Source organism: Harpia harpyja, chromosome 4 (assembly GCF_026419915.1).
Source record: "Harpia harpyja isolate bHarHar1 chromosome 4, bHarHar1 primary haplotype, whole genome shotgun sequence".
In the NCBI taxonomy this organism is placed as follows: domain Eukaryota; kingdom Metazoa; phylum Chordata; class Aves; order Accipitriformes; family Accipitridae; genus Harpia; species Harpia harpyja.
The window spans coordinates 15,689,522-15,833,700 of NC_068943.1; the positions used below are offsets into that span (position 1 = coordinate 15,689,522).

At 39.1% G+C, this 144,179-nt stretch overlaps 1 protein-coding gene across 8 annotated transcripts; it reads left to right on the forward strand.

Moving 5' to 3' along the window:
* Positions 1–47,891: 47,891 nt before the first annotated feature.
* On the forward strand, positions 47,892–106,001 carry RBM26 (RNA binding motif protein 26). Of its 8 annotated transcripts, none has more exons than XM_052785913.1 (23): positions 47,892–48,377; positions 61,661–61,779; positions 62,339–62,475; positions 63,338–63,426; positions 64,034–64,272; positions 66,114–66,374; positions 68,969–69,208; positions 70,674–70,841; positions 71,193–71,333; positions 72,340–72,451; positions 73,244–73,403; positions 74,836–75,000; positions 78,558–78,689; positions 79,716–79,787; positions 82,944–83,072; positions 85,267–85,341; positions 86,008–86,178; positions 93,055–93,159; positions 95,705–95,914; positions 98,517–98,603; positions 98,919–98,966; positions 102,561–102,674; positions 104,127–106,001. In XM_052785913.1, exons 1-23 carry the CDS (start codon positions 48,307–48,309, stop codon positions 104,214–104,216), a joined length of 3,135 nt encoding a protein of 1,044 aa, XP_052641873.1. In that variant the 5' UTR covers positions 47,892–48,306; the 3' UTR covers positions 104,217–106,001. The 8 variants fall into 8 exon arrangements, with proteins under 8 accessions (XP_052641873.1, XP_052641881.1, XP_052641875.1 ...); XM_052785915.1 differs by having other exon boundaries at positions 47,893–48,377; positions 70,674–70,814; XM_052785914.1 differs by having other exon boundaries at positions 47,895–48,377; positions 64,034–64,245; positions 104,127–105,838.
* The last annotated feature ends 38,178 nt before the right edge of the window (positions 106,002–144,179 follow it).

Genomic DNA, 144,179 nt, shown 5'->3' on the forward strand with positions numbered 1-144,179 from the left:
AAAAAACCCAAAAACCCCCACCAACTTTCTATGCAAAAACAAATGACTGGGGCAAAAATGTCAATGAGTCAGAGTCTATTGATGGCCCCAATACTAAGTGACTGGCTTACTTCCCAACAGCATGAATAGGAAAAAAACCCACTAAGTGGTAACTAGGCTTCTTTCATTCTTCATGTCTTCAGTACAGAAGTCTGGTGTCGTGGTTTAACTCCAGCTGGCAACTAAGCACCACGCAGCCACTCACTCATTTACCCCCCCACCCAGTGGGATGGGGGCGAGAATCAGGAGAAAAAAAAAGTAAAACTTGTGGGTTGGGATAAGAACGGTTTAATAGAACAGAAAGGAAGCAAACAATAATTATAACAATAACAATAATAAAATGACAATAATAAAAGGATTGGAATATACAAAACAAGTGATGCACAATGCAATTTCTCACCACTCACCAACTGATGCCCAGTTAGTTCTCAAGCAGCAATCCCCTCCCAGGCCAACTCCCCCCAGTTTATATACTGGACATGATGTCACATGGTATGGAATACCCCTTTGGCCACTTCAGGTCAGCTGCCCTGGCTGTGTCCCCTCCCAACTTCTTGTGCCCCTCCAGCCTTCTTGCTGGCTGGGCATGAGAAGCTGAAAAATCCCTGGCTTAGGCTAAACACAACTTAGCAACAACTGAAAACATCAGTGTGTTATCAACATTCTTCTCATACTAAATCCAAAACACAGCACTATACCAGCTACTAGAAAGAAAATTAACTCTATCCCAGCCGAAACCAGGACATCCGGCAATATTCAGGACACAAGCACAATCCCAACAGACATTGCTAACTAGAATATGTCTTAAATATGTGCACTAGGTACATCACAGCTGGAATATTCATAGGCAAATACTCAAACTTGGTTCTTCAGAAAAATAAACCACTATATGTTGACTTTGTATTGAATGTCATGCAGAGTTCAAGATTTGTAATCTGTGATTGATTTATGTCCACGATAACCAAGAAAAGCTGCAGAACCACAACTGCTCTCTGCTGTTTTCACAAAACAAAGCAAGCAAAAGTGAGTGTAATGATTGCTTGTGATTTTTGAATAATCCCTCCATGACTCAGTATCTGTTGTAGCCTGTAAAATCTGCCATGACTTTCTCTTCTTTTTGCTTCGAAGTGCAAGGTGTAATCTTAATTTTCTCTCATAGTAACACACAATGATACAAACTGTGCAGTTTCCCTTTATGAGAGCAAAACAGAAGAGGCATCTGATTTGCAGCACCTCAGCACCATGTATCTCATCAAAAGGGTGGCAATGGATGCAAAAAGACATAAATAGATGGGTTTTGGTGTTTTATGAAAGCACATAAAGTTAGTTTTCTAAGGCCATAGGAGGATCTTAAATGTCTGTCTTGATTTTAAGACAGCTAAACACACACGTAGTTGACAGCAATAAGAGTTTAAAGTTATTTCTGAATTGCAGTTAAATGTAGTGGGATTGCTGTTGCTTGAACCTTGCTATAGAAAATTCATGAAGGCACAGGAATGAACTCTTCCTGAAGGACCATTTCCTTCCCGTAAATTTCTATGGAACAAAAGCAAATTTCCTGCGAAAGCTCTCATTCACCTCAATGAGAGCAGAATTGGGTACTTAAAAAGGAAAGAGGATAAAACCAAGGTTACTTGGCAGCTAACTGTAAGGGGAAGTCTGTTTTCCCTGACTACTACAGACGCGCTACTGCACTGTCTGGCATTCCCCTGAAGCAGTGTCCTTGTCTGCGCAGAGGCTGGATGAAAGCTCTTGCATCACCTTTTATCAGAGGGAGGCACAAATGCTAAAGATGTTGTGCCAAAGTACACATTAGTATTTGATTTTTTTAAAAATACCATTGTGTCCAAAGTTAAAGAACAAATACAATTTTATATTTTCCTGTATCTTGGTACAATAACATGTTGTCACTTCAGCCAAGTATGAATAATTCATTCAGTGAATCACTATCATTTCTTTTTAAATGAGTGTAGAATAATATAATAGTGCCTTTTGAAATGACAGTTAGTACCACAATAGCAGAACTTCCTAAGCTTAAAATAAGCACGGCTAAAATAAACATCTTTGAACTGTAAGGGCCAGACAGTTTGCACGTCCCTAACTGTTTTGATATGTGCAAAGGCATGAAGCAGCTATAAAAATAGGATTCATAAATCCCCCTGAAATAAATTCCCAGGTGTAATCAAGCTGTTCTATTGCTCCAAAACTTTTTTCTTTTACTTTTTTTTTTAATAATTATTTTCTGGAATAGAGTAGATATCCCATGAATCAGAACACAGACCACTGGAATTTAAAAAAAGTAGCCGTAAGACACTGTTAACTTATGACAGTTATTAGACTTGCCTCAATTAATGGGAAAGTAAGGCTGGATTAATACAGTTATTTCCTTTTGTTGGCTCCCTTCACATTATAGTTGTACTACACAACTTAACCAAATCAACTGGAAATGGTAGATTAAAAAAAACAAAACACCCTCCCCCCCCAACAAACAAACAAACAAACTCCATGCTTTTTCTATTACTTGAAACTCTAGGTGAGGGTCATCTGAAATGCCCTAGGGTACCCAAGACATCCTAACAGGGCTGGCAGAACCTAGGGGATACCTCAGTTTTCCTTTTGTATCTTTTCTTCTGGAATTCTCTTCCTTCTCCCCACCCAGCTCAGGAAGCCCACACAGCAGGCTCTTAAGAAATGAAGAAGGAGCTCACAGTAGCAATTCATTTTTTAATTGGCAAAATTATCTCTCTGAGATAACTTTTTTTTTTAAGTTCTCGAAGATTAAAAATGAACAGACTGGTTTAAATTGTCACAGAAACAAATGATTAGTAAATGAAACAGCAACAGGCTAACAACAAAGGCCCAGCAGATGAGTAAAATACTGTGTAGATCCATAACTATTTCCATTAACAATCTGCTATTACAAAAAATGCCCAAGCAAATAATGGGTCATTTTAAATTATGCAGCTGTTACATAAAGGAGGAAAGGTGTGGAGAGAGAGATAATACCCTGAAAAAAGACTTATGCTTGCCTTTTTCCCAGTTCTAGCAGCTATCTAATAAAATCTCTCTCCCACAGGTCTTGCCTCATTTCTATTATTGGACTATCGTGAAAATCACAACACTACTTCCACACATATTTTATAAATCAAATAAATGGTAAACTTTAGAGGAGATAGAGCAGGAGATCAAGAATACTGAGAACAGCCAGAACTTGAGCTGTCAGATTCTCTTTCCTAGCCATTGTCATAGAATCATAGAATCATAGAATCATAGAATCATTTCATTGTCTGGCTCTGTTGGAAAATAGCTTTTTTCCTGGGATTTGTTGGACAATAAAATTTGGTCCTATAATATTCCTTCCTGGAATCTGACTGGGTTCCAATCAAGTATTAATGAAAAGTAGAAACTATGAACAGTAATTACACTAGTCTAATAGCCTCTGCCTCTGAACCATTTCATATTTAAGGAATATCTTTAGCTTGCATTACTCATATTGACTTCTTTTCTATATTAGATATGTAGAATTTATAGATATGCTTTACATATGCAAAATTATAAACTCAGAAGATGCTTTGAAAAATTATGATGCCAGCTGGTAGCCACTTAACTTTTGTCTATCAGAATACTAATAAGGGAAGTTGACTGTGAAGCTGTAAAACACTGAAAAGCAGTAAAAAAACCAACCCGTGGCACAATAAAGAATGGAAAGAAATAGCTGAGTTGCTCATAAAATACAGTGTTCTGGAGGAATCAAAATAAAGATAGGGATATCAGATAATATTAAAAAAACAGGCTTGTGGATTTTAAAACTGTTTTGAATGTTATGGCTGATCTTGACGCAAACAAGGAGGCCGTCAGATAGTATGGCAACAGGAATGACGTGAACAGGGCTTTGATAAAGACTGGAAAAGAACGACTGAGAATTGCTGCGCCTCAAAGATCATATATCTTTGGAAAGAGAATCTCTGAAAAATGTGATAAGGCAGAGGAGAGGCCAAGGACAGCCTTGGCCTCTAGGTCTTACAAAACATCCCACTCCCTCGGGATCTTGGTCCCAAAAGCTACCAATAGTAGATGCACAGAGAAGAGGGTAAGAACAAGACAAGCATATAGTGACACACCCTAGAATAGTTGCCCAGCTCCCAGCAACCCGTGGCTTACAAACCGTATGCACCATCTTAGACTTAGACTAACAGTCCCCGGTAGGATCTTCTTCAATACATTTTTTCATTGCTTTTTGAACTCTTGTGACGTTTTAATACTCCAATGCCACATGTCCAAGACTTCTACATTGTGTGAAGAAGTATTTCGTTTCCTGTTTTTCTATATGTCACCCACCACGTTTATTTGATACCCCTTATTTATTTGTCTCAAAAAGGCAATGAGCAATTGATCTCTATTCACACTGCCCACCCTACTTGTGTAGACTGCTGTCATCTTTCTCTTGGGTCTTCTCTTTTCCAGACCTCCTAGGACTGGTATTGAAAGAGCCAGTGAAGAGCTGGCGGTAAAAGCACTGCATATGTAGTTCTCTGAAAGAGATGGAGTAGGGCAAAAGGAATATGGGAAGATACTATCACTGAACTGGAGAAGTTGTTCTGATGAAGAACAAAAATGGACATCTTTTCATTTCAAAGAATAAAGTTATAGAAAAATTGAGGGAAGATTTGAGTCCGCTTCTTAATTGTCTTAAAAGCAAACAACTCCTGGAAGCAAATATGGGAGAAGTAATTTTTAAAAGAAACTGAAGAGGAAATTAGATTGCTTGGGAACAGCAAGGTAACAGATACTGGTAAATCTCTTGATTAATTATTAAATGCATAAGATAACAAAAAGACTTTAACAAGCTAGGCTTAGTAGTCTGGAAATATCTCAGCGGAACAGTTGAACATCAACACATACCCAATTATGAGAAAGTATAACAAGATTAAATCAAAAGATTATCATGGCATCTCTAACATTAATGCCATCTTCATTACATTATCCAAAAATCAAAGGAAATGAGAAGGGAACATCAATATGGGATTTAGAATAAAGGTACCCCTGGGGGATCAAATATTTTACATTTGTCAGCTACCCAAGAAAACCATGGAAAATACTATTAAATATATTGATTTTATCAAATCTGAAAAGGAACATAATGACATTCTTTAAAATAGTCTTGGGTTTGATGAAAAATTTGGAATTTCAAATAAAACATTTGAATGGTAAAATTAGATCCTTGCAACTGAAAAATGTACTATAGAGGTAGGGAGGGAAATCTCTCCAATTTTGTAACAGTTCATGAGCACCATGGGATATACTCTATCCTCTTTAAAATGACTACTGAAAAAATGGTTTAAGAGAAGGTAAAATTTTCAGAATATCACAACCACTTCTACCGTCTTTTTAGATATGCTAATAATTTGGTTATGGTAGGAGGTGCATAAGGTGTGGAATTGGATTAAGAAAAAGGAATTCCAGATCAACAAAAAGAAAACTAAACTTATTGTTATAAGCTGACAAATGATGATATTAGCCACCAGCCTGTAAACATAAATATCAGTAAGTTAAAGCAATTTAAATACCTACAAGCATTAATTGAGAATTATTTGGGGACAGAGTAAATTAAGGCCTAGGTGCACAGGTGGAATGCTTATAATTATTCTTCAGATAATTTTAGCTCCAAAAATTAATTGCAGAAGACTGTCTCTTAAATAAAAGATTCTTAGAAGTTTTGTTTTCTATGGATGGAACATTTGAGCAAGAAAAACAACTCAATATATTATAAAATAAAGTATGAATTTATGTTTGGGTTAGTGATTTTTTTTTTCATTCCTTTATAGGAATGTAATTGTCATTTGAATTTTCCATCCCTTCTTCCAGAATACCTTGAAATAGTAAATAAGTTCTAAAGGAAGGACACACTCAAGTGTCCTTTTCATAGGAAACAGGCTCATTCTTTCATTTTCCCTGCACGTTTTGCCACTGTGGGTTTTTAAAGGATCATCACCCCGCAATGACTGCTAAAGAATCTGTGTTCTTAACAGAACTAAAAATTTAAGACAGTCATACCAACCAAAAAACTAAAGTAGAAGTGTGTGATGCAATGCTGTACAATACCGATACAATTGTTTTTCTTACTAAAGCGGTCTGAGGATTGATGAACGTCAAAATACTTAGGTGCAAGTTATCCCCTTGATATTTTCACGGTTCATTAAAGCCAAAGGAAGCTGTGTCCTTCAAGGAGTGAAATCTGGGCAGTGGGGTTTTTTTCCCTCTTCGAGTATCTAACATGAGGATTTATTTTATGTATTTGCAGCTTGAAAGTTGTTAGTTCATCAACTAGTTTTTAGACATAATCTGCTTGAAAATGCCGTGCTGTAACAAAGAGGGTAAAGGAATGTAAGCAAACCAAGTCAAGTCATTCGTGTTGCTATTTTTGTTACAACTGTTTGCTGGTGATAACCTAAGTTTCCGTGTGCATAAATTATGTACAAATGGGCAATGGAAGGAGCATTTCTGGACATTTATTGAGCAGCCAGAGGAAGGGAAAGCCAATACAGTGCTCGGAGGGAGTGATCCAGCTGGCAGCTGGCATGTCTCCTAGCCATCGAGTTTCCTCCTGCAATAAGGAGGAACTCTTTGCCCTGTACTTGTTCAGTTATTCAGGCCAACATCTTTTAAAAATAGGTCTATAATTAGGCCCTAAATCCATACATTTGACTTAAGCAATCTGACTTTCTGAATTGTCAGGCATCTGGAAATTTCCGTATCAGCTGGCTGGTCTATATTAAGAAATCAAATGTACCAAGGGCTGTTCGCTGGCACTAAAGGCAATTGGCATGGAGCAGCCCCCACCCCCACACCTATGGGACTAGGCTCTCCAGGATGGGGTGGCCTGGCCTAAATTGCCTGTTGGGAATAGTCTCTTACCCATGCCATTACCCAAACCATGCCTGGGAACTGTTAGAAAGCTGGGCAAAGCCCAGACTTCTCCAAGGGATCGTACTTGCAGTTTAATGATTGATATAAAGCATTAAACTACGGGGCCTGAGGATTCTCCCCAGTCTTTACATTGCCAGCACAAGCATGACTAGTCAGCACTCCCAGGGGCTCAGGATTTCTCAAAGCAAGGCCTCTTGGGTTTTTTTCTTTTACTCTTTTACTGTTCCCGTTCGGAAAAGATTAGCCTAAGCCACTTTTTGTTTCTTTACTAATATCAGTGACAAAAGACCTTCCATTATGTCTTTCCCACTAGACTAGGATGTTCTTTCCAGCTTTTCAGCACCTCGCTTTCTTAGATACAGGGTTACACATTAACCTGTGAAAGTCAGATGTGGAGTGGTGCAGTACTTGGGAGATTCAGTCCTGTTCCTTGTACTGTACTTTATAGGCAGCCAGACTGTAATCCAGTGTGATTGCTTTCTGGTGGAAATAAATAACAATGGTGAAAAACACTGGTATATGTATTTCCTGGGAGTCACTCCCCACCTTGTTTTCCAGGGGTTTATGATTCTTTCTGGTCTCTGTCACACAGCAGTTGAAACTTGGAGACTTTCACAAAGTAGTAAATCAATAAAGGAAATGAAAAATAGATCACTATGCTGGTTTAAATGTTAAAGATGTCCATGGTAAGACTGAGGCTATATAAAAAGGAAGAAAGATCAGTCAGCCAAGTATTTGCATCTCTTCATGCCCGTTTAGGCTTTCTAGCAAAAATAAACATATAGTTATTTGGTTTGAAAGACAAAACATGATGAACTTTCCAAAGATACTCTTACAAAGTTACCTCTGTGAATTGCTCGGTTTCACTGGCAAGCAGAAATGTATCCTTAGTCCCGCAATTATCTTCAGGCAATGACCAGCACGAGCGGGTGGCATGAGATGTACTGATGGGGGCTGTGTCATGTGAGGACAGAAGGACTAGTCAAAAGAGAACTGTCATCAGGATGGTATGAAAGGAAACTTAGGGACAGGAAAATTCCTAGATTTAATTGGCATTAAGGAGTTGGGGGAGAGTCTAATCACATGTTTTAAGAAAACGATATTCTTTCAGACCTCAAATTGTTTTGAGATTGCTTCTTTTTAGTATTTAGAAAGTCTGAGAAAAAGAACAACTGTCTACCTATATTTAAGTCTTCCGTGGTACAGTATGCCATAGAAAGTGGCAATGAGGACATGTCTAATTCTCTCGTAACTGACAATTATAATCTGAAAGTTGACTCAAACTGAGTTCAATCATTTTAATTTAAAATTTAATTAAAAAGTTTTCTTATCTTCCATTTGGATAAAGACTACAAAAATTCATAAAAGGAGATCCTGTTCCTCCTGATTTGCTATTTAAAAAAAAAACAAACGTATTTTGTCAGAGCTGTCTACTTCTTCTGGTATCAATTTAAGGAGGGAATTATCTACATATGAGATCTTGAAACTATGTTTTTCAGTTCTAAAATACTGTAGAAGAGAGCAGCCAAAGGGCAACAAAAGCTAAGATTAAAGCATCAAATTTCCTCCGTAAGTAAAAAGACACTGCTCCCTGTTGAGAGTGCAGCAAGCCTTAGGATCCCTCAGACAAAGGAAAAAAATATCTTAACAGAACTTTGAGGAGAAGCTTTTAAGCATCTGGTACAGTTATTAGAGTGGTTGCCTATTGTGCTTACATCTCCAGTTGAGTTGCCTCAATACATCAGCTGTGCAAACACAGATAGAGAAAGGAGCTGGAAAATAGTTAGTATATTTTTCTCTGTTCTTCAGAGAGGCTTTTGGTCTTTCTTTTTTTTCTCCCTGAGATGACATGCAGGGTAAAATTCATGCTTTTATTATGCCAGTGAAGTAAGCAGAACTGAACTGAAGATTATTTTTCCCAAAGCATATAAAAGTTTAATGTTTATACTGAAAAATTCCTTATAGACTGTACCATGGTTAATCAGACTAATGAGTATATTTCACGTATGTAAGAACTACTGAAACCTTGATTCTCATTTTTTCATCTAGAAGTCTTCACGTTCAGGCTGTGTAAAGGGCTACACATTGTTTTTGAGACTCCAAACTCCATTCGAAACTCTGGTAATATTCAAAATCCATGTGTGACATCAGTAACATAATTACAAAAGGAGTAGCACTTGGCAAAGTAGAGAGGCATTACAAATAGGTGCATAAAATGGTTACACGTTCTCATATACCCACATTATTAATTTTCGTAATTTTTTTATTTGGGCAACATCAAAAACCAAAATTTAATATGTTATCAGGACATTTTAATGGAAATTAAAAATAAAAATTGCAGTCATTATCGAAATACTGTTTTTTCTAAAAAATGAAACAAGCAAGAATCTAGTATAATTTTTTTATTATTCATAGCCATACAAAAGAATCTGGCTAGGCACTCCAGCTTACTGTTTAGTGAGCTTTTCCATATAAATCAGGACTGACATCCATGTTTCTAAACATCCCCCATCTCTCAAATAGTCACAGGACTTGAAGTGATAGTGTTCTGATCAACAGTCACTTTCTATTTTATCATAGCATATATTTTGCAGGGGAGGGATAAGCAACTGAATGGGAGTAATAGTTTGCATATTTGAGCAATGTCTGCTTTAATAACTAGGGACACGAATATCAGTTTTACCAGTCAGGCTTTTAATGAAAAATATAGAAGGCCTGTATGAGAGCACATTTTAGTACTATTTATTTTCATTTTTGCCATTCAAGTAGGTGATTGTTCAGCATATATCCACAAAAACACTGACTGGTTCAATTTAGTGGAAAGAGAAGCTGCAGAGTTCCATATCTAGAGATAGCTCAAATTAGTAATTGGACTGAGTTCAGTAAAAATCATGAAGACAACAGAAGACTGAACTGTAAATCCTGACAGTTTTTTCTGTGAATGTCTACTGGAAATACATTCAGTTATTTAACCTACTACAGTTGTAAGAAAAACGTAAAGGAGGACGAGAAGTCTTTTAATCCTAAATGGGTGATTATAACAATACCAGCATGAAAAGAAAGTAAACCTAGGCTAGCAAGATCTGTCCTAGGCCACACTCATGGTCAAGAGTCAATATTTGAAAGAAAAATTCTGGAGACATAACAGTAATTAATTTTGCTGAGTGATAAATATGGTTCCTACAAAGAAAATGTGACTTCTCTGCAGCAGTCTTCAGGCAAATAAGTAAAGCACGTTAGTGTGGAAAGACTCCTGTGTACAGCAGATATTCCAATGAAGGCCTTGCAACAGTGAAAGCATTAATGTTGCCAAGTAACAATAATAGAAAAGATAATTTTGAACAATGTTTGCTTTCTACGACAGATCTATGACATAATATAGAAGATCTTCTGACATATAATAAAGTGTGGGTATTGAGTGAAGCAGGTAGGAGGGATATTTGTAAAATATAGCTCAAATATTCTTTCAGGTAATTCTTCATCAAGACTTATCCTGCAGGTTTTCCCAAGTGTAAAATTTACATGGGAACAGTACTTTTTATGCCATTTCTATTGAGCTGTCTGAAATGGAAGAACATATATAAGTGTTTTCAAGACTGAAGACCAGAAAATAGGACGATTAGACTTTTGAAGGAGAGCATTTTCACAATGTGAAAAAGGAAAGCAACATTATTTGGATGGGTATCTGAGTCGAAATTTTATCTATTCAGTTGTTAAAGTCTTGGGGAGGGTATGTTTACACTCATGTTTTAAAACAAATCTGTATTTTATATACCAACAAACATGTTATTTCAGTGGATATGATTTTTAATCAATTTTGTTATTTAGGAGGTATTTTCCTTATAATAGGTTAGCAAAATAGATGCAAATCAGTCTCTCAGAGTTTTCTGTAATAGTCTAGTACAAAATTAATCTGTCAATATGTACGAAGTCTACAGTTTGCAATAATTATGGAAACAAAATGTACATGTCTATGGATGAGATGCTGAAAATAAAAGATGGTAATCAGTCCCTATTTCTGTGCTCAGAAATCTTAACTTTGCACCCTGCTGTGAATTAGCAATGCAAACAAACTTCAAAAGGAAATACACATTCCCAAGGCTCAATCTCACATTTGCCTTGGGGTGCTAATGTTTGAAGACAAAATACACCATGTAGAAGCAAGAGTTTTGTCAGGAACACCTACGCTTTCAAATGCAGTATCACATTCTTGCTTTGAATTAGTAGGAGCAAAGATGTTGCTGCTTGAATCACAAAGGAAAAGGGCACTAACATGCAAAGTGATAGAAGAAAAGCAACATAAAGGTGTCTTGGTATAATGAATATACATGAGAAACAAGCCAAAGGTCATAAAGCACAGAACACTAACGAGGCATGAAAACCATGGTTATAATTAAGCTAAAGACATAGTTTTGAAAAGTCTAGAAATCAGAGTGGTATTGACACACCATGGGATTTGTGGACTATTTATAATAAAAACAGCCAAGAACAGCAAGGGTGTTTCTAGCAAGCTTAACTTTGGGATATTTTTCTCCTGTATAGGAGATCCACACATTGAAATGGATTGAAAACTACTGAGCTTTTTCACACGTATAACTTGAATAGAGTATTCAAGGGAAAAATCAACAGTATTATCCCTATGATAATTTATTGATGTACTTAATCGTATTGTTTGTTGCCAAGACATTATTAGTAACATAAATAAACATGGCAATGTTTTTTATGTCTACATGTACAGCTACAAAATGCATGTATAAACAGATTATGTCAGAGTTACTGTTACGCTGGTAGAAGGGCCAAGATGCTGTGGTAGCACGAATGTTACTTCTGTAGCCTATTTACAAATTACATGAAGAAAGGTGATTTTAAACAATTCCGTTTAAAACTCAGAATGTGTCCCTTTGCCACAGATCAAAGTACCAGCAGAAGCACCTAAATGAGCTATTTATAATTTTGCTGGTGTCGAGACAAGCTAGTAATAGACTTAGTAGCAGCTGGACCATTTCCTGAGGAACAAGGAGGGCTGGCCCTGCAGTTTGTTCAGGAGGAAGCCACAGCTCCATGGAAGAGAGCGCACAGGGCAGAGGGCAGAGGCAAGGCATAAGGGGCCAGAGAGACAATCAGGCAGGAAAAAAGACAGAATAAACAGAGAGATGGAAAAATCCATACTCTACACATTTATTACTTTGCTATCAATGAGGTTTTGGGTAAAAAAAAAAAAAAAAAAGAATTTGAGGAATACGGTCCAGATTTCAGATACCTTGGGGGGGGGGGGGCAAGTGTTGTAACTGCTTTGATGCTGTACAGAAATAACTTCTTCCTTTCCCTCCCTGGTATCCAACTGGGCCCTTCAGGGAGCACAAACACCCAGGATGGGATCCACCTGACCTAATTTTGGACACTTAACATGTTGATAATTAGATCTGAGTTAGATGTCTGGACTATCTTCATAGTGAAGAAACAGGCAGTTGTATAGCACAATTTCTCTCAGTTAAAATAAATACTCATAATAAATAAGTCAAATTAATCACTTCCTAGAAATATTGTTAATCATCAAGGGAGCCCAAGGTGACTAACAGAGACATAGATCGTAAATGGACAGGATAATTCAGGCTGGAAGTGACCTCAGTAAGTCTCCAGTCCAACCTCCTGCTCACTGAGGTCAGACCAGGTTGCTCAGTGTTGTGTCCAGTCAAGTCTTGACCACCTCCAAGGACAGAGATGGTACAACCTCCCTGGGCGGCCTGCTTCCCTGCCCAACTGTCCTCATGCAGAAAAAATTCTTTCTTATATCCAGTCTGTTTCAGTTTGTGCCTGTTGTCTCTTCTCATCCCACCATGCACAGCTGTGAAGAACGAGGCTCCATCTCCTTGTTCACCTCCCCACGGGCACTGAGGACTGCTGTTAGGTGTCCCTGAAGCCATCACGTCTCCAGGCTGAACAAGCTGTGGTCCTCAGTGTCTTCTCACAGGCCAAGTGCTTCAACCCCAGCCACTCTGGTAGCCCTCCCCTGAACTCACCCATTTCCTGTACTGGGGAGTCCAAAACTGGATGCGCTCTTTCTAGAATCATAGAATGGTTTGGGTTGGAAGGGACCTTGAAAAACCACCTGAACCAATCCCCCTGCCATGGACAGGGACATCTTTCACTAGACCAGGTTGCTCAAAGCCCCATCCAACCTGGCCTTGAACACTGCCAGGGATGGGGCATCCACAACTTCTCTGGGCAACCTGTTCCAGTGTCTCACCACCCTCATAAAGAATTTCTTCCTTATGTCCAATCTAAACCTACCCTCTTTCAGTTTAAAACCCCTTGTGCTGTCACTATAGACCCTGGTAAAATGTCTCTCTCCATCTTTCTTATAAGCCCCCTTTAAGTATTGAAAGGCTGCAATAAGATCTCCCTGGAGCCTTCTCTTCTCCAGGCTGAACTACGCCAACTCTCTCAGCCTTTCTTCATAAGAGAGGTGTTCTAGACCTCTGATCATTTTCATGTCCCTCCTCTGGACCTGCTCTAGCAGGTCAATGTCTTTCTGGTGCTGAGGACCCCAGAGCTGGACACAGTACTCGAGGTGGGGTCTTATGACAGTGGAGTAGAGGGGGATAAGAGGGGGATATCCAGGACCTGCTGGCCACGCTTCTTTTGATGCAGCCCAGGATATGGTTGGCTTTCTGGGCTGCAAGCAGGCATTGCTGGCTCATGTCCAATTTTTCATCTACTGATATCCCCAAGTCCTTCTCTGCAGGGTTGCTCTCAATCCATTCATCCCCCAGCCTGTATTGATACTGGGGATTGCCCCGACCCATGTGCAGGACCTTGCACTTGGCCTTGTTGAACTGCAAGAGGTTCATATTGGCCCACTTTTCAAGCCTGTCAAGGTCTGTCTGGATGACATCCCTTCCCTCTAGCTTATCAACTGCATCACTGAGCTTGGTGTCATCTGCAAACTTGCTGAGGGTGCACTCGATCCCACTGTCTATGTCATTAATAAAGATACTGAACAGTATCTTTATTAAGTGGTGTCCCTCAGGGATCTGTATCAGTATCTGTACCAATACAGACCCCTGAGGGACACTACTTGTTACTGATCTCCACTTGGACATTGAGACATTGACTGCAACTCTTTGTACGTGGCCATCCAGCCAATTCCTTATCCATTAAATAGTCCATCCATCAAACCCATATCTCTCCAATTTAGTGACAAGTATGTTGTGTGAGACCGTACCAAAGGCCTTACAGAAGTCCAGGTAGATGACACTAGTTGCTCTTCCCTTATCCACCAGTGCAGTCACATCATCGTAGAAGACCACCAGATTAGTGAGGCACGATTTGCCCTTTGTGAAGCCGTATTGGCTGTCTCTAATCACCTCCCTGTCATCCTGCCATTTAGATGTGATCTAACAAGCGCTAAGTGAAGCAGGGGATAATCACTCCCCTTGACCTACTGGGCTCCCGTTAATGTTGCCGTGGATGCTGCTGGCTGTCTTTGGTGCCAGGGTGCACTGCTGGCTCACATTCAGCTCACTGTCCCCCAAGAACTTCTTCCCACAGCTGCTGCTCCCCAGGCCACTGGTCCCCTGCTTGTATCACCGCCAGAGCGTCTTCCTTCCCAGGGGGAGGATTTTGCATTTGTTCTTGTTGAGTTTAATGAAGTTCCTGTCAGTCCATTTTTTTTCCAGCCTGTCTAGGTCCCTCTGGATGGAAGCCCTGCCTTCCAGCTTATCTACTGGTCCCTCCAATTTGGTATCAGCTGCCAACTTTCTGGGAGTGCACTGCATCATCTCCTCCAGGTCACTGATAAAGACGTTAAACAGGACAGGTCACAGCATAGATCTTTATTGTTACCAACCTCCAAGTAGAACTGCCCTCTGACCCATCCTAATACTGATACAAGAAGATTATGAGACGGCATCAAAGCCTTCCTAAAGTCAAGATGAGTGTCATCCAGTGCTCTTGCCTTATTCATAAGTCCAGCCACCTTATCACAGAAGGCAATCAGGTGGGTCAGGCATGACTTGCCTGTGCTAAATCCATGCTGACTGTTCCAAACACCTTCTCCATCTTTGTGTGCCACAAGTTTGTTCCCAGAGGACTCGTTCCATGATTTTCCCTGGGGACTGATGTGAGGCTGACTGGCCTGTAGTTGCCCAGATCACCCTTTCGGACTTTTTTGAAAATGAGTGCAACATTTGCTTTCCTCCATTTATCAGAGATCTTCCCTGATCTCCATAACTTTTAAAATATGATAGAAAGCAGACTTGCAAGGACATCGACCAGCTCTCAGCACTCAATGATGCAGCCCTGCAGATCCCATGGACTTGTTTGCCATGAGTCCTCTGAAGTAATCTCTGATGTGATCCTCAACCACAGCTGATTGCTACTCTCTTCCTTGAACTCTGCCTCTAAGCACAGGGGCCTGGGAGACCTTGTTGGTGAAGGCCGAGGGAAAGAAATTATCAAGCCTCTCGAGCTTATCTGTGTCTACTGCCACCTAAATCACCCACCAGCCTCAGCAAGAGGCCCACATTTTCCTTGGTACAGTTTTCTTGTTAATGCTATAGACATAAAACTAGGTATATTGAATCATAACTCTTGTTAATATCCCTGTCTTTAGGTCAAAGGCAAGTTAGGAGTTAAGCACAGTATGCAAAACAGTAGTATTGTGGATGCCTACATTACTGCAGCTTTAGTTAACTAAATATTTCATTATGAAGAGAAGTGTCTTTGATTACTGAAATATTGAAGGGGTTTTTTTTAAAAAAAAGGCTTATTTAGGTATCTAAAGTCTGTCTAAAGTGAAAAAAATATGTCAGTTCTGAAGTCCCATCTTGTGATGTACTCAGTGAGTACTATGCACTCAGGGCCTGATGTTCTTTGGGTCTAATGTCCCGTAAAATACATGGTGCCAGTGCCAGCTCTGGTGTTTCTACATCTGCAGAGTAGATATCCTTGCACTTTCTTTAACTAAACCAAAATAGTCATTCTATGCATTGAACCTTTTCAACACTTAGTGAGGAGAAGCAGCAGTGGATCTTTTCCTTACCTTGAGAGGGGCATAAGCTGACAGTCATTGGGGTTAGATACAAAACTGAGGGCATTTTTGCTTAATGTCATGAAACATAAATATGCCATGAGGGTGTCACGGCCGTAGGAGGTTATGAAGAGCACTGGTCAGCCGTCCTTCTTGGAGGGATCCAGAACCTGTTTACTTACAGGACAGGAAGAGCTTAGGTTTACTGACTTCAGTTGGACTTAAAAACGTATTTGAACTGAGCATGTGGTGGAGTGGCTAGCTAAGTCCAGGATGAAGGACACATTGTAAATACATGGCTATTTCATTTGTCTACTCCATGTCTACTTCAGCACATCGAAGATATTCTAAGCTGATCTATGGCTTTGGCAAATCTCTGTTTCTACCATCGTCTTTTCCTTTTTTCCTACCTTTTCTCTGTTTGCACCTTACAGCCTTAATAGCATGAACTGTCACATATGATGTATTTGTTCAGAGCCCATAGTCATTTGGGATCTCTAGACACTTTAAAATTATAACAGTGATCAATAATATATAATGTGTATGCATTTAATAAACTATTATCACTTACACTACATCTTGTACTTTACGTTATAGTTTTACAGTATCTTTAAAAATTTATAGAATATTACATCTAATTTATAGCACATGTACATAGCAACCTCCATAGGCTAATTTCAGATGCAAGGTTAGTCTGTTACAGCTTTTATAGGTTATAAACCATTCCAAAATTAGCTTACTTTTTGACATCTGTAGGGCAGCACTAATGCACAAAACACACTATGAGATCCAGAAATATTCTGCATCATGGATAATATGTCAGCATCTGTTCTCATATCTTCAATTTTAGCATATAATGTTAAGATGAAAAGTATGCAAATCTTTTACCTTTTGGAGGTCTAGTTAATTTGCATTTAATTGACAGTCCACTGTGTATGCTTAAAATAAAATGAGACCACAAAGCAATGCAGTTTTTCAAGCTAAAGCTGTGACCACTGGACAGTTTGCTCCTCTTATATGATGCACAGTGATGGCTCTTGCATTGCTCAGGATCAGGTCAGCTCAAAAATCACTGTAACATTTTCTCACAGAAATTTGAGGAAAAAGACTGGGTGGAAATAACAATGTAGATGCTCTGCGTTGCCCAGCTATCAGTGTGTGCAGCAGGAAGGGGGTAAATGGTAGTGGGAAAAACAAGGGACTTGAGGGTTAAATGATGACAGGAAATGCCTCCATTCGAAAAGCATTTCTGTTTAGGATAAGACTTAAGCAGCCATGTAAGTCTCTCTGTCTATGTCTAGCCTGACCTGCTGGGGTCATGCTGTGGGGTCCTGAACCCCTGACAGAACAATCATGGAGGTAGCTGTGGCTCTTTGGTTTCTCTCTAGCCTCAGTACCTCCTTCTTTCCCTCAGAAATGAGGGCCTAGGAGTAGATATGGATGCCAGCACGTGCCTGTGTCTTGTAGCTGGCTGTGCATCTGCCCCAAGGAACATGAAAATACACCTGTGTCTGATAATGTAAACATTACCATTGCAGTCACGCGCTGCTCAGGTAGTGAAAGTGCTTCACCCAGTTTGGTCAGAGCACAGAAACCCGCCAGCACTGACACCAGTTCTGTGTCATGGGCACTTCCAGCTGGGAATACGCAGCCGCTAGTTGCTACCAGGGAACCTGGACCACTCGTCAGTCAAGTGACGGACAGAAGGCTGGTCTTGCACAGAAATTGTGAAAGTGAGTTCAGGTCTTCTTGTATAACTTTGACCAAGTGCTGCTCCTCATTTCGAAAATGGGGCTAATAATATTGGTATTTTCTGTTTAGCTTGTAAACTTTTCCACTACAATCTTACAGTATGCATTGGCATTCTGACTGACGAAGTTCTCAGCATCAGCTGGAATTTGTAGGTATTTAAAAAAATAGAAACAGTCAAGGAGAAAAACAGCAACATAGCATTTGGCCATGTTGCTGGCAACAGCACTGTTCCAATACTTGAGATGAAACTTTGACTAATAACAAAAAACCTGCAATATATCAGTATTTTGATCGACTGCATGAATCTTTTCCCGATCCATTTGTCCATCATGCCAGGACCCTGACCTTGGCCTTGCCTCACCACTATGGGCTTGCCTGGAGATCGCTGGGTGGTGGCTGACCTTGGTTGCTGTCACAGACATGATCCCCACCCACTGATCTGACTTCCCTTGACCCCAGACCTGCCTCATCCCTATGGACATGTCCAGCAACCCGGATTGCTGGCTGGGCCACTCGCCATCACCGTCTTTCCTCTTTTCTCCTTGTTTGGGAGCCATGGGACTGCGCCCCATCAGGGACTTGCTGCCCTGCCAGCCCCCCCCATCACTACCAGCTGCCAGCCCCCCTGCCCTTGTGGAGCATCCCATGGCTGCTGCTTCCTGACAGCCTATACAGCAAGCACAGCTGTATATTGAGCACCAGGAGATGCACGTGGGTACTTTTATTATAGGTGGTGCTACAGATTTTTTTGGAACTGCTTGTAACTTGTTATGAACCAAATAACCCTCCCTCCTCATTTAACTCTCTTCTTAAAATACTTTTTATACATATTTTGTTTTTCCCCCCAATATGGCCTTGTACTTCACTGCTTTGTGTATGCCTCAAAGTATAATAAGTAGCTAATGTTTTGGATAATGTTTGAGCAGGAACATGGCTACTTTCTATGTATTTGTACTAAACCAAACATGCATTTGAGGATCAATAAATAACAGAAGTATGACCTCTGCCAACCAAAAAATGCCAAAATTACAGTGAAAAAAGGCCAAGTGTAGACAGTATATCTCGGCAAAACCTTTTTTTATTGTCTAGCTATATCAAAGTCCTTTATCTGCTCTTCCTGCTCATTATCCTCTAGAAGAACAATTATCCAATATATAGTGGATTATTTTGGCTACATATATATTGGGCTATATATAGCCCAGTATAATCTTGGGCTATACCCAGCCCAGTATAATCTTGGGCTATACCCTTGAGAAAATCAATAGGAAATGTCTGCAGGTTTTTGTTAAATGCTAAGATGCCACTACTTTATTTTCATTTATTAAATGGTTAGTGTGTGTGTGGAGATTAACTGTACTCTACTTAAGTTACAGTTTAATTAGCTTTATAACTTTTGCCACAGAAAAATTAGATTATCTCTTCCAAAGTTATTTTGTGCCCTTAGCTAAGACTGCCCACTGACTCCAAATACAAACTGACTGTAATGGGGCCATACATGAACTAATTTAACCCACTTAAATCTGGCTGGGCTTCAAAGCCAGCTGGTATTTTCCTTGCATGGCTTAGCTGAGAACATCTCAGTCAGCAAAGCTGGGTCTTCCTGTTGCTCCCTCATAATCTGACACGGCATCTATCCACAGGCTTTCTGCACCCCCCACCCTCTTTGAAAAAATAGTGAGGAGCACTGGTTTTTAAACCAATATTATAATAAATGTTAGGAGTCAAATTCTGGAGCTGAAAGAGCTCCCTTCTATGTCTTGTGTCTATGCTTTCATGGCGAATAAATTTAAAGGACTTATTTCTGTAGAAGTCCTGTTGTAACCCATGACTGTAAACTGCATTATTATCAGTATTTTTATCCATACTATTATCCTCATCAATATTTTTAAAACTTCTGATATTTTTATGTGTGAGTTTTGCCAAAACTCTATGAATATCAAACTAATTTCTAGCCATCATTTTCTTATTACAGAGAAATATGGAAACATAAAAAGGGTTATAGCAAGCAAATAAATTATTCTTTATAAAACGTTCTCATGTCTCTAACTCCATGGCCTAAATTTTAAAATGTCACCAATTATTTTGAATGAGTTTTTGGGAGCCTCACCTGAGTTATAATTGTGCCTGGTTTTGAGAAAGTGCTACAATCAGAAAATATTAAGCAATCACCCTCTGAAAATCTGCCCCTTTTCAAGTATCTCAGACAGAAAATTGAAATTCAGATACTTGAAACCACAGGTTGATATTTGAAAATGTAAGCTAAGTATAGAAGAAATCCTGTTCCTGTTGAAATTCTTCCTAAAATTGATTGACTTCTTTAGGGATAGTATTTTACAAGTTCTTAATGTAATAGCTGCTCAGCAAACAAGAAACTTTGTTGTTGCTGTTTTTTTAAACAAGGCATAATATTAAGGATTTTAACTAGCAGAGAAGTTTCCCTTGAACATTTTCTATGCACCCTACTTCTTCCATTGAAAGCACTGTCCTTTGGGTTGTTTATGTCTTCTTCATTAGATTAAACTAATCCACATGTATCTTAGTATATTTATAGGAAATATCATTCCTTCATAGATACCCTTTGCTGATGACAGTAATTTCTATTTTTAGTTGAATGACATATTTACTGAGCGCTGGTGCAAGTGTTTAGTTTCAGATTTGTAACACAGTCAAGGTTTCTTGAGCCAACAGCTTTATGGACATATTACTATAGGTGATAATGAACATGTCAAATAATTGTGTACAAATTGTGTTTATTCTTACATTTCCAAGATTTATATACCTAAAATTCTGTCAGCTTCACCTCTCTGAATGTGCATAGGGGTTTTTTTTGAGTTAACCCTCCAGCAAATATATGCCTATATTAAAACAATAAGCAAATACCAATATCCAATTATTTTTACAAAACTTGACAGACATTTCAGTGCAGGCTAACCATTACCATGCCCAAAACATTACTATACATGCCTATCTAGAGTAGAAGAGTCTCTGTCAGTGGAACTGTCTCCCATGAGTATTTTGGGAGAGCCCTCTAGTGGGAAAAGAGAGGTTTTGGAAGAGCTTTTTTTCTGTCACACCACATGACTGGAATACATGATAGGCCTATGCTGCAACATGGGGAAAGGAAAGAAAAAAAAAGGTATTTTGCTAGAATAATCAGAAGTTAGATGCAAAAAAATCATTGTAGATCAGGCCAGGTCAGAGTGCTTTATGGAACTGTATAAAATGTGATTGTCATCTTCTGTATGTCTTCATTCCTTTTTTCCTAAAGGAAGAAAAAAACAGGTTTCTTTTATTAGATGTTTTTTTATAACAAGATCCCACACATCTTTGCATAAACAGCAGGTGGAAAATCCTTGTATAGGTATTGATTCTTCTAGGAAGAATTCAAATTCAGATTAGCCTCTGAGAAAATTCTATGTTCTTGCTCTGTCAAGACATACGAGCCTTACTAAAATCCAGAAAAACTACATCCACTGCCTTCCCTTCATCCACTATGATTCATCCATTCTGATAAGCTTCATCTTCCTCAGTGGCTGCAGAAGAAAATGTAAACATACTCTGTAAAAGGTGTTAAAAATGGGAAACTTGCATTTACTTCATTTTACTATACCAGCCATTCACTACAACCCTTTGAGCCTTGCTGTTCAGCCAGTTGTTCACCCAGCGCACCATGTACCCGTGCAGCGGGCACACCCGCACTGCAAGAGAGTGAAACTTCTCTGACCGTGGAAAAGACCACACATGACCACAGGTCAGATTCGATGAGGGTATAAACAGGGCCCCACCGGAGGGCAAATTGAGCCGGTCCTCCTCGGAGCAGCGGGTCTGCAGTCGGGAACTCTTCCTTTGGGTCAGGACGCCACCCAAGGTAACTCCTGCAGGTTGGGAGCCCTCATCTTATAGGTGAGCGATAGGCGCATTTTGGGTTACCATTTCTAAAGCTTAAGAATTCTTAAGTCAGTTGTGTAGTACTAATTTCCCCTTACATCATTGAGCCTGTGGTTTACTAACGTTACCGGAGTTCTAAACGATTTTTATTGAAGAATAAATCTGTTGATTTTACCACGTGTTGGATTTGATTGTGTGAGCCTCTGTGACATTAAATTGGCGTAGTCGTCAGGATGCTGTTAATAGAGGAATTACTACGGAGGCACGGCTGTAGCCCTTCTCCCCCAGGTCTGGAATGGGCGAAGGAGAAGTGGTCCGACTCAGCAGCGGTCATGGAGAGAACAGAACAATGCCACGGAAGTCGTCGAGATGGCAAAGGCAAAGGCAAAGGCAAAGGCAGTGTGTGTGCCGCCCCAGGCACCTGCTTGATTCAAGCACAAACCAAAATAATAAGTCTGACAGATTGGCAAAGGATAATTCTAAAAAGCAAGTGGAAATAGGTTGTTTGAAAGGGGAACTGAAACAAGAAAGAGAGCAGACATCTATTGGAATGAAAAATTGAAATTATGCTAGCAGAAGCAAAAAAGGCCCCCAGTATTGTCCAAGTCCAAAAGTTAATCATGGGCACGGATTAAGCCGTTAAGCACGGACCCTGAGGACTGGGATGGGGACATTTGGGGAGACCCTGATGAAAACAGCTCTGAAGAGGTAGAGGAATTAAAGGAAAGGGACGTGTGACCCTTTATTAACAGAACGGCACGGTGGGAGCCCCCGAACCACTGTCTGCGCGACCCCTTGGACGGGACCGAAACTCAGCGAGCTACAAGCTGAGTTTTCGCAGAAGTTTTCACGAAACCAAAACGGAGCGCTTGTGGGGAGTTTCTTTGACCGTGGGAGATCAGATACTGTTGAGGGATGACGAAGCGAGGGGTTTCTGGGGACTGGGAGCGTTCCTGAGCGACGGCCGGGCAGGTGGTCGGCCGACAAGGCCCCGACTAGCCTGCCGGGCGGGGGGTGTGGACCCCGAGGACCGAGGAGAACCTGTTACGGGCCGGGCAAAGGGGCTCTCGCAGCTAACGGAGGGGGCGCAGAAGGCCGCCCGTGCTCAGGCCGTGTACGGCAGAGTGGATACCGACGGCCGCACCGGCAGGCCCCCGCCAGCTCCGGCCCCGTACCAGAGGGCTGCCGGGCGCTGTGAAGACACTCGCCCGGTCCCTCACGGACAGGACTCGCACCCGGCAGCAGTCCCAGAGCCGACCCGGGCGGAACCACTACACAGTAGGGGCGTTCCCGGGCGGGAGACGGGGTGGGCGGAGCCCAGCGGCGGGGCGGGTGCCTGGCGGCAGGAAGGTCCGAACGGCCTAACCCCCCCCCGCCCCGGGGCAGGCCGGGAGGGACGGGCTCTGGCGGAAAGCCGGGGCACCGGGGGCAGCGTCCCCGGTTGCCCGAGGGGAAAACGAGGGACCGGAGGGAGACGCCGGGCCACCGCACCCCCTCGGGAAGGGGAAGGGAATTTGACCCTTTCGCGGCACTGCGAGGGGAACGGGAAGAGCTACAAAACGAGAAGTTGCGGTTTGGGGTTCCGGCCACCCAGTCTGCGTGGTGCCAGGGGGCTGCTGGTGAAGACCCTTATATACCTGTTCCTGTGGGCCCGAGACAGGAAAATTTAGAATTCTTAATTGATACAGGAGCCCTGATTTGTCTTCTGAATAAACAACAAGCTGATGAGATAGGAATCAGAAAAGACAGGAGCAGCAGAAAAATGTCCCACAGCTCCAACTCAACTCTGGCTACCTGGGGAAAAGAGAATGATGGCTGTGGAAGTGGCTCTGAGCCCTTACGAGGGAAATATGGTGGGATTCGATGTGCTGGCGGGCAAACGATGGTACCTCCCCGACGGCAGGGTGTGGGGTTTTGGAGGCAGGGGGGCAGAGTGAGGCACCCATGTGAGAACCTTGCAGGTTGCTCCTGCACTACCGCAATCTAAAGCAACCCGTGTCTCTCAATACCCGCTGCCAAACACGGTATTACAGAAGTAATTAACAACCTCGAGAAAAGACACATCATGTCGCGCACACTCCCCTTATAATTCTCCAGTTTGGCCAGTCTGTAAACCAGATGGGAGGTGGCGACTAACAGTTGATTACAGGAGATTAAACAGTAATACCCCACCATTAACTGCTGCTGTCCCAAGCATAACCTCAATAGTAACGGCAATGCAGGCAGCTGCCCACCTGTGGATGGCTGCTTTAGATGTCAAGGGTATGTTTTTTATGATTCCCCTAAGGGAAGAGAACAAACCCCGGTTCACCTTCACTTGGGAGGGAACACAGTACACCTTTAATCGACTTCCCCAGGGATATAGGCATTCCCCCACTATTGCCCACAATGCCTTAGCCAATCTTCTCGATGCTGTGGAAGTGCCATCAGGCGTCCATATATATCAATATATAGATGATATCCTAGTTGGTGGAGATAACAAGGAACAGGTAGGTCAAGTGGCTAAAGCCATCTGGAACCTGTTGATCAAGAATGGGCTAGACATTCCGCTTTCGAAATGTCAGGGTCCTGGACAAGAAATTAAATTCCTAGGAGTTTGGTGGATAGCTGGAGCAGTTAGTTGTTGTACCTGACAACACTCTGTCAGCTATTGAGAAGGGACAGACTCCGGGTAATAAGATGGAATTACAGCAGTGGCTAGGTACTTTGGGCTACTGAAGAAAACATATACCAGGGTTCTCAGGAATTGCTCTCCCTTTATATGACTTGCTTTGAAAGAATAGGAAATGGGATTGGACTCTGCAACATACAGAAGCCCTCAATATCCTGAAAGATGACCTCAAGGCTTATCAGAGGCTAGGCCCATTGCACTGGTCAGATCTGTTAAATGTGGAGTGGGGATTTGCCACACATGCTTCATACTGTGGCGTGTTTCAAAAGGGACAGCAAGAGCAAGCTAGACCGTTATTGTTCTCTTCCACTTCATTTAAGGAGACTGAACAACGGTACTCAGATTGGGAAAAAAGGGGTCCTTTCCCTCACTAGAGTGGTTAAGGAGGCTGAAAAGCTGTGCACATCACAAGATTTTACAGTACAGGGCCCTTCTCATCTCTTAATCCTCAATGGATCGCCTCCTCCTGAGGGAGTAGCCCAAAAGGCCACAGTTAGGAAATGGTATGCATACTTAGAAGGGATTAGCCAGTTGCTCCCACTAAAAGAGGGTCCAGTTAAGGCCTCCAAACTACAACAGCCTGTAAACCCCAATCTGACGTTGTTGGGTTGACCCTACAAACCTTCTCCAATTGAAGAGGCACCTGAATTTGTGGCAGGCTCAAATATGCATGGAGTATGGTTCACTGATGCATCTGCCCGTCGAGTGGGATCAAGATGGCAATATAAAGCTGTAGCATTAGAAATCGGTACTGAGAAGACAGACAAAGAAGAGGGTGAAGGTAATGCACAAGTAGGAGAATTACAGGCTCTATTACTGGCTGCAAAGAATGGTGCTACTGTCATTTATACCAACTCCTATACAACCTTTAAGGGTGCTACAGAATGGATATGTCAGTGGGAATCTAGTAAATGGGAAGTAGGTCATACAAAGGTATGGAGGACAGAGGACTGGCAAGGTCTCCTCGCAATAGGGAGCTCCTGGCCTTTAAAGGTGGGATGGGTAAAGGGCCACGCACGGGATGGTACCCCCACTGTGAAATGGAACCAACAGGTGGACCACCTCGCCCAAATCAGGATGATCACCAGTGAGAAGGAAGATTGGGACCGATTAGCTGAATGGTTGCATATCAAGCGAGGCCACTCAGGGAAAGCAGATCTCTATTATGAATGCCGATCCCAGGGTTGGCCAGTGCCTATGAAAACCTATGAAGCAATTCTCACAGCTTGCCCACAATGCCAAGTAAGGCTCAAGGCTGATCACCCAAATCAAGCCCCGTCCCAGCATATCAGACAACGCAAGGCTCTTTGGAGCACGTAGCAGATTGATTATGTTGGCCCCTTGAAACCATCCCATGGGAGGAAATGTATTTTGTTAGGAGTGCAGGTGGTATTGGGATTGTCTCTGGCCACAGCCATTAGCACAGCCACCAGTGACCAGATAGTTGAAGCTCTGCAAGAATGGTTTAGTATTTTACCTATTCCTGAATGTATTCAAAATGACAATGGGTTGCATTTCATGGCCACAGTGGTACAAGACTGGGCACGAGGGGAAGGCATCAAGTGGGTGTTTCACACACCATATTACTCCCAAGCTAAAGGTATAGTTGAGCAAACCAATAGTTTGATCAAAAGACATGCTGACATCTCACGCCATAACTGGGACATACAATTACCACAAGCGGTTTTTACTGTTAATAACTGATGGGGAAATTATGGAAGTCCAAAAATTAGAGCATTTTGTCCTACGGGACCATTAACAGGCGACAACTCTATACTGGATGTTCATAGATGCCACTTCCCACTAAGGACATACATGGGCCAACCTGTCATGGTGAAACTGCCCTCCATTGGCATTGTTCCTATGACGCTGGCAAAACCCAGGCTTATATGCCTGAGAAGCCCTAGATGGGAGCAGAAAGACTCACCGTATCAGTGCCCGGTGGATAATCCTGGACTTCTAACCCCAAGACTCGGTCTCAGGACTGAGGCCTAGCTTTGTGTTTTCCTACAGGTCAATGGAGAAACGAGCCATCCTGGTGCTTCTACTGGCAGCGATGATGGTGGCCAGCGTGGATGGTGAAGGTCTGGATGACAATGTCATGGCAAAAATGATGGTGGGATTCACCTGAATGATGAACCTAACCTCTGTAACAGTTCCCCCAAGTCAGGTGAAGACCCTCTACCGATTTTTGTGCAGGACATCAATATATCGCTAGCCCTTGAGCTCACATGGGAGCAATTTAACAATTATAGCTGGAGGTTCACAGAGGATGGGGGAGGAGGCTATACCTATATTGTCTATAGTTGGTCACCAGGCTAGTTCGGTATGAAATACCAGACGTAATTACATTCTCCAACCTACCCATGAGGCCATGGGGTGGAGCTGGAATGGTACTACACCATGCCCTGAAATTCCATGGGGGACTACCAAATATGGTACTCGATGGAACACTGATGACCATACCCTACAATACACAAAGCCATTAAACGCCTCATGGTGCATCAAACACCACGAACGCGATAACAATGAATGTCCCAGTACATGTAACCAAAACACGTGGGCTAGACACATCCGTGGACCTAGCTGGTATGGAGAAAAGGATAGAATACTCCTGGCAGGGAAATCTCTGCTCTGGAACTGTCAGGTGGAAATTGGGTGCAAAGACATAGATAAAATGCCATTACTATGGCTGTATCCTCCTGTCCAAAAAGCTTTAATATGAGGCTGTCTATGTAGCAATACTAGCCACTCACAACCTTCTGTCCTGAATTACACCAAGAAAGACTACTGTCATCCCCTTACTACCATACCAGGTTCATGTCAAACATCCACTGTCCCTGCATCCCCTAACTTAGTGTGAGCATGTTCCGACAGCCACTTACATTCCCGATGATTTGATGCTACTAAAGGAGAAAGGTGTATGTGGAGTTTTGAACGTGTTGATGTATGACTGCTGTGTCCACATTCCAAAGGTATCAATGCTGCTTCAGGACCAAATCAACAAAATGAAGAAAGTGGCAAAAGACTCAGTGGCAATTATTAGAGACTAATGGGATGGGAAAGGTTTTTGATATGTTTGTATTTTCTTTGTCAGAATGGATAACCAGCCTCCTCCAATCTTTAACAATGATTGTAGTTATGATTATTGTAGTCTGTGTTAAAATAAACTGTATTAAACACTAGAATAAATATAGACGTGGAACGTACATCCAGGTCTTAATCAGTCCTGCAAGGGGCTTTTTCCTGTCGTGGAGGGTGGGTGGGATTCTGGGCACCATTTAACCCGGCTTTTTCGACTCCTCCTTCCCATCAGTCCCTTGGCATGTACTGTGGCTCAAAGCAAAGTGTCACCACTTTATGCTGCAAGAGCAAGGCAACATCACAGTCAGGACCCCAACACAAGTCCGGACCTTCTTGTCACTCCACAGCTGAGCAGAGGGCCAATGGGAAGGTAGAGGAGATCAAAAGCATAGCAAGATAATAGAAATATTGACCAGTGGCCTTCTGTGATGGGCAAAAAAATAGTGCTTTTGTTTCCCAGATCAGAAGAAGTAGTAACATATGCAGTTCTTTCCTTGTCAAGACCTTTTCTTGGATGCAGGTGTCTCCTCAGGTTTCCTATGAGAAAAAAACAAAGCTCCTGGGAGACAGAAAAGGCTTATACAAGTGCAACCCTCACATGAAATTTCTGTCTTCTTGGACAGTTAAATATCAGAGAGAGAGGGGTGAAACACAGAGAAGAAGAGAGGAAGAAAAAAGGAAGGGAAAGGAAGGGAAGGGACTCATGCAAATACTGAGACTGGCCAGATAGACATTTGACACTTTATTTCCGTAAAGAAATAGTAAGAAATTTCAGAAAGAAGGGCATATGAAGAAATGCTAAGAACTGCAGACAGTCCATGCAACATATTCTAGCAAAGGCAAGGGGAACAGGCACATATCGGTCATTCAGTCCTATTGCAAACAAATCGCTCTGTCAGTACTTAGATTTGAGGCAGCTTTGTTTGCACATGGCTGGGATGCCGGCTATCATTTCCTAATGGCATTTAAATAATCCTTTATTTATTGGGTGTTTTGGTTGCAATATACATTGGGACATTCATGCGACGGAAAAGAGAATGGGGCACAACTTTGTATTGCAATGTGTTAGCTGAGACTCTAAGTCTGTATAAAGCACTAGCAAATAGACAGCTGCGTGTACAATAGCACCATCGACTCCCACATCCACAGGGTTGTGTGGCGGGACTGCGCTTGGCATCCTTGGTTTTCCTTCCACCCTTGTGCGGAGTAAGCTCCAGAGACAGCAGGTACACCTTCTGCCTGCCCATACTGGCCCTGCAGAGCAGCAGCATCTGGAGCATGCATTGTGGTTAGGAACTCCAGACGAAATGCTGATCTGCAGTTCTCAGCTACAGAGGCAGGTAAATGAATGGCAGGGAGATGGTAAGAAAGACCAGAGTCAGGTCTCGAGATCTGATGTTTCTCCCTTTTGAGTGCATAGGGATTTTTTATTTTCCAAAGAGGATTTAGGCTTTTTTTTTTTTTCTCTAAAATGCCTCGGTTTTGCCATAGTGCAGAGCTCCTAGCAGTTGGGAGTTTAATTACTTTGCACAGCGATTGCTGAGGGTGTCAAGTGAGCCTTTGCCTGTGAAAAAAAGATGGCATCACCTCTGAAACACGTCAGGTGCCAGCTAGGAGAGTTGCACTTGAATTTCCATGCTCTGCTGACACCTGCACAATCATTGCAAGATCTGCAGATCAGCTGTGCAATTTCTTTCCCCTGTTGTGGCTGGCAATTGTATTTTTCCTTCTGAAAAGAGCTGGAGCCCATTAGACATCGTACAGGGCTCCTGTACATGTTCCATGTAGCTGATCTGGAGTTGTTAACCTAATGGAATCTGCAAGCTAGTCATGTCTGAGCAAGAATTACAAGAAAGGGTATTCTGCTGTGTGCTGCACACAAGTACTTGCACTGCCCAAAGAGCAGCAATGGTTGCTCCCTTCTTGTATCAAGCAAGTTGGTTCAGCATCTCGCTCTGCCAGGAATGAGTAGTTGTAAATAAAACCTGGAGGGTTTTCTAGTATGGAACATGCTGTCCAGCATGTCCCTCGGGTCCCTCTTGGATGATATGCACCGCCCTGTGTAAGATGCTCCGTATAACCTGAAGTTCACATGCCAGCTCCCCACCTGGGGAGATGTGCCAGCTGGTGGGCATTTGCTCACGGAGCCAAGGAGCGAGCCAGCAAGGCCTCCTGCAAGGGGTGGGATGGGTCTGCGGGCAGTGCGGGGCCGCTCTGACTTGGTGGTGCGCGAGTGAAATCTGCCAGCCAGAGCAGAAGGGCACGGTGACTCTCTCCTCACCTCCACCGAGGTGGTGCTGGGGCTGCATCGTGCTTCTCGAAGGCCAGGTAACAGAGCTCATCTGGGGAATCCAAGCAGGAAACGTAGATGGGCACCTACAAGGACAGAGTCAGAAAGCGCTGGTGAAACCATGAAGGCAGGAACAGGCGTGACTTTGTCCCCTGTCCTTTGGGAAGCATGCTGTAAAAAAGGGGTCATTCCTGGCACGGGAGAGAGAACCCCTACTGGCAGTAATACTGGCAGTGACTACGCATTGCTTCGGCCCCTTCTCAACACGTGTGATACCCTCAGGGCACGGCAAGATGACAGCGAAGTGCAGTGCCCCTTTGCCAGGCAGTAGGGCTCAAGCAGGGAGCCCCCGAGGAGCTGTGATGTGTTTCTTCCCTCAGTTATGTCAGGTGAAATGGGAGCTTTTTAAGAAGTACCAGTATCTCAGTGTCTACAGCTACTTGGAACAAGTCCTGGCTGTGTCTCTGGGATTCAGACACCACCAGCCAGTGCTGGGAGTGCCAGCTCACATGACCAGAAAAGTGGGACTTTGCCTCATTCTGTAGGTAGCGGGTCAAAGAGCTCAGAATTTTAAGTCTTGTGACCTTGCTGGGGTGTCTGCTCCGCCTTGCTCTTCTGGTTTCAGCTGGGATAGAGTTAACCGTCTTCCTAGTAGCTGGTACAGTGCTATGTTTTGAGTTCAGTATGAGAAGAATGTTGATAACACTGATGTTTTCAGTTGTTGCTAAGTAGCGTTTAGTCTAAAGTCAAGGATTTTTCAGCTTCTCATCCCCAGCCAGTGAGAAAGCTGGAGGGGCACAAGAAGTTGGCACAGGACACAGCCAGGGCACCTCACCCAAACTGGCCAACGGGGTATTCCATACCATGTGACGTCCCATCTAGTATAGGAACTGGGAAGTGGGGGCGGGGAATCGCAGGGCGGGGAATCGCCGCTCGGGGACTAGCTGGGTGTCGGTCGGCGGGTGGTGAGCAACTGCACTGCACATCATTTGTACATTCCAATCCTTTTATTATTGCCGTTGTCATTTTATTAGTGTTATCGTTATCATTATTAGTTTCTTCTTATCTCAACCCACGAGTTTTACTTCTTTTCCTGATCTTCTCCCCCATCCCACTGGGTGGGGGGGGAGCGAGTGAATGGCTGCGTGGTGCTTAGTTGCTGACTGGGGTTAAACCACGACACTTGCACAAACAGAGCTTCAACCAGTGCAAAATGAAAACTGCCAAGGTTGGAGTGGTATGTTTCTTCTGACATACATGTTCCCCCAAGGGCAGGTGCATGCTTCCTCTCTGGGGCCATCTCTGTGCACCTTAGAAATATTTCCTACACTCAGAGCATTTGAAAGATGGACAGCAGGGTCTGCTACACACCTGGGTTCCTTGTTCTTCTTGCCCAGCTTGGATTTCCTCAGTTGCCTCAGGTTTCCTCCAGCCAAAGCAGTGGTCCAAGTGGAAGGGCTCTCTCTTGTTAGGGGACAGGGAGAAAGGGGATGCACTGTGGTGACAGAGTTGGGAGATGGCGTTTCCAGAGAACTCCACCTTTGCCTTTTTTCCTTAACTCCAACTTTTCCACACCAACTTTGTTCTTCACATAATGTCTGGGTAAAAGACGGTGGTTGGCACTCTCTTTTAGACCCCAGCCCCTAAAACCTTGGGGGAAAACTCCCAGAAGCAGAGCAGGCCACAACAGTGCAGGCCAGAATAGTGCAGCCCAGGGGGTTGCAGACACGTTCTGCCCGCTTCCCACTTTTCCTGGGATGCTTTAGACAGTTGGCAGAGGGAAGAAAACCGTCCTTCTGCCTGCTTGAGACAGACCTGTTGTCTCTTTGGCTCCAAATGTGTGAAGCTAAGTCAGGAGAAGCTAAAAACCAAAACCCAAGCTGTTGCGAGGTGTTTTGTGGAAAGCAAGGAAGGGAGGGACGGAAGGAAGGAAGGGAGGGAAGGAAAGAAGGAAGGAAGGAAGGAGGGAGGGAGAAAGAGTGAGCAGCACTCTCTGGAAGCCCTCTAGGAGTAGTGGTAGGAAAGATTTTCCAGGACTCAATGCCTCCACCTCATGCAATGCTTATTTGCAAAGATGTGTGTCTGAAGAAGGACATACTGGATGGCTGGAAAGTGAGATAGATAGGGGAGCACACACACATTTTGTCTTTGCATCTGCCACTGGCATTTTACAAGGGTTTCTGGGCACCATTTAACCTGGCTTTTCCATCTCCTCCTTCCCATCAGTCCCTTGGCATGTATTGTGCCTCAAAGCAAAGCATCACCCTGCTATGCTGCAAGAGCAAGGCAACATCACAGTCAGGACGCAGACACAAGTCGGGACCTTTTAGCTGAGCAGAGGGCTAATGGGAAGGTAGGGGAGACCAAAGGATGATCAGGGCCTGTCTCTGTGCAGGACATCTGTTCCTGAATAGCCTGTGTGTGCTGTCATTGACTGCTGCCCTTCTGAGGAAGACAAGACCTTGAAAGGGCTTGAAAGGAGTAAGTTCCCAGGTGCCATTTCAGAAGAGGAATATACTTTTGGTGCCTCCTACAATAATTTGTTATAGGGATAGGCAGGAGAACGCATGGTTTAAGTACGACCACAGCTTTTGCAAGTAATCGAGGGTTGCTGCTGACAGTGAAAAAGCAGCCGAGCCCTCTTGTCTATGACCCTGGTGAGAGTCAAGCTCCACTCTTTGCACACAAGCTACTTTACGGGGTGGTGGCCGACTGCCCAAGTGACTTTGGCCTTTTGGAAGTTCTGCTGCTCTCTTGACAGAGACAAGCTTGCAGACAAACCAAAGCACCCACCAAAAAGCAGCCACAGGTATTTCTAGCTTCTCAAGAGACCTTCTGGCTGAGGTGGGAAGGACTGCTCTTTGCCCTCTTCAGAGCTCCACAAGCCAAAACGCACGCTGACATTTGTCCCGCCTCCAGCTACGGTAGCAACCACTGGGTCCTGCGGCTTGAGGGGCTCCCCGTGACATTACTGGTAATGGTGGCCTGAGGCAGAGAAATGTTACTTAACAACAATTAAAGCTGCCTTGTAAAAATTGTTTTTCGTGCTGCCTGGCCATTTATTTTGAAGCCTTTCTGAAGGACAGCTACGATGGGTCTGTCATAAACATTTGCTGTGGTAGAAGTGGACAGCCTTGGCTCCTGTCGCTGCTTTGCTTGCTGCTGCCACAAGTGCAGTGGCTGACCTGTCTGCAGCTGGTGGGGTCATCTGCTCTTCAGAAGGAACAAACCATGAAACAGGAAACAGAAGAAGCAAAGTTAATGGCTGCGCAGTTTGTTGCACCAGAAGAACCCAGAGCTGAGTTCCATCCCCATGAATGCCTTAGCTTAGTCCCCTTGAAACCTCTAACTGAAAATGCGTAAACATAGAACTGGTGAAATGTGGCTTGCTTATGATTTGTCAGGAAGAGGTGGTGTGGAAATTAGGAAGTAAAAATTAGTGAAGGAAGGATAATTTTCTCTGCCCATCACCTAAAAATGTAGCATCAGATCTATATTACAAATATTTATATTAATATTGTTCTCTGGGTTGACAGACTACAACTTCTGGGTTAGAGTCGAATAGTATAGACTATTTCAGTTGGAAGGGACCTACAACGATCATCTAGTCCAACTGCCTGACCACTTCAGGGCTGACCAAAAGTTAAAGCATGTTATTAATGGCATTGTCCCAATGCCTCTTAAACACTGACAAGCATGCGGCATCAACCACCGTCTACGAAGACTTCTCCAGTGTTCGACTATCCTCCTGGTAAGGAAATGTTTTCTAATGTCACATATGAATGTCCCCTGGCACAGCTTTGAACCATTCCCACATGTTCTGTCACTGGGTACCTGGGAGAAGAGATCAGCACCTCCCTCTCCACATCGCCTCCTCAGGAAGCTGTAGAGAGCAATGAGGTTGCCCCTCAGCCTCCTTTTCTCCAAACTAAACAATCCCAAAGTCCTTTGCTGCTCCTCATAGGACATGCCTTCCAGCCCCTTCACCAGCTTTGTTGCCCTCCTCTGGACGCATTCAAGGACCTCAACATCCTTCTCAAATTGTGGGCCCCAGAACTGCACACAGTACTCAAGGTGAGGCCGCACCAAGACTAAATACAGCGGGACAATCACCTCTTTTGACCGGCTGGTTGTGTTGTGCTTGATGCACCCAGGATGCAGTTTGCCCTCTTGGCTGCCAGGGCACACTGCTGACTCACATTGAACCTGCTGTCGACCAGCATCCCCAGATCCCTTTCTGCAGGGCTGCTTGCCAGCCACCTCTCCCCCAATTTATACGTGTCCAGTGTTATTCTCTCCCAGGTGCAGAATCTGGCATTTGTTCTTGTTAAATTTCATGCCATTGGTGATTCCCCAATGCTCCAATTTATCTACATCCCTTTGCAAGCCCTCTTGTTCCTTGAGAGTCAAGAGCACCTCCTAGTTTAGTATCATCAGCAAACGTACTAGGGGTGCATTCAACTCCTCCATCCAGATCATTGAGAAAAATATTGAATATCACTGGCCCTGGAATTGAGCCCTGAGGAACACCACTGGTGACTTGCTGCCAGCCATATACAGTCCCATTCACTACAACCCTTTGTATGTAAGAAGCTGAATTGTTAGTCACGGCCATCTCTTTGAGACTCCGTGCTGCCTGGACCTGGGCCACTGACAACCTGTAGAGAAAAATGACCTCTGGAATAGGATCTGTTATTCTACAGATAACCACAGACTACTGGAGTTGGTGTCTACGGCATTGGCTGATGCTGTGCAAAGAGGGAAGGACCAGGGCTTGGTCTGTTGCAGCCCGTTGTGCTTCTGGGGTGTTGTGTTTCCACTGCATCTTTGATGACAATGACTTCTGTGCCAGCTGCCAGAATATGCACTGCCATGTTCTGTTATGTTTTGAATTTGATAAGGTTTGTGGCTTTCTCTCTGGCATGTTTTCTCTCCAATGCCAAATTACAGAATTACTGCCTGGGAGCTCAGCAGAGTATCCAGTACTTCTCAAATGGGGACCGCTACTGGTGGGGGTCTTCTACCAAAGGACTGTATTGTAAGCACAGGAGTCTCAGAATGCCCACTTCTGCCCACCACAAAACCCTCCATCTTACTGAGATTTAACAAGTTATTCACCATCTACACAGTGGCTAACACAAACATTCTTTGGTTACAGAGCATACCCTTACAATTCTTAAGAGGCATTTACAAATCCTTTCCCCTACTGTGGGGTTCTATGTACTTTGTTTCTGTTTGGTTTTCTTTCTTCTTTTTTTCTGTTTCTTATTTTTTGATAATTGTTTAATTGTAAAATTTGGGAATTTTCAACCAAATTCAATCACTATGGCAGTAGGGCTATCCTAGGGATGAATATGCCAAATGAAAAGACTCCTGTAGGCTGCAGTACCATTGGCTTCAACAGAACTATGCTAAGGTATAAACTTTTGGATTTGTGAACATGACCATCCTGCGGTGTCAGCACAGGAATATGTGCTCAAAATAGAATACATTCAGTAGCATATCCAGAATACAGTATAAGTAATATTCTCCCTATCTTATTTTGATACCAACCAAAATAATGCCTTTGGGACCTGAAGTTCAAACCTCGTCAACAGGATCTATAAGATTGATTTCCAATACAAATAAACATTGTTAATAATCTGACCACCCACAAGCAGTTCTGCAAAGACCACTGAATTTAGGAAGAGATTTGAAGGAACTTGTATGGTACTATTCAAAAGACAGACATTGGCATGACAGAAAATAAGAAAAAAAGCTAGTTTCATTTAAATCTATCACAAAATCTACTATCACAAAATCTGTGAGGACAGAATTTGCTGGTTAAGCTTCCATTCATTTACTGGGGCTGTAATTTATCTCACAGGGAGTAGGAAAAGGACCAAGGTTTGAAGAGTAAGTGCAGTATTTAACTATACTTATCCAAGAGGACAAGACCAAGATCATAATGCCACAAATCCCTTGCAAATGTCCACTTTTGAAAAGAGTAATCCATAGATGATCTTGGGTCCTGCTCTCACAAATCCCACACAGAAGCCAGTTTAGGCAAAACCAAAGGCATAAGAATGAATCTTTTTTTCAGTACCACAAACCCATCACACAGATTATACATTTTAATTTTATTCAGGGTATTCTTTAAAAAGTTTCATACAAATCCTGCTACACGAAAGCAGTGTGAGTCTCCTATATCAACAGATTAAGTAGTAGAAATTATTATCAGGGTGCAACAAGGCTCTTCTGATGACTTTCTCTACAAAGTCAGGAACATCTAAGTGGTATGAGAAATTATAACAACTGAGAAATATAAGAAATTATGACAGAGGTGAGATATGAGAAGTTCTAACAATTACTATTAAAAAGTTGGAGAGAATTTATGTGTCCTTTGTCTCTTTAAAATAACGTTTTTAATGCAAATATATCTGAAAATTACTGAGTAAATATATGATCTGAAGTTAGAATACAAATATAATAATATGCTTAAAGACACTTTCTAATATTAGACTGAAGTGAATCAAGCTTTTCTACTATATTTGGATTCTGATAAGCTTCACCTTCCTCAGTGGCTGGAGAAGAGAATGTAAAAATATTCTGTAAAAGGTGTTAAAAATGTTAAAATACTATACCAGCCATTCATAAAATTACGACCAGATTTTTTTTTCTTTATAAGAATTGATTAAAATATTCAGTTCTTAATTTTCCCTCAATTAAATCTTATTAAAAATTTTTCAAAAAAAAAAGAAGGAAAAAAGTATTCTACCGTACCTCCTCTAAAAATAGATTTAATGATTTTCCTCTGCGAAATAATCCAAATTGCCTCTACAGCATGACCAAGACGAAACAATGTCTGTGCTCCCTCTTCTGGTTCTGCAGCAGCATTGACCTAAGCAAATCCTAACCATACTGACATCAGGGCTGAGGCCTGTGCACGACAGAGAGAACAAAAATGTAAAGCACCGTACTGTTTCAGCTTCTTTGAAGAAAAAAATTAAAAGTTGCTTCAAATGGAAATTACAATGGTAAAAAAAAATTTTAATTCCAAACTTCCTGAAAGATTTTTCCAAGACCTGACAGTTGAAAAATATAAAAATGCCTTGCACAATGGACAACAGCACTTTTTCAATGTTTGTAATACTGCAGTTATTTTGTAATAACCTAATCAGTTACAGAAATCCTGATCTCTGTGGTGGGCAATCTGAAAACTTTAAAATAACAGTTTATCTAATAAATTGTTCACAAAGAAGATTTAAATAACCTTTTTAATGCTAAAACTAGACCCATTTTAATTGTCTAATTGTAAACCCAGTAACTCCCCCAAAACAAACAGTAACCGAAATAAAAAATAGATAGCCTCATCCTCTCAGAAGCAATTTATTTGTATATTTCTGTAGGAAGAACTCAGTCAGCGGCGAGGCCCGCAAAGGCAACGGTAAGTGGGCGGCTAAGCGCTGGACTGAGGCGGACAGGGAGGTCCCCGAGCCCCGGGAGCGCCGGGGAAGGGCGGAGGGACCCGGCGGCTCTCGCGGGAGAGGCTGACGCGGCGCGGGCGTTGCCAGCGGCAACGGCGGGAGATTGGAACGGCCCCGAGGAGCGCCGGCCACCAGGAGCGCCGCGACCAGGGCGTGGCGCGGCAGCTCGCGCAGGCAGGGCGCAGCCCCCCCCGTTCCCAGCTGGAGCAGGCTGCTCAAGTGGTGGGTGTCGGCCCGGAGGGAGACCCAGGTATGGTTGCCACTCGGGGGAAAGCCATCGTTAGGAAAAATGTGGCAACGCAGACAGAGGTCCCACGTAAACATGCAGCTGTCCAGGTCTCTGGCTGCAGGGAGTGCCTGAGTCTGTCAGAAATGATGGAGGTCAGCGGGGACACCTCTTGTGTGAGGTGTGACCGGGTGAGTGATCTGCTCAGCCTGGTGGTAGAGCTGAAGGAGGCAGTGGAAAGGTTGAGGAGTATCAGGGAGTGTGAGAGGGAGATAGATTGGTGGGCCCACACCCTACCATCCCTGAGGCAGGGGCAGCAGACGGAGGCTCCGCAAGAAGCGGAGGTTCCCCTGCCCTCCTGCCACCAGGCAGGAGGGGACCTAAGAGATGGAGGGGAATGGATACAGGTCCCTGCTCGGGGAGGCAGGCAAATCCCCTCCCGGTCTCCCTCACCTTCCCAGTTGCCCCTACTCAACAGGTATGGGGCTCTGGAACTTGAGGACCAGGCTAGTGAAGATCAGGGTGTAGATGAAGCCCTATCTAGGGAGGTGCCTAAGCCCAGTCGGGCATCCCCACGCATTCTCACATCCTCAGAAAAAAGAAAAAGGAGGGTAATTGTTGTAGGCGACTCCCTCTTAAGGGCGACAGAGGGCCCAATATGCAGACCTGATCCATCCCACAGGGAAGTCTGCTGCCTCCCTGGGGCCCGGGTAAAAGACATTACCAGGAAACTCCCTGGTCTGGTTCGGACCTCTGATTATTACCCATAGCTGGTTGTGCAGGTTGGCAGTGATGAGATTGCAGAGAGGAATCCAAAGGCAATCAAAAGGGATTTCAGGGCACTGGGACGATTGGTAGAAAGATCGGGAGCACAGGTAGTGTTTTCCTCAATCCCTTCGGTGGCAGGGAAATACACTGAAAGGAACAGGAAAACACACCTGGTTAATACGTGGCTCAGAGGCTGGTGCCATCAGTGGAATTTTGGGTTTTTTGATCATGGGGAGGCTTACACAGCACCGGGCTTGCTAGTGACAGATGGTGTCCAGCTGTCTCAAAGGGGTAAGAGAATCCTTGCTCATGAGATGGCAGGGCTCATAGAAAGGGCTTTAAACTAGGTCCGAAGGGGGTAAGGGATAAAACTAGGTGCACCAGAGATGAGCCTGGGGGCAGCGTGCTGATGTTAGGGGTGGATTCGATAACCCAGCTCAAATGCATCTATGCCAACACACGCAGCATGGGCAATAAACAGGAGGAGCTGGAAGCCATTGTGCAGCAGGATAGATACGACTTAGTCGCCATCATGGAAACATGGTGGGACGACTCGCATGACTGGAGTGCTGCAATGGATGGCTACAAGCTCTTCAGAAGGGATAGGCAAGGTAGAAGAGGTGGTGGGGTGGCTCTCTATGTTAGGGAATGTTTTGACTGTACAGAGCTACACGATTCTGATGACAAGGTGGAGTGCTTATGGGTAAGGATGAGAGGGAAAGCCAGTAAGACAGATATTGTGCTGGGAGTCTGCTATAGACCGCCCGACCAGGTTGAAGGATGGATGAATCGTTCTACAAGCGGCTGGCAGTAGTCTCAGAATCGTGTGCCCTTGTCCTTGTGGGGGACTTTAACTTTCCAGACATCTGCTGGAAATACAACACAGCAGTGAGTAAACAATCTAGGAGGCTCCTGGAGTGTGTGGAAGATAACTTCTTGACACAGCTGGTGGGTGAGCCAACTAGGGGAGGAGCCTTGCTAGATCTGTTGTTTATGAACAGGGAAGGATTGGTGGGAGGTGTGATGGTCGGAGGCCGTCTTGGGCTTAGCGACCATGAAATGATAGAATTTTCAATTCTTGGTGAGGCAAAGAAGGTGGTCAGCAAAACCACCACTATGGACTTCCGGAGGGCTAACTTTGGCCTCTTCAAGGCACTGGTTGAGAGAGTCCCTTGGGAGACGGTCCTGAAGGGCAAAGGGGTCCAGGAGGGATGGACATTCTTTAAGAACGAAATCTTAATGGCTCAGGACCAGGCTATTCCCATGTGCTGCAAGTCAAACCGCCGAGGAAAATGACCGGCCTGGCTGAATGGGGAGCTTTTGCTAGGACTTAAGAAAAAAAGGAGAGTTTATCATCTCTGGAGGAAAGGGCGGGCAACTTCGGAGGAGTACAGGGATCTTGTTAGATCATACAGAGAGAAAATTAGAAAGGCAAAAGCTCAGCTAGAACTAAATCTGGCCACTATCGTAAGGGACAACAAAAAATGTTTTTACAAATATGTTAACAGTAAAAAGAATCCCAAGGAGAATATCTTTCCTTTAATGGATACAGAAGGGAACGTAGCAACCAGTGATGAGGAAAGGCCGAGGTACTTAATGCCTTCTTTGCCTCAGTTTTTAATAGTGAGTCCAGTCATCCTCAGGGTACTCCACCCCATGAGCTGGAAGGTAAGGATGAAGAGCATAACATACCCCCCTTAATCCAGGAGGAATTAGTTAGTGACCTACTATGCCATCTGGACACTCACAAATCTATGGGACCTGATGGGATCCATCCAAGAGTACAGAGGGAACTGGCAGAGGTCCTTGCCAAGCCACTCTCTATCATCTATCAGCGTTCCTGGTCAACAGGGGAGGTCCCAGAGGACTGGAGGCTTGCCAATGTGACTCCCATTTATAAGAAGGGTCAGAGGGAGGATCCGAGGAACTACAGGCCTGTCAGCCTGGCCTCGGTACCGGGGAAGATTATGGAATGGTTTGTCTTGAGAGCACTCACATGGCAGCTCCAGGATAAGAGGGGGATCAGGCCCAGTCAGCATGGGTTTACGAAAGGCAGGTCCTGCTTGACCAACCTGATCTCCTTCTATGACCAGGTGACCCGCCTAGTGGATGAGGGAAAGGCTGTCAATGTTATTTTCCTTGACTTCAGCAAGGCCTTTGACACTGTCTCTCATGGCATACTCCTGGAGAAGCTGGCGTCTCGTGGCCTGGATAAGTGCACTGTTCACTGGGTGAAAAACTGGCTGGATGGCCGAGCCCAGAGGGTAGTGGTGAATGGGGTGAAATCCAGTTGGCGGCGGGTCACAAGTGGTGTTCCCCAGGGCTCGGTGTTGGGGCCAGTTCTGTTTAATATCCTTATTGATGATTTGGATGAGGGGATTGAGTGCACCCTCAGCAAGTTTGCAGACGACACCAAGTTGGGAGGCAGGGTCGATCTGCTTGAGGGTAGGGAGGCTCTACAGAGAGATCTGGACAGGCTGGATCGATGGGCTGAGGCCAATTGTATGAAGTTCAACAAGGCCAAGTGCCGGGTCCTGCACTTCGGTCATGGCAACGCCATGCAGCGCTACAGGCTTGGGGAAGAGTGGCTGGAAAGCTGCCCGGCAGAGAAAGACCTGGGCGTGCTGGTTGACAGCTGGCTGAATATGAGCCAGCAGTGTGCCCAGGTGGCCAAGAAGGCCAATCGCATCCTGGCCTGTATCAGGAACAGTGTGGCCAGCAGGAACAGGGAGGTGATTGTCCCCTGTACTCGGCACTGTTGAGGCCGCACCTCGAGTACTGTGTTCAGTTTTGGGCCCCTCAATACAAGAAAGACATTGAGGTGCTGGAGTGTGTTCAGAGGAGGGCAACCAAGTTGGTGAGGGGCCTGGAGCACAAGTCTTATGAGGAGCGGCTGAGGGATCTGGGGTTGTTCAGTCTAGAAAAGAGGAGGCTGAGGGGAGACCTTATCACTCTCTACAACTACCTGAAAGGGGGTTGTAGTGAGGTGGGTGCTGGTCTCTTCTGTCAGGTGGCTGGAGACAGGACAAGAGGAAATGGCCTCAAGTTGAGGCAAGGGAGATTTAGGTTAGATATTAGGAAAAATTTTTTTACTGAGAGGGTTGTCAAACATTGGAATGGGCTGCCCAGGGAAGTGGTTGAGTCACCATCCCTGGAGATATTCAAAAAGCGAGTGGACAGGGTACTCCAGGGCATGGTTTAGGGGGCATGGTTAATGGTTGGACTTGATGATCTTGAAGGTCTTTTCCAACCAAAATGATTCTATGATTCTGTGATTCTACAACCAAGACTTTGTATCTTCACCATAAGCGATTCTGTATACAGTAGAATATTGTGAAGAATAGATACTGTAAACAATACAACTTTCACCTCAAAAATGACAGAAGGTATCCTTTAAAATTCTTTGACAGTGTTTCTAATACGTTCAACACGGAGCTCTTACATCTGTTGTACGAAGCCATCCTTGCTGTGTTAGTCATGTGACTTGTCAGAGCAGTCTTTAACGACAGCTGGCATTCAGTTTTAACTTTTAAGCTTTTCAAAGACTATTTATTTATAATTAAAACTAAATTAGTGGTTTCAAGATAAATGGATAACGTACATTCTGCCACTTGTGATTATTCTTATCATTTACTACAAGTTCGATCATTATCTTAGATAGCTGAGCCATCTCAGAGGCAAAGGAGGTTCATACTGTGGCTCAGGAATGCCCTACATCCAGCATGGTGTACCCTCACAAACGCTGGCTCGGAAAAATAATTTTTCTCTATGCTTGTTCAATTTAATGGGAAGGTGGGCTAGGCATAAGGGATAGCAGGAAGGGGGAAAATCAAGATCCTGCCTGCTTCCCCCTATGGTTTGTGTATGACTACCATCTGAAATGGAAAGGATACTGCGTCTTCTGTTTCTGCATAGGATTTGCATAGCAAAATACACTAGACAGCACCAACTCAAAATCTGCCACTCCAGAAGTCAACAGTCCATGTGCTGTGCAATGTGTCCCAAAACCATAGGCTTACGGCCAAAAATGGGGCAGAGCCATTAGCTGGTGTATAAGACACACAGGAGCTTGGAAATAACATTTGGGATGGACCCACTTAATTACTAGGAAGCCAGCCTCTCTTCCCTAGCAGTAAATCCCCCACATAGAGCATGTGCTTCATGACAGAAAAGCTGAGACCACAGCAGAGACTGTCATCAGCACCACAGCTGTCTCCAGCCTCGCCCAGGCTCATGGAGCCACCGTGTTCCTGCAAAGCACAGCAGCCTCGCAGCTGCCTCTGTCACAGTGCTTCGCCCGAGGGAATTGGGGAGCGTGGGTGGCCGCTTACCCCACGTGCAGGCACAAATCCAGGTGTGGCTCTGCCCCATAATTGTTTCCTCGTGCAGACCAGAATGACACAGTTGGTACTTGCTGACTGCACTAAGAAGATTTCTGGAAGATGAAGCACTGCTGGTTGGTGTCATACCGGCAGAGTTATGAGCTATGTCTTTCCTTTCCTGCTCCACCGCATTTTGGGAAGAAGAGGAGGTATTAATTACGTCCTCGGCCCTCTCCCAGTCATCCTTCCCATAAGCACAAGCAGGGGTTAAGCTTAATTTTGCTGCCATTGGCAAGGTGGAGCAATCCTATCCCTGCATTAGTACAAGCTAATGAGGTTCCACAACACGAGCATCTTGTATTACAAAACTGACCCATTTTATTTTTTAAAACACAAGGCCATTTAGAGATATAGAATATAGAATTAGCATAGTGTGACTTCAGAAGCGTGATGTATGTTGTTGAATATGCACTACTGGTAATGTCTCTCTATTTAAACAATAATAAAAACCACAGAGTTTGTAGGTTTGACTTTTGACTGTAACAACTTGTTCTGACCTTGGCTTTCAAGAAAACTTGTTAAACAACTGTTATGTCAGTTCAAAAAACCAATGCTCAATTCTATGACTTGCAATCTCAGGCTAAACGCAACATGCACCAGCTACAAATACTTCAAACACCTGTGGCTTTGGGACACTCTGCCAAAAGCCTTTCATGGAATCATGGGATGATTGAGGTTGGAAGGGACCTCTGGAGGTCATCTGGTCCAACCCCTCTGCTCAAGCAGGGCCAGGTAGAGCCCTTTTCTCCAGTTATATCACCTATCTTCTTCCTGCAGCAACAGAAAGCAGGAGAGATACACAAACCCATAGCTTAGGTCTGTTGTATAGAAAGACCATGGCCACAGAAAGTCATCTAATGCCCACAGCATATTTCGTGATTAAATTTTTGTGGTTTTAAGATTAGAGGAAGACATTCAGATCTTAAAGACCATCTGCTCTGAGAGCTTTTACAGGCACCAGCTTTTAAGTGGCAACGGCTCAGTTTGATTCAATTCACTATGCAGGACTCAACAGAAAAAAGCAAAGGGCTAAACATTCATATAAACATTAATCTTTTTGAGGCACAGTCAAGTAAGAGTAATATGAAGCTGACCTGCTGCTCTGTTGAAGCAACAGTAGGCGTATTTATGGGGAAAGGCAGAAGTGCCTCAGCTTTCAGATGCTCAGGAATTGACAGACATTTCCTATTTGTGAAGGATGGAAGGGGGAGTCTTCAGGTCTCGATCCTTTCTGCGACATTATCCTCAAAACTCATATTGATGCCTCCTGAGATGAAACTCACTATAGAGTAGACAAGGAGTATCAGGAGGAGTATCATTTGACCGTTCAACACAGAGCAAAGGCAGTACATCTACAGAAGTACAAAGAAGTACATCTATACATATCTAAAAAGCAGCTAACACCAAAACCCCAAACGCAATGAAAGTACAAACTAAAAATCTAAACAATATACAAAAATGTTTTTGTTCCATCAAACCATCCTGATGCCATCCAGTTTCATCAGCCCTGCTGTTTTAGCCCGTGCGTTGATGCTAGGGACCATGGTACGCTGCAAGGACGTGGAACCCTTCATCTCCAGATCATCCACTCAGATACATCTGAGGCCTGTAATGCTTAAATGCTTAAATCACATTTTCCTAGTAAAAAGATGAAGCGTTAGAGGGATAGACTGAAGAATTTTGTAATGCCATAGACCAGTCCGGCAGCTTAAAAAAAAATTCACTTAAAACAAAAAAAAAACCCCCAAACCAAACACACAAAAAAATTAAAAAACAATAATAATTAACCTTTTTTCTGTATGACATGAACACAGACCGATGAAGGTAGGATAGGTTTGGCAAAAAGACGGATGTGCCCTAAAGTTATTCTCTTCTACCACTACTTTTTGTATTAAAAAATTAAAGGGGCAAATCTGAGTTAAAAGGAGATCTATGGACATTTAAGAAAATGTCAGCTTTCAAAGAAAAATCTTTAACACTTAAAAACTGCAGCTTTACACATTGACAAAGCTTGTTTATGAGCACAAGTCCAATGGCTTTGGAGAAGAGTCAGCAGAAATAAAATCTCAGAAATCTCAGGAAGGATTGATATCTCTGTCTTGGCTGGCAACATTCAGCTCTCACGTGAGTAGGTGAAACAATAAAAATGTTAATAAATACAACCCGTTATTTTTAGATGTCAAAGGTCACTAAACTGAGTTAGATAAGACTACTGCAAACTAAGCACACACCAAACCTATGAACTTTGAAAATTGTTATATATGAAAACATCTATACTACTGTGAAGAACTTCACAAAGTTTTTATAAGCCAAAAGGGCTGTTAGGAATCTGTAATTCTGACACATGAATAAATAAGGGAACTAGATTTGTATTACTTTATTAACATAACACTTTATTTATAATTTAAGATTATTGATGTTAAAATGCATTTTTTATAGTAATCCACAGAATACGTATGTCTATTTTCAAGTTTTTGAGATTTCTATTATTGAGTTCCTATTAAAAGTTTGGCATCCATAGATCATATACACGATACAGAGTATCTACCATTTAGCAATAGGAACTGATTTTTTAAATGAAGGTGTTAAATTGTTGAAACCTAAGGACAGCATGCTCAATTCTTCTTTTGCTGCTTTCCAGTCTTTTCAAAGATTCGGTTTTTTCCTTGTTATCTTCTTCAAGGCTTTAATTGTACAGGTAGGGATGAAATTTAGGGTATGTTTTGTTTTCCTTTGGACGGTTGATGAATTTTACATTGAACAGCTACAGGAGAAATAGAAACTTATTTGTCTTACGGAAATATGACATTGTATAAGTTAATAATTACTTTGACCCTTTGCACAGATTCTCTATTATGTTGTATTAAATGAAACACGATCTTCAGGATTTTTTTTCAGTTAAATACTGATTTCATGTGTGACTACAGTTTAAGTAAAGACCATTCCTTATTTTGTGTTTTTAAAATTGTTATTAAGAACCCAAAGATGTTGTGTCTTAAATAAAAACCACGTTATGTATAGAAGCCACTTTATATTTCAGAGGAAATGGTTTCCTCAGATCTAATAGGTTTAGTTTGTACTCCTCTAATTCCTACCATGAAATGAAATTAAAATTGCCTGAAAGATGCTACAGAACATTGCAGACACTTTTTATGACGTGGGATCTAAATCTTTATAAGTCCTTAAGATTTCAAGTCTCCAAACTCTAGAACTGGGAATGTCAGCAGCTTCTATTTATTTATTTATTTATTTACTTATTTATTATAGTTACTCTGAATATTGCCACAAAAGTGTGGTAACAGCATAACTCTATCAACACAGTAATGTTAAAAAATTACCACATGCAGACAAGTCTTATCCACTGCATAAAATGTATTCATGAAATCCTTTTGCTGATCACAAATTTACTTACACCACTATGCTTCTGAATGGCTGGAAAGCAGTTTAGAAAATGAAATGTCAAACATAGAGAAGTTGCTACCATGATTATACCCATACATTTTATGTGGGGAAGCCTTAGAGGCTGTGTTTTCTTGCTGGCCGTTGTATATTCAAGGATCAAAGGTAGTTACAAAGATGAGAGTGAAGTGGACCAACACAGTGCTTGCCTGAATTATTTCCACTAGACGCTGGCTTTTGCAAAGGATTAAGGGCCAGATCCAAAAACAAATTTAGATTCTTATCACAATGCCTAATTTCTATGTGCCTGTCCCTTCAAAGATCCATCAGAATCCCAAGCTTAGTGACCCTTTTTACGGGTTCAGGGGGAGTTAACTTACAAGTTGGTGACTGCGAGCCAAGGACTTTTTAGATGTCTACAGAACAGTCTCCAGAGAATTTCAGGCTCTGGTGATTTTCTGCCTACTGACTGGATGTGCTGTTCACTCTCCACTATGCAAGGAAACCAAAGTACATCTTGTAATTGGGAAGTCCTCACTGAAGTACCTACTAAGCTGGCAGTTTACTTGGTTGGCTTGCTACGCTCTCCGGTTTTCAACAGACTTTCAAGGATGACAACAAGCAGCCTTAGCTTCCTCCAGCTCTTATTTAGTTGCCTCAGACACTGAATTTCTTGGCAGTCTCTCCGCCGAGGTCAAGTGATTGTTGTTTGCATGGAAAATTGTAAATAGTGGTCATAATTGCCAATGACCCTTGCTCTGCTACAGATGCAGAGAAGTTATGTTGAGCTTTTTCAACCAGAAGTAAGTACTAGCGGTCTGTGGTGGGTTCCTGTAGGCAGGATGAAGCTGGGGACTGATCTTGAAGGAGTTCCCATGCTGGGAGAACAGGCAGGCATCCTACCTTATATCCAAACACATCTTCTTGCCTTCACCCCTGCTCTCTAGGGCTCCCTCTGCTGTTATCCCGACTCTGCATGACAAAGGTAGGACTTCAGGATGCTCATAAATTGACAGGTCAGCCAAGACCATGGTTGCTGTCTAATCTAAGTCAATTACCTGTTCCTCTCTATCTGAGAAAACCAGGCAGGCAGCTCGAGAGTCATGCACTCTGCCCTGCAAAAGGCAGAGCCAACAATTTCCTTGAAATACTCGCCTTTGTTCATCGACTGTGCAAAACCGGAGCTCAGACGAGACGCCCGTCTTTCAGAAGCCCACCAAACTGACCGAGGTACATTCACCGCAGACATTTTCTTTCAGCTCTCGGTTAATCCAAAGTACCGTCGAAAGCTGTGGCATATGTTAACTTTTCATGGGAAGGCCCCACACTGGCAGGCACTGGTTTTGAGGGGGCCAGCCCGTGCGCCCCCACCGCCACTGCCTCTGGGGGTGACCGATCAGCCGCGCGGGCTCAGCTCCTCCGCCAGGTCCACACTGCGGGGCCTGAACGGGCCAGGGAACCGCCACAGGCAGCTCGGTCTCAGCACCCGCCGGCCCACGGCAGCACCCCATCCCACCCCACGCGAGGCCAATGTCGGCAAGACACGGGACCTCGCTGCCAACTCCCCTGTTTTCACAGAATTTTTTTACTCCGACCTTTTTTTTTAAAACAACCAAAAAAATAATTTTTCTGTCAGTTGCAGACATCTATGGGAGTTCGCACCACGGGGGAGGGAGCACTCGCCGTGCCTCCCTTTCTGCTTCTGCAGGGCGCGTTCCCTCATTAAAGCTGCCTCCCACCCGGGGACCGCTCTCCCCTCACGGGAGGACGGCAAGAATGCGCTCCCGCCCGCCGCCACAGGCCGCACGTCGCCACAGGCCGCACGTCAGCAACGCCAACACCGCCCCGCCCGGCCCGGCCCGGCCCGGCCCCGCCTCCCGGCAGCCCCCGCGCGCCGCCCGTCCTCGCGAGACTCCTTATTCTCGCGACAGCGGGGCGCCGCCATCTTACCTGCTCGCCCGCTCGCTCTGTCTGGCTCTGCGGCTAAGGGGAGCTGGGGGGGGGGGGCGGTGCGTTTCGGAGCCGCGCTCGGGGCCCGCCGCTCGTCGGGCCCGTCGGCCGCGCTGCCTTCCGCCCGCCCCTGAGGCGGGAGGGAGGGGGGGGTAACTGCGGAGCGGCCGGACCGCGCTCCCCGGCCGAGGAGCGGCGAGAGCGGGGCCCGCAGGGAGCAGCCGCCGCTCGGCTGGTTCCGCCCCCTTCGTGGCGCTGGGCCTCCGGCCCCTGCCAGGCGGCCTCTGCCGAACCGGGAGGCGGCCGCGGCCTCGGCGGGTGAGGGGAAGCGCGGCGGGAGCCGGGGTGCCGGCCGGCGGGGCGGCGCGGACCCCGCCGCCGTTGTTGCTGCTGCTGCTGCTGCCGGGGAGGCGGGGGGCCTGGGCCGCTCTGGATGGTGGTTAAAATGATCATAGAAAACTTCGAGGCGCTGAAATCCTGGCTCAGCAAAACCTTGGAGCCCATGTGAGTAGCCGCGACCCTTCCTTTCTCTCCCGCCCCCTCCAAAATAAACCTTCCCTGGGAGAAGACGGGGATCCTCAGGGGAGGGGACCGCTGTGCCGGAGAGGCCCCTGAGGGCATTGCGGGAGGTGCCCTCCCAGCGCCCTTCGCCGCCGGCCGGCTCTTGTGGGGGGCCGCGTCGTTCCCCCGCTCTCCCGGCGCCGTCCTCGGCTGGGAGATAGGACCGTCTTCCTCCGGAGGATGCAGCTTCCCCCCCTAGCGACCGCGTTCGCCTTTCTCTTTGTAGCCCGGGGTAAGCGGGAGGTAATGTGCTGCCTGTGCAGCTCACTGTTCCCTGCTCTTAGCCCCTGTAGAAAGGCCGGGTTAATAACCACGGCCTGCCGCCCTGTCCAGTGACCTTCTCTCGGAGAGCTCAGGTGCCACCGAGACGTTTTCCGGCATCCTGGGACCTTCCCTGTATCATTTCCCATAGACTCGTCGCACGTCCTTCTCGGTTGTTTTGAATATTTGATGCTCTCCTGTTTTCCTCCCCCTGAGTAAAAATTGCATCAGTAGTGCGCTTGGGAGTAGGAGCCCCAGAGAGTGATTTGCCTGTTTGTGAATACCTGCTTGGCCTCTAATCATAGCAGTCATGTGAGTAATTGGGGTTCTTCTGCAAAGAGTCCGTGTCTTCCTTCTCTGAATGATGAACTGAGACGTGAACTTGGTTTTAAAGGTTTCGTCTTCTGGAATTATGATGTCTATAGACTTTCAGATCAAAGCATGCACTTGACTTGTCATTCTGAAACACCATTTTAACATGTCTGAATTAAATTGCTGGAGCCTGATTTGAGTCAATGGAACTAGAACTTATAAATTAATTCTAGTGTTAACTTGCTTCTGAGGTGTTTGGCCACTGTCGGTTTTACACTGATGCTGTCAAATGGGAGAGGAAAAAAAAAAAAAAAGTCTGCTTTATGGCTTCCATAGTCAATAGTTAAGTATATGTATGTACATGTATAGTGTATATGGCTTATGCTGACATAACCTGAAAAAGTTATAAAATGTTGGGCCATTTTTAGGAGAGCTTCGCTTGTGTTTTGGGGGGGGTGGGTGCAGTGTCCTTTTTTTCCATAGCACCTAATCCAAACCACACTGAAATAGATGAGTCTTGAACTTAATTTCAGTGGACTTTGAATTAGGCCTGCAGCAAATTATGCTGAGTGCCTTTATACAAAGGTTTGACCCTTAAGACTGGTAGGATTTTTTATTATTTTTTTTTTTTTTTAAATACATCATCTCGTAAAGGTGTAGTTTTGGGAAGGTGAATTCATTGTCCTCTTGGGTCAACATAAGGTAATATTAGAATAACAGAGCACATTGGTAAGGTAATATTAGAATAACAAAGCACATTGTGTTCTGTGGTAATAGATCTAGCTAGTCCTCTGGTGCAGAATGCTCCCTGTTAGTCTCTGGGTGCTTTCTTGCATGAATATTATGTTGATGCCAATCAGCAGTTTGATATCAGTAGAGTGTGCTGGTCAAGAGGCTTGAAGCAGACAATGTTTAACTTTGGAAGATCTTGTCATTTCCAAAATACATGTTGGTAATTTGAAATTATAAATCATACACACTTACCTCTCAGTTGGTCAGCAGCTGGAGATTGATATGTTAGTTTCAAAGAGTTTACAAGGAGCATTTTTAAATTCTGTGAAATCTGAAACTGGAAGTCCACTAGTGGCATGTACAGGAGTGCTTCAGTTGGCTTCAAAATGCCTTTATTGAGTAAATACATTAGGTTCTTTGGATTTTGCAGATCTGTATCCAAAATTCATTTATACAGTTTTTCTGCTCTTTCTTGAGTATTATGCATCAGGAGCTGAAGTTTAACTTCCACGGGTGAATAGTACAAGTTTCCTTTTCACAATATAAAAAGTATCGAAAGTTTGCCAGATATTATTTAGGTGGAGGTCAGTATGGTTCCTCAGTCTTTCCCCTCAAGTTCCATTCACTGGTGATGTGTAGTAGTAACTTCTTACTCTGGTAACAAACCCGTGTTGTTCCATGTTTCTCTGTTTGTTTGAATATTGAACTGTGATATCTGCTAGTGATAGTCAGCAGTTAAAGGGTGAAACTAGGATTTTCAGCTTTTGTGATCAGTGCAAGTTTCTGCTTTTTAGCACTAAAAGGACCAACATGTTTCTGTTAAGTTAAATGTGGTGTGTGAGCAGTTCAAATGTGGTTCTCATGCTGGAAAACTATGTCGTGGGGTAGAGAATTGCTGACCTGGAGGATGTTTGGTTCTCCGAATTTTTAGCTTTGGGAGGAAGCAAGCCAGCAGGGACTGTTAAACTCAACTGTCATTCAACAGTTTTGTGCAGAGTCCTGTGTAACTGCATTATTCCAATAAATGTTGGAATTGGTGGAGAAGTATTGTCATTTCCTAGCAGTCAGATACTCTTGGGGCTGCTTCTGATCTCAGCTATCTGAAATGTGTGCCTACAGCCATAGCTCCTGGCTGTATGGAAATTATAGTGTGCAGTTACTTCTAAAGAACTTGCTTCTAAAGAACTAACTGCTGTTGGTGTAGTAGTAGTACAATGAGGCCCTAAGTGCTGGTCGTTTGGAAGCGTTACCATAGCCTGAAAATAATTTTTGACTTGTCTTTTCTTTTTAATGAAACAAAAAATTGTGCCAGCTGTTTTTATGTCATAGCTCTTTCAGAAATCTTTAGCTGCAAGATAGGCAGCTGAATTTCCTAACTAGACTAAGGAAGACAGCACTGTATTAGATCATTATGGAGGTGTTGTCTTGGTAGTCTTAAGGGGAGAAGTGCACTTAAAAAAGTTACATAAATAAATTTTATACACACGTGTATAGGTCTATATTTATGTGCTATTTATCTAGAGCTGAGTAGTTAGAACATGCTTTATTTTCCAAGTTGCCGGTTTCCAAGTAGCTAGCAGTTTTTAATCGTGATGTATAGCTTGCTCCAAAGGCTGTAACACCCGTATTTGAGAAACATAATGTTTCAGAACTAGAAGATAGCAATATCCATAAATATAATTTCATTTCATCGTGAATTTTTATCTTTAAACTATTTTAAAGCATTAGCAAGAGTGCTAACTTTTTAATGTAATGAAATGTGTGTTTGTATAATTGTATGGACTGGACATCATTTGGTTGTTGGATTGCTTGCACGTGGTGCCTCTGGGAAACACTGTTCATAGACAAGAATGTTTGGAACAGAGGGATGATAGAGGATTTAAGTTTTGGAATTTTTTGTTTGTTTGTGGTGGGTTGTTGGGGTTTTTGTTTGTTTGTTTGTTTTGGACTGCTCTAATGCCTTTGGCAAAGTCTTGGTGATCCTCCATACAAACACTGCTTATCTATCTTGTTGCAGTGAGGCAGAAACTGCAAATGCTAACCATGCTGGAGCGTTTACACAGTCCAGCTCTGCTTGGAGGGTGGTAGTTCTCTAGTAACTTTCTGCAGTTCTCCAAAGAGAGGCTGCTTTTGTGGTTTTGGAAGTAACTCTTTGAGCAGCTCAGTTTGGTGTACAGAGAATTGCTAAATATGCACACAGAACATATGCATACAGCTATGCGAATGTAGTACCAGTGTAAACAAAGTGGCAAGAGTATTTTTTTTGTGCTGTGGCTGCTCTGTATTTGACTAGAGCTATCTTTTATATGTTCAACTTCAGTCAGCTCTATAAAGAAGGCATTTGTCAACAGTCATCTTTGTTGCTTGCAGACAGTAGTATGCTTAGTTTCTAGGGTTATACACATTTTCTTATCCGTGGCATGGCTCCTGTAAAGTGTTTGAAAGTAATGTTAAACTTGGGCTATAACCTTATGTCTGTCACTTCTAATTTCTGTACTAATGAGGTCCTCACTGAGCTGTATCTATTGTGATGGGTTTCTTTGCTGCTAGTCCATTCCAGATCCTATGTAAACTGTGTATATAATCCTTGCTGGAATATCAGGATCTGGCTTGGCAAAGGTCCAAGCAGGGATGTCTTTTTTCATTTTTTCCTTGAATTTGTTTGAATCTCTACCTGTGAAAAAAATAAGCTCTTTTGTACTAATGCTGCACTGACCATTTTGCCTTGTAAGACATTGTAGTGTTCTCCCCTTTGCCCTAATTCTTTACAGTGGAAAATCTTCTTGGTTTTAATTACTTTGTATAAAATAAATTTAATTACAAATGAAAAAAATTAAAAAAAATAATTAAAATCTCCCACTGGCCCAATTACATCTTGATTAAGGCTCCCATATCTAATTTTTTCCACTTTGCTGTATTTATGTTTTTATGAAGGTTTGTTCATGTACTAAATCAGACTTGCAATCAGACTAAAAAATACCTAAAACAATGTTTATGCAGTATTTAAGCATACCTCATTAAAATGGAAAGGATTTTTGCATTGGTTAATTCTGTAAGTGATCATGCTGTTGTAACTACTTATGTCAGAGGGAATAAAATCCAAATTGTTTAAAGAATATTTTGACTATATCATTGAAATATTTTATGGCAAACAGTAAGTATGCTCTGGTGTTCAGTTATGCCTTTACTGTTCTATTTTTGTTTTTCATGCTTTTCAACCTTTCTTTGTTAAATCTCACAATATTTTCTGGCTGTTTGGATCTTTGCTTCATTGTTAATACATTACTGATTAGTTGTCTTCACCCGGTTATTTAAGAAAGGTGGTGAATAAAAAAGGTTTAACAATGGTGTAAGGAATATGGTAATAAACCAAGATACTGAAAGAACAGAAATAAGTTAAAGACTTTGGCATTCCTTTCCATGTACATGTGACACACCATCCTACCAATAACAGTCATTGGCCCACCGGGAGTTTCCACTCTCGTTTCCCGTGAAACTTCCGAAGAAGTTCAAAAGCAGTAGATGTTTCTCTTCATTTCATTTTGTTAACTCTTTACATTAAGCTATTTATAGCTAAGATAAATAAAGCACATATACACGTCATTGGTATGTCACTCTTAACACTAGTGAAGTTACTCTTCTACATCTATTATGAAACTTGATAGTTTGTTCACCTGACTCATGGAGAGCTGCTGTATTTGAGAAATCGAGGTTCCTAACTTAGAGTGCTGATAGTGCTAAGCTTCTGTGTAAAAATACTGTGACAGAATTAAAGTATCAATATTATAAGGTGTAGTTGAAAGCAGAATATGAGGAGGAGAAAATTATTCCTGTTACAGGAAACCTTTCTTGTTCTTATGCTGAGCATCAGCAGCGAAATGGAACCCCTTGGCTGCATCGCAAGTCATAGAGATGCTATGATGATTTTTGCTTTCTGCATTGAATGTGTGTTGGACAACCAGCAAGCTGACAGCTGTTCTGCCTCATGAGAGCTGTCTTGAATCTAGAGGTGACATTTTAAGTTGCTCGTTATTGGTTGCAGCTATATGAACATGTCAGATCTGGGTATCGTGATAATTTAGAACTATTGTAATGACATCAGTAATTTATGTAACAGCATTGGAGGCTGTTGCATTCCTCAGTGTATTTCTAGTAAGTACTGTTAAAGAGTTAATGAAAGTGGTCCTTCTAATCTACAGTAGTGTCTCAAGGTAAAAGTGGGATCTTGCTGAATTAGTCTGTCATTCATTTTACTTATTGAACACTGCAGGTTTTTATAATTTTTTGGTTTTTTTTTTTTTAGTAGCAGCACAACAGAATGGTACTACTGTCTAAATTAGACTAGCTGCTCTGCCCAATATGCAATGGACATTTTTCTGCACCCACACAGCCCTGCAAATATGAAGCGTGTCTTAGCCTTCAAACATAACCACGTCCACCTTGGTTAATGTCAGGAACTGAGCAGTATTCTAGGGAAGTATAAATACTAATCTTTAGGCAGCAAAACTAGACTCTGAAATTTAGGTTGTAAATTCTCAGGATCAGAGTATGACAAATAACATGCACCTACATGTTATTTCATTTACAGAACGACCACTTACTGCCTGGAGGACTTCAGACGTGCTTTTGCGGTTTCAATGTATTGTGGTAGTTTAAATTTTTCAAGGAACTAGTTTCAGGACTTGCAGCACCTTTTTGGTCTGTACATTCATTTTAAAAAATGAAGAAAGAAACCCCTCATGTAGTTTCTTTTAACATCTTAAAGTAGCGTGTGTGCACTAGCTGTGTCCAAAATGAAGTCTAGATTGAGGGTCTTTGCATTAGCTTGAAATAAAATCGATAAAATACATCTGAAATGAACAAGTAGTGTTTTTGTTACAAGGAGACTTTATGGAAGCTTCTGTTCTGTCCTCACTCCTCTCCCTCCCCCAAGCACACTTTTTCTCTTAAGAGAGTAACCATGTTCATTTTGTGAAAACTGTCAGATAACAGTTTGACAGCTTCATCATGGGAATTTCTCCCCCCCCGCCCCCAGCTGGCAAAAGGGTTATGTACTCTACAGTTAAACACTACATATATATATATATATATATATATATATATATATATCTCCCTTTGGGAATTTTCATACATTTTCCAAACATTTTCACCAGACAGTAGACTTTGTGTAGAAGAGTGTGAATTAAGTTATGTTGCCAAAAAGCATAAAAAAATCAAATTCATTTTCTGTGTAATGGTTGCGTTGCTGTCTAATAACTGTAAAATTTAAGCAGCAGTTTGTTGTGCCATGCCAGTGAGATTTTTAGCGAAACAAAGGATTATCCACTTGTTAAACTGATTTCTGTGGTGTTTACTACAGCACCATAGTACCAGGTCTGCACCAAACACTATAGATACTACTTTAAAAAAAAAATGGCCAGAAATAATTACTCTTTTAAGGCTTCAGTTCAAAATGGCTACTTTGCTTATTAAGAACTGACTTAAATGATGAATTGCAGTATGAGGAACTTCATAGCACTGGAGATGTGTGCTTTTTCTGAGAGGAAAGTATCTGGGTTTAGATATTTCAGACCTTTCCTCCAGCTAATTAGTTGATAATTTAAAAGGCTTCAGCCTGGTATATATGTAGGAAACCTAGAATATGTATCTTTACTTATTCTGTGCTTTGTCATGTTGGAAAACGTTACTCGAGTAAGCCAGATTGGAGTAAGATAGGCAACATTAATAAGCTATTTAAATATGTGAATTTTTCAGGTATATTATCAACTTCACAACTATCATTCTTGAGTCAGCTTGCCATTATTTAATTCCTTGCATTTCTTCCTCCTCTTGTTTTAAGAATTCATCAGGTGGGTTGGTTTTGGGGTTTTTTTTTTTTGCTGTCAATGTGAGTATTTGAACAGGAGTCCTAGTGGCCTTATATTCAGTATTTGCTTGGTGGAGAGTTCAGGGCTCTACTGGGGAGACCTGCCCAAAGTTCTCAGTTGATAGTGGAATATTTAGTCCAACAGAGACTTTCGGATCTGCCTTGCCTTTTGATACCTTTTACATTAAAAATACTTGAATCAACAGCATGTTTTGTCTTTCGTTTGAATATGTATTTTTGTACTGATGCTTAAGCACGTTCTTAGGCACTAACCTGGCAAAATATGTCCTCATCATACTGTATGCAAAGTTTGTGTTTATTCTCTCTTAAGGCTTGAGAGGTATTTACTGTATGCTTCTACTCAATATCTTTTAAAATGCTTCTTCTGCAATATTTATGTACAAAGGTATCTTGCTGGTTTAGCTTATCTGCCTTTCGGAATTACTTTTAGCTATTTTGGCAAAGTCTTCCTAAGTCAGTATAAGCTCAGGTGTTAATAAGGGGTTTTGTATGTACTGCTACAGCGGTAACATTTTTTTTTCAAACAACTTTAGTATGTATTCCACATCTACTGCATTTGTAAGTTAAGGCTGATGCCTGTAATTGCATGGTGATTATAAAAATCAAAGTGGGTTCTCAGAACATATTTAGTATTTTATATTTTAAAATATGTAAATCTGAGTATTGGAAATGGATAGATTGAGTGGTGTTTAATGAATTGCAAAGTATTTAAATAAAAAAACCCAACTGTACAGAGAAGTGAGTCCTCTTCAGCTAAATTACTTTCCCCTTCTCAAACATTCATTATTTAAAAAAAATACATATTTAAGGCTTAAATTTACTCTAACAACTTCAGCTTTCCTCTTCTGCTTTATTTTCTTTATTTGAAATTGTAATTTCAAATAATGACTGCAAAACCAGATGGGATCAGGAACAAAGGATTTTGAACTTTTCTGTGAGGTTTGTTGCAGTTGTGAACTCTTGCTCCTACAATTGAACAAAATATTTGATTGGGTGTTACTTTCCTTTTTGAAGGTTTTCTCTGGTGGTTAGCAGTTGGAGCTATCCAGATCATTCTGTGAAGAACATGTACAGCTCTAGCAAAAGAATTCTTCCGTCTATGCCTGTATATTAAATACTGTTTATAAAAGCAGGATTACAAGAGCAACATCCCTTGTTTAATGTAGAGCAGTAGACACTGCATAGTCTCTGACTAATACAGTACAGACTCTGCAAAAAAGCCTTACTAGAGGTAAAAACATTTAGCATTACCAATTAGGATCATATATTCAGAAAGTGGGTGTAAGAAAACATGCTGTGGTGTTTAATTGTAGCAGGAACTGGGATGTACTTGCTGCAGTGGAAATGAGTTCAGATTACTTGTGCCAACTGGTTTTTGTTTCTTTGTTAAAGAAAACATGAAAGAGAAAACAAGAGGAGAAATTTATGTGATTACTGATGCGTATCACTGCTTGCAGCACATGCCTACAAAAAGTTGAGGGGACGTAGGTATGGGATTCAAAGTTGAGAATTGTTGTTTTACATGTTTCAGTGCAGGTGAACGTTTTTCTAGTAGCCAAATTTTAGCGTAAGAATGAAGTTATGTCTAAACTTCTGTCACACTTCTAACACACAGATTCCATTTATGCTCAGGTCTGTGAGTTCAAGTTAAGCTGAGGTTTCAAACCTGTATCTAACAATTGAAAACGTGTATCATTCATCGAACACTAGAATTGAACTATGAATTTATTTTTAAATTTGAATGCAGCTTAGACTATTTGAAATGTGTAGGTGGTATTCTGATTTTTCTCATTTTTCTGAATTGTCAGTTAAGGACCTTTTTCTATTAATCTTATAATCTGCAAGAATGTAGCATCATATGGACTGTATAAGTCCTTGTGCTACACAGTATATTTTGCTGCTATCAGCATGGATGCCTCTCCTGCTTTTTTTAAACTGATATCACTTAATAAAACAATGCCAACTATAAGAACATAAAATACAGCGAGGTTTAGAAAAAACTGATAAAGCTAGCTCAAAATGGGTGAAAAAGCCATGTACGTACAACAAAGATAAAGCAAGCATATTCCATATTATTCACACAAAAAGGCTGCTATTCTGTAAGAAAATACTGTCAAGCAAGAGAACATAAGAACTTGTTTATCAGAAGAACTCAAGGCCCCTATAATTCAAACCAGCAGATTTTGACTAAATCAAAGGATGGAGAATTTATACACAACATTTCAGAACTTGGTTTGAATGAAAAAGTGGAAAGGAATTGCTTTAAAAAAAGCAGCTGTCCCCAAACAAAGCCATTAACAATAATATCCAGAACTCTAATGGCTATAAAGAACAGAAATTTTCAGGCAGGCCTTCTGTATTCACAGTTCTATGAAGTTTAAATTTCTTTTTTACTTCATGAGACCAGTTACTCCTTTATTCCACTGCTTCAGGTTGCTAGCAATTGAATTTTAGCATCATCTTTTAAAAAAAAAAAAAAAAAAAAAAAGGGCAAAGCATTTTGTAAGAGTCTGAAAAGCGGTAAAAGACCAGACTGTAAGCTTGTTAAATCTATCTAAAATCCTAGCTACAGAAACAAGCATGGTCTTCACAATAGTGTGGAGAAAACAGATCAGTTTGTGGGTTTTTTCACGCTTTGAACAGCAAATATAGAAGAGGAGACTTCTGTTTCTAGTTGGTACATAAAAAGGAAGTCAACCTTTGGCTGTGTAAAGATCATTTGCAGTTTAATTTTAAAAAGTGAAAAGAAATCACATAAAATCATAGTATCAATTTACAAAAACATTGTCTTCATCTCGCTCTACCACAAAATGCATTGTATTCATTATTGCTTAATTAGCATCAGTTGAAGTAATTAGTCTGTTAGTATTTCTCAAAAAATAGTATTTGTTGAAAAGCCAAAATAAAGACAGAGTTTTACCTTGAAAGCATGTAAGTTCTTCCTGTTGTGTACAGTGGAATTTCTACACTTACATATTGAATAATAATAATAGAGTTCAGTACAATTGTTTTGCATTGTTCATATGTGGTTGTATCGCATATAGAGTGATAAATTACAGTGCCACAGGAGAAAATGAATTTGTGTTTTTGAAATTAAAAATACATTTATGTACATTTTTATTGAGGATATTTTCTTTAGAGTATCTTGGAGTTGGGTGGATGGATTCAAATTCTGAGGTCATTCCAGAGTGGACAGCATTGCTAAGATTTCCAAAATCATCATGGTGGAGAGGGGTGAAAGCACTAATTGTTTGTTATTTTTAAACAGTTTTCTTTGGGTTTGGGGGTTTTGTTTTAATTTTTTTTGTTACACCTTCTGGAGTCTAGGTGGCTTTCCAGACAAGATTTTCTGTTTTCTACCCTGCTCGTGAGAGAGGAATTACTTTGCGGTGAATATGAAGTTGTTGTATAGTCACTACTGTAGGAGCTGGAGAATTAAAGTACATTGCAATAGCTAACAGCAGTGGGTTTTAACTTCTAGACTGACTTGTTTTTTCTTTTTTTGCTCCCTTGCTAAATTTTGAGTGCATGTGTTGTCATTTAAATCAGTTATAGCAGATTTTGAACAGTGACAGCTGACTGTATTACCAGATGAGAACCAAATTTGTGGAAATTGAAATAAAAAAATTCAGCTTGTAATGTTTTACCTGATTTTTGTGGAGAATAGAAAGGAGAAGAAAAGAATTGAGGATTATCATGTGAAAATCGTGTCGTCCCCCCCCCAATTGTTTTCCTGTTATGACTATAGATAGATAATATGAAAATAGCACACTAATTTTCCGAGGCATGATTCAGCTTGAAACTGGGAGAGGACTGAATTTCTCCTGTAGTGACATCGAAGTTGCATTAAGGAACAGTAAAAAAAACCCCAACAAATAATTTTGCAAATTTGAGCACCGAGAAGTTAGGAAGTGCTGGCCTTAGGGCCTCCTCGTTGCAGCCTAGGATGAACACTCTGTTCAGTTTCGGGCTTTCAGATAATCTGCGTGGATGATGTGCTCAGGTGCTAGCAGTGTAAAATGGACCATGCAGTCCTACCGCTCCCACTGTAGCAGGTTATGTGCCTGCTTCCAAGATGACTTTGTGCTTGGACAGCATTTTCTTCTGGATAAAGAATTGTTAAATCTGAACAGGGGCAAACCAGATACAACAGTTGAAGGAAAACATTTCTGCGTTTTCCATCGGTGTGTGGTCTGTTTTTCAATTAACAGTATGTAGTTGCGTTTTGTCGGTTTAGTGTGTGGGGGTTCTTCTGGAATGTAAACTGATTGTGAACTCCCATCTTCTGTGTCTATAAATAATGCAGACTAATACAGAATACTGTGGTACGTCCCCTAGCAGCTCAAGTTGCTTTTACAGCATGAAATTCTGCTATTGCCTGCTTTCTAGAGGATGCTGAGTTATGTTTGAAGCTCTGACCTTTAACTTCAGAGCACTCTGTGCTGGGTGCAGGCTATCCAGAAGATCTCCTGAGGATGGATGCTGACAGATCTGCTTCCTTTGCTTAGTGGATATGTTTGCACTGAGTATGTTGTTTGCTGTGCAGGAGATAGTTTATTTGGGAAGAGGAATTAGGTAGTGTGATATGGTGATGTTTCTTTTGCCTGGTGTCTAAAATACGTGTGATTTAAATGATCAACGTTCAGATTTACAATTAAGCTTCAGCATTGAAATTTCATTTGTTTTAATGTGGAAGAGGTTGGGAACTGCTGTTTTATTCCTCTGTTGTGACTAGTGGACTTCTGTGCTAGAACAGTATTTGTGTGATACTTGTATTCAGTGCAACTCCCTGACCACGGTTTAATTTTACTTATTTCTCAGTTATTTTTGCTAGAGAGAATGTACAGTTAGGATGCATCAGTGCAATTTTTTCCCCCCTTGTTGTAGTTCTTTAAAACACTAGTATTAACTCTGATCACCACCCAAACAAGCCAGCTGTCTGAATGACATGACCAGTGTGCACATGTTAAATCCTGCCTGGTTTTGCGGGGTCTGAGGTCTTCCTTTGGTTTATGCTAAATAGTGGGATTAAATCGTTTAAGAAGATGCCACTGTTCTGCCTGATAAACCAGTGTGGCACCATTAGTTACTGGCTTTGAATTATGAAGCGTGAAATGGTTATCTGCAGTATTCTCACTTGCTTTGGCGGGTTTTACTCTGTAACACCACTACAAAGTTCATTGTAGATTACTATTCGTAAAACATTATAATAAAATTGTATCAGTTATATTAAATAATGTTCTACTTGATGTGGATATACAGCTTACTCCATTCTAAGTTCTTTGTTGATGTGCACGAGACCATCAGCTTCTACGCTGAAGTGCTCCATACTTAATTTTAGATGGAATTTAGATGTCTAAAATGGATAATGATCCCCTAAACTTCCTTTCATTGTCTGTGGACCTCTTATGGGGATTTCTGTGATAATATTATATGACTGCTTTTTCCTTAAGCTTTTGAAATTAAGATTTTTCAGTTAATCTGCTTTTTATGGTGTTCAGATGTAGGTAGTAATAAGATTCTTTAAAAATATATTTAAGACTCTCTGAGAGTCTGAATTTTTTTATAGCATAGATCACTTCTGCTGTATCGCTGTATTCATTTGTAATTAGGTAGGCTGACTTTTCCCCATTAACAGTCACTCAGTATTACACTGAGAATTACTGATTTCATCATTGGGAAATTATGGAAATATTTGTTGTATTTGTAATTGTTTTTAACACTATTAGGCAGTTGAGGCTGTTTCATTCCAAATAGTTCATTCTAGTTTGCTATGAGGTGCTCCATGCAATACTGTTTGGAAATACTGTAGACACTTGCTTCTCTGGGGAAGAAAGGTGATACTTGGCAATCTTACATATCTGGACTCTGCCTTAGAAAATACCCCTGAGTGTTTTCCAGTTGCTTTGGTAGGAAACGTTTTGGTCCTCTATATGTATCGGTCATACCAGTTTCAGACATTAATTTCTGTAATTTAATTGCTTCTATTTTTTTTTACTATTTTGATTTTTTTTTTTAATTAATTTATTTGCAGATGTGATGCAGATCCATCTGCCCTAGCTAAATATGTTCTGGCTTTGGTAAAGAAGGATAAAAGTGAAAAGGAACTAAAGGCATTGTGTGTTGATCAGCTGGATGTATTTCTTCAGAAAGGTATGGACTTTGTCATAACAATTAAGCTTGAGTGAAAACTCTGTCTTGTTTAATTCATTCAAACAACCTTTTACCATAGAATCATGCATTTGTCTCTTTATTAGCTTTGTTACTTTGAAATAAGTAATTCAACTTTCCTGAAGTAATTTGTCTTAAAAAACAGGTATATAGCGCAATATGCATATATTAGGTATATGTTTTGTGTCTGTGATATTCCTGGAAGAAAAGTATGAATGTTAAGAGTTATTGCCAGAATTAGAAGTATTGGAGCTCTGCATATATTCCAGAAATATTCTTCCAGATGTTTTATTAAGAGACATTAAATAATTCAAGGATTGAAAACCTTTGTGAAACATTGTCATTATTGACATGTTTCTTGACTCTGTAAATGTCCTTTTAAAATATAAAATTAGCAGCAGAGTATTTAAAAAAATACTGTTTGTTGTTCTAACTTTTTGGTGAACACTGATTTTTTTTTTTTAAAATAATTTATTTATTTTTAAAGCAAATATTAACTGAAGTTTTGAATAATGGATATTTGTATACACTTTACTTTTAGAAACTCAGATATTTGTGGAAAAACTGTTTGATGCTGTGAATACAAAAAGCTATCTACCTCCACCGGAACAGCCATCGTCAGGAAGCCTGAAAGTAGAATTTTTTCAGCACCAAGAAAAAGAGGCAAAAAAAGAAGAGGTAGGCATTGATTTTATTTTAAATTTATGTCTTTTTTTTTCATTCCTGTAGTTCGATTATGTGGTTCAACTTCATCATGTTTATTTGTTTATTAATAATAGTCCCAAAACAGCATTAAAATATGTCAGAAGATTTGTGCTGCACAATTTTCCTAAACATAAGTGGGTGCTTCAAAGGTGAACCAAAGTGGTTCTGACTAGGCAAATGTAAATTAAGTTATTGAGTAGTGTAGGAGTTGCAGTACAACCTACATTAGTTCTTTGCTCAGGATTGCTGTTGTAATTATGCTGCCTTTTAATTCAGCATAAATCCAGGCTGCCATTCCAAATGGCAGTCCTCATTCCTCCAGCTGCTTGATCCAGATAACATCCTTATTCTGACACAAGTGTTTATGTTGTTCTTATGAGCCAGAAGAGTAGGTTTGTCCTTTTCAACAGCAGCCTAGGTTTGGCTGCATCAAAGTGTTTTAACTGTCATCTGAACCTGCTAATCTGCTGATGAAGAAAAGACCTTACTGTGTCAGTCGTTGAATATTCATGTCACTGAATAGATCTGTCGCTGCACCTCAGTATGGATTTTTGTCCACCTGTAGCAAAAGCAGATGTATTTTTAGTGCAGCACAATAAGTATTGCTTATTCTGCTTTATTTTCTCCCAACCTGTGCTTTGAATATTCCTAGAAATAGAAATCTTAATACATTATGAAGATTCTGTAATTGCATTAGATGCAAAAACATTGTTTCAGTTCAATGTTACTGCTGACTTTGCTCAGCATTTTGAGGTTTTTGTTTTTATTTGGTTGTGCAGAAGTCTCCATTATAGTGTACTCATGTTTTGATCTAATGTATATACTTTAAATTCAGATAGTTAAAGAGGAAGAGCGAGAGAAAAAGTTTTCTAGAAGATTAAATCACAGCCCTCCGCAATCAAGTTCTCGTTACAGAGATACCAGGTAATAAATTTTGCTTAACCTCTTGTATTATATCAGTAATCAAATGGATTTGGATTTTTATGGTGTTACTAAATTAAATATTTTCTTTCTGTATGGTCACCTAATAAGCCTAAAACCAAGACTTTTATTGCTTTTATGCATATGTAGTTAAATGATGAGTATAGAAGTGGTAGTGTAAACTGTCTCTGAGTTGTGCACAACTATCACATTTGAGTTTTATGATTAATTTTTATGTTGGATTTGTGGTTTATATTACAACACTTACTGTTCTCAGTATTGAGATTGAATTGTGATAATTTTAATTTAGAAGCCTTCCCTTCAGTAACTGTTACTTTTTTGGTGTTTCCAACTTGGAGAACGTGCAGTATTGGGCAGAAACAGAATCTTACATCCGTTTTAAAATCTTGTGGATGGTAAAAGTAGAATGCATAAACCAAATAAAGAATTTTAAAAGTCTTCTGAGAAGAAAGGAAGGGCCATGGTTAGATGCCATTTGTAGCTTTTCTCTAATTTTCCATTGCCATTTCTTGAGGTTTTTAATGGTATTTAAGGTTTTAAATGATGGCTTCATAATTCTTGTAATTAACTTACGAAATTACGTGTTTAGAAGCCGTGATGAAAGGAAAAAAGATGAACGTTCTCGGAAGAGGGATTATGACCGAAATCCTCCCAGAAGAGATTCCTATAGGGATCGATATAACAGAAGAAGAGGAAGGAGTCGGAGCTACAGCAGGAGTCGAAGTAGAAGTTGGAGCAAAGAGAGATTGCGGGACCGGGACCGAGACCGGAGCAGAAGCCGGAGCAGAACACGAAGCAGAGGTACCAACAGTTGGTCTCTAAAATACGGTGAATGTTGCCTACAAAATTTAGACACTAAACTTAAAACACTATGTTCAAAATGTACCAAAATTTCTTGTGTTTTTCTTGTTTCTTTGTTCAAATTTAGCTTGGTTTTCTGTGGAAATAAGGCCTATGTGATTATGTTTTCAGTGCGTGTTTCCCTCTTTCCCTCCATTCTTCTCTAATACCTTTGACTGTGTTGGCTACTTTTAAGCAATGTTGTAAGAGAGGCAGAAAAATCCGAGTTAATTGCATTTCATTAAGTTTTAGAAAACTCAGAATCTGGTTTGGGAAGATACAGAAATTAATACCCATCTATGGAGGTAGAACTGGCAGAAATTACCTGTTTGGCAGCAAACGACTTGTCAAGCAGAACAGTACAGCTCTGTTCTTTTTGTCTTGTCCCCTGCTTGGTGTCATAGGGAGGGGCTGAAATTATTACAGTAAATATTTGTATTTGTTTACATATCTGTAGGACTTAAGGCTTCAGTACAGTAGTTTTTCGAATTAAACTTCTTTAAAAACAAAGCTGTTTATTCAGCTAAAAAGAATGTGTTTTCCCCCAATAGTTGTTACTGATAAATTGGAAGAGAGCATTGAGAGTCATTTCATATCTTTACTCTGTCTTAGACTATGTAGAGGTAAAAATAGTCTGGTTTAAGTCTGTGTATTATTTTTCTTTCTGTAGAATGGGCCTTGGTAACTCAGCCTTAAAAGTAGAAATGCAGAGTTCCTGAAAATATGCGAGTGAGCAGATATTTTCCAAACAACTGATGAACGAGCAAGTTAAATAGCATGCAGCAGTTTAACTAAAAGATTACAATGTGATTAAATCTTAATTTAAGGATTATTTTACATAAACTGCAATGGTAATACCTTATGGACAATATGTTATAGTGAAATCTTTGTTTCTTTTTCTAAGCACATTAAGAAAAGCCTGTTTTACTGACACTTATCTGCCATTTTAAGACATTTTTATTAAAGTTCCTTTAATGTGGGGTTATTTGAGTCTACCAACTTACCTCATGACAGAACTCTGCTGTCTTCATCTGGATACTTACTGTTTATTTGATGGTAATATTGGAAAATTAAGAGGATAGTTTGTGTGTAATCAGAATAAAAGGTCACGTTACAGCTGTGTCTGTGCAGGAGTGCTCCACACCTGTCAAGCACTATTATGTCTCCAGTCATGACAAAGCTTTGCATGTGATAAATATATGCATTTGCATGCAGATAAAATGAAGATAAACAACATGAAGATATGACTACAAGTGTCTTGAAACGTTAAAGATGTGTAACTTTTATAGTGTTTTCAAGTCATGTTTACCTTTTTCTTGCCCATTGCTTCCCTTTATTCAGAGTAACATTCCATCTGAAGTTCTTAGAATATATGCATTACTACAGAAGATGTACTCTGCTTGAAGTTAAATAGGGTTTCTGCTTTACTGTGGGTATAGCTGTTATTAAAATATCTCAGTGGCTGACTATGTACTTTTAAGATAATTATTTTTCTGATTAAACCTTTGGAATGTAGAATCATGGAGTAGTTGAGGTTGGAAGAGACCTCTGAAGGTCCTGTAGTCCAACACCCCTTCTCAAAGCAGATAAACTGGAGCAGGTTGCTCAGGACCCTATCCAGTTGGGTTATAAATAACTCTGAGAGTGGAGACTCTACAGGTACTCTGGGCAACCTGTAGAACATTTCAATTATCTTTTTTATATTTTGAGTTGCACTGATGTGGAATAAAGATAAGATACTTACACAGGTTAGCGGCTGCTTCTGGTGAAAATGTGCAGAAGGAATCATCCAATAGAACTTTTTTTTTTTTTTTTTTTTTTTGTTACAGAAAGGGATTTAGGAAAGCCAAAATACGATATGGATAGAACAGATCCATTAGAGAACAATTATACTCCAGTTTCTTCTGTGACAAATATTTCGTCCGGCCACTACCCAGTCCCTACACTGAGCAGCACTATTACTGTTATTGCTCCTGCTCATCATGGAAATAACACTACTGAAAGCTGGTCGGAGTTCCATGAAGAGCAGCTGGACCACAACTCCTATGGAAGACCTCCGCTGCCAAAGAAACGCTGTAGAGATTATGATGGTAAGTCTGTATTTTTTTTAATTGCTTCCTGCAGCTATGATTGGCCCCTTTCTGAAAAGATTGCGGTAATTTTCCTTTCTTTTCCTTATCTTCTCTAATGCTGTGGTTTTTCTATTACACAATTCTTGAATGCAAATTTTATCCCACTTTTTATTAACTTAGCTTTTAGACAGCTTTCTTTATTAGTGTTTTTATAGTTTTTTTTAGCTACTAGAATTATTTTATATAGATGAAAATTAGTATATTTATATTAAAAAGTTATCCAAAAAGTCAAATTTTACCCAGGTTTTCTGTCTTATGTTCAAGCCAAATACTGTATTTGATAGTTTTGGCCATGATTAGCACCATACTGACCTCATAATTTTTTATTCCATCCTAAGAGATAATTTTTAACTAGAAAGGTCTAGAGCTGTAACTTCCCAGGCTTATGTTAACCCATTTTTTCCATGTAGGTGTTTCTTAAAATTGGGTGGGGTTTTGTGCTTATCTATGTCTTAAACATTTTGCATGTCTTGTGCCAAAATTCACACAAGAGGCTGCTGCAGTTGGCAGTGTTCTAGCTAAATTCAGCCAGTCATCCTGTTGGCTCAGAAGAGTTTAAACTCCCCCCTAAAGTTTTTTCTGAGTTGTTTTTTTGGGGGTTGGGGAGGAGGGGGGGGGGGTGTTGTTGTTGTATACCACAATGATGAGTTTAAGATCTAGGCTGGTTTACATTCAGAACTCTGATTGTAATAGAATTGTTCTTTAAGTAAAGAAAATGGGAGGCTGAGCTCTCAAGCATTGGCAGAGTTGTACTTGTGAAGAATAGCTTTGCCAGTATACGTCACAGTACTCTGGAACAAGTAGAGTTGTGAAAGTGTAGTTTTGTTTTGAAGTTTTCTAATGCATGCTGAGCTGCAGAACGTTCTGTCATGGTCTCCCACCACTACAGGTTTTTTAGAAAGGAACAAAACATGCAGGCTAGTATACTTTTGAAATAACATCTCCAGGCACGACACTGGGACTTTGTACCTTTAGCAGTCTGTCTTCTGTAGCAGCTTATTATTTCCAATTTCTGAGTATGAAGCAAACGGTAATATGTTGGAAATCTGTGATACAGTTGTCCTCAAATTTTTACTGGTGGCTTTTTTTTTTCCCCTACGTTTCTGACCGTTACTAAAATCTCTCAGTAGATGTCTCTTCCATTTGCTTTTCTCATGGGTGTTTGTGTCTTCTTCTAAATTTACAAGCTCATCTCTCTCTTCAGTGGATAGTTGCTTCCAACATACTGTTCTTCCAATCTGCACTTTCATATTTTCTACTTGACCCTCTGCAGAACTTCTGTTTTTCCATACAATTTCAATTTATATGTTTTTCTAACTCTTCCTGACGATGAGGTAATACAGACTGCTTTTCAGCATCATGTTTTGAGGAATTGTATACTCAGCTTTCTTACTATTTTACTGGAAGATGTTTTGAACTTTTCTCCCATATTGCACTGATTTGTATTGATTTTTTTTTTGTGGGGGCTGTTGCTAAACAGATAATCATAGAATCATAGAATGGTTTGGGTTGGAAGGGACCTTTAAAGATCATCTAGTCCAACCCTCTTGCAGCGAGCAGGGACATCTTCAACTAGATCAGGTTGCTCAGAGCCCTGTCCAACCTGACCTTGAATGTTGCCAGGGATGGGGCATCTACCACCTCTCTGGGCAACCTGTGCCAGTGGTTCACCACCGTCATTGTAAAAAAATTCTGCCTTATATCTAGTCTGACTCTACCCTCTTTTCATTTAAAACCATTACCCCTTGTCGTATCGCAGCAGGCCCTGCTAAAATGTTTGTCCCCGTCTTTCTCATAGGCCCCCTTTAAGTACTGAAATGCTGCAATAAGGTCTCCCCAGAGTCTTCTCTTCTCCAGGCTGAACAACCCCAACTCTATCAGCCTTTCCTCATAGGAGAGGTGTTCCATCTCTCTGATCATTTTGTGGCCCTCCTCTGGACCCACTCCAATGTTTTACTTGCATGTAAAAGAAAAGTGAATATATATTCATTTTTATTTATATGTGTGTATTTCATATTTAAATATATATGTATATATACACATGCAGAGTACATATATATGTAAATAACAACATTTTTTGCTCTTAAATAATTGCATTAAACTGTGGGAAAATATTCTAATTCTTTGTGAAATAATTGCAAAAGGGAAAAAGGAATTGGAGTGAATTTTCTCATGTTGGAATTTTATAATATTAACTTCTAACTTTAATAGGGATTTCTCAGTCCCAGTTTCTGCACTTTTTACTTAGAAACACTTCATTCTTTGCTTTCACAGTTTGTTACAATTCAGTGCAGAATTAAGTCTTCAAGAAAAAAAAAAAAAATCTAACTCCTGTGTTTACTCTGGTAGAATGTCGCTGCAATCTTCCTATGTGCTGACTGTTAAAATAAAGTTAGATGGTCAGTTTCATTTTCTGATGTAAATTTCTGCTGGTATGTGAAGCTCTTAATTTACAAACTGCTGCATTACACATAGAATATGTCATATTTACTCTGAATCAAACTACAGCTGTTGAATACTAACAACAATTCTTTTTGGTTTTGATGTTTCAGAAAAGGGTTTCTGTATGAGAGGAGACATGTGCCCTTTTGATCATGGAAGTGATCCAGTAGTGGTAGAAGATGTGAATCTTCCTGGCATTCTGCCTTTTCCAGCACAACCCCCTGTTGTCGAAGGACCACCTCCTCCTGGACTTCCTCCCCCTCCACCAATTCTGAGTCCTCCTCCTGTTAATCTTAGACCTCCAGTACCACCACCAGGCCCTTTACCACCTAGCCTTCCACCTGTAACAGGTAATTAAAAAAAGATTAAAACCCATTTTTGAGTAGAAGAGCCTGGATGTTACTTGGGTTGTATGCCGTGCAAAAAGCTGTTTTAAGAATGCCAACTATATTTAGAAAGTTGTACTATACTTTACTATGGCATAGCTTACCCCCAAATTATTGTTTTTTATGGTAATTGTTGCAAAGTTGATTGTTGTAAAATTTGCATGTTAAATGTGAATCTTGAATATGGAATAATATTTTAATTGTGTTTAAGCAAAAGCATGGCGTGGCAAAACTCAGTTCCTTGAGTTTTATATGAGTTGTCTGAAATCGACTACTGTTCGTGAAGAAGGGAAGACCCTGGAAACAGCAGATATTTGGCATTTCATTTGTAATAATAAAGTTAAAGAGAATTCATGACCACGTCAAATTTACACCTGAAAATGTCATTTGTGATTAATTTTGAAACTAAACTGTCAAAGTAACTAAGAAAAATTTTCCAGCTTGTTTACTCTTTCATTGGAAAGTTCTTTGACTCAAGCACTAAAAATTACATGGAGACTTGTGTGCTTGGCTCTCATTTATAAAATAGCAGTTTAGTATTCAGTTCCCTTGTGTTGTTCAAAAACTGTTATGTTAGTTTTATGTGATTCTCTCTTTTTTATTAACTTAGATGTCCCACGGTAAAATTATTCAAGAATAATTGATATTCGTTATTGCTTGGAAGTTTCTTGAACTGTTTTCATTTCCAGTTGATAGTATATTTAAGTGAGATCTTGCATGTATTTATTTCACTTAGTATAGAGAGCAACTGTATTGCTGGGGTGATCAGTTCTGCCTCACATGCTATGCCCGCATCTGTGTGGAAAGTCCAAATATGTGACTTTGTATTTTTTTCTAAAACCTGGTTTTGCCAACAATTAAATTGAATGTCAGGCTTGACTGCTCAGCTTTGAAAGTGTCACCTTACCTGTGGGGAAAAAAAAAGTCGAACTAACCAACCAACCAACAAAAAAAAACCCCTCACTTTTAAGAAGGATCCCTTTGAGTTTCCACCAGAGTTGTAGGTTTCTTCTTGGGTGTTTGGAAAAATAATTTCTGTCAAGTTAGTTATTGTCATCATAGAATATTTTTGTTATACACTATTAAAAAATAGAATTTTTTTCTTTGAGGGCGTTTTATAGAGCTTTAAAGATCTTCTATTGGTGAAGATAAATACTGTGTTAGCAATTAAATTTTGCTTATAGAAGGTGTTCAGAGAAATGTTGAACTATTGAAATGCTTTTCACTGTAATCTAAGTTCTGAGTCACTTGCTGATGGGGATGGTTTCATATGAATGAATGGTACAGCATCATGTCTGTATATATGCCCTCTCCCCCCTTTTTTTTAAATAGCCTTAAAAACATGTCAGATCAGTTTCGTTATGAGTTGGGTGTAATGTAAGTCTAGAGGATAATAAATGAATGCAGTGTTTTCCTTTGTTTTTGACAGGACCACCCCCTCCACTTCCCCCATTGCAGCCTGCTGGTATGGATGCCCCCCCAAACTCAGCAACTAGCTCAGTTCCTACTGTTGTTACAACGGGTATTCATCACCAGCCGCCTCCTGCTCCACCCTCTCTTTTTACAGCAGGTGTAGTACTGAGGCTTTGCCCACAAGGTTTGCTAAATAGAATAACATTGATTCATATTATACTGTACTTTTTAGAGATTATAATTTCATAGTTCGGGAGAATAAGTTTGTATCATTTAGGTAGCAACACTAGTTTAACACTTTTTTTCTAACTTGGTTCAGGACACAAGTAAAATTTGCATGTAAATGTGAATCTTGACTATGGAATAATATTTACATTGTGTTTAAGCAGAAAACTTGGCATGGCAGTTTTTTAGGATAGTTGTATAACAACTTATCCATTGTAACTGTATCTTGTAATTAAATGAAATACTGTATTTGAAACCTTAAGGGTTTTAACTGCAATTTATTTTAATGAGACAATTTCTTTCTTACCAGAAACGTACGACACAGATGGCTATAATCCAGAAGCTCCAAGTATAACAAATACTTCAAGACCTATGTATAGGCATAGAGTACACGCCCAAAGACCAAATTTGATAGGACTCACATCAGGTGATATGGATCTACCACCCAGAGGTAAGCTTTCAAAGTTATACTTATTTAGTTTAGCTCGTTTTCTTACATTAATGCAGATTGAGGCAGTTTTCAGAGAATGTAATACTGGGAAACATTGCATTTTTTAAAGTCTTCTGGAATTAAGAGAAGTTTAATTGAATAGGGAATTATGTTTGTAGCTTCTTTGTGTGTGCATTTTGACAGGTAAAATGAAATTTCTTGCTAGGGTATTGCACAGTTTACACTTGCCTGTAATAACTGATCACATTGTACATCTTCTATACACAAAAACGTTACTGTTTCTGTAACAGAATCTTAGGATGATTTTTGCTGTGGAGAGGAGGGAGTAATTTTTATCTGGTAGCAGACAGTTATGCATGAGTAATCTTAACCTCTTAGTTCCTGTGGCCCTGAGAAGAAGCAGCAGCATCTTCCCGAAGGATAAACCCAATTTTTTTAATGTGGTTTTGTTTACATTTGGATGTATTTGTATTTAATCTTTCTATGTTTCTGTTGGTGTATTTTCAGTGAGGAGTCCCCCAGTATGATTCCTGTTCTTCAGCAAGAGCCAGTCCTCTCCCACCCATCCCTAAATCTTGGTCCTAGGTGTTAGTGCTCTGGACTACTGTACATTTCCTACCATGAGCATTTTTGTGCGTGTCATCTAATATAATGGAGGTGTTAGCAGAAATTGTGTGAGCCTCAGAGTATTGTATGGGATATTGTGAATCAGTGAGTGCAGCCATCTTGAAGCAGATGCCTTCTGTCACACCTCTTTTGTTTTCCTTATATGTGATGTTACTGTGACAAAATGAAAGCTATTAGCTATTTTAATCTGTCATAGCATCTTTTGATAGTTAAAAAGTCCGTGACCAAGATTTGATTCAGTTTGAACAGGGACCGTAGTAATTTCAATATAAACAATTACGTTTTTCAGTGCAAATTCAATGTGAGCAGAATACCTTTGTACAGTCAAATACACAGAAAATACAAAAAAATATTGTAAAATCTTTTCATCTGTTTACAGAAAAACCTCCTAATAAAAGTAGTATGAGAATAGTGGTAGATGCTGAATCCAGGAAGAGAACAATTGGTGCAGGGGATGGTGGAGTTCCTGCAAAGAAGACTTGGTTTGACAAGTGAGTGATCATTAACACAAGGTTGGCTTAATAGTTGGAATTCCATGGACCTCTTTTCTGTAATCTGAAACATATAAGTCTATATAAATTGGAAGCAAGTTAAACGGTGAATAAGCTGTCTGTACTAAAATAAATCACACTGGAGAGCAGTCTGTATTTGACTGTTTTCTCTCAAAGGCAGTATAGAGATAGCTGCAGTTGCTTTGGATGATACCAAGATCTACTCCGTGAAAGCTGGAATGATCTAAGAAACAGAAAAGCTGCAGTGTGATGGTTGTTAGAGATGACTGATTTTTCATTTTGAAATGTGAATTGTGTCACTGCTATTTTGGTTTGAGTTGTCAGGTATGTTACTGACAGGAAATATAGGATGCAGTGCTTAGCACAGATGTACCTGGGGTGACAAAAGGTTGGAAGGGATTTTAAGAGATTACTGGGACTGAGAAGAGCCTTGAAATAATAGTTATTTAAAATGTTAGTGGGGAAGTTCTGTGGAATAGCTGTGAAATGGTTTTTGGAGAGAAGCAATGTGGAAGTCAGGTCTTACTGACACAAGTGAATTATTGTGAATTATCTTGCGGATTTATGCACTGGGGTATGTTGAGAGTATCAGTGGGGAAAACTGCAGGTGTATGGGCCTGTGTGCTGTACTCTTCTACACTTTTCTAAAATTGCATTTTTTAAGTCTGCAGATCTTTGTGTCTCATACATGCTCCTATGTAAGCGTATACAATTTAACATTGTGTTTTCTAGCTTGCTATGGATTTTTGGCTTGATTTTTATTTGTTGCAGGCAAAATTTTAACAGAACAAATAGTCCAGGTTTCCAGAAGAAGGTGCAGTTTGGAAATGAAAATACAAAACTTGAATTGAGAAAAGTTCCCCCAGAACTTAACAATATCAGCAAACTTAATGAGCACTTCAGTAAGTTTGGAAACTTAGTCAACTTGCAGGTAAGAGGCAACAAAGAGAAGCCAGTATGCTTTGACTTAATAATAGAGGTAGTTGCTAAGTGGAGAATGCCAGTTGTTTTTTTAACTGATTCCCTGAAACTGTTCTCATTATTTTCCTAACTTGTTTCTTAAACATGAACTTATTATTTTTAATGGAATTGTCATTGAAGAAGGAGAAATTAAATGTTCTAGTCTTTTTTTAGATTTTGAACAAATGTTTTCCTCACAGGTAAGACTTTTAAGATACACTGCTTGAAACATTGAAAATTGATTGGAAGTGTTTTTCCTTCACCCCTTTTCTCAACTTCGGTTCTGATACCATAAACCCTCTGTATTTTTTGAGATAAATTGTGAATACAGAAAACCTGTATTTCTCATCCAGAAAGCAGCCCCTGTGATATAATTGGTTTCTAGTCCCACAGTAGTGGCAGTTTGTCCCTTATCATTACTTTGTTGTGTATCTGAGTGACCCACATTTATAAACAGAAATAAGCAAATAACTAGAGAAAGATAGGAGGGATGCAAAGAACTAGGGCCTAACTTAGGTTGATGTTACATATTGCAGGCTGTATGTGTAATGTTAGTATTTCATATCCAGTCTCTAAGCTACTCAGTCTTACCTTTCATCATGCTTCATTATCAACAGGTTTCAGATGCTAGCTTGTGTTTTTATGTGTGCTTTCTTGTTTGCACTGAGCTGTTGAATGAAGAGGTGTAATAGAATATTTTTGTGCATACTGATACAATACAGAATAAACCTCCTGTGCCTGTCTGAACACTGAGGGAATTTAAATCTCTCTGAATTGCTCTTAGATATTTCTTAAGCCTTTCCATAGTTTGCCTAAGAATACAGGTGTATTAGCAAGCAGTATGATTCAGTAAGGCAAGTAAAATTTTGTGTGGATGTGTATAGAGAGACAGACAGATACGCAGATAGATATTGCAAGCTACGCTCTTCTTCCAAAAGGTATAATTTTGTCCTTTGAGGGTGTCTAAAATAGTATTTTAATGCTTAAAGGAAGGAAAACCAAAATGAACTTTGTCTAGCTCTGATACTAGATAGGACATCTATTGACTGGTCTCCGTATTTTTTTTTTGTAGCAAATTTTTTTACTTCAGTGATGCTTGCTCTTGTCTTTCAAACTACTACTCGTGTTTGCAATTAGAAATACTATTTGACTGTTTAGGTATTTTACTTCAGTTTGATTGCTTGGGGTTCTTTAACTATTCTTAAAATTTATTAGCTTAATCTCAAGGTTGCTTCTTGACACCAGGTTTTTCAAACAGAATCATGAATGGGAAGTGTTTGTCTAATGACCCATATTGGGTTTAAATTGTAAGCTTCTGAGCCTTGAAACTAATGATTTTGTGATAATCGAGGCACAAGTGAGAATCCTACATGCAGTTTTTGTTCTTCTGTTTTAAATCTTAGGTTGCATATCAAGGTGATCCAGAAGGTGCCCTTATTCAGTTTGCCACACACGAGGAAGCAAAGAAAGCTATATCAAGTACAGAAGCAGTATTAAATAATCGTTTTATTAAAGTTTATTGGCATCGAGAAGGCAGTGCACCGCAGATCCAAACTACCACACAGAAGGTAGAGGATCTAAATCTATTCTGTCTAGAATGTTATGTAAAACATAATCTTTTAAACTTTCTAAAAAAATGTTTACAGAAAGTAAACTAAGTACTTTTGAAATAATGAATGCTTCATGTAATTATTTTCTGAAAGTTACTCTTAATTGTAGATTCTTTGACCTCAGATAGAAGGTTCGGGAGTTGATTAGCAAGATAAAACTGAAGGTATTTAAAGAAAGCCCTGCTGTGACTTACAGAGAATTCCACTCTGTCATCTCATGTGAAGCAAGATTTGATGCTACTGTCTGCTGAATAACATCTATTTTGCTTTAACTAGTGTGGGCTTTTTTTTTTTTCTTCTGGTGAGTGTAAGAAAGACAAGAGAGTTATATTTCTTTTCTTGGAAGATAATCTGCATTTTCTTCCAAAAGGAGCTGTTTTTTCCAGTCTTTTCCTTTATCCTTCCCTGTTGAGCATGCATACTGCTATAGAAAGTAGCAGTAGAATTTTTTACACAAAGGTAAATACAGATGTATACAGGTATATACAGATACACACACACACACACATATATATATACATGTAGAGAGAAAGGGCATGCAAGCAACAGTGCAAGAGGAGAGCCGCATTAGAGAGACTAATTTTGTGGGAATGGATATGGGACTTTTTACATTTTTAAATGGAGATGGAGGTGCTGATCTCTGTGGTATCCGGTGATAGGATGCATGGGAATGGTTCAGAGCTGTACCAGGGGAGGCTCAGAATTGACTTTAGGAAGCATTTCTTTACAGAGAGGGTGGTCAGACACTGGAACAGGCTTTGTAGAGAGGTGGCCGATGCCCCAAGCCTGTCAGTGTTTAAAGAGGCATTTGGATAATATACTTGATAACATGCTTTATCTTCTGGTTAGCCCTGAAGGGATCAGGCAGTTGGACTAGATGATCACTGTAGGTCCCTTCCAACTGAACTATTCTAGTCTGTATTTTTTGATTGAATTGCACAGTGGAGTACCTGTTGGTAATTGTCATGTGCATAGTAGCATTAGCAACTTTTTAACAATATGAAACAGCAATTACTGTTGCGGATCTTAGATGCCTAACCTGTGGCAAGCCAAATCAGACTTGTTAGCAGGTATAGTGGTTCTACTCAAACATAAGAGGAAGCTTGGATTCTCCCAGGTCGTGTAGGTTATTGGATAGAGCCTTGTCAGTTAGCTCCCAGTGTAGCAAGTTCTTCTGAATAACTCATGTATCCTGCTTTATTGGATTTGCTGTCAGTATGGAACAACACATTCTACACTTAGAAAATGTGAGGCAGGCTCTGTAGAAGAAATGTTCACTTATATATATATGCTGATGTAATGAACAAATACATTGTTAGAGGATTCTTTCAATTATTGCTCTAAGTTTTTAATTCCTTCTTTCTCTGGATGGTGTATGTCATTATCATTCGGAATCAATGACCCAGTTTTCCATAGCAATCCTGCTGTAGGGTATTTTAACAGTTTCCTTTCTCTCCTTCTTTTGTAACAAAATTTACAAAATTTTTACAATTTACAAAATGCAGTTTTAACAACACCTATCTCACTATCTCACCAGTTACCATCCCTTAGATTTGAGTTTGGAATCAAATTTCTGAATATCCTTGATGCTTGATTTGAACTAGTGCTACTCAAAATGATACTTATTTTCTAAGCTTGATTTACATCTTATCAGCCAGAAGAGGGCAGTGGTGTATGTCATTTGCATTCATACAAATATTACTTCTCTTGAGAAGGATAGCTTGAACAGTTACTGCCATCAGCTTATTTGCTGATTATGCTATCCAGCTTGGAGTATTAACTGTGTATTTCCTAACAAATATCTGATCTGTATATTTGTTATTTTGCAAAACATCAATTTTAAATACTCTTACGGTTTTTAGTGATGTTACTAGCTTCCCAGCACACCACCTTTGGCAAGTTAACCTTGATGGTTTGAGAATGAATTCCCCTTGGTACTAGGTGACAATATTAAGGGTTCCTGCTTCACAAAGAACAGCCTTTCAGCATGTGTCAGGAGACTACAATTTGAAGGCTGTTATGGGTGATAGAGGGCACACAGTGACAAGAGAAATTTAAACAGGAAATTAAAATTCTAAGTGCAATGTTGTTCTACCCCAAAATACAGCAATTATCAAATCATTGAGTCAGTAAACAGGTACTTTTAATTCATAATCCTTTCAGGAATATGAATATTTACTTCCCTTTTCATTGAAATTAATATTTGGTATCCTATCTACAAGTAGTATGGAAGCTCTTTTCTTACAGTACTTCACATACTACAAGTATTTTAATTTTTGTCAAGATTTCTGGTTTATTAATTAATTAGAGCTGAATTAATTTCACCTGTGTTTATAATGGTTTCCAGCCAGATTTTTTCTGTCAGGCACTAAAGACAGGCTTTTGAATTTTTTTCAATGTAAAATCAGTTGGCTTTTTAAGTTGTCCTTTCAGTACTATCTGGTCCTGCACAATTTCTCAACCATTGCTCTTTCTCAGCAGGATTACTTTGGAAAATTCTTACTGTGGAAATTCTGAAAGGAGTGGAAGCATTTAGTAAAGATGGTGGGAGTCAACCATAATAAATCATCAAATAAATGGTTTCTGCCAGGAAGCAGAAATAATGTGCTCTCGACATCTGCAGTAGATAAAACAAGAAGTACTGGGCCTAAAAGGCAGCTCAGGAGATTTAGGTTAGATATTAAAAAACATTTTCTAATGCTAAAGGATACTGAAACACTTTTGTCTAGAGAGGTGATAGGACCTCTTTCATGGAAATCTGTAAGAACTACATAGATACTGTCAGTAATGGCTTACGTGTAGCTGACTTTGCCCTGGAGTGGATGAATGGATTAGGTGACCTTGGGATTGTCATAAATATGACAGGAAGCTTGCTTGGAAGAGTATTTTATTGGTCTTCAGTGTTTAATGTTTTTGTCAAAATAAAAAGGCAGGGTGTTAGCTGTCAGGTCATATTCATGGTAGGTCCGAAGATTAGCTGCTCTGTTTTCTTTTTCCTCAGTCCCGTGACTGCATGTCTCCATATCCTTTCTTTTTCTATGTTGTCCATGTTAAACACATAGGAGATGAAAAGCGACATATCGCTGTAATAAAAAGTGAGAGTCTTTATGATGCAAGTTTGTAATCTGCCTTTCCATAACTAAATGGTTGATGATGAAAGATCTGTGAAAGGAATCAGAAGACTGCTTCTTACTTTTTATTCAGTTCTAACAGGTGGAAAGTAGATGTGATTAATAGAAAGAGACCAGAGTTGGTTGATCACTTCTGTGAGCTGCAAGTGCAAAATAGATGTTATTGCTGCATGCGCTACACAAATAGTCAGTGTAACATCCTAAATCTTATGAAGTGTTTATTTTTGCCATTAGGTGAAAAAGCTATTGAATGATAGAAACAAAGAAGTGTAAATCTAAATGCAGTTGCTGCAATTTCATTGTGTATTTATTGAACTACGTATGTAGCAGCCTTTTGTTGTTAATATTGTGATGTGCTTTTTTGGGGATGGGGTGGTGTTACAGGTAATACAACCCTTAGTTCAGCAACCTAGTTTACCGGTAGTGAAACAATCAGTCAAGGAGCGATTAGGTCCGGTACCTGCAAGTAATATTGAACCTGCAGAAGCACAGAGTGCCAATACAGAAGTCACTCAGGTATGTATGACAGTCAAAAAATCAGTTGCACGTTTTTCTTTCTGTAATAGGTTCCATAGTGTATTAATGTATCCGTTACAGTTACTCATATAGTGCAAGTACACATTACTACTTATAAGTGCATCTAATTTGATTGTGAGTGGTGTTTTGATATTAAAGTTTTCCTCAGTGCAATGATATTTGGCTTTCTTAGCCAAGCACGGTACTTAATTTTTAGTATCATAGTTTTTTAGTTAGTTTAAAAAAAAACCAAGAGACTCTGAAAATATTGCAGTAATGCTGTGTTAAATAGCAGTTTTCAAACTTCAAAATAAAGTGGTTTCTATCCAAAAAACTAAAAGCTATCCTTTTTTTAATATTATATCTGTTAAACAGCTAAAACCATTAGAGACCGATGGTCAGCATCTAAAAGTGTTTTCAGTATTTGTACATCACTCTTAATGCAAGGAAGAATGTAACCACAGTACCAATATGACTAAGACAGAATCTGGCATGTTACTCCCATTAGAAATAGCCTTTAAATATTTATTATATTAGAAGTATTTCATTATTAGCATTGTGTCACTACTTTAGTTTTAGGTCTGAAAAGGAACACCACCACACTTCAGAAAACATTAGTTTAAATTCAAACAACAACTTTCTGCAACTGATGCCTGCAAATAGCAGATTATAAAACACAAAACCTGAAGTGTATTTAAAAGGGCCTGTGTAGATAATCCTCTGCCAGCTAGCATGTCATGGTCTCCTTGCAAAAAATATGTAGTATAATCTTTGATTCCAAATTTGGCTTTGCTTTTGTCTTATCCAATCTATTTGTAGGTGCATATTAACTGTAAAATCAAATATCTAAAATTCATTTAATCAACTGCTTTAGTATTATTTTTCTTGTACTGTTGCTCAAAAGTCTATGGCTTTATTAGTTAAATATGTTTTTTCTAAATCTCGAACATCTGGAATTACACAGGAAACAGTAAAATATTCATAAAGTAAAGTGTATTTGAACTATAATTTTGTTTTTTTTCTTAGAATGTGACTAAATTATCTGTGAAGGATAGACTGGGTTTTGTGTCAAAGCCAGTTACTCCAACAACTGAAAAGGTAAAAGAATGTCTCATATTCTCTTCCTCTCATATTTAATTTCAGTAGAATTAATTTTATTATAAAATCGCTTGCATTAAGTTTGTTTTGTACCTATGAATAATGTTATTTGTTAAAGGTTAGTTTTATGAAGTATAATGTATCGAAACTCAGCAGATGGCTAAATGATTATAAGAAGAATAAAATATGCTAGGACAGAAGCTACTATTCTGTGGGTTTTGTTTTAATATAGTAGGTTCCATTTATTTGATCATGAAAATAACTAGATATGTTCCAGGATCCTCAGTTGTTAGAAGAATGCAGAAATAAATTAGAAAAATAAATAAATTTTGACACTACATAGGAATCTATGGAGAGCCTTTCTTTAAAAATGTTTTGGGGCTTTTTTGTCCCTTAAAAGGTGATGCTGTAAACATTTACCCTCTTACTTGGTCTTACAATTTGCAGTACTTGTGAAAAGATAAAAGTGGAAATTAATCAGTATAGAAAGGACAAAGAGAGGTAAGGTGGGAAAAGTGCACCTGAACTGTGGTTATGAGTTATGTATTTTGCCCAGTGGTTGCAATTTTCAGAACACGGAGTTGTTGATGTGTTTACTTTAGTAGCAAACTTCGTGATGCATGTTTTCAGATCTATTTAGCACCTTAGGGGACAGGCTTTCTCAGTGTTCATAACATTCTTTTGGGAAGCCTTTTGGTAGAAAGGCAGCAAGTTTTACTCGGTAACAAGATTCCTCTGCCTAGGTATGTATCTTTTCTGTTGGGAATTGGCTTGACCTGAAATGAAGCATCCACTGCATTTCCCCCTTGCCCCCTTACGATATTGGAGATAATGCATTTACTGGAATCTAAAAAGTAAAATTTGCTCCAAAGATACCATGCTGTACTTAGTATACAAAGGTAACAATACTTGAGTTGTAATTGTAGAGGATGTCTCTTCGACTCATTTCAAGCCGAGCAGTCCACCTGAATGCACTGATCTTGACTTCTTGCCTATATTTTGTTGGTGGTTTGATTAGTTGTGTTCTTGTTGCCCTAAATTAGTTGCAGATAAGTATCTTGCTGTGTATTCCTGAACTACATTTTATATACATACTGTACACTTAGTTTAGAAGTGGGAAGTCTGCTTCAGTTTGAGTGGAAACACTTTTTTTCCTCATTCCCTAAGAGTTGAGTTATCCTGAAACACTTCTCTACAAAGAGTAAAATCATGCTAAAATGGTTTTCTGCTGTGTTGTCTTATAGTACAAACTGATTTTGATTAGCTGCTGGGCTGTTCAATGGACCGGTTGTGAAGCAGCAGTTTCCTTTGGCATTTTTAGTAGGGTTCTGAAACTTGGTTTGACCTGTTTTTACCTACTGCTGTCCCTTTACAAGGAAATACCTTGCTTGGTTTGCAGTGATAATGCTCTATAACCATTAGAAATTAAATGATTGACAGCTGTCAAAAAACATAGATGTCATGTCCTAGGTGTTTTTTTGCTTCTGACTGAGTGCAGGGTTTGACAGGAACTTTAAGAACTTTACAGTAAGAGTTGGTAGCTGTGCTTCCCAAAGAGGAGGAGGAAAAGGAGATGAAACAGTCATCATGAGGCCTTTTAAGATCTGTATAGGGACTTGCAATTTATGAACTTGTGAAGAGATTCACACTATTCTTTCTCTTGGATAGTATTAAAAGATTTAGAAGACATTAATGTGTGGCTTCTTGTTCTTCTGTATTAGTTGATGCAGGTACATCTGCTGTGGCATCTCTCCTTATATTAAAAGAGATGAGGAAGCATGGTTCACTGCCATCAAGACAGTTCAGGGCAAAAGGAGTGTGTCAATATTTTTGTCTTTACTTGGTCCTCTGTTTGTGATGTAGCCTGTCCTAAAGCTACTTTGTAATAGGAACTGTATGATGGGGATGTGCATACGTTAATGTGCTTTAATAAGTTTTAAAAAAATTCCTTCGTGTCCTTTTTAATGGTCTGCTTAGAGCATTTTATATCACCTTTTATAATACCCCATAACATGCTTTGTGGTTTTTTGGTTTTTTTTTTGTTCTCTCTGCACTGCCTATGCTAGAAAATACTTTACTGTGGGAAGAAATAGTATAAATAGCACAACAAAGTGAGAAGCTTTTATATGAAGCATTCCTATTGTAAATTCTTCTGATCTCTTGGTCTTTTCTGTCTTTCTAATGTTTCTTGGCTGTCTCTTTTTCTTTTCTCCTGTTGGTGGGCATTGTGTCTATGTTATGGAGTGCATGGTGACCAATAGACTCTGCATGCATCTTTTAATTTTCCACATACATATGAAGTATTTTTAAACTCCTGGAAATTATACCAATTGCATAATTGCTGTGATTTGCTAACAAGGCAGACAAGATCATGCCTATATTATCTCTAGCACTTAGCCATGGATTTTTTCAATACTAACATGGCCAAAACGTCCTTTAAGGAATGTGATAAAAAAATCAGAGTAGTCCAAATCTTCAGGTATTGCGGAGATGTACATAGTATACTTCAGAGAGATTATAAAGTAGGCAACTGTGTTCTCAGTAAGTCGTGGAGAAATTTCATACCTCATTAAAAATGTAGGAAAGAGAACAGAGACATAGGAGTCTCTTCCTTTGCTGTACGATGTTGAAGACTTCCCTGTACTTGAGTTACTTCTTGTTGATTGTACAAGCTCTACTTTGCACAAACTGCATATGAAAAGGAACTTTTGTATCTACTTTGGACCTCAGTCTCTAAAATTATGTTGAATTTTTGCTTGGAAAATTCACACAGCCATGAAAAACTGTATTTTAAACTTCAAAACAAAAAAAGAAAAACTTCAGTTATTCTTGGGAAAATCTCAGTCTTCTGTTTCCTTAATGATGCTCAAATACATAAAATTTTATATATCGAAACTCAGAAGTACATATGAAATCTCAATGGGAAGGATTTATAATCTGATGTTTATCATTCTTCTGTATCTGATGTGGTGCTGCCTCTTTAAAAATTGTTTAACTTCAGCAACTCCAAATATTATTGTTACACCAAATTTTTATATTTCATATCATCAAAACAGACAAAAGAAAAGACGCTTATATATTTTTAAGCACTCATGTTTTTTTTTTAAAAAAAATTGAAATTCACTGGCAAAAAAATAAAATGATTTCCTCCTATAGGTTTTATCCACTTCTACTGGCTTGACAAAAACTGTGTACAACCCTGCTGCTTTGAAGGCAGCACAGAAATCTTTGCCTGTTGTTTCCACTTCCGTGCTAGACTCTAATGAAGCACAGAAGAAAAAACAGGTAAATTAAATATGCTTCTTTATAAAATGGACCTAGATTGGGAACTTGTGACCACTAGAGGTAGTGCACTATATATATTCATCTCAAGAGCGTAGATGAAACTAGTTATAGGATTAAATTTGCTGTGATGATTTCTTTTCAAAGGAGAGGAAAATTCAGCATTGTTTTGTTACTTTTTCAGTGTATGTTCAGGCAGTGTAAGCAGGTTTAAAACTCTCTAGAAGTTCAAAATGGCAAATACTTTTTCCTGGAAGCAGCATCTGCATGTTGAGGCATGAATTGTCTATTATGAGTGAGAAGGCAGTATAGGATAGTCACTATTGTTCTCTCGTAAGGCTTTCTGGAACTGGCCTTTATTATCATCAGACTGGCCTTCATTCTCAGTGTATTTTGTACTTGTAACCAAAACTGTTTCTTCACTTGACAGAAATGAGAAGTGTATGACTCTCCATTTTATTGTTTCAAAACTGTAGTTCTCCCGCGTCCTTTTTTTTTATTTTTACTTTGGAGAGGAAATGCAAGACTGCAACAAAAATGCATTTGGCCTTGAATAGGTCACTCAGTCGTAGTTTAGCTTGCGTAGAATTTTCAAAAGAGCCCAGTAAAGCTCTTTTTTCAGGTTTATTCTTATCATTTAGAAAAACTAAATATAGGACAATGTTTATCTTATTGGTTTCAAACCAGAAATTAAGAGTTCAATGCTAAGTTAGATTCAAACATAAGTATTGAAAGCTGTATAACTGTTAAACAAAGATTTTAGCCTATCGGTAAACTTCTGTAGCTAATGTCTAATATAATTTGAAATAGCAGTTTGTAGCTGCATGTCAGTTGTGGCATTGGTCCAGACTTTAAACAAATCACTTCTAATTTGGGAATTTAATTTCATATTTGTCCCCTAAAACATGTTTTTCAGGATTAGAGTCTTTACCTTTCAAGTTCAGATGCTAAGTGCCTGTGAAATGGCAAAAAGCTCGTAATAAAATTATTGACTCATCATGACATCTGTAGGGGTTTTTTTGACAGAAGACACTGAAGATGTGCTAAGTGATTGGCTCTTTTTTCATGTGCTCTTGTGCTCCTTCCTCTATTCAGAGATTTCTATTACAATATACTAGTACTTGTGGGAAAACGTGATTTTGTGGGACTCACTCCCTTCTTTCCTTCTGTCTCCCTAGTTTTTCTTAGCATTCATCCCCTTGTCTTATCTTCCTTTTCCCTTCAGAAAAATTATTGCACACTGTATTGCAAAACTAACATTTCATGCAGCAGAATTTGTCAGTATTTGGGAAGACATACAGAAACCTTATTACTATTTCTTTTTTATGACTGTTATGCATTTATACTCTTTGTATAAGATAATGAACTTACAGTCTGATCCCGGTTGATGGGTGATCTAGAGGTGCAAAATCATCATCTGCCTGTCCTCTTTTATCCCATTAAATATGTTGATATCAAAGCTCTTAATTGTTTTCTGCAAATATCCTGCTGTCTAAGACTTCTACAGTCTGTATCTGAGAGCAAGAAGCAATTGCTTTCTCTCAAGCGACATTAGTAGGAGCTGAGCACAGCAGCTGTAGCATCTCCTCCAGCTTCTCCTTCTGAGTGCAATATATCACAAATTTATCAGTTTCAATTTATTTTGATTGGCCCATTGCAATGTCAAGATTCTGGTTTTAGCAGATGGAGTGCTAGTACTTGTCACTTCCAAGTTATAGCAGTCAGATGCAAAAGTGATGGTTTTCTTTGGGTAACACTTCAGTTTTAGAAAATAGAATGTATTTCTTTTTGCTTGTAACTGTACTGCAGAATGTTTTAATTGATGGACTTGATTTACAGTTTTCAAGATACTGTCCTTGCACATTTGAACTCTTGTATGTTGTATGTCTTGCGGTAGTGTATTATATTGCCTTTCAGCTTTCAGTGGAGTTGTGTAAGGGGTTACTTTGTACATAAGTAATAATGAAGTCTTCCCAGCACAGATCTAAGAAAGTTCATTAGATCCTTCACTAATTCAGTGATGTGTTATTTTGCAAAACATAATTTGAAAAATATTGCCTTTTAGTCCCTTGAGTTTCTATTATTAATTTTTTCCCTGTTACTGTAAGTTACTACTGTATAGTTGTCAGGTAGAGTGTAGTATTCTTCTGGCATTATTTTTCAAAATCTAAAAACTTTAATTTTTTTATGCTTCTAGGAAGCATTACGACTTCAACAAGACGTGAGAAAAAAGAAGCAAGAAATCTTAGAGAAGCACATTGAAACACAAAAGGTAAAATGTTAGCATTAAAGAAAGTCAGCAATACAGTTGTAAAATCTCAGTTCACTTTAAAATATTTCAGAATTTGTAAGCGTGAGCTACAAAACTGGCCTGTAAAATAAACATTCTCATAGAAAGGTATTACGACATTATTTTAAATTTAGAGTTTTAATCTAACTTGTCTTGTTAGTTCACTTCAAAAACTACAAGCTTATGCGATTTAGGTGCAATTTTAGTTTAAATTGCTTAATTTGGGTGCGACATACTTATGTTTTTTGGGAGAAGTGAAAGCCTGAGAGTTGTAGTTCACAACAGCAGGAAAGATTGATGTAGAAAAGTATGCATGACTGCATTTAAGCTTAGGAGAAGAAAAAGGCCAGAATGTCATTTAAGTTGAATAAAAATTTTGAAATAATTTAAGTATGTTGAGCAAATCTGTCCAAATGAAGTGGAGATATCAGATGTTTGTTAGCAAATTAATTAATCAGAGATTCAGACAAAGATTTTAATTTAACGTAAGCTGTTAAAAGCACTATATATTGAGTTTGAAGATCACAGCAAAAGAAATGCAATATTCTGGTTTTCCATTGGTTGTAATGAGTACTGGAAAAGAAATCTGTAATAGTAGTTGCTAAATAAAAAGATTTTTTTTTTTAATTAATTTTTTAAATTGGACAGATGCTTATTTCAAAGCTGGAGAAGAATAAAGCCATGAAGTCAGAAGACAAAGCAGAAATCATGAAAACACTGGAAATTTTGACTAATAGCATTACCAAGTTAAAGGATGAATTAAAAGGTGTATCACCAGGAGGAGGGACTCCTTTAAAAAGCATGAAAACTAAGACTCAGGTACTCAAGTTTTGGTCAGCTTTTTAATAAGATGAATTCACATGCTTATGTCAGCAGAATAAAAATATGCAGCCACATCAGCAGTATTTAGAACTATACTGGTTTAATTTTGAAGTCATCTTTTTAAAGGAACATACTTAATTTTAAAACCATGCTGTTGGCTAAAAGGTTTATCCACTGTTACACAGATATTGCATCATCTGGAAAATCAACACCACCACCCCCCCACCCCCCCCAAATCTTATGATTATTTCTTTTGTCTTATCTGATCTTTTGTGTATAGTCTATTGCTTTCTTAAATTTTGAATAGAAATCATGAAAATAGTATTTCTGATGCAAAGGGATTATCATTACGCAACGCATATCTTCTGGTCAGGTTTAATACACAAAATGCTTCATGAAATTAGTTGACTGCTGTACTGGTACATAATTTTCTGAGGCTTTTTATGTCACTGCAATTTTTCAATATATTAAGCTTCTTAGATTGAAGATTATACTGGTCAGTTTTCCTTTGATCTAGCTACCTATGTTTGGGTTGCACCTGTGGCAGGATTTTCTGTCCTCTGCTATCATTCTTGTTAGTATATGGCTATAACCAATTTCCCAGCTGCTTAAAGGTGCAATTATATTACCTTTTTAAAATGCAGTATTTTGCTTTTTATAGAAGTATTTGTTCCTAAACAGGTCACAAGGTGATTAAGAATTAAGCGAGACTTTGAGAAATAACATTTTAAGAAATTAGTAAGTTTTTTTTAAAATATATTACAAGTTTTTCTTCCTTTATCAAGTGAGGAAGTGCATACTAATAAAAGAGCAGGTTTTTTTTGTACAGTGTATTTTACAGTAAAGACAAAAAGTCTTCATCTGTTCTTGCTAATTTCATTCAGTTCTTAAATCTTCAGAATGTTTAGTCTTTTCTTTTAATGTTTGGGATTCTGTTTTAAAAAGCTGGTATAATGTTACAACCCAGATTTAATTTAAATGGTTCATTAGTTTTCAGTTTGAAGCAGCATTTCTACTGCTTTATTTTACCTAGAAATATAGGTATTAAAAGTAACTGCAGTGTAAATTACAGTGATATACAGTTTTGAAAAGAAATATCAGAAAGAAATACTGAAATGACCTCTATTGTACTCACTATAGCTTCTTACATTGTTTTCAGGAAAAAGTTGAAGGAGCGTATTTTTATCCTAAAAATGGGCATAGATTATAATTTTTGGAAGTCAGTTTATACCTCTTAAAACAAGTTCCATTGCAGTGGAATATTCTACTGTGTTTTAGAGGGGGAACTAAGGGTAATAATACCAGAATTCAGGCACCGCTATAATAAGATTAAACTCTTCTTTTTTGGAGATGAGAGAAGAGAAATTTTTTTTTTTAATGTGTTTATGTTTTTGAGAGAAAGTGGATGTCTGGTGAGAAAATGTTTCTGAGAGGTCTGAAGGAAGTTAGCTACCTGTGGAGTGAATTTGAACTATAGAAGTCCTAGAAATTGGCAATATTTTTAAAGCTGCATTTGATTGTGAAAGCCTCATGTTTTTGAGAAATAGTCTTCTGCTGGTGGTGTACAGTGCTTCATAAATTTGAACAGGAAAAAATAGTTTATATCACTTTTGATCCAAGAATAACAGTTGGTTGTGGATTTTGTCATATGCAAGGAAATGCATCCAGACCCATAGAAATGAAGAAGCAAGTTGCATCACGAAAACTTGGCAAATTCTTGTCTAGAAAACTTAAATGCAGCGTTTTAACCCATGACAGTTATTTTACCCTGAGAGTGGTCTAGTAAATTCTTGGAGTGGACAAGAAAATAGTCCGATAACACAAAATTGCTCAAAATAATTGAGATTAGAAGGGATCTCTGGGGATTGTCCTGTTCCATCACCATGCACCACTAAGAAGAGTCTGGATGTCTTCTTCACTCATCCCTGCTAAGTAGTTATACACATGGATAAGATCCTCCCCCACCAGCTTCTCTTCCTGAAGTTAAATAATCCCAGCTTTGTCAGCCTCTGCTCATATAGTAGATGCTCCAGTCCCTTAACCATCTTTGTGGCCTTTTGCTGGACTCACTCCAGTATGTCTCTCTTGTGCTCGGGAGCCTGGAACTGGACACAGCACTCCATATGTGGCCGCACCACTGCAGAGTAGAGAAGGATCACCTCCCTTGACCTTCTGGTGGTGCTCTTCCTAATGCAGCGCAGGAGGTTGTCAGTCGTCTTTGCCACAGGGATGCACTGCTGGCTCGTGTTCAACTTCTTTTCTGCTACTAGGACCCCTCAGGTCGTCTTCATCTGGGCAGCCCCCAACCTCGACTGGTGGCTGGGGTTACTCCTGCTCAGGTGCAGGACTTGGCAGTTCCCTTTGTTGAAATGCAGGAGGTTCTTCCTGCCCCATTTCTCCAGCATGTCAAGATCTTTCTGAATGGAAACACAACCAGCTGGTGTACCAGCCGCTCCTCCAAATTTTGTATTGTCCACAAACTTGCTGAGGGCACACTCTGTCTTACCATCCAGGTCACTAATGAAGACGTTACTGCTGGGGTACACCATTAGTGACTGGTCTCCAGATGGACTTTTTGCCACTGATCAGAACCCTTTGAACCCAGCAGTTCAGCCAGTTTTCAGTTCATCCCTCTGTCCACCTATCTAGTCAGCACTTGATCCTTTGGCTGTGAGGATGTTGTGGGCAGTAGTATTGAAAGCCTTACTGGAGTCAGGATAAACAACTTCCACTACGCTGCTCTTGTCCACCAAGTCAGTCATCTCACTGTAGACAGCTGTTAAGGTCAAGCATGATTTCTCCTTCCTTTTCCTCAATCACTTTCTTGTTCTTAACATTCTCGGAAGTGGTTTTAAGATTATTTGCTCCTTCATCCTCCCAGGGATTGTGGTGAGGCTGACCAGTGTGTAGTTCCCCAGATCTCCTTGCCCTTTTTGAAGATCAGAGTGATACTTGCTTTTTCTCAGTCCCGAGGAACCTCCCCCAAAGGCCATGACCTTTCAAAGATAATTGAAATTTGACTTTGCAATGACATCAACGAGCTCGCTCAGTACTTAATGCTTGCATCCTATTGGGTCCCAGGTTTTTGTGTATGTCCAGTTTGTTTAAATGTTTCCAAACTTGATTCTCCTCCAACAAAGGTAAGTCTTCTTGCTCCAGGCTTTTACACTAGTGTCAGGGTCTGGAATTGCTGAAGGCAAGTCTTTCCTCTAAAGACTGAGGAGGAGGAGGTATTGAGCACCTCAGCTGTTCCATGTCCTTTGTTGCCAGGTCCCCTTTCACATTCAGCAGTCAGCCCACATTTTTCACAGCATAGTGTTCCTCTTGCTGCTGATAGATGTTGTCGTGATTTAACCCCAGCCAGCAACTAAGCACCACGCAGCTGCTCACTCACTTCCCCCCAGCCCAGTGGGATGGGGGAGGGAATTGGGGAAAAAAAGTAAAACTCGTGGATTGAGATAAGAACGGTTTAATAGAACAGAAAAGAAGAAACTAATAATGATACCACTGATAAAATGACAATAGTAATAATAAAAGGATTGGAATATACAAGTGATGCACAATGCAATTGCTCACCACCTGCCGACCAACACCCAGTTAGTCCCCGGGTGGCGATCCCCCCATCCCCACTCCCCCCAGTTTATATACTGGACATGACGTCACATGGTATGGAATACCCCTCTGGCCAGTTGGGGTCAGCTGTCCTGGCTGTGTCCCCTCCAGCTTTCTTGCTGGCTGGGCATGAGAAGCTGAAAAATCCTTGACTTTAGACTAAACACTACTTAGCAACAACTGAAAACATCAGTGTGTTATCAAGATTCTTCGAATACCAAACTCAAAAACATAGCACTGTACCAGCTCCTAGGAAGACAATTAACTCTATCCCAGCTGAAACCAGGACAGACGTGCAGAAGCCTTTCTTCTTGTTTCTCACCCCTCTTGCCAGATTCAACTCTAGGTGGGCTTTGGTTTTCCAAACCAGTGCCTGCATGCTTAGACAGTCTCTCTATGTTCCTTCTGTGATCTAACCCTGCTTCCACCTCCTGTACACCTTGTTTTTGGATTTAAGTTTTGTTAGGATCTTCTTGTTCATCCAGGCAGGCATCCTGCCACCTGTCCTTTATTTCCTGCATGCTCTGGAACTTGGAGGATGTGATTCTTGAAATTCATCCTGCCTTTACAGCAGATACCCAGGCCCAGGGTCTTTAAACAGGAGGCTTCTTCCAATTGTCTGAAGAAGGTCTCATCTACTTCTTTTACCTGATCAGGCAGTGTGTAGTACACACCCGCTGCAACGTTGCACACGTAGGTCTGCTGTCTTAATCCTGACTCATAAACTTTTTGACTGGCTCATTGTCTGTCCCCAAGCAGAGCTCTGTGCATTCATACTGCGCTCTCACATAAAGGGCAACTCGTGCTGCTTGCCGTCCTGGCTTGTCCTTCCTTAAGAGACTGTATCCGTCCACTGCACCGCTCCAGTCCTGTGAGTCTTCCTGCAATGTTTCTGTAGTCCCGGTGAGATTGTAGTGCTGTAACTGCACACAGACATCTAATGCCTCCTCTTTGTTTCACATGGTGTGTGTATTAGTGTACAGGCTCTTCAGAGAGGCACTGATCGCCCAGAAAAGAAATGAGATCTTCCCCTGTGATACTGTTCTGTAGGCCCTCCCTCATTTATGTGGATTGGTATGTGTATGCTTGAAGTGGTCCCCCTTCAGCCTTGTTTTGTTGATCTTGAGATCCCCTCTGCCCACATCACCCTTTGCTTGGCAACCTGGTCCACCACTTCCTCGTGTGACTGTTGGTTTTGCTTAGTAAAGTGAGGCAATATGGTAATTTGAACTACAATTTTAATGAAGTTCTTGTGCTGGTTTTCCATTTCCTTTGTAATGTGAAAGTGAAGAAACATTTTGAGCGAACCCATTTCATAATGGGCAAAATATCCCAACTGTAGAAAAGTTGATTTTATTGATAGCTTTCCTCTTTGGGAGATTGTGCATTATCTCTGAGCATTGTTTTGTTAACATTTGAAAGAGAGAAAACAGTCAGTCCCATCTGACCTTTGTGAAAGTGAGGAATTAACAGAGCCTTCAGTTAAAATTTAAAATTTTGACAATTTTCTGAAAGACTTTGCTCTAGGTTCTCTTGCATTTTCTTAGTGTTTAAAACCTGGGCAGCTCTGAAGACCGTGCAAACGAAGATGAGGCCTATGTGACTGTGCCATTATCTTTACCTATTTTTGTCTTGTTCCAGTTCATGCAGATTACAAAATACTCTTCCCCCCCGAGTGTAGAAACCTTTGCTGCCTCTTGGTGTATCTTGAAGGAGGTATTTTCTTCCTGAGACCTGGCACAGCTTTATAAGAGAAGTCTTCATTAAGAGCACTAGAAATAAACCTCAAAAGTCTTTACGACACCAGTGTCACTGGCTGCTTTGTGAGTTCTAACTGCTGGTCATTATTAAACTTCAGAAGTGTTTGTTTTGCCATGTCATTGATGTGTTGCAACGCAGTGGGATTTGAGAGAAACACTGTTTCCAATTTTGAAAACTTTGAAAACCATTATACAGGAGATAATGGATTTTTTCTGTGATTGCTGTAGATGATCAGAAAATGGGGCTGAAAGGGGTTCAGGTTGAAGTTGCCAGTTGAATAATCCAGCTTTTTTTCTTTTAAAGCTTCCAGGAAAAAAAACAAAGAAACAAAAAAAACCCCTTTATCATTCAGTGGTAATACGTGGTTTCCAACTGTCACAACTGCGAAACCTTCATCTCTTGACAACCAGCCTTTGAATACATTACATGCTGTGGTTTTGAATCAATGGGTGTAAATGTGAAACTGTTTCACAATCATCTATAATTTTATCCTTCATTTGTGATATCACCGGAACATTTGGCTGCTGCTTTTTCCACTTAAAAAAAAAAAAAAAAAAAAAAAAAAAGCTTTCAGTTTGGAACAGAACTTCAAATAAAATTATCATGGGTTGCATAAAGCCCTTTCCTGCACCTGTACCAGCACCTGCACCTCAGTGGTTGCAATGAACAGGTCTAAATTTGGGTTCAGAGACACCTTTCAGTTTCATATATATTTTTGAACTTTCTCATATTTTTTTTTTAAGGTATTGTGTGCTAGAAGGCAACGCTGGGTGCATCAGAGACCAGCCTTTTGTTAGCAGAGGTCTTGTTACTATGTTTTTTCTACTGTGGTCTGAACAGAACTACCATTTGTGCTTTTTGCATTATGGAATTGTGATAAACTTAGATGCTTTTTCTCAATACTGATAATGGATTTTATATTCATTCATAATTGTACTGCTTTTTTTTGTGTAGAATCCCTTTTTATCTCATCATCACTACTATATAATTCTTATATTTTCTATTTTGTGTATCTCTAGTTTAGAAAAAATTCTGTTGGCTTTGGCTTTGTGTGGTAGTCTAAAAGGTTTGACATCAGCAAGCTCAGAAACATACTACTACACATTGAAGTTTTATCTTGCCAAGAAGGCTACCTAAGCTTGTGCTTAGTTTGTTTTTGGAGATGGAAACCTAAGGTAGTAAGCAGTATACCTGCAAAGTTAGAGCTGTGATTTGAATTAATAAGCCACAACTTGGTTAAGTTTAAAATTCCAGTACAGCTTCTAGTTTTCAAATTCCCTTTCCTTAATGTTTCTAGGAATCTGTTTTCCAGATGGGTAAGTCTGCCACAGCACCTTTTACCTGGAGGCCAACGCTGGCCAATCTTTAATTCGCTGTGTATTTCTGAAATAGCCTTCTGATAGGAATGTAGCAATGGATTCTTGGGTTTTATCAGAAAATTGTTTCCTCAGTAGAGAATGTGAACTGTGGAACTAATAATTTACCGTAACAATTTCTTAGATGCAGAAAGAGTTACTAGATACTGAACTGGATTTATACAAGAAGATGCAAGCTGGGGAGGAAGTTACTGAATTAAGACGAAAATATACAGAGCTACAGCTGGAAGTATGTTTGCCTCTTCTTTTGTAGCAATTAACTTTTAATCAAATATTTTCATATATGTTTATTAGCTTGGATATTGTATCATAAATATATTTTTCCAGAGTGCAATGTTAAGTTGCATGTAAATGGAGGCATTTAGCAATAATATTTTAAAAAATCAGTTTCTGAATTCCACTGAGGTAGAGAAATAGTATTGTCTTTAATTTTGATTGCTAATTTATTTAATTTCTGTAACTATTTAGATGATGTGATTTCTTATAGATTTGTGGTAGTAATGCTTCCTTTAGAACATGGAGTGGTTTTAAATTGTTGCCTGTAGGTGGTGGTGTGTTTGATACTGAAGAGTTAAAAAACACTGCTTGATCTTTTATTCTTAAATGTTAGCATCCTCTTAATGAGATTAACCAAAAGGCTGAGGTGCCAGAAGTAATATTATTACAGCATTGGTTTCAAGAGGGGGACTTATCAAAAACAAATACAGTGTTTCAAGAAGCATTCAATGTATAGAAACATGCTTTTTCTTAAAGTACTTGCTTTTTAAAAAATTGAGAAGGCTGTGCAAGATTCTTCGTATCTGTGTCTTATTTTGAGAAATTCTGAATGCTGTGGGTGTTATTCTGTTATATTGCACTGTCTTGCCTATATGATTGTGTAATATGTACTTAATTGCATGATAATCTTATCTCTTTTTACTGTTAAGCAGGCTGCTGTGTCGCTTAAATCCCTCTTGTCTTAATGAAGTTTGGTCATGTCTTTTGTATAACTACATATGAACACAGTGCACATACGTATGGCTAAGTTGCATTAAAAACTTACTTTAAAACTAAGTTGTTACGCAGCTTTGGTAATTGTGAAAATAGGTTTGTTAATAAGCCAAGCCAATTTAATAGAGATGACATAAAATCTTATGTTAATAATATATATTCTGATGGTGAATAATAATTCATTAGTGTAGTAAAAACTTATAAGTCGTACATTTTAGAAAATATGTGAACTGAATGATACTTAAAATAGCAGTAGAAAAGCAGGTGCTCATTCAAGATAAAGTTACACCGCAGTTGAGTGTGCTAATCCTATTCCATCTCTCACTGAGTCTGTATTTTGAGTTGGAAAAGACAATTGTAGCTCTTTCAGGAAAATAATTTTTGCTAGTAAAATGAATATTCTGAAGCTTTTAGAAAATCCTAATCAAAGTAGATGGAGAAGAACAGGGTTATTAGTAAAGCACACCAGTATGATTCAAGGAACAGCATGAAATGTATCCCTTGTATAATTTACAAGAGGGATATAAGGGGGGGGTTGCCTTGATGTTTGTTTGATTCTTCAGTATTCTTACAAATTCTTTAGAAAAACTTTTATTCACACATTGTCTTTGTGACTTTAACTCCCACAATATTCATGTGTTGCTTCTGTGGCTCATAATCTGCTGTTCTGTTCCAGGTGGCCCTGATTTTACTGTGAGAAAACCCAAACAGTATACAGCTTGATTGTTGAGTCAGCATTATCTTTAACTTTCTGGATTATAATCATTGAACCATTTAAAAATGTTTAAAAAAAAAACCCAACCCCAAAACCTGCAGGATTCTATTTACAAAAAATAAAAAGTGAACTATATACTATTGTAAAATTACGTGAATAATTTCATGAATAAAGCCTTAACAGATTGATCTCCTCATAGGTGATATGACTGGCATGCATTAAAGTAGTGCTATCAGTGCTTGAGTTGTAAACACTGTAGGATATATTAAAAACATTGTTATAATGATTTCATTTAACATTTGATTCCTACATCAGACCCATTTGGGTTTGAAAAGATTTTTTTTTTTTCTTGTTATAAATGTTAAAATTAAATCCTTGAAAGTGCTTTTTTGAAACTTAAAATAACTTTTTGCAAATTATTTTTTAAATGGCTGTCGGAGATACTGTCATCAGCCTTTTGACTTTTCTTGGAGAGTGCATGCCAGTTCTTTAGAAGGGATACACAGGTATTGTGGGAATGGAAATTAGTGAGTATGTAGAGCCAAATTTTTAGGGATTACTTTGTCCTTGGAGGTGCTCATTAGAGCCTCTGTTTTATACCTCACAATTCTGTGGCCAAAAGCTATTATGCTGCATTAGTTCTGGTCAGAATAAAAGTCCTGGCTGGACCTTCAGAGACAAATTAAGAGACAAAGATAAAAAGACAAATTAAGTAGGTAGTTACCACATCAAGAAAATTTGTTAATGAAATTTCAAATGTTGTACTGCAGTTCCTTTCTCCTGTGAGGAATTATCCTCACAGATAAGGACTCTTTTGATATCTGTTTTTAATACCTGTTTTTTTTCCTATTTCCATCCTATTTTTGATCTTTTAATAATTAACAGTATTAGCTTTTTAACGTTATTAACGTGTTCACCTTTTGTTATTTTAAGACCTGTAAGCTGCTCTTTCTGAGGTTTGTTTGGGGATGTGTTTTTAGGAAACGTCAGAATATGTGTTTGTTAATTTTGTCTAAATACTTAGATTATTAATTTTAATACATGAATATGTTATGTATAAACATCTTAGGCTGCCAAACGAGGGATTCTTTCTTCAGTTCGTGGTAGAGGGGTTCATGCAAGAGGTCGGGGTGCATCACGTAGCAGAGGTAGAGGAATACGAGGCCGGGGTAGAGGCAGAGGAGTTCCTGTGCATGCAGTTGTGGATCATCGACCTAGGGCATTAGAAATCTCTGCATTTACAGAAAGTGATAGAGAAGATCTTCTTCCTCATTTTGCGGTATGTGGCAATTTCACTTTTTCTGTTCTTTGGGTGATGTTCTTCTATTGAATTACTTGTTTTCTCTTGATTCAATTCATCTGGAAATATTATTTAGGAGTGAATCTTTAACATGATATACCTGTTCATGGAGAAAGAAGATGCATCAGAAAAAGGTGAAACAAGGAGAAATTACACTATTGATTCAACTAATTATAACTGTAACTGCTTCTATTAAATTACTTGTTTTCTCTTGATTCAATTCATCTGGAAATATTATTTAGGAGTGAATCTTTAACATGATATACCTGTTCATGGAAAAAGAAGATGCATCAGAAAAAGGTGAAACAAAGAGAAATTACACTATTGATTCAACTAATTATAACTGTAACTGCATACCATTTATAAGGGTTGGTTTTTTTCTTAAAAAGAAAGGAAATTGAGAATATCAAGTAAAGACTTACAATATTTATTTGTTCAGGGTATATGTAAACTTGTTATGAATTTTTAGGTATAGAAAGATAAAATAATTGAAGGGATGGTGAGAACAAAGACTGATTCAGTGCTGAAACTTTCAATACCTGAAGTCTGTTTATCTTTATTGAAGTAACTTAACAAGTGCTTAATGAAAATTTTCACGGAAAATTTACAGTGCTTTTGCCTAACTTCCTGAATTTTAAGAATCAAGATGAGAATTGTGCAACTATATGCAGATCTTGGCAGGGCAGCCAAAGGTTTCTGTCTGTTCATGTCTGTAAGCTTAAGAAGTCAGAGCTCTTTCTACTTTTTTTGGGGGGGGGGGGTTTAGTCTAAAAAATGATAAATTGATGTACATAATTTTTAGCAGATTTTTATTTGCAAATATAATGAAGTGAGAGATCAACATAAATTTATAAAAACCCTTGTTCTCCTTAAATGTTATAATAAAAGGAAATTTGTTTATTTTATGGAAAGAATGTTAAGAATATCTGGTGGCATAAATTGTGTGAATCTTCATCTGTGGGCCGCCCCCCCCCCCCCCCCCCCCCGGTTTGTTTTTGGTTTTTTTTTTTTTTTCAATATTTAATTGCAGTTGTCCTCTCTGAAGGTAGAAGTCCAAGAGCCAGTAAGTCCAGTAAATTCTACTCCAGTCAGTGTACTTAATATTTCCTGTCTGGCAGCCATGCAAGCAGCTTTTCAAAGGACAAAAGTCAACAAGGACCTGTGTCTCCCTTAAAACAAAAAAAAAAAAACAAAAAAACAAAAAAACCCAACCCTCACCCCCCCCCCCAACTCCAAAAAAACAACAACAAAAAAACCACGAACCAAAAAACCAAAACCACAACAAAAAACCCACTACTATTATACTGGGGGTTTTAAGGTGTCATGTTTCCAGGAGCTCTCTCTATATATGTACATAAATGTACAGGTTCCCATTAAATAAATGCTCCACATCAGACCTATATGGGGGAACAAAAAGGGAACCATCATACCCATAAGGGGAACAAAATTACTTTCTATAGAGATGTATGATGGACTGAACATTTGAGCAATGGCTTTATAAATTTTTGGTGTAAAACTAAGAACATATATATAACTTTAAAATGCAGCGATACAATCCACTTGGTCAAGCATAGGCTGTTTCTGAGTCCAGTATCAATGATGAATATAAGAAAAAACTTATTTTTAATCTACAGTATCATATTCTGATTTAGTCTGCCTTATGAATATCGCTAAAGTAAATTTTGCTGGTCATTTCGTATTTTTCATTTCATTACGTACTTCTCTTACTGACTGCAGAGAATATAAAAATGAAGACAGAGACTCTGCCACTGTTAAAAGCTTGCTGTGTGATGTCGGTTTATGGTCATAAATTTGCTCAGAACTTAGCATTTTCTTATACTTTGGTTTTATTGTAGGGAGTATTAAAACTTACTATCTTTAACAAAAATATTAACAAAAAAAGCTTAGTAGTGTCAACAAATACAAGTCTATTCACAGTGTTAGTAGTACAACACTGAGAGAAAATGTTAATTACTTCATTTTACAGGTTGTGCGTTTGTTGTTTTAAACTTGCTCCAAATTCCATGGAAATGCACTGAGCTGTATTTCTGTTTCTGTGATATGATATCACAACTCTCTGTACATCAGCAGTGCACTCCACCTATGCAGCTTACAGTGATGGTGGCATTAAAGGTAGCAATACCATAGAGTCCATTACAGGAATAGATGGGTCAGGTTCTTAAGATGCTGAAATCACGTTAAGTTTTGAAACTTCTACAGTCCCTGCGTCTAATAAATCTTTGTGGAAGAGTTTCATAGTAGACTAATGGAATCATCCCAAGATTCCTTCTTTCTGATCAGGAGAGAAGTATTGAAGCAGAACAACCTCTTTTTCTGTCGTAATTTTACTTCATACCTGTATGTTTACAGTCAGGAAATCCAGAGACTACAGCACTTGTGTTTTAGAAATGCAAGTAAAAGTAACTGTATTCCTTACAAAGACAAATACTCTGATTGTCATTAAAGCTGTGAAAGGTACACTATTCTAATTTTATATGATTTTTGAGGGCATTTGATTTAGGACAGCATTTTTTAGAGGTGGAGATCTATTTCACTAAGCTTTTTTTTTATTTATTAAAAGCAATATGGTGAAATTGAAGATTGCCAGATAGATGACTCTTCTCTCCATGCGGTGATTACCTTTAAAACAAGAGCAGAAGCTGAAGCTGTGAGTATAACCTTTGTTGAAAATACTCTGCAACATTCAACTACTTTCTAGTTACATTATACTTCTATATTTGATTAAATGTAATACTGCTAATTATTTTAAAACATTTTAAAAGAAGTCTGACACAAAAGTTTAATTCTGTGTTAAACAAATCTGTCAGAACAGTGTATTACTGACATACTTAGGAAATGAGGATGTCTATAGCACACTCAAGTACAGGATGTAAGAGAGAAATTAAGAGAAACACTTGGGAATTGATAGCTGGATGTCTTGGTTTTATCTTTATTTAATTGCCTTTTTTTTTCTCACCTGAAGACTTGGTACCTTCACAGTCTTCCTGAAATTTCACTGACATCCTGCAGAGTAAGCCTATATATTTTGTTTGGGATCAGTTTGATTTACCTTTGCCTGAAGACCTGTAATAGTGTAAATGTGATTTGATGTGATGGGATTCTCCCCCCCCCCCCCCCCATATTTTTTAGAAATTTAGGAAATTACAGAAGTATAGAATTATAGAAGTAACTTTTAGAGACTAAAATCCAGAGTTGACTTCCGTTGTAATTTTGCGTGCTTACGTATGGATCATTAGGACTTTATACGTTTGGCTCAGCGGGCCTCTGTGGTGTAGGCAGTATGTGAACCTGCGCAAAATAATGAACATAGTTGTTTAGCAAATGGTTTTGTTTTCTTTAAAATCCTTGCATCACTGTTGGGAAGGAGTATCCTGATGTCGTGGTTTAACCCCAGCTGGCTACTTAGCACCACACAGCCGCTTACTCACCTCCCCCACCAGTGGGATGGGGGAGAGAATCAGAAGGGTAAAAGTGAGAAAACTCACGGGCTGAGACAAAGACAGTTTAACAGGGAAAGCAAAAGCTGCGTGCATAACCAAAGCAAAACAAGGAATTCATTCACTACTTCCCATCAGCAGGCAGGTGTTCAGCCATCTCCAGGAAAGCAGCACTCCATCATGTGTAATGGTTACTTGGGGAGACAAGCATCATAACTGCCGATGTCCCCCCTTCCTTCTTCTTCCCCAGGTTTATATGCTGAGCATGACGTCATATGGTCTGGAATATCCCTGTGGTCAGTGGGGGTCAGCTGTCCCAGCTGTGTTCCCTCCCAACCTCTTGTGCACCCCCAGCCTACTCGCTGGTGGGGTGGGGTGAGAAGCAGAAAAGGCCTTGGCTCTGTGTAAGCCCTGCTCAGCAGTAACGACAACATCCCTGTGTTATCAACACTGTTTTCAGCACAAATCCAAAACATAGCCCCATACTAGCTACTATGAAGAAAATTAACTCTATCCTAGCCAAAACCAGCACACCTGAAAATAATAGGGACTCCAGAAAGAACTGATTCACAGAAAGAATTGATATACAACAATATGGTTGTATAGAAAGATTTCATTTTATGTTTATATTTTGCACAAAGTGTCTGTTTTTGCAGAGTTCATCGTGTGGAGTTTACTTGAACACAGTTTTCATAGCTGGCGAGAGTCTTCTCATTTTGTATGCTTTATCTTGAGACACCAGTGACCTGATTGACAGAAATACTGATATTTACAATGCAAATTATGCAAATGGGGACAGTAGTTTTGAACACTTACAGTATCATTATGGTTACATATTTTGAGAAACAATTTGAAGCATGTGCCAAATATGTTTTACAGAAACATAGGAGTTTGGTTTGTGAAACTCTTAGATACAGCAATGATTAGAACTAACTGTATGGAGATTGTAATTATTCTGTAAAAAAGGAAGTGCAATTAATGGCACATAGTATGTACTGAGTGATAGGGAAAAACAGTACCGGACAACTGTATAGAAAGAACAGTGTTCAACAGTGAACAAAAGTTTTGTGGAGAATAAGAAATACCTGCTCGCAGATAAAAGCTGTCATAATTAGTTTATTCACAAGTGGACTGCATTAAGGTTAGCATTTTAGTTTTGGTGCTTCCTAATTCCTGACATTGGGTACTTCATTTTGCAACTTTACATTCTTTGATATCGTAGTTTACATAAGAATATTCTAAGTATCGAGAGGAACTTCTGCTTCCCTGAAAATAAAAATAGGTCACCTAGAACAATAATCTGTTTTTATGGACTGTCCAAATAAAGTCTTTATTTCTTCCAGGTGGAGGAGTATGGTTCACAACAACGATCTTGACAGTATCTTACTACAGATACTTGTTTATCAGCAAAATAGGGTTTTCAATGTTATAACTTGTTTTGCCTAAAAATTGGCATGGAGAATCATTTCGGCCTTAGCTAAATTTCTGTACCCAAAAAGCAAGGAATGGTAGTATTTTGGAACCAAACATAGAAGCGTAGAGGTAGGAAGCACTTGAAAAAGAAGATAGTGCAGAGAATGAAGAAAGATGTGGGCAGGGGGAGAAGGGAGAGATGTTTGGTGGAAAGGTTGAAGTCAACATTATGTACTTTTTTTTTTTTTTATGATGCGTTTCACTGCATTTAAAAAGCAATATGTTTTTCATCAGTCACTCTGAAATAGAATAGGTGGGGTATTCAAGGTGAAGTTCAGAATATGCTCTGGAAAGTGGGGATATTCTAGCTGGGTCAGAATTCATGATTGATGTTTGAGATCCACACTCTAGTTAGCATTAAAACTTTTAATTGTTGAATGACTTTGTGTCTAGTTGCACCTTCATTTTTAAATTAAAATTTTATGAAAACTGTGACTGATCAAATATAGTAAAATCTGTATTTTCCTTAAGATTTTCTTACATATTAAATATATTTCCACTGGAATTTCTGTGTTTACTACTAAAGCAGACTTTAAGACTGGCAGTTGGAGAAGTTGTAGAAGGTAATAATTAAAAACCTCTGTTGAGGCCAATTGTGAAGTAAATGCAGCTAATATTTTACCTTCTTAAATGAAAATAGGCCTAGGCTTTATGACCATATACGTTGTAGCCTGGAAGGAAGAGGAAGATTCCCTATTGTAAAATGTTACATTTTTATGTAGTAGTAATTTCTTCCAAAGATTACAAGTTGTTTCTGGACCTAAATGTCACGTATAAGTACTTTTAAAAATTCTAGTTGTGTGACATTGTGATGAGACCATGGTCAAAAAGCTCCTGAGCTGCATTTTAATAAGCATAGAATCTTTTAAATTTATCATAAATTTATATGTACAGATTTAAAATTTATACCTGGGGACTTTAATATCACACAATTCATGTTCAGATGTCATTGAACATGTAATTGTTTCTACATTTCACATTATGCTGTGCTTTCAGATTGTACTATAAATCTTTTGTGACCATGACGGTTATTTCGGAATGTTGCTAACGCTGATTTATGCTCATTCATGTTACTTTAATTTGAACATACTATTTCCAAAGCAGCCACTTAATGCAGCTGGTACTTAAAAAGGCATCAATATCCCATAAGTTAAAAATTTTTACATTTCAATTACAGCGGCTTTACAGGAAGTGGAATGTTTTCCAGTAAGTTAAGTTGTAATCGCAAAGGGGCTTTTTGAGTTGGTGTTTTTGTTTTTGGTTTGTTTTTTTTTTTTTTTAATATAGTAAATCATTTGTATTTGTGGGATGTCTTTCTTCTTCCAGTAAGTTATGCATTAGCAATTTTGTGTCCATCTTTGAAAGGAGAAGAACCCATCAAGGTAATACTAAAAACCAGCAAGGTTTTGGTTCAGTATGTTACCCACATCACCAAATGATTTATGGTTTTCCAAGCTTATTTTCTTCTGAATATATTTTGATCCTTTTCCTGAAAGGATGTGTGAATTCCATGTGCAGTAAATGAAGTTGTTTGGTTTTAACCTATTAACAGTAATTCAGTAAGAACATATTACAACTAGAATTTTCTTTTGAAAAAGCAGGCTGTTGGTTTATTTCTGGCATTTAAGTATTACTGAAGTTAATTTTTCCCCTGACAAAGAAATATGTAACTAAAACGTTTAAACTTGTTTTAGGCTGCAATTCATGGATCTCGTTTTAAAGGACAAGAGTTAAAGTTGGCGTGGAACAAGCCTGTTGCTAGTATGTCAGCTGTTGAAACAGAAGAAGCTGAACCTGATGAAGAAGAAGTAAGTTTGCTTTTTCTTTTTTTCTTTCATTTTTCTTTTTTAAGATGAAATAGTGTAGCTTTTTCAAAAGAAAATGGTCTGTTGATTCATAGGTCTGTTTTTGAATCTAACTCATGTTTTGTTATTAGAACGTGTATTTATCTATAAATACATTTCTTTTTTTCTAGGCTGTCGAAAGTCCACATACTTTACTTTTCTTTGCAGAAATGTTTCATTTCTTACAGAACAAAGAACTTTATAGGATATATCTAGAAAATGGAAGGGGTCATATACTGTTGTATTTTAGCCTGCTGGACATCTAGACCAGCAGACCTGGACCAGGGGAAGAGGCTAAGTCCTCAGAAAGCTTCTGTGGTTTAGTCTGGCTTAGAGTATCCAAGCATACATTGACAGGCAGGTCAGGTGTCGACAGAGCTGCTTTTTAAAATGCACTTTCTGTAGGCAAAAGTAATGAAGGTAGTAGTTTCTCCCTTTGTAAAAGAGCCTAGTGGAAATAGAGAAGGCTTACTTATAGGCTTTCTTCAGCCTACAGCTTCACATCTCTCCAGAAGGCTCCCTAACTTCACCAGTCAACCTTCACACCTCCCTGTTGAATTTGGAAATTCTGTAGCAAAAAACTACAGTTACTGGGATAAGAATAAGCAATGAAGACCATAACTTGTGTCTAACAGCTGGGAGATTTTGCTAGGGAAAGACATCCTTGTCCAGAACTTGCTGTGATAGGTGCAATTGTTAAAAAATTTCTGAGATGGGATAGTTTTTATATATGCCCCTGCCTATATGTAGATAAAAATTAAAACGACTCACTGTTTATCTTTCTTTTTTTAACTTTGCCTCTCTGAAGCCTGTAACTGTTGACCTGAAATGTTCAGGGGTTTGTGAAGTCTATCAAATTACTATGTTGTTACTGAAACAAATTGAAAATACATTAATATATTTTGTCTAAATTTCTGTAAATACCTGTCTCCCTGCCCTGATCTTTTAAACCTTTGTATTGGTTTTAAGCTTGATTAAGCTGAAAAAATCAAAATGTCTCAGATTCAACCTTTTTTATGCTCAGGCACAGGTGGATTAAGCTCTTGGATGAAAACAGGCATAGTTACTCTGAATGTGCAAAAACTAACATTAGTTTTCAGTATAGCATCTTAAGTTTCATGGGAACATTGCAGCTTGGGTGTGAATGTTACGCTGAAGAATCAGAAGAGCTATTTAAGTATGAGGTGCATATGTCCTGGTCATTTTGAAGTCTGCTGAAAAGAAAAAAAAATGTTTCATTTGCCATTTATTAATATAATACATATGCATGCAGTATACTTTTTTGAAAGCATTACTGTTTACCTATTAAAAAATAAATTTGTTCTTTATTAAATCGCAAGTTTTAGAGATCTGTATTTTGCCGTTTGATCTTTAAAATTTTCTGATGTAACAGAGTATCATGTTTTTCTCTCGAAGTTTCAGGAAGAATCTTTGGTGGATGACTCGCTGCTTCAAGATGATGATGAAGAGGAGGAGGATAACGAATCTCGTTCATGGAGAAGATGATTCAACTGATCAATGACAATGCTAGAACTGCACCTGTGTTGCATTAGTATTACCTAATGTACTTCTGCATCTTTGTATTAAAAGGGGTTTTGTGATGAAATTGGATTCAGATATAGACTAAAAAGCAGCTGGTCAGTTATACGTTTTGAGAGATTGATGTTTGAGTTACATTTCAGTAAATGATTGCTAAAGACATCATACTAGGAACATATGCAATGTTTTTATTACATAGTTCTACAGAAGGTTACAGAATTCTTTGGGTTCTTTGTAATTTACCGAATTGGTCAAACACAAATGACCAAAAGTTGTTATAACATAGATAATTTTTGTTCTATTCCAGATACGGAATGAAAATTTGCATTTAAAATCTTTGTGAATGTTTTCAGAAATGGATAGATAACAGTACTAAACCGAAGTCTCTAAAGTTATGTATTCATAATATTGCATAGTAGTATGCTTAGGCTTTACTATGTACTAGCCTTTTGTTGGATTTGTGTACGTATTTTACCTATGGGTTTTAATGATAAAGTGTATGACTGCTTTGCATATAAGTCCTTATGACTTTAAGATGTTAAAAAATAAAGAAATGGAATGGTCTTCAAAAAAAAAAAAAAAAGCAATAACCAAAAAAGCTAAGGCAATGGTCCTTCATAATGAAAAAAAAAAAGAAAGAAAGAAAAAAAAAAGAAAAGAAAAAAGACCATTCCAAATGGCAACCCCCACCCCCATATTCACAAAAGGAGCTCTAATCACTATCACTTAATGCTAAAAGAGTATTGAATATAAAAAAAATCTCAACATAATGATGTTTCATTTACATTAACACACAGGTGTACTCTGTTGCATAAAAGCTTTTGGATGTCTTCTGAATTTTAAACTGATTTAAGTCAAACGGCAAATAGAGTAATATTCCAATAATAAGGTATTTATTCTGTATCCCTGCACTGTGCAACTGTAGAAGAAAATTTGATCCCACAAAAATACATACAGTACTGAAATGTAGTTTAGAAAAATACATTAGGAGAAGTGGAATATTTGGTAGGTATTATTCTAAAAAATTTGACTACTCACACTAAAGCATCTTTTTTATTCCTGTGTATCTATGATTACAATTTTCCATTTTAAAAGTAACACTCAGCAGATACTAAGTTCACACTATAGTGTATATTCACCCTTTAAAAATGTACATACATGAAATGTTAGTATACTCCACAGAAGTACTTCATTGGCTCTTTCTAATGGGGTGTTCTGTTACGTGAGGTCTGAAGTTTCCCCTCTTCTTAGGAAGGGGAACTGCCTAGTCCTTTACTACAAAGGACTTCTCTCACCAGCAAGACTTGGTTTTATTTCCATGTAGTGGCATTCTGCTGGTCTGTTTCCAAAAGAAAATTTATTCATTAATTATCAGAGTTGTGGGTTTTACTTTTTTGGGGTTTTGGTTTTGTTGTGGGTTTTTTTTCCCCATCAACTCATTAATGAGTGCAGCATAAAACCACTATCTCATTTATCAGATAGATGCAGGGGATAGTACTTCAGTTAACAGTATATTTTCTTTAGTCTGTGTTTTTTTCTTTTTTTGGGGGGAGGTGGGGGAGAACTGCTATAAGGCATGTCTCTGCCTTTTTTTTTTTTTTTTTTTTTTTTAAATTCCAAGATAGGAATGGAGGAAAGTAGACGGTAGTAGTATCCCAGAGAGAAGAGCTCCGGCTGTAGAATTTTTGTTCTGTGCTTTTCAATTATTGGAGGGGTTTTTGAGACCTGGATCCTGTTTTGGGTTTTTTTTTTTGTTGGTGGGGGTTTGTTTGCTTGGTTCCCCCCCCCCCCCCCCCCCATGTCCCTGTGTGTATGTATATGTTGTTGCAAAAATATGCACTTAAAATTTTTGTATAGTCTTAGTTTCACATTGAAATTTCACAACTGACTGCCATGCTTGTTACAGTAAGTTCTAAATCTTGCCATAAGGAATTGTATTTGGGAAATTGATTTCCTTTTACACTGAATGTCAGGCAAAATAAAATATTTTAAGAACCTTTTTATCCAGTGCTCTGAATGAGCTGTTCTAGTTCACCGAATTAAATACAAGCTTTCCTACTTTTCTTTTTTCAATAATTTAGTACATCTGAAGGGTGCCAGATTGACAGTCTGGGAGGTGGATGTTTTTTGTGTGTTGGCTTACAGAACAGGTACAGCACAGGAAAGGACTGTTCATGCTGCCTTAAGGTAGTTGTGTGGCATGCTCAAACCTGCCTTTTCACTGCAGTCAATCTGCAGTGCTGATGACAGTCTGCAGTCACTGCAAAGCTAATGACAACTTACTAGCGTGTTCTTTACATGGATGCTTCTTATGAATCATCTGAAATTACTGTATCACATAATTTTAAAATTAGTATTCCAAGTTTGCCTGCTTGTTTTGAATTCAGCCTGGTAATGCATCTGTGCACGATTCATTTCTTAATACATGTTTGTACCCTGGTCTACCTGTAAGGGGACGAAACCTTTTAAACTTCTTTTTACCACCTTCCTCCTGCAAACTTCCATCAATGAAGGGGGGGGGGGAGGGGGCAATTCTTACTGGCATGTGTTTTGTCCCCTGCTGTTACCTTGTGAACTCTGAATGGTTGAAAACCACCTGGATCAGAATGGCTTGGTTTGCTCTTGCTTTAAGAAACAAACACAAATGTTTGTTTCAGTCAAAACTAATCTGTGATTGTATGCCATTCAGCATAAGCCATTCAAGGTAAGAGAACGGTGTCCTGGTTGCAATCTAAATGGATTCTGTACGTATTTCAGTCATTACCAAATTACTTTCTTGATTTGATTTCTTTTTGGCTTGCTCTGTCCTTGTATTCCTTGTCTAGCTCTGCTGTCCCCTTCCTTTTTTTGCTACTACCTTAGCCAGCTCTTGTCATTTCAGTTCAGTCACATCCTTACTAGCATAGCCTTCAGTGAAATCTGTTGTCACCTGAAGCAACATCCTTTCTTGTTTGAATCAACAAACCAAACATCCTGCTGACTCATTCCCTTACTTAGTTCATCCTTCTGAATGCATTCCCAAGTACGCCTCCACTGTGATTAGCTAAATTATTGTTTTAACAGTTCTGCAGATGGGTTTTCCTAGTCTGAAACACCGAGAGAGCAGGGTTACCTTGGTTTTCCCCAGACAGCTTTTCAAAATTTCTGTGGAAAAAAAGGTAAACATTTAAAAAGGTATTTTCTTTTCTGGCTAGGTGCTAAAGGGCTTGAGCAAGATGTGATCTGACATGTACTTCAATGACAATATTGTAGTAAACCACATTTGGTTGAGCTACAAAAAAATGTAAATAATGGGATTCAGTATTTCAGACTATATTAGTTTGTCTACAAAACAAAGTAACAAGAAAACCTCTTTCAAACATTACTTATGGCCAGTGCCATTTGTATTTTTTCTTCTCTTAAAACTCACTTATTTCAAATCAGAAAAGCCATAGAAGAAATACAAGTTAGTTATTAGTGAAAGACAAAGGTACAGGACTTAGTTTACAAACAAGTCTAAGCAGGTCTATTTCTTAAATAGAAAAGGCACCTGTTGAAAAGTATTGGTGTAACTTCAAGCATTTAAAATAGGTTTCTGTTCTAAACCACAGTCTGAAAACAGTCTCTATGAACTAGAAAAGGAGTCAAAAATTATTACCCAGGTAACTTGGGTATCTGAGAACAGGGTAGCATGACTGTACCTGATTTAAAACATCTGATTTTGTTGTTGACCATCTACTCTGAAGAGGTCCTCAAATATGGACTAGGCTTACTATTCTTGTCAGCCCTTGGATAACTTCTAAAAACTGTACATTTATTTGAGGGTGTTTTAGATGGAATGCACAATTTGTAATTGTCAGTTGTCTCATGAGCATAAAAGAGATGCATGAGAAATTGGTTTTGACTCAAGGAAGTGATTCTGCATGTTCCCTGTGTTTTTTTAACTAATCCCTGAACTAGTAGGTCTCACCAAAAACAGATGGGGAGGAGCAGGGGATTTTTTTTTTCTTCCACAAGTCGTACACTGCTGTTGTACCAATACACAAAGTAACATAAAGGGACAGAGACCTTCAATGAAGCACCTCATTTACTGTAATTCAACACTGTCTTAATGTTGCAACTAAAGATGTAGTCAGATTTAATCCTATATCGCTTACCTTTTATTACAATTAGCAGATTAAGTTACAATTAACAAGATTAGAACAAATAGCAGAAATTTGAGGGGTTTGTGGGGAAAAAATGTGAAAAATCTGAACAATTTTGATTGTTCTTCATCATCCTGTTCTGAGTGGAGCTGTTTCTTACTGTACTGATGTTATAGCACTTGGTTACTTTCAAATGAACCTGTTAAGTCAGACAAAGTAGAAGTTCTTGATCAAGATTACAAAAAAAAAAAAAAATCTTTTTCAGTTGAGCCAATGTAGGTGTAAACTGATCTTTGGTGAAAACGAACTCTTAGTTTTTGTGGATTCATGTAGACCTTTACAAAGATATTAGTGTGCTTGTCACACAGTTGCCTAAATACTGTAGTTTTATAAAATAATTATTTTCATTTTTTACTTTAATATGCCTGCATTTTTTATTCTGAACCATGTCTTAAATCTGTAGACATCAAAAATACTTGCAACAAAAATAGACTTTGGTGATTTCAGTCTTTTATTTGAATTCTCTTTAGATCTAATTGGAGCTCTAATGAGAATGATTTCAAGAACATACTGCACAAGAAATTTCTTTTTTTCCTAATGGCTTGTTATTTGTAAAGTCCTTCTATATGTGTTAATGCTAAAGTTTATCTGAATGTTGGTACTTTGTACATGTGAGTGAAGATTAATTTTGTTTTTCTTCTTACAGTAAGCTTGTCATCCTGAGACCAGTTGATGTCTTTGAAAATCATCTCATCTGACTTTGTGGTATTTTATAATAGTTTTGATGTTACAGTTTGATTTCTTAAATTCCAAGATCCTTCCTGCTTTGTTAGCACAACAGACTAATTCAGTTTCTTACCTTTCTCTGGTGAAGACTGGAATAGCACATTAAGCAAATCTGTGCTAGTTGATGCTGGATTTTAGTATTTCCCTGTCAGCAACTGGGAGAAAAAAGTTTTGAGGCATGTACTCTTCAAAATTCATTTTTCTGAGAAACATTTGCAGTAGACTTTTTTTTTATTTTGACCTTTTGGATGCAGAGAGGGTAAAATTGTCTTTTTACTCTTTTACACTATTTTCTGTGTTGCAGTTTCAGGTAAGATTTTTTGGATAGTAATTTGATGGGTAAATATTTTCTTTAAAAAGTCAGATCTTTTTATATCATCTAGTGTATACTTTTCTTTAAAAAGGAAGGGGAAAAAAAGAAAGCAAACTGGTATGATTGTGCATGATGTCAAGCTATGGAGATTATTTGAAATCAGAAATGTTATTTACAGACCTCAAGACTCAAACAGTGCAGATGACCATTTCCCAGTTGCTAAAGAATGACTTCTACTTCTTGGGCTTAATGTTCTTTTAAATGCAAAGGAAAAAAGAAACACTAACTTATCCAAAACGTTTTCCTAATGATCTGCAGCTAGACAGAAAATTTCTCAGCTCTAAGGCACACTAACTCTTCTCTCTATGCAATAATTTGCTCTCTAGGGAAATAAAACTTTCTTAGGTTTTAAAGGTCATAATTTATTCTTCATCTTGCACAGAATTTTGTGCAATAAAGATGTTTGAGCCAAAATGTTTCCTTCTTGTAGGGAAAACAAAGACTTCACAAAAATGTATGTTGATCTATTCATGTAAAAATCTATATCCTTTTGCCAAAATCGTGTGCATGTTGCTAATGCATATACGATGTAGGTGAGATCTACAGAAGCACAGAAATGCCTTTAGGGTACAAGAACTCTCCTTTTATAGAGCTTCCCAGTTTTGCAGGATTCTGTTGCATAAAAGCTGAGAGAAGTGTCCTTTCCATTAAAGTACCTTGTTTTTAACATGAAGAAATGTTCTTCCTCACATTTGCAAACTGTCCTTTCTCTGCTTAAAAAAAAAAAGGCAGTTCTGATTTTGTGGATTTTTTTTTCCTTGAGATAAAGCCCTGTATTTTCTCTTTCGACTGCTAGAGGGCACTATGGCTACACAAGTGAAACACAGTAACTGAAAGTAATTTGCTCCCATTTCAACACTTCTGTGATATTTTTCCTGTTTCAGTTCTCATACTAATATTTGCATTTCTTGCAGAAACCTGTATACATCTCTACCATGTCAGCAGAAATTCTATTTGTGTGAACTGAAAAAAAGTATCTCTCTTTGGATTTAGGTACCAATGATAAAACATGACTCCAGGTGTTTAAATCTGAATAAACCAGAACATTTCTGTGTTGCAACAGGCATATATCCATCTCCTTTTCTGCTTTGGGAGTTGAATTAGGTTTTGATAGATTACAGTTGAAGTTATAGAAAACTTTGGGTAGCTGCATCCTGTTTGTCAAAGCTTTTCATAAATATTAATCTTTTTTTGTGCTCTAGAATAGGAGCTATGCAGTGAACGGAAAGCTAAAACTCATTGCTGGAAAGTGGGGGGGCAGAAATGGCAGATAATAATACGTTTTTATATAAACTACAGAAGAAATTGCCAACCTAACCACGGTGTGAAGAAATTTCACCACTGTAGCCAGTTATCTGCTTTGTGGTAGATTCATGTTAAATACAGCAAAGAATTACTACTGTAGCTCCACCGGCTGGTGCAGTGTAACTACGTGAAACAATTTTTCAACTATGATATGGAATACTTGTTCATCCTGGTACTTCCAATACACTGTCTGTTACCGTCTTGCCCAAGTGCATCGGGAAGCTACTGGCAGCCCCCGCATCTCTACGCTTGGAACTCTGAATGTGCAACATCCATGTGCGCAACTAACGTTTAGGCCAACAACATGCAGGATGCGCATGTGACTCGTTCTGTGTTGTCTTCTTTTCCCTCTCAGTCATTAGTGCAATATCAGAAAGTGCTGAGATACCACAAATTTTGTTAACGTTCCTCCTAACTCACAAATTCAGCTATGTGGAGATTATTACATGCTCTCTTTTTTTCTTGTAAGGTGGCAGCTGTATCATCACCTGTGGATAGACGTCATAAAATGCTGGGAAACTTCCAAGAAGTCAGTATCTTTGAGTTCGCTTAAAGATGGAAACCTTGCTTACCAGAAGTGATTGTGAGAAGATAAATTCTTGTTGAAAATATTCTTTGGTTTTATTTATCACAATTATCTGTTTGCATTCAGATCTAATAGATAATTAATGTTTACCTGCTGCTGCTCTCAGAGAGGTATTAGATAATGTTTAAAATTATGTATCCCCCATGTGCTATTTCTACCAGTTTGGTAGCAAATAGAAGAGACGTGCTATGTTCATATGTATTTTTATACAATTTTTAATTATGTTTTTCCTTCTGTATTCTCCATGGTAATATTTTACCTTAGAAAACAGAGTAGAGTGGTAGGATACTATTTATTTATTTGCAAAGTACTACAATCTTAACATTTCTTATTGCTGCTGTTTTCAAAACTCCCCATAGGCTGCACCATCCTTCATGTATAAGACAAAAAAAGTTGCGTAAGGTTAAGTGAAATTGCACGGTTTATAAAAAAAAAAAAAAAAAAAAAAGACCCCAAACAAAAAGTAGAAATACCCAGTAGGCAGCAAGTGAGCAGGTTTAGAAAACCTTGCTGCAGTATAGAATTGTACAGTGCAGATGTTCACAAAGGTGGAGTTTCTATACCTGAGTAATTAAAACCTTGACTGTCTTTCAAACAAATTCTTACAGTGAAGGGAAGTGTTCTCTGCTTATACCTGAAAACTTTGCTTCCATGCATTATTCTAGTGACTGAACAGGCCTGGTTATGGAACCGTAACTGCTTATCTACTGGAACACCTTTTAAATGGGTTGCTCTTTCTACAGAGAGAATACAAAACTTCTTTTGCTGCTATATCCAGGAGCACTTATTCAGTACCTTTTGGGAGGGTCTACTTTTAAAATACCAATTCAATAATTGGTGAATATTTGTTTCCAATATTCAGGCATCTGAACACTGCGGGTCCTACAAGCTACTTCTGTTGGGGTTTTTTGCTGTGGTAAAAAAATTTCATCAGCTGGTTTGCAAAACTACCTTTTGGAATCTGAAAAAGGCATTTTCTGATTTTAGAGTTTGGAAGTCTTTGTTCCCAGAAGCAACATCCTGTACATAGTGTATTTAGATGTATTATTGTGATGCAGCGACATATATGTGTGGGAATATTCTGTTACTGAAAAATGTGAGCTTAAAGAGCAAAGAGCAATAGCAGTAGCCTTTATGGTAGAAGAAGCTGAGAGATGGTTTTGCGCAAAGTACTGGTCAGCAGACCTACTGCCTGACCTGAATTACAAAATACTTTTTGTATTAGAAATTAGGTAAGGGTATTGGCAGTATAGCAGAAAGAAACTGAGCACTTTTTTCTGTCGATACACAGTGACAAATTAAGGAACTTAAGTCACCATTAGACCTTGTTAACTTTTAACAGGTTAATGCTGTCTGTATTTGCAATTTTGTATTGGTGAACTTCCCACAATATTATTGGTATGTCTTCACTAAATTTATGTTTTGATAACTTTAATATTAAAATAATTTAAAATATATCAGTTTCTTCTGTTTCTGTGTTGAACTATCTCTAAACATCCTTTCAAATGAGTTTAAGTGCTATTTCTTTTCAATCCTCATTCACTGTAATGCTTCCTGTACTGAAAACACTGATGTGTTTGCTTTTGTACTGGCCCTTCTCTGCAAATTTACTATATATTGAATTTTTTGAAGACAGCTTGCCAGGAAAACACTGAAGAAATAGGTTTTTATTAGGGGAATAAGTTATAGAAACTGGAATCTGAAATAATAAAAAGATTAACCAGTAACATTCACTACACTGCAATTTTTAAGATGGCAGTATATCATGCTACGATACTATCTGTAGATAAGCTTTTGTTAAACTTTTAAAGTAATTTGAGTAGGTAATTACTAGTGTTTTAGTAGTCTAAGGCAGGACTGATGGCAGCTTGATTGGCTGTAGCAGTTACTAAAGTTCACATTTTATGTCCTCCTTAAAAATATTAATTTAGAAGCTTATGAATTACTCTCTGGAGTCACTCTGAATTAACAAATACCGAGCTATCTTTTAGCTTTTGAATCTTTTTGTGAAATAATTTCTGCCCACTACTGAACTTTACAGTGTTTTTCAAGAAACTCATTTTCTAGATAAAGCAGTAGTAACTCTTTCATGGCCAGGACTGAGTTGTGTGAAATGTTCTCATAAATAGTCTTGTTCCATGCCAGCAGTAAAGACGACCCTGAATGGTCACTCCTGCCCATCCTTTGTGCTTGACACAGCAGGTATTTGTGTGATAATGTAGTAACTGAGGAGCTGGGCTATGCTTTTAAAAATGAGGTAGTCCAACTGAATTACCTTCCTGATCTACTTCACCAGGTGGCTGAAAAGATGTAAGTGGGGGGGGGTGCTGGGGCAGGAGTGAGGAGCCGGGATCAGTAGAGCTCTTCATCCCACAGGTCTGGTTCAACCTGAGCTACTTCCACTGGAAACACCGGCACCACTGTGCTGTTCTTGGTTCACACGTGTTTGGCTTCAACTCTTGGTTTTTCTTTTCTCTTCCTCTCGTTTACAGGAGCTAGGACAAACCTTTAACAAAGCATTTAGTGAGCAGAATGTGGAAGCTGAAGCGCTTCCACAGAAGATCAGAAGAGCAATTGAGGACAGAAGCATCGCACTTGCACAGGCTCCTCGGAAACACAAGGCATGCTGTGGTTCAAGAGTGACCTGCTAAATTGAAAGCTGCATGGCCCTGCATTTGAGCTAACCCTCCGTACCCATTTGGAAGTCAGTAAAAACGTAGTCTTAACAGCCTTATAAGCAGGGACTTTGCTGTGGGAGCTCTGGCTCCTTTTGGCGTATCGCTCAGTGGTTGTGATGGGGTGGGAAAGGCAGTCTTGGATGAGTCAAAGATCACCTCCAAAGGAGGTGTGAGAAGCCTTGGAAGAATTTTGTCAGACCTTTTGGACCTTCATTTAGCTTATTGTGAGTACAGTAGTTTTGAGTCAGAGGCTGATGAGGCTCGTGTGTCAGTGCAGTGCTAATGCAGCAGCAGCAGGCTACGTGGGAGACGCTTCGTCGTGTGGCAGGGCCGCAGTGCCCACACTTGCGCTTCCTAGGAGAACTCGGGTTTGCCAGCTGGGTAAAACAGCCCCGAGGCTAGGCTGCAGCAGGAAGAGATCGTTGCCTCTAATGGATCTGTGTAGACAAGCTAAACCATTGGAAGGGAGCAAAAACTATTCTGACATTTAGGGACTTTAGCCAGTCGGGGAACCAAGTGGGTGGGAAGAAAGCAGATGAAGTATAGGGATGTACCATGTGCTATAGGACTTGCGATTAGGTTAGGCAGCATATTGAAGTTTATTGGGTGTTGGTGAAATAAACTACCAATATTAAATTACTAGAAGGAGGTGCTGAGGCAGATGGAAGCTGAGGTTTCAAGTTCTTGGCCAAACAATTGGTTATGTGCATGTTTCCTTTCCTGCAATTCATCCACTGTCTGCCACACCTATGGGTAGCCTAGTTTGTTGCAGAAGAGAAAAGACTTGTTATAAACATTTGGGTAATACTGCTAAATCCACAGAATCGGCAAGGAAATACTGGTTCTCTGCCTTGTGTTTTCACAGAGGCTTCCATCTGGAACTTTAAAGTAGCATCCAAGATACCTAACAGTTTAGAGAAACCTGAGTTTGGTGGTTCCTTCTGGATGGCTTAGGGACTGCAGAATTCAGTGTTCCTTATTATGAATCCCTATGGAGCATGTTGTGTCGTCAGTCAGTTGCTGTTTTGAAAGACTGCTTTTCCAGTCAAATGGTGTTTGTGTGTTCAAACCTGTTTGTCCAAGTTAGGTAGGCTAGCTTAAACAAGTCAAGTAATGGATCTTTCCTGTTTAAACTGTTTAACCCAGTTGCCTGAGTGAACAAGCTAGGAATAAGTTACATGAGCAACTTAATGGGCAGCTCATAATTTCAGATGGGAAATTGAACGATGATGAGCTATTGTTGTGATATAGTAGGAGGGGATCCTCTTTGGTCATCATGGTTGCAGAATAAGCTGGAAGGTACAGGTCTAGCCTCTTGTGTCAATTGAATCTTAAGAAATGGACACTTTTGCAGTGCAAAGCATTTCAGTGCCAACTCCTTTCAGATATCTCTCCAGCTGTCCAAAGAATCAATGGTCCTGTCTCGCCCTTCTTTCTCTGAACAGATTGGGAACTGATCTGAACATTTGAAGGGTTATGAGTCTTACCAAGTACTGTCTTATCTGAGAAAGGTTGCGTATGCTTTGATGACCACTTTCTAAAATGAGGTAATCAAAAACATTTAAAATGAAAATATTAGTATGAAAGGAAAGGTAGACTGTAATCTTACATCTTTGTTGGAGTCCAAAAATCACAATCAAAAAAAATTGTCTACTTTTAATGCCATGGATCCACTGGTCAATTTAAAGAGTTCTCAAAGCTGACAGTAGCACATATGCAAATCTCTAAAATGTACCCAAATACCATATGTACTGTTACTTGCAAAAATACACATTGCCTTTTGAAGAACTCAACAGTTTGTTTCCTTCCAAATGTCCGAACAAAATGTGAGTAGTCTTCTCTAGCCCCTCTGTTTAGTATTATTTAGTGGTTATGGGAATAACGTGTTAGGAACCCTCACCATGAATTCTGTACTTTTGTTTACAAAGATACTGAATGACATTTTAAATGAGATGGGTATCTCAGGCCGTTCTGAATTTTACACAATTTTTATGGGACAAAGGACAAATGATTGCTTACAACTTGTGCTTCAACCCCAACAATCAAATGAATGGTGAGAAAAGCCCATCGATGTTCTTGCAACACCAACTGCTCCTGCCTGTAGCACCTTGCCTGAAGATTTTGCAAGGTGGTAGACTCTGGTGACTTCCGAATGCCTTGATGTCACACCGTCATGCTGTGGTTTAGTCTGCTGCCTATCCGGCACTATCACATTTCAGCATGTCTTTGTAGCTTTTGCTTTTAGCAGAACTAACCGGAGACATAGGTTATTTCAGTGTCTTGTTCCCTGTCTGAATGTTGGTACTCAACCTCTTAGTCTACATCCATACTAGTAAATTAAACATGGCTGTTCTCTGATGCTGAGGCCAACTGGCATGGAACAACTCTCATACACACTATTAGGCTTCAAAACAGGACAACCACATCCACATTCTCTGCTAGGAATGGCCTCTGGCTTGGGATAGCTGATCCAGGTCTCTGCGGTGCTAAGGCCTAACAATTTAATAGTACCGACAACAAAGTTCCAGTGCCTATGATATATGCTGGACCTGTTTGTTTTACCAATTGAGATGTTGTCCAAGTTGTGCAGTATATTTAAATGCCAAGCTTTGTCCAACAGCAGGAGATAAAGGGATCTAGGTCTACTCGTGGACAGAGGGGCCTTGAGGAAGATCTGTTCTTTGGAAAGGCAGTGACAATTGACAACACTGTTCTGCAAGGAATCCATCCTCTCTCGCGATAAATGTCACTAGCTGAAAGAGAGAATGGGTACTTAAAAAAAAATCCTATTGCTTTTGCTAACATACAAATAAATGGCAATTAGGAATCAAAGATTTATAGACCATAGTAAGTGTTGGGTTTAATGAGAAGTGTAAAATACATGATGGTCTTGTGAGATACAGAGTTGGAAGAAACCTTATTAAAGAAAATGAATAAAAATCTTAAAGTTGAAATACGCATAGACCATTATATTCAAACTTTCCTATCATTAGTAAGGTTTGGAGGTCTCTTGAAGTATCCACTAAGTATTATTAGCCATCTTAAAAATTAACCTAGCAATAACGCAATGGTGTAATTGAAGGGGTAAGCTATGATACTCTTCTGGCAAGCCTACCTATAGAATTGCAGTTTCCTATAAACTGATAAAGGGGGAACTATACACAGATAGTTCGTCCTTTAGCCCTTCGTGTGTAAGTATGCTTTGTAGCACAATATATCACCTTAATTATTATACCTTCTGCAGCGGGATAGAATTCTCTGACCAGATAATTTTTGTTGCCAAATTACTTGCACATACATTGTGAAAATATTTTCTGTGTCTGTACACGTATTTCATCAGCCATGCTCCCATCTGTCAAAGTAGAGTGAATGCTTTAATTGCCTAATCAGCTTTCTGGGTCTCCCATGCAGGCACAAAAACACCGCAGTGAGTTGTACAGTTACATGTTGGTGCATAAGCGATTATTAGAGGTAGTTTTCCCAACTTTTGTATTCTAGTAGGCAACAAGCATGTTGGATTTAGTGAGATTATAAGCATGGTTATTTACTAGCAGAAGCTGATGTTTTTCTCCCCTCTATTTTTACATTTGAGGATAAGAGTACAATTTATGTTCTGGGCATCATCTTGTGGAAGTTCTAAATCACTTCATGAGGCTTTCAGCCTGGCTTATGTCATTTATCCATCAGCACTCAGTCCATTTAATCCAGGCTTCTCAGCTGTACAGACCTAGCTCCTGTTGTGAGTGATCGGCCTGCTTGAGTGCTCCCAGCTTCTCCTGTCACATCACATTTGCATAAAAGAGGACGGATAACCAAATTTGAGCACACAAATGAAAATGCTAAGCGCTGAACCTGTCACAGTTGTTGTTCAACTAATTGTGAAAAATTTGATTTGCTGGCTTTTCACTGTTTATCATGTGGACCCCCTTCTCAAATTTGCCTTGGCTTCTGCTTCTGTACATGTAGCTTTTAAACTCTCTACACAAGCAGCCCACCCTGGGGATTACTTACCTCTCCTACCAGCTTTTAATGTTGGCTCATCTACTTGACTAAATTAGGCCACCATGGCAAACAAACACATAATTAAAAACCTGGGAAAGACAACTGCAGTTGCACTTCTTAAATTGATTTTGCAGTCTATTACTGGTATATGCCTTTGCATTTTGCCATTTTATCTTGTCCTCCTGTAAACCCTGAAAATGTCTTTGCTTCTGATTATATATAGGAGGAACATATATTATTTCAAAATGAAGACTAAGATTTTCTTCTCAAAAGGGAACAGTAAATAAAAACACATCCTTATTTCTGGGTACTTCATGGCAGCCTATTACAGAGGTGCTGTATTCATTTGAAATTAAGATCCATTTTTGAACTGGCATTGAAAGCTCATGGATGAAGTATTGTTCAAATTATTGTGATTTTTCAAAATTCTGGGTTTTTACATAGCTTTCCAAATGTACTTAAAACTGCTGTCGTGCTTCTATTTCAGATCACCTTCTCTTATCTGTATGATTTACACATCACTTCTTATAGTGTATACCAAAATGTCACCAATTAAAACATATGAATGTCATGTTGCTTTTTTGCGAGGGGAGAGGAGGTTCAGCCAAATGATTATCTATACAAAAATGCAAACCAAATCATCTACATATCCAAATCATCCATCCCTTTGTTATCAGCATTGGTTATACTATGAGTACCCATAACTATCATAATTTAAGAAGGTGGATGATAATGTGGACATCATGGATACAAATCTATAAAGACCATTGAAAGCTTCTAAAAACAACCTGATAAGAAAAGCTGGTGTTTAGATGTATACAAACAATTGGTATTTTTCTAGCAGTTCTAAAATATCAAAATAATTGTTTTCAAATGAAGAAAATAATTTGTCAACAGATATGACCGAAATATTGTTAAAAAATAAAATTGAAAACATTTTGCTTAAAATCCTTTTTAATTTAATTTAATTCTGTTGGTGAAGAGGGGAGAGTCCCTGAAGTGACCTTCATGTCAAGTAGAGTTCACTGATAACAGTGGTAGTAATATGGCATAATCCCTTTCATAAACTGATCAAGATGTATCTTAAAAACTGTAGGATATTTTCATCCGTTTCTCTGGTAAGGTTGTACAAAAAAAAATGTTATTACATCTTTTAGGTTACTCTGAGTAACCTTCAGCAAGATGTTCCATAGTGAATATAATATTGCCTCCCAGCTTCTCCCACTTGCAAAATACGTCCCGATAGCTGAAATGTCCTGAGATATCTTTGTGATCAAAGAGGCAGAAGATTTATCTGCTAAAGAAAATAGGTACCATTTTCAAAACCCATTTTCTTCATATAAAGAGAACAATAAAAATTCCTTAGTTACCCCGTTCTTCAACAGTGGGGTTAATACCTATTGTTAAACTGTTATCTCTTCTTACCATGCAATAGTTTGATCTGAAAATCTCACAGATATGTTAAAACTGGTAGAACTGAATTAAATATTTAGGCTCGTGCACCATATTGGTCTTGGGAAGAACTATGCTTATTGGATAAGATTCTGTCCCCTGCTTTTTCTCAGACTTTAACAAGAAAACAAGACATTAATTTCTTGTTTTGTTTCTAATTTAACTTATTGGAACGTGGAAATTTTATTGTTAAATCCTGGAATTTTTTCATTCATTAAAAAAATAATCCTCATCCCTTTGTTTTACCTCCTTTACCTCTCTCTGATCTTAGTTATGTGTATTGTTAGATTTATTCTGAATTAGTGCAAGAAAAGGAGAATGGAAGGGAACAACTGTAACAGCCACAAAGCAAAGTATCAGCCCTCAGGGTAAGTTTTGCAGTCAAAATACTTGTGACAGTAGGACTTAAAGGCAGTTTGTAAAAAGGAAATTAGATTCTAAACTTTCTTCATTGAGTTCATATGTCTCCTAAGTAAAAGTGAACATGCAGTTCTCCAAATTGAGTTCTTGATGTAAATGCCTGATTTATAATTTCAGAAACTACATTGCAAAATTTCTTCAAGTTCTATATTCTTTAATATTCTTATCCATAAAATGTTTTGCTAGGCAAGTCAGAGAAACACAACAGAGTGAGGACAAGAAATGTGTTTAAAATTTTGAACACAAGTACTAATGGAAAATGTTTTGCCATATTCCCTCAGCTCTAGTAAAATGTATACTTTCCATTTATCCTTCAACTAGATATCTATTGATGTTTGATTAAAACCAATCTCCCCTGTTTCTGTAAGTACCTTTGTGCAATTCATGGGGATTTTCTCATTTTCCCAGGTCTGCTTGGGTAAATAAAGGTTTCTTCTCAGCTCAGTCTCTTAGGTTGGATGTTAGAATAAAGAAACTTCCATTAATTTGCTTTTTGTTTTGCTTTAGATTGCAAGTAACTTCATCAGCATGTAAGAAAGACAACTGCTCCATCTCTCCCAATGTATTTTATTATACAAAGCTGACCCCTTTCCCATGAGCTTAGCTCTTGACTATAGCTAAATGCAAAAGAATAAGCACACACAGAAAGGATTAGGAGGTTACACATACACATCCCTGTGGTCTGTGGGTATACGCCAAGACAGACATATGTTAAATTGCCTGTTCTTTTTATATAAGAAAGAAGACTTATTCACCCTATGGGTAAAATGTGTGTTGACCTACTGCATTACAGTATAAGCATGAACAAGGTTACTTTTTCCCCTTTTCTGCTAAATAATAAGGCAACTCATGCTGAGGGTGCACTTAAACTATACCTATAACTCCTGGAAATTCATAGATCGTAAGGCCAAATGGGACCATTATGATCATCTTGCCTGACCTCCTCTATAGCACAAGCCATAGGGTTTCGACAACATAACAGTATTAGTAATTTCATATGCATTAGAGTGCTATTTATAGGATATATATTGTATTGAAATGGCAGAATATTCATTGCTTTGAAATTCTGCTAGATAATTTTACCACTGTAGTGGTATCTACAGGATTCTCAGTTGGTACATATTAATAATACAAAAAAAATTCAAACAGAATTTCAAGTAATTTGCTAAAAATGTGACTACATCTAACAAGCAGATTGCTTGGGACAACAGCTGCAAAACCATATATTTAATGTAAAAATACAATTGATACAAAATAATCTAAGTAATTTATTAATTACCTAGTACTGTAGAATCTGAAGTCTAATTAAGAAATGAAATAATGACTAACTGGAGTATTTTAGCAAGAATATAGAAAAATAAGACAAAATTTGTGTACCTTTCACAAGGCTTACTCTTGTCCTGTGCTAAAGCTGTTTTTCCTTTGGACTGATATCAAGAACTATGGTGCTTGATTTTCATTTTCGTGGAACCACTGCTGTAAACGACTGCCACAAATGGAAACTGATTTTAAATGGTGCGCAGAAGTAGACATCTGCGCTGTTACACGTGTAAATAAACTGAACTTCATCCCCTGCCTTGCTTTGTAAAACTCTCACCCTTCCTTTATATGAGGAAGTATATTTAAAATTAATATTTCCCTTTTTAAAAAAAAATAAAATCATTAGTCCTCAAGTTTCATTTCCTACCTATCTGAAAACCAGAAAATGTTCTCTGCCTTTTCTATAGGAGTCACTAATGAAATTTACTACATTGAACAGTCCTAAAGGTCCCGACCAAACCAAACCAGCTTCACTGCTCAAATCTTGGAAACAATTAATATGCCTGATTTTTAAAGATAAGAATCCAGATATCACCCATGTTTGTATTTGCTGCTGGGAAGGGAGCAATAAAAGGGCAATTAGCATTTCTACTGATCATTGGTTAAAATGATTTAACCCGCCTTTTAGCAAAGTAATAAAGATCCTTGAAGTAATTACATCATTTTGTTAAATGCTAAGAATGATGAGATAAAACAGCATGGATGTCATTGGTCAAAGATGTTTATCTGTGCATATTAAAAGCTTTTAAACATGTTCTTGTAGAAAAGCCTATGCCATTCAGATCAGTCCCTTCTTTTCCCAGTCTTCTCTAAAATTATACAAATTTAAAGACATGTACTTATACAAACAACCATGCCTTTAAAAAAAGCAGATAGAGAACTAAATACATCACTTAACAGAAACTTTCAGGAATTAGTTATCAGTAAAATAACCTGATTTTGTAAAATCTGAAATGCTTTGTTCAGAGAGTCTCCCTGCTATGCCAAAGCTTTGACAAACTCTTGTGACAAGTGCAGGAGGAGGGCTAAGTCTCGAGGTTTGCATTTTGATCCATTCACTAGTAAATTCTCCAAGAGCGTAGATAATTACAACATTTAGCTAAAAAAGGTTAGTTTAAAAGCAATTTTTAAAGATATTTCAATGGAGGGAAAGAGAGCAGGGATGAAGAGACCAATTAACCAATTTTTCTTGGTCTTTCTCTCACGCGCAGACATGTTCTGTACAAACCCCTGTTTTGATGTATTATTTTAATTAATCCCAGTCTTTTGATTTCTGCAAAAAGAAGGTTAGCAAATGTAACAATGCTCGAGAGTTTCTTTATCGTAAAAGACACATAATTTCAAGCATTTAATAAGGTAGATTTATTCTGGGTAGTTTAGTTTGCACATTCACTCAAACAGCCCTCCCCAAAGACAACATTAAAAATGTGATTAGTTAGCTGCCATCAATAACACAAAATAGGAAAACACTCTCTGAAGGGACAGCTTTGTGGAGGGCACTGCACAGTGTGTAGTAAAAATATATGGCCTAATAAGTTTACATTTGCAGGCTCATTTGTTAAAACTCTTGAATTTCTAATTTGTGTCGGAAAGATAAATGGATGGGGCCTCAGTAAAGTGTGAGATTAATACTGATGGATGGGGATTCAGATTTTTGCTAGCCTCTTACTTCTGCACAACCCAGTAGGCAGTTTATGGGGAAAACCAAATGTAAATAAAAAAGAGGACATTATTTACCTTGGTCAAGGCCAATTACCAGTTATATTGTTCTTTTCAACTTTATTGTTTGGATGTAAATTATCCTTATCTAATTATTGTTTAATGCATTTTGGTAATCAAGCCCTTACAATGTGTAATTAGATGCTAAAAAGGACAGGCACCCGATGGTTACTTTGAAACACTGCAAATAGTCAAATGGTAGAAATGGAGGCCGCTGGGACCTTTAAGGGTGTAAGGTGGAAGAATAATAATAAAACATATAATAAAACCTGCCTTATACCTGAATCAAAATACTCACATAAAATGAAAATGAGCTGAGGTTAATACGAATAATAAAATAAGTGGGATCTGCATATGCTGTGCACAGTTGATTTCAACAGCTTTCCTTCCACATGCAGTGCCAGGGTAACGCTACCACTGTGCTGTAAAGAGATGGACAACAGAGGTGACAGCGGTATTTCTTACCTGTCTGGCAGAAGGTACCTCTGAACTCGGATGAACTTTACCAGCGTAGAGAAAGAAGTTCTTCTGTTCTAAAGGAGTAAGTTGCCAGATATCTTTTCAAACTAAAATACAAATGTAGACGTGGCCCAAAGGCAGGCGTTAGTAAAGGAATTGAAAAAGGGACATTTCGATGTGAATGAACAAAACAAAGGTCGCTGCTGTTACGCTTCAGTATGTATAGTGCCTTTAGATCAAAGTTAATCCAGAAGCCTTCAATGTTTGTAAAACACGTGTTGAAATGTCAGTACAGGTTTGTAGGGGTTGCAGAATCTGGCAGCCCAATGGAGACGAGGCTGCTGCAGCTCTAGGCGCTCGGCTCCGACCAGTGGCGAGGCTGGGGATGGATGTATTCCCAGTAGGTATGTGCAGAAATGCACGTGTACAATACATATATATAAATAAACATACCTGTCCGGCCACACAGATCAACACGGGCAGACACATGTGAACACAAATGGCGCTCATGGCTGAAAAATAGGTCTTATATGGACAGATGTAAGCAGTTCTTAGTTTAGTAAAAAAAAAAAAAAGGTGGAGTAGTGACTTGGCACATTTGATGTAAAGAAAACCTCTTCAAACCTTGTGGGTAAATTTTAACAAGGGTAATTTAGATGATGATTCACTCTTATGTGATGTTCTTAAATTAAGATTTGATGTCTTCTTAAAAAGAATGCTCAGCTGATTCTCTGTTGAGTGAGCATCCATATCCATGCTCCACTCTTGCACACAAGCGTTTTCAGCTCCTGAGCCTGGAGTTTTGGAATAACCTGCCTCTCTGCCTGTTTTACACTGAGGACCTGTAAGGGCAGGATGCATCTTCTTCCTGCAACTCTTTTCTAACTGCCGTGCTGTAATTCAACCATAAATTACTGTACATGATGCAGAAACTACTGACTGAAGTTCTAGAGCCGGTATTAATATGGGGGTCAGAATAGATGTGCTCATGTCCCTCCTTACTACCTTTGCAAACTCTGAATCTGTTAAAACGGATACTTATGTCTCATACTCAGATTATAACTGAAGAAAACTGACAGCTGTTGTTATTGTACAACTTTAGCTCTAGTTTCTGTACGACTCATGCATTGGTATGAGTGCGTGTTTAGATGCATGTTTATTTGAAAAGGTCACAGAACAATCATGACGCTAATGTCAGAACAGCCCTTCCATTGTGAATAAAGCTATTATCTTATTTTTAACTGACTGCAGCTCTACATTCTGGCTAGATAAAGGATCCATTTGTATTACAGAAGCTCACGGCTTGAAATTTGAATTTCATCACTGGAAGCAATTACAGTATCAGTGCAGTCTCTGCACGTAATCCCTCATTTAGTAATTTAATTAAAAATAAGTTGTACCATGAGCACCAGAACTAATGAAGCTTAGTTTCCAATAGAACTGTGTCACATGGTTGATTGACTTTAAACTGAGCTACGAGGAAGCTTCAGTGTGAAGCTGTTTTCATCATTTCAGAAAATATCTAACTTCTAGCTCAAAAACGTTGAACATTTTGTATCTCCACTGCTCCTAACATGGTTCAGAGTTGCAAGAAGGAAGCAAGTTTGGTTGAGGCAGTTGTGGCAAGAAAAGGCTTCTCAGAAAGAACTGGCCACCCAAAAACCTGACAACCAGTGCTTCAGCACGACTGCTCGCTTATGACAAAGAAACACCATATTTGTGGGCTAACTATGCTAAATCTGGGACATAGCTGACAAAGAATAACGAAACAGTAGCAGGGAAATTCACAGACCAAAACATGCTATTATACTTCAGTTTCTATAAAGGTAAATGACAAATCTAGTGTGTTTCTTCCTTTTTTCTCCCCCTATTAAGTTTTGAGTTTTCATTCTTCCTATATTGGTAAGAACAGGTAGGAGAGGAAAGAGTTCAACAGGCTGAAAACAAGGGAAGTTTAAGAAGTGTTCGAACAGGCTTATTGCAAGTCTGAGTCAGCAGACCTTCGACATCAATTACATCCTATGCCTGATTCCTAACTTCTTAAGGTGAAAATGATGCACCCACTAGTATATTCTCTTATGAAAAAAGTTAAATGCCTTCATTTCCTCTGTTAAGCAGTCAATATCTGTAATTTCTCGGAGTTTGGGGATTTATCAAAAATAACTGTATTCCTGCACACTGGAAAACTAACTCTTTTTTAAAAATGTTTAAATGCGCAGCAGCCTGATTCTTTTGAAATTGATCCCTGCTAAACTTGAAAGAAGTGGAAGCAAAAATCATCTGTGTGTGTATACATGTGAGCACACTGGTTTTGTCATGTACTTAGCTAAGAAATGTATTTAAAACAATAGCTAATACCATCTCTTGGATTGTAATTCACTGGTGTTGAGTTGTCTCCACACTTAGAACAGAAAGGTTATCAGTTCATTTATTTACAATTATTTTATTTACAAAGGGAATGTATATACAAGAATGTGGACAGAAGCCTGACCACTTAAAGTTATTTCGAAATATTCATTCATTATCTTTTCTAAAAATTATTAATGCTTGGTTCTTTGCTTTGGCATGAAAGATTCTATATAAAAACAAGTGCAGGAAAAAAAATTGTTACGATAAGCAAACAGGTTGAGCTTGGATCACTGTAGGCCATTTGGCCTGAGATTCCTCCTGCAGAATGGCTGAGGTGGAACATGAGTAATAATGAATGGAAGTTAATTTCAGATGTTGTGATTTTTTGGAAAATACGTCTAATTGTATAACACCAGCATTGCTCTTCTGACAAGAGCAAAAGTTCAGAGAAGGTTTTTCTGAACCGTGGTGACAGTTGGGTTTCTGTGCAGCACTCAAGTGTACATACATCAGGTGACATGATGAAAAAGCCTGCACTTTGCAGGATCAATGCAGAGCCAGAGGTGAATGGGTTGGAAACTGGACAGTTGCTCTTAATAAAAATTGTCAAAATTGAGGGTATAAGAAGTAAGACATAGACTTGGCATAGGTCTGCATGGACCACGCTTGCAAGAGAGATTGCGTCCATTAAATACAAGGAAGGTGGAAGGTTTTGAGAGTTAAGATATATAATGTACTGAATGCAAGTTTTAGCCACATTGAAACACACCTACCTGTCACATACATATTGGACGTGTATTCAAACCAGAGACACCATACCATAGTTTGTAGGATGTGATGTGACGGTACATTGTGCTTCGTTCTGGCGTCTCCATCGCTAAAGGATGTTAGAAAAAAGAGAGGTAACTTAACATGCGTTTACTTTTTTATATACTAGTTCTTACTGAAAACCAGTCATCCAATCCATGATGGAGAAATTGCTGGTATCAAGGGTTGCCAGAACAAACCAATGTGAATATCTACTAGAGGGAAAAAGTACAAACACTCTAGATTAGAAACACAAGACATGACAACAGCTCGAAATTAAGTGTAAAATAGTTATCAATTTACACCTTAAATTTAGAGAGAAAACTGGTGCTTTTTTGTTTGATTTAAATCCAGTGCTAATGAATCTTTTATTCTAGACACTTGATATAATGGTTACTAATTACCCGGTTTTATTTGGAGATGCCTCCAAAAATGTTTCACTTTATAGTCTCTTGAGACAATTGCTTCTGGTAAACTTTTATCGATGATAGCACATTGGGACCAAAACTACACATCCACTAAGTCTGTTGTTTTGTAATGTAATTATGACTCTTGAAAAAACAATTGAAATGATGTTTCACATTGATACCCATGTTCCGAAAGGCATATATTCAAGTCCATATATATTCAACAAAGGATGCAGGCACATCTTTAACATTATACGTGGATTTTAACCCCTATTGATTTCTCTAAGATTTAAACAGATTCTTGAGTGCTTTGCTGGTAAGAGCCTTAATATAAGCTTTCTTTCTAGCACTAACAATATCACAAATGTTGCATTTTCAATCTATTAACCATGTTTAATAACAAGTTTTAGTGATGGTGAATGCATGTTTTCAGACCTGGCAAGGCAGAATTCTGTATCCCTCATTCTGTATACATAATTCTAGTCTTGCTTGCATGGTTTTTAGAAATTGTTTATTAAAATCAATCTCTACCTGTTCGCTGTGTGACTGATCAAAAATGTAGTTCTTCAGATTAGTTTGAAAGAAACAAATTGTATTTTGTATTACAGCATTTTAAAATTCCCTGAACCATCTATAACAGAAAGCTGTTTAAATGGGATACCAGAGATAAAGAGGATCTGGTTTTCCATTAAATAAAATAGTTGACATTGTTATGAATTATTTCTACACCACTTTATTCAATGAAACCACAGTGCACTGAGACATTCAACTGTGGAAAAAAATTTCTACCCTATCCTTACAATTTAGATGAAGTCAGATATATATAAAATTCACCACACACCAGCCTATGTCAAGTATGAGTTTATAATTGTTTCTGCCCAAGTCAACATAAACTATTTAAAAAATCAAATTATTCAGAAATAAAACCACCCTCTTCCTTGTTTTTTTCTTTTGTTGGCACCTACTGTTTGCAGTGACAGGGCAAAATGTTTTCACAACGTCCTCCCGATGTCACCCATACTGAGAGTTTCAGCTCTGGTAGGACTTTGAAGTACACCACTCTTCCACTCTTATACTCCAGTATAATTTTAGTTCTGTTTTCTCCCATGCACTGTTCAGTAATCACTTGGGGTCAAGGAGCTCCACTGTTTAGTACTGTACAGCGTGAGCCTCTGCAATAAAACCAGTAACGACCAGAGTCTTTCAAGAAATTCCTTTCCAGAAGTTGCAAAGTCAGTGGAAACTCTCATGTAATGCCATTGCAATTCACAAGAAGTAACGGTTTCTACAGAGCCCATATGCTGGGCTGCATACTCCTGAAATTCATTAGTTTCTTAGCTACCTCTGTACACAGAATTGGTGAGTATGTATGCCCTATTTATAGAGACCTCTGGCTGCCGAAGCTCAACTCTTTTGCGAAGCCTCAGTATGGCTTGAGGAGACTTGCTTTAGGCTCTTGCTTTAACAGTGTATCGCCATACATAGCTTCAGAGTTGCACCAGAAAGGTGTGATGAGGGACTGTAGGTTCATGAGTTTCAGCGACAAAAGGGGCGGGAGGGGGCAGGCACGATGACCCTGGCTTTCCTGCATGCCTGAATGGCATGCTACCTAAGAGGTGGGCATCCTTCTCAAAAGTTAAACCGATTAAGTAGCAGAACTGAGACTGGCTGGTTACATTGTTCTTCGTGAATTTTATGCAGAACAGGTATAAGTTCTGTAATGAATCCATGTGCAATTGCTTTCAACTCTTCTCCAAGCGGATGACATTCCTGTGTATGTTCATCCACATTTGCAGCTCAGATGGATCACTGCGTTTGACATTTCAAAGACTAAAAATGATCTAAAAAATAAACACACTGCAATAATTTTGAAGGCTGATCAGCCTTTTAATGTGGTGTCAGTTGACTGTTATTTTGTAAATTAGGCAGCGATTTGATACTTTATCAATTTTTAGTGGTGTTTAACATCACCTAACTCATGAAGAAGGCAGCACTGGTAGCCTGAAATGTAATGAAGCTTTTATCTACTTGAGAAACAATGACAAGTCTTTTAAAAAATTTGGGATGACTTAAGTTCTCATGAAAGAGATTCTGATGGCTTTAGCTAACACAGATACCGTGCCAGCGTGCCTTGTGAGCTTCCAGGCACAGTTCTGACAAGTCCCCTCCATCTGCCAGCAGCAGTTTTAGTAAGGGACATCTGCTCGAGAAGTGAGTCTTGTGAAAAAGGGGGATTTCAAACCAAGAAGCTGATACTGATACAGAGTTCCCCTGGATTTGGGACTTATTTCCTTTTCTTCAGCTCCCCAGTAATGGGAAGTGCACTCCCAACACACTGAACAGGCAACTATTTTTGGTGGTTTCAGTAGAGGGGAACTCCTTATGTCCCAGTTTTAAGGACTGAGTATAGTTTTATTAGTGTGACTCAGCCATTGTTATTGGTAGTCAGAATTGAAGCAGGTTTTTTTTTTTCTTTAGAGGCTTTACACAATGTAATAGAATTTTTAAAGGATTTTTTGGATTTTAGAGGGGTTCCAGATCCTAATACAAAACCATGTGAGGCATCATGCAGGAGATGTATTTACAGAAAAAAGTCTGCCTAGCAAGGGAATCCGGATACCATTACTAAAAGTGATAAGACATTTTAAAGGCTTCTGCAGAAGACCTTCACTCACAGAGATATTGAATGCTTCAGTCAAGGCTACCTTGGCACTTTTGTTGATTATTTCTAAGCAATTTTTGTAGTGGTAGAACCAACTTCATGCAGAGCTTTCAGCACAATACATTAGTAGGGAAATTGCTGTCAACATACTTTTCTTTCCAATCTTGCTTTCTTGGAGGTAAAGAGTCTGTTTTGGATTAATTTAATTTACGATTAAATTTATCATTTGAATTACTTGACCATAGGAGAACTGTTTTGTGGGAGGCAGCTGGGTCTGTGGTAGTGTGGAAACAATCTGGGTTGCTTGAATTGATTATAATTTAAAACAGCAAAGGTGGTTTTGAGGTCTCTGGAATGGACAAGCAAATAGAATATGGATTTGATTAGAAATATAGTGCACAGTCTACTCTGCATGTAAGTTATAGGTGGTGATGTGGTTGATTATTCTGCAGTAAAATGATTAATGCCAGCCATCACCAAGTGAGTTAGCTTTTCTAAAAAAGCAAGTTGATAATCCTCCTTATTTTTACAAAGTTATCCCAGAAATGGGAAGTTTAAACCCTTTATGCTTGTGCTGTCAAAATGGTTTCATGGCCTCTCTTTCAGCCTTTGAGTTCTACTTTAAGACAGAAGAGTCTTACATGAGTTCTTACCATATTGGGTAGGAGTCATTTGAACAAGACAACCGAACCAAAACAGGTTTTCTTGAACCAAAAAATTCCCATGTATTTGATGGAGACATATAGGTGCATTTAGAACATGATACAAAAAAGGCAGGTTCTGACCTCTCTTCCACCTGTGTGAACCCAGAGCAATTCTACTGAGATCTATCAGGGGTGAGGAGGCAACTCCATGCAGGTCAATAAGTCCAGGACTCTTAGTCTGGATTGAGAGTGGCATATCTGATTCTAGTCCAGCACGTGCAATGATATGGCTACTTTGAGTATGCAATGCTGGGGCAATGGTTTGCTCATTGTGTGTACAATTCTTAAAAGTGCTAGCAAATAGTTTCAAATGTACTTTCTCTTTAAAATGGTGGAATAATTACCTGTGGGTAGTGAATACTAGGAAGTATATGAGCAGCAAATAATTTACTACTGGCTTTATCTAATAATTATCTCTAGATGAAATTGCAAGACTGCAGTGTTTTTAAAGCCCATTTGTGACCCATAAAATATGGGTTAAAACCTCACATTCCACCACTTGCCTCTGCAATTATTACTGCAAATGGTGGGAAGGTACAAAGCAATCACCAGGAGAAGAGATCTTTTAACTACTATCATTTCTAAAACTAATCAAAGAGATAGAAGAACTTGCCCAAAAACTTGATACCTATCTCATTTTATTCACCAGTGAGACAACATAAATGTAACCTGTAGTAGTAGCAATCTCTCTTTCCAAATCAATTTTCTTCTGTCTAAGTGATAATATCATTTTTCTATCATAATATGAGACAATAAGGCAGGGTCTAAACTCACATTTAGAAAGGAAATTAAGAGACCAAAGCAAGGACCAAAACAGGGTAAGAGTGCCTTCTGGAAGTGTATCAGGGTAACTTCTGGGGGAAAAAAAGAGCTAAGCTTCAGCTGTTTCATAAAATAAGTTTCGCTCATAATAAAGGTAGGCAATAGATGACGATAGATTATTCCATTGAGCACAGCAGGAAGAAGAAAGCTTTCCCACGTGAAAAATGGGGGCAAACCCCTGAAGGAACAGCTTCAATGTGGAGCTTGTCAAATTCATGACAGAGACAATGTGTGCTACCCAGTCACCCTTGGTAATACTGAACTGAATTGAAAGATCAGGAAGACCCTATTAGTCCTAAATTTCCATAACGAAAATAAAGCCTACAGTCAGGGTGTATTACTTTTTTTTTTGTGACTAAATTGAAATGAGTCATTTTATCTCGTGCTCAGGACAATAACAACGAACAGGAAATCTTACATCAGTTACAGTGCCTCCTACAAGAGATATTTATGCTCTTGGAAAACTCACACAGGATAAAAACTAGGGAATGTAGCTTGGGAGTCAAGATACGATCAAGAGAATATTTAGGAGCTCAATTCTTCAGCCCTATTTCTGAGGCTAATTTTCACTGGATCCAGTAAGATTCAGACAAGCTACATGTCAGGTCCAAAACCAACTTTGCAAACAAGATGGGCCACAGGCCAAAGCATGAGAGAGAGATGTCTGAAACGATGAAGAGAATGTATAAATACACAAATAAAAAGCTTTAATCTAAGAGGCACATTGACTTCAACCAGTAATAGCCTTATAACCTCTGATGACTGGAAATAAAAGATTATCTCCAAACTATTTGTGTAAAAAACAAATGAAATCCAGTCGAAACCAAACCAACACCCCCACCCCCCACCCCACCTACCCCCACCTAATAGAGTGAAAATAAATGAGCTGATCATGGCAGATGTCTACTCCTTCATGGAAGCCGTGCAGCTTCTTTTGCCGTGCTGCATTCCTATCACTAAGTGGCAGTATGTTAAAGTATTTACACAGACAGCACCACTAGTAAGAGCTTGCAAAGCCCATTCATATTTCCAATAACCTAAAATGGCTGCATGCCAACATCATGTCTTTTCCTGACTCCACAGAAAACCACTGACCTACTGATTTAAGGAAAAGTTTGCCATGTCTCCACCTTTTGAGATAAAAAGTAGTTGGAAGAAACTGGCTATGTAGCATAGCAACTTTGCAAATGGATTCATGCTTCTTTCTTTTCCCTCTAAGACCTTCCTTATAACTCAGTATAAGTTTCAATACAAAGACCTGTGTTTTGGATTAGTATCCAGATCAACTGCTTGCTTTCAATGTCCCTACAACAGCTTGATCTCTCACAAGAAATTCTGGAGGAGGAGTTAACAGAAAGTGCTGAAAGAGTAGAAGCATTGAAATTACTTCTTGGAAGTAACTATAACATCTCTTGACCTTACTGGGACTGTATTTTATGATAGGATCCCAAGTTACTCATGCAGGATGAGCCAGGTAGACTCAGCAGGGACCTACCTAATTTGTGTAGCTGTTGCTTCTGTGGAAGAGTCTTGTGCTAACCTGCGTTAGAAACCGTCTCCTCTAGACTGTCATGAAAACATACATCTTTGGCACACAATCACCATTTTGATGGTAAAGTGTATAGGGATAGGTACAAGCAGAATGGCATACTAGGAATTTTGATTATTTTTTTTTTCGCAGAAATGCACCTGACCAAATCACTTAATGAAGGGGCCCAGTTGTAACTGAAACATCCTCGAGTCCTCCACAGTTTCTCTTTTGATCCTATCTCTACCTCCTTTCTTGAAACCTCTTTGGTTTGAGCATAGCTCAAAGGAAGAAGGCACTTTTGTTATATAGTTCAGTGTAACAAGCAAGTTTGGCAGAGTAACACCTGTCTGCAGCACTAGATACCAGAAACAGTGGATACAGCGTCTTCAATGAGGAATTTTGCCAGGCAGTGAGGAAGAGGAAGCAGAAAGGAGAAGAAAGGAAGTGGGATCCCACAGTTGTGTCTGGGCCATTGATGAAGCATGAGCAGGCATCTCAGGCACGTCACCTGCAGCATCACACATGCTTTACAAAGACCCGGGTTGGGGTAGACCTGCCCAAAACACTTACATTAAAATAGACACTATCTCTAGTGTCATCAATTACTCCATTACTCTTAAAAACATAAAAGGAGTGATATTACCTGGTTAAACTACATAGAAAGAAAGTAGGATGAGGCCAGGGATCCCTGGTCTCTGACACTGTTGTGATAACGAGTGCAATGAAAACACGACTTCACTGTCCATTCAGCATGCTCCTTGACTGCTGGTCCTCTAAAGAGAATTTGTGGTGCCTCATGCTTTAAAAATTGCTTGCCAGTGGTAATTTGTTAGCGGTTTTTAACTTTTCCTATCCATAGCTTCAGTAGGGTAGGAAAAACTCCCAATTAAGCTCGCTGAATAAAATATAAACATTTAAAAGCAACACTACTCAAGCACTGCAGAAACCTGAAAGAGTACACACAAGAGAAAACTGCTGCTTTCTGTTTGCAACCTAAAGTGCCAGTTGGCTGAACATGTTTGCATGGGGGAGAGAGGGAGGGAGGGAGCCTGAGATGCATAACAGGGGCTTTAATAGTCACCCTTCTCCACCCTTGTCTCCTGCAATGCCTTTTCGTCTTTCCCTGTCTGATCTGGCTCTCACAGGAAACATGATTTCTTACATCTCTCTAACAGTTTCAGCGACTCCCACAGTAATCAGGCACAAATCCCCGCAGATGCTATGGGTTTTTTCCACACTCACTTGGGGGAAAGTAAAGAAGGGAAATGGAGAAGATCCTTTTTTTCCACAAATTATGCTGTCTTGTCCATCTGTGTAAAAGGACATAGGGAGCCTGCAGCATGCCCTTGTATGAAATCTCTATGGCAGAAAGGCATCCTGATCCCCCAGAGACTCCAACTGCTACAGCATGGCATGGGAGAGAGGAAAAACTGTCTAGAAACCTGCATCCATATTTGGGGGTTTTTAAGCTTTTTGGGGGAGGGTTTGAAGGTTGGTTTTTTCAGATTTAGGTGTAATTTTTCCACTGAAGATTTAGAATGGGCTGAGAACCACAAAGTTGGCAATACCAAGGTAGTCTTGCAAATACTTTGAGACAAAAAAAGCCTGAAAATATTAGAATATCTAATTAATTTGCATTTTTTTTATTTATTACAGTCTTATTGATACTCTTCAAACACCTCAAACTCTCAACCTTTCAGATCAACAAAAGACAAACGTAATTATTTTCTTCAGCCTGAAATGCTATAATTTATCTGGTTTCCGAAGGATATGAAACTCACATGATAGTGCTCTGTGATCATCTGTGTACGTATATGTTGTCATACATGTATGCACATGTATCTGTCATCCTCACCATAATTTCAAATATGTTGCCCAATTTTAACTCCATTTGATAAGGTGCTACATTTTTGCAAGTGTTGTAGAATTAAGTGGTTCTAGAAATAGGTTGGAGTTCCTATTCCTGCCCCAGAGGAGAGAAAGGCTGCAATGCAAGCACTGACACTACAGACAATTTACATGGGAGATGAGCCTGAAGATGTAAACGCATTTGTTAATGAGGTATCATCTACTCTGCTGATGGAAAATCTACCAGGTTTTGGAACTGCCAGAAAACCAATAGGTTAGTTCTTTGAGAAACCAGTCTTGGCTATAAGGTATCTTGAGACCATGTTGTCTTTCCTGGACACGGCTATCTTTCCCATCCAGAGCACCCTGAATGTTACTTGGGTTTGGCTTTCTTTTTGAACCAGCAAGATGTCCTTTAACATTGAAAAAAATTCCATTAGCAATGCTGAAGGGCTCACTTCTTCCATATCCCCCTAAGACCCTGCCTTTTATTCCAGTTCAACTCCCAGATGAACTTCTCCCACAACAGGACTACTGATCTGCCAAATGGTAGCATCAAAGAATAATAATTCCTGAATGAGGTCTTCCGGTTTGGAGCTCTGCCTCCTACTTCAATTTTCCCTTTATCCATAGCATTGGTTTAAACATGCTTCCTAGATATAAATGTTTCCACGCTCTGTGTCTGCATGAACACCACAACTAAAATGTTGCCTATATTTCCCCATGGCCACACCTCAGCAGAGAGCAGCTGATGCTTCACACCAGGGAGTTCTTGAATGCAGAAAGAAGCCTCATGGTACTAAAACAAATAGTTTATTTGGGGGATGAGGGACAGCCTTTGACCACAGATCTCTAGCTAAAAGGTTTCAGTACACTGTCTTGAGAGAGAAATTGTCTTCCCTTGTATTTCTGACATTTCTTCTAGTCCCTTTGCTTCGCATGCTGTTCTTTCCTTCTAACAGTTGACCTTTTCTCTTCCCATTCACCTCTCTACTTAGCAAGTCTCTCTCCCTCCCTTTTGCCATCGAAGGATGTGCTGCTACTGGGCAAACTGCTCGCCACCAAAGCTGTGCATGTGATTTAGGGAGGTCTGATTTCCAGCTCCATGAGGTCAGCACAGACCCATTCAATATTCTTCAGATACCAAGCTGGCTCACTCTTTTGCATGGAGCTGGCAGAGAGATGTTCCCTCTCTTTCCTCTTCATTTTATGTGCACATTAAAAGTATCCATGACCAAATCAGAAATTGTGCAGCTGTTTCAATAGCTGCAAAACTGCTTAGAACCGAGAGTCCAGAGTATAGAGAAAGAGACCTTTGTGAATTGAACACTCTCTGAACTAACTTGTTTGTGAAAACCCATGTATAATTAAAGCCTCTCTTGTTAGTGAATGGAGCCATACTTAAATACACACAATGTATATCTTTATTTCCAGCTCAAATCTTTTTGGGGACGTTTTCCAGCAATGTGTATTCTGTGGCTTCAGCGACTGCAGTGCATCATCATCATCATTCAAACAGTGGAGCTCCCTGCTACATTATAAGCATCTTTCCCCTAAAATACTTTTTGATGGACTACAGTATAGCCAGTCTAGACCTGAACTGCATAATAAATGGATGCTATGATTCCTCTAATGACAAGGTCCTTTCCCCCACTGCAAATGGAGATGTAATTCAGATGCACGCTATCTCACCCTTTGCATGCTGAGAGACAAAATAAACAGCAACATTCATTCGTCTTTTTCCATTTCCCTTACCAAAAAGTCAACTTCCAAAGAAAATGTTTACCAAAACATTTCCCTGAACAAGCCGAATAATATTTTAATGGACCACTTAGTTAGTATCTAATTAAATTTTGCATCATGAAGAGCATATTCAAATCACTGTGGTATTGTGAATAAGGATTCAATAAAAAATACAGGATAAAAGAAATCTGCAAAATAACCATCATTAAACTAATGAGTAAAAATTCAGCAGCTATAATGAAATCCACCAGAGAACAAATAAACTGCAAACAACCATATTACCAAACAATATTAGTCAGGTTTCATCTTGTTCCCTCATGCATCCCTGCACAGAACAGGAAAAAAAGCAATACTCAGAGGAGAACATTTTGACGGAAGTAAGGGCCAAACACACATACACAGAGAGATGCAGTAAACACTAGCAGCTGCATGGCTTAAGGTACCAAATAGTATGAAATCTCTTAATTAAAAAATGAATTAATTGTTATGAGTATATTTCTCTTGACAGAGCACATTTACGTTTCTGCAGAATGCAATTCTTAACACATTTAAAAAATAAGATCTCTGACAGTTATACCTGTAATATAAGGGCATAATATTAAGAACGAGGAAGCAAGCAGTCAGTCTTCCTCTTTCACTTGAATTTGGGCTTATCACACACCACCTGGATCCTATAAATATTTTCCTAAAGGTTGCTTGGTTTCTGCACCGCTCCGCAACCCAGTTCAGCAATACACATCCATAATACTAAGCTTGAGCTGCTCCACTGAAATCAATACTCACGTGCCTAAGTGCTTCGCTATAAAAGGGACTGGATGGCTATACGGCCGTTGCCCTGTCACTCCATGTAGAGTGATTTCCCTGCTGTGCAGTATAACTCTGTAAATGTAATCTGTTCAGTATACCAAATAAATATCGCTATTGGAACATTCACCTAGGGCTTATTTGTGATGTGTGTGAATGTTATTTATTAGAAAATTTAAACATTATTGCAGCCAATTAGAAAAGCACTTTTTATTACTTGCAGCCTTTGCTGCTGCCAGTGCCCCACATCCTCCCCCTTGACACCACCATTATATACTGGCTCACTTAAAAGGCACAGTGAGCAAGCGTGCCCAGCTCTGCAAAGATGTTCTGTAATCTGAACTCCAGGCGTGTTGGTAGTCTGATTTCAGCAGTGCTGCTTGTGCTTAAAATCAAACAAGCATGAACACAAATATTTGCAGGATCCAAGTTTCTACAGATTCATAAATTAGGAGTTCAACCAGCGTAAGAGAGGGGTTCACTCCTCTGAGCTTTTGTTCCAGCTACAGGAGGTATCTCTGGAAGAGTAACCACCTGTCCTCCATATTCCCTAGTTTTGGGATGCTTTCCAGTCCACTTCCTCTTGGCCTATGTTCGGGCAAAATGCAGAGTACAGATATCGGAAACCTCTCCATGTATATTGGTTTGCTGCAGGTAAAGCAGTACTTCCTGAAGAATTTCACTTACCTTGCTTTTGTCTGAGCTTGCTTTAAATGTCTGCTCCTTGAAGAGATAGGGGAGGCTGCAAATTTGTGAATACCTTTTTGTAAAGTCCCATAAAGAACTGCAGATCAATCCGCCAATTTAAATACACTGAACATGTACTTTGGTTTGCATATCTAACTTTTAACCTCAGACGTGTATATAAGAAGTGAATTTACATGGTGGGTTTCTTAGAAAACTTCTCAAAGTCAAGTAATTTGGGTAAACACTTAACCTAAAGAAGATTATTTTCATACCATCTTCATGCCTATTTATAGTCTCCTCTGAAAGGGTATTTTGATAGCAAAATGGAGACTGCTTTGACTCCAGCTATCAGCCCACAAAATCAAAAGTAATTATGGGATGAAATTGTGTGTAGTTGAATCCCAGGCTCTACCTACAGAACTTGTAGAAACAGAGTATTGAAAACTGCCTGCTTAACACAGACAGTTAACTTTGCCTGAAACCTCAGTATGAGCAATTTATTCCTACAGCCATAGACACTTCATTTCCTAATAAAGTCAATGGAAGGGTGGAGGTGCTTTCAAAGGATCCCAAAAGAAAGAACCTTAAATTTATCTAAATTTAGATATAATCGCCTGCTTTTTGAGACCTTGAAAGACATCCACTGCTTTCCACTGAGGAAACAGTGGACCTAACTGTTCCAGTGGACTGGGAACAGCTACCTAACTTAAGAGGACTGCTTTGCTCTGCACCTGAAAACTAAGTAAAGTCTAGGTTAATCGTGCCTCAGGATCCGAGTTAGGTGCTGAGCGGTTTGCTCCTGCTCATTGTTGAAGCCTCTGTCCTCTGTGCCTGACGCTGGCCAAGGGGTCAAATTTAGTCTGGGGAGGTAGAAAGTAGGAAAAGGATTATTATGGATACACCCAGACTGATTGATCACATCTGCTTGTTTGCAAGGCTAAATATGTACATTAATTTGTTCAGTAACAATTCTGCTTGATAATATAGAACAGGATATACTGCCTATAAGAGAAAGACATTCTAACTAAAAGTGTTTTCTATTGACAACAAACTTAACAGGAAAAGGAAAATAAACATAGCTGAAAACATATAAATATATGCCATAAAATAGGAATAGACATATATACATATACATACACATATTTATATAAGAGAAAAGAATGAAGGATGAATGCTCATCATTCCCAAATTCTGAATTCATACTACCTGTAGTTATTTTGCATGTGTTTTCTTCAGTTGTTTGTTTGGTTTTAAAAAGAGTTATTTTACTTAAATTTAGCTGAGAGTTCTTCAGTTGAATTTCCTGATTTCATTTTCCGTGAAACATAATATACTAATTTGAATCACAGTTGTGTTACTTTTGTTATATGTCCACATACCTCTGAAACCACTCCCCAGCAGTGCTGAGCAAGGTCAGAGGCAATGTTATAAACCTTTGTATATTTGTTTTCATTAGTTATTTTTCAGACATGTAGGTCTCATTCTTCAAGCATTCTCCTGACCTATTACCTTGCAGTAAACAAGGGTGAAGAAAGAGAGGAGAGCTAGTGAACCTTGGTAGGATATATTGGCAGAAAATATGTTCTTCCTTTACTTAGTAACCTGATGTTTAGGACATGCCAGGCTATAGGAGCCCTAAGTTCAGCTCACTCTTCTGTGTGACGATATTTGACTATCAGTCTCCCATTGCCCCAGGGACTGGCTTGACAGTGCAATGGTACCAGGTTCTTAGTTTCTCTTAAGATGCTGTTTCCTTTTGTATAACTATTAAATATTAATGTGAGACGGGGCTGGTGTCCAGATCTCTCACACTCTGGATGCATGCCCTAATCAATAGGTTACCATAAAAAAAGACAAAGACTCTTTCTCTGCAAATCTACCTTTTCATGTCTTTGTTTTTCTCCTAAGCTGCTAAAATCAAGGTATTTTATTGTATTCAGCATAAAATTGAGTTCTTACACTTTTCTTTAATGGAAAACTTAAATTAAACTTCAAACTTAGTTTAATATAAACTTTTATTTCTGTCACCACAAAGAACTTCTCCCCCCATACCTCAAATCAGGGCCAACTCAAGACTAGAGAGTAGATGCAAACAGAATGGGAAATGAGGGGCAGCAGCATAAACGAAGTGGCCGTGAACAGAGCTCCTGCCCAGACTTATAACTGCGTCTATGATATTTCCTAATTAAAAAGTACATTTTCTATCATTTGTGCCACTCATTGTAAGGGAAAGGTTACACTGCCATTGACCTAATGGGAACTGACATGAGAAGGGATTGCTATCGCCGTCTCAAGAGCAAGGCATCCTTTGATATGCTCTACAAACAACCTCAGTTGAATATTCTTCTCAGGTAAACTCCATTGTCAGGTGAAGCAGGCTGGAATATATCCCTGTGTCAACATGGCTGTTCCACTTTTGCTCTAACTTTCAAAAAAAACATTTACTCTTTAGGCCAAATTCAAGCACAAAGAGTATCTGCCAAAAATCAAACTGGTGGAAAGAGTTCTGGACAACAGTAAAAGAAAGGGCCAGAACTGCCACCATGTTTTGACCAACGCTGTAATAAACACTCTGCATGTCTACAGTAAAACACTAGGAAATTACTAGGTTTTAAATGTAAGTGTATATGATATTTTCATGTGAAAACAAACAACTTAAAAATTCAGGACCTTGAATCCTTCCTCTCTTAAGAACATTCCCTCTGTTAGGCCTTATGGTATGCTAGTACGAGATGGCACTCGTGACTGTGCCAAACAATGGCAGTTATTTAAAAATAAATAAGTAAATAACTGACCTTAAACACTTTTGCAGTGCATGCATTTGGCCGCTTTTGCCATTATGATGTTAGATTTTATATATGCATGTATAGAACAAGAACAAAACTGTTACGTTAGTAATCCTCTCTGGTTCATTTCTTAATTATTTGCTGCTCCAGCCCTCTTAATGTTTTATGCATTCAGCTGGAGAATTTTTCCACAAGGTATGCCCTTGGGCATACCACTCATCTTCAATGGATATTAATCTCTGCAAATTACCTTCCCCCCAACCTCCCCCAAAAGAAGAGACTGCAAAGACATAGTGATAAGTGCAATATTGACTGTAGTCTCATATGAAAACTGAAATTTTCCAAAGCAGGTGAAGGACAACATGAAGATTTCTTTAATCAAAATTATTCTTACCATACAGCCACCTTTAAATTAGAGACGTTGAATTGTCTCTAATTACCTGTTTAAGGTAAAAGCTCTTGAGAGGAGGATGTCAGATATTTCAACAGGGTTTCAAAGTTCTTATTATTATAACCTCCCGAACTCACAAAGAGTATATATCACTTTGTGGACTACCTGAGTGGACATCTCTTGTTTAGGAGAAAAGAAGGCATGAAGAAGAAGAAAACAAAATGATGTGGAGGAAGAAACTGCTTTGGTGGAGAACGTACTGAGCCTGCGGCACTACACCTGGGATGCCGAGGGTAACTGACCATAAACAGAAAGTAAAGATGAAAATAAAGGCGTGGGAGATGATTCTGGGGAAGAAGAAATTGGGTGGGGATGGTACAACCAGCAGTGGGACAGGGTTGGCAAAAATATGCAATTTCATGAAAGCAAGAAGCAAAAGCAAGAATGAGTAAAAGAAGGGTGGAGAAGAAATAGCAGAGTAACATAAAAAAGGAAGCAAAACAGGAAAAGTGGTACAATTTGGGGATCACAACAAGAGGGAAAGTCCTGTGCATGTAACGACTGAAGTTTTGCAGGGGTAGGGGAGAGGAGGATCTGGAAGGGATGTGAAGAGGGGAAGGCGTTTTGAGGGCACTGATGCCTCTGCATTGCATCTGCAGAAGAGCAGGGCTCTCTGAGACACCAGACTGGGAAGCAGTCTTGCAGCAATTTCTCTGGGACCATTTTTTTATACAAGTTTGACACAGTCACCTCCAGTGTCATTCCTCTTCTTCTGGTCAGGCAGAGGTGAGAAAGCAGGATCATTAGGAGAAGCAAGGATGCACAGGACAAAGTTTGAAGTTCCAGCTGGAAGTATATGACTGGATATCCGTGTCACTGGAGCCATTTGACATGCTCTTTAAATGGGTGAGAATTGTCTCAACTAATTCTTTTTATTGGATGTCTTTGGGGGGTGGGGAGAGGAAACAGGGTTTTCAGACTCTTTCAGACTGAAATACACCAGCCCCAAGTGAAATCTTTTCCACATTTGGGGTAAAGCTCTGGCCAATGTCTTTAAGGACCAAGTGGCTTCTTCCTCATCCACTCTGTCAACAATAGCCGAACAGTCCAATACAGTAGTAGAAATCCTGTATCACTCCAACATAGAAATTAGCCAGAAAGGTGTTTGGGTTTTTTTCTGCCTTAGCCCAGGTTTCAAAGGCTTAAAGTGTTCTCACCCTTGACTGAAGACATTTTGGCTATTGGTTGACTTTTCCAAGTTGTATAAAATTTAATTAGCAATGTAAGTTGCCATAATACATGAACAGCAGCCAAACTGAAAAGTCAAAATCATTTTTGCTCAATATAGTTTTTTTAGGTCACATATATGGACTGCTTGCTCAGAAAGGTGTTTCACTGGGAGCACAGAAAATGTCGTGGGTGTGCATGAGCTCTTACAAATTCTCTCATGCCAGAAAAGAGGAAGAAACTCAGTTTTAATGTGCACCAACACAAAAATGTGCTTTTTACTTCCACTTAGCAAAAATATTGTAATTACTATGACATAAAATCCTAGTGAAGAGAAGAAAGAGAGCTTGCCATTTGCACAGGCTGGCAGATAAAACTTTTGGGGAATATGGCTGGTTTATCTCAATCTTTTAGAAGTCCAGAGAAGCTAAGATCATATCCCAAACAAATCATATCTTACGTAACACTGAATAAAAATATATGTTTTCCTAGTGTTGAAAAGAATTTAACTTGTGATAATCCATCATGGCTTTTCACAGTTTCACAAAGAAGAAAAGAGCACTAATAATTTGTTTCCCCACTTGGAACATCTTCTGTCCTAGTCGCAGAAGAAAGCTAGTACCACTTAGTAAGCAAATTTGTATTAAGAGCAATTGCTGGGAATGCTTACCCTGTGTTTTTGAAAATGTACTGATTTCCATCCACAATAAACTCCATTTTATGCTATGTATGCCCACCTGATGTATTTTTGTAGCCCAGATGATATGTACATGCTTTGCAGTATTTAATTTAAAATATTCTCACTCTAATGGTGGGAAGAAGACCTTAATTATAGAAGGACCTCCTTCAGTGCTAGAGTTTAGATTGTGCTTCATTGTTCACTTAAAGAAGTGATTCAACTACTGACTGCTATAGAAGGAACACCAAAATACTGAGATGCTTAGAAAAAAATTCAACCACCTACAAAGTCGTATTTACCTGTATGAAAAAAATTTCTGGCAGTTTGCAAAGAAACATATTGATGAGTCAGAACAAAGTTTTATTTTAAAATGTCTCTCTAAAAGATTTAACACTGCACCAGAATATTTTTCCTCTAAAATTATTTTAATATGAAATATCTCTCTCATACACACATACACAAAATGAGCAATCACACTAAATTACTGAATTATTGCCTACTGGGTAAGAGCTAATACTTGTTCCTTCCCAGCCACTCCAGTGGTTAAAGGTGACTTTTCCACTGTTCTTTATAAGTGATGGCAGTATTGGAAAGTTATTTTCCAATGGAGCATTTTCAAGAACAGCCATCATAATTGCTTGACTTCGGAGCTAGCCTCACCCTTTTATGTCATTTTATAACAAGACAACTTGCACAGAGCCTTGTTTCCTCTTTTTAATATGTCCATACAGAAAAGAGAGGTTTGGTAGTTTGGTAAGTCCAAGTTATCATTGGTTTAATTAGCATTCACAGTGGTGTTACAGTGCTCTGCTACTGTCTTTAAGAACGATAACAACATGGTGATAGCAGAGACCTTAGTGCAGAAGGAGAGACCCAGAGTCTCAGGTGTGCTTGTACAGGTCATGCTAAGTGGAGTCAGTCATGGCTTCTCTACTCCTGCTGACAAGATTAAAGCTAACATAAATAGTTATTGCTTATTCATGCTGCAATCACACCTTCATTTACTGTACAAGGAGAGACCTAAAGGCTCTAGCTTAAAAAATAATTACTTCTGCAATTCACAGTAACAAAAGTGATTAGCTCATGTGTCAAGGTGAATTATCTGCTAAGCAAAAAAAAGAAAAAGCCAACATCATATAGTTAGTAATAATAGTATGAAATTAGGAAATAATAATGTGAAGGACATTTAAAACAAGGCTAGAACAGGCAGTAAAAATTGCTTAAACAAACTACCACCATCTGTTCTACTTCATGAATTG

Bases quoted from the DNA above. Each gene is read 5' to 3' on its own strand.
- RBM26 (XM_052785913.1), top strand. From the start codon at position 48,307: ATGGTGGTTAAAATGATCATAGAAAACTTCGAGGCGCTGAAATCCTGG. The intron at 63,427-64,033 runs GTAATAAATTTT...TTACGTGTTTAG, and splicing joins TCTCGTTACAGAGATACCAG to AAGCCGTGATGAAAGGAAAA. The intron at 78,690-79,715 runs GTATGTATGACA...TTTTTTTCTTAG, and splicing joins CCAATACAGAAGTCACTCAG to AATGTGACTAAATTATCTGT.